General features: G+C 42.0%; 4 protein-coding genes across 5 annotated transcripts; 3 read left to right on the top strand and 1 right to left on the bottom strand.

Moving 5' to 3' along the window:
• The first annotated feature begins 11,864 nt into the window (after positions 1–11,864).
• PPP1R21 (protein phosphatase 1 regulatory subunit 21) lies at positions 11,865–43,470 on the top strand. The gene is made up of 22 exons (XM_054290398.1): positions 11,865–11,977; positions 14,559–14,627; positions 15,014–15,160; positions 16,939–17,040; positions 17,694–17,858; positions 17,959–18,017; positions 20,382–20,476; positions 22,719–22,771; positions 24,713–24,862; positions 27,890–27,991; positions 28,069–28,157; positions 29,066–29,202; positions 29,839–29,931; positions 31,267–31,394; positions 31,762–31,914; positions 32,688–32,780; positions 33,913–34,146; positions 35,492–35,527; positions 37,290–37,406; positions 38,312–38,410; positions 40,417–40,545; positions 42,348–43,470. Exons 1-22 carry the CDS (start codon positions 11,918–11,920, stop codon positions 42,375–42,377), a joined length of 2,340 nt encoding a protein of 779 aa, XP_054146373.1. The 5' UTR covers positions 11,865–11,917; the 3' UTR covers positions 42,378–43,470.
• A 6,620-nt stretch (positions 43,471–50,090) lies between these two features.
• STON1 (stonin 1) lies at positions 50,091–73,928 on the top strand. Of its 2 annotated transcripts, none has more exons than XM_054290406.1 (4): positions 50,091–50,142; positions 60,545–62,517; positions 69,143–69,345; positions 69,727–73,928. In XM_054290406.1, exons 2-4 carry the CDS (start codon positions 60,594–60,596, stop codon positions 69,799–69,801), a joined length of 2,202 nt encoding a protein of 733 aa, XP_054146381.1. In that variant the 5' UTR covers positions 50,091–50,142; positions 60,545–60,593; the 3' UTR covers positions 69,802–73,928. The 2 variants fall into 2 exon arrangements, with proteins under 2 accessions (XP_054146381.1, XP_054146380.1); XM_054290405.1 differs by lacking the exon at positions 50,091–50,142 and adding an exon at positions 50,650–50,800.
• Positions 73,929–83,599: 9,671 nt separating this feature from the next.
• Positions 83,600–93,980, top strand: GTF2A1L (general transcription factor IIA subunit 1 like). The gene is made up of 9 exons (XM_054290130.1): positions 83,600–83,620; positions 84,198–84,299; positions 84,588–84,711; positions 86,070–86,125; positions 87,077–87,170; positions 88,379–88,974; positions 90,836–91,108; positions 91,943–92,032; positions 93,873–93,980. The coding sequence occupies exons 1-9, from the start codon at positions 83,600–83,602 to the stop codon at positions 93,978–93,980; spliced, it is 1,464 nt and encodes a 487-aa protein (XP_054146105.1).
• A 4,294-nt stretch (positions 93,981–98,274) lies between these two features.
• LHCGR (luteinizing hormone/choriogonadotropin receptor) lies at positions 98,275–122,334 on the bottom strand. Its single transcript, XM_054290423.1, has 11 exons — positions 122,177–122,334; positions 114,424–114,495; positions 111,506–111,580; positions 109,813–109,887; positions 109,206–109,280; positions 109,044–109,121; positions 106,431–106,499; positions 105,724–105,798; positions 104,399–104,584; positions 101,816–101,896; positions 98,275–99,472 (listed from the first exon to the last, which is right to left on the bottom strand). The coding sequence occupies exons 1-11, from the start codon at positions 122,332–122,334 to the stop codon at positions 98,275–98,277; spliced, it is 2,142 nt and encodes a 713-aa protein (XP_054146398.1).
• Between the last annotated feature and the right edge of the window lie 4,492 nt (positions 122,335–126,826).

Genomic DNA, 126,826 nt, shown 5'->3' with positions numbered 1-126,826 from the left:
TGCTCAGTGCCATGATTTCAGTGTCACACTCTTGCAGAGGGGTGCTGCTGCCTGGCTCCTGCTGAAGTGGTTGCAGCTTTCTGTGGCTTCCAGTGAAGGTATTCTGGAAGCTGTGTTCACAGTCAGCTCCATGGTTTGATTTCGTTTTGCCTCCGATAAACTTGGAGGGTGTTAGTACTTATTGGGAGTGTGGCTGTGCTGCTGTTAACCCTGAAGTTGGTGACGATGACTTCAGCATATCTGAGGGATTGGGATGCTAGATTTAATCACCACATGCAGTGACCAGTGAGAACCAGTTCCTGATCAGCAGTTAGCAGCAGAAGCTGCATCCCATCCATCCTTACAGCTGGGAGAACTGGAATGGTGGAAGGGGGGAGCAGCCTTTCCTGGGACACAGAGCCGTGCAGCGGGGCCGTGCTCTTCCTGCCCTTCCTGCTTTGCTGTCTTCCCTCTCTGCTTCCAAAGGGGAAGGCAGATGAGCTGTGCCCCTGCCCTGTCCCACTCCTTGTCCCAGGCTCTGCCCACGTGTTTGGCAGCTCAGCTGTGGAACACCTCTCTTGGCAGTGGGAGAAGAGCTGCCCTTCCTTTCTCTTATCTGTTGGGTTCGGGTTTGTTTGCCACCTCAGTTAAAGACCCTGGTGTATATAGTATAAATGGAGTATAATTAAAAGTTATTTTGATTGTTGGGCTTTGGGTTTTTTTAGTGACATATGTAAAATGTTAATGCCAATGGTTGACTTGGATACATTTTGGCAAGAAAAGTATTAATGAACCACATTCAGTTCTCTAAATGCAGTGAAGAAGTGTATGAGACCTGTGTTCATGGGAGGTTGCTCTGTTCAGGGTAAATCTGATGTGATTACTGTACAGACCTGTACTGGCTTTTCAGATTCCAATCCTAAATTACTGATCTGCAGAAGTCACATCAACTGTTTTTACATCCAGCTGCAAAATGGAAGTTGTGTGGTTTGCAACTTTTCAACAACCTGAAAAGTACAAGCTTTAATTAAAGCAAAGTATACTCATACACGTTAATAATGGTGTGGTCAAAATATTTATTGAAAAGAAAAGGTAAAATATTTTAAATGTTGCACCTGCTATTTTATCTTAAAGCACATTCTTCACACCTAACTGCCAGTGCCATTATCAAGTCAGTTTTATAAATGTACATTTCTTCAAACTAAAAAGTGCATAATTAAAAGTATTATGTTACTGCCATATAGTGATATAAAACATTTTATAATTGCCAATTCATTGTAACTATTATTTATTTAAAAGTGAATTGTAAGAATGCTTTCTGATCAAATGAACCAGAGTTGTTTTAAAACCATTCCCGTTAGCTTGTTTCTAATGTAGCATAAGCAGTGTCCTTGGGTTTGTTTAGAATAATTTTGCCAGTAGGTGACCAATTCTAACCCTTTTTCCTCTGGTTTAGTCCTTTACCCGTTTTAAAGACGATTTACAAAAGTTTAGTTTTTGTATGCTAATCTCTGTTAATTAAAATGTTTATAAATTTTATTTTTACCAAAGAGATGCAATTCATTATGACAAAATATTGCAGAATAAACTTTGTTTTATAACATTTGTGACTTTTCTGCCCACATTTTTCATTCAGATGATCAAAGGGGCTTTTCTAAAATAAACAGCATTGCAAACAGAAAGTCTGTGTTCTCTCTTTGTCTGCAGACCCTGCCTCTGGTCTCAGATGGTGCTGGACATTCCACCTGCCCATTTAAACCTCTTCCATGAGACTGGACTAGTGTGAAAAGCCCAGTGTGTGATTCATTGTGGGCTGGGTAAGATGTTTGCATGTGTCTGGAAGTCATCTGTGAAATACCTGTCAGTCCACAGCAGGATTTGCTTACAGCCACATTCATCCATAGCTGGCCCCTCATGTTTGAAGATCATCTCATTAAGGTTTCACCCTTTAACCTGGAACCTAAGGAAAGTTTTGACATCTTGGAAATTGCTGAAAGCACTACTGCCTGACTTCTGCCCTCCTGTGCAAAGCACTTGTTTAAGCAGAACTAGCTTGAATCTTTTGCTGATGAAACATCTGTGATTATTTGCTGTTCTGTGCCTGTATTGCTGTGGCCAAGTTGCTTGGATGAGACTCAAAGATCAACAGCCTAGTACAGGACAAGTAGTTTAAAAAATGAGTCCCTGGATAAAGCAGCATAGGTCTTGCTTGGGGTTTTTTTTTTTCAGTATTTACTTTCTCTGGATAATGATTTATGATATCTGTTGGTTGTTTATACAGAATGCCTTATGGAAAGCACACAGGTGGCAAACACCCCTCTCACTAGCAGCAATAATACTCCCCATCCCATTTTATACCTCAGCTTGCTGCTCAGCTTTTCTCCCAAATGCACACACATGGTGTGTGCCCTTGCAGTGCCTGAGAGGAAGGTTTCCACCAGAGCAGGAAAACGAGATGTGACATGATGTTTATCTCTGTTAAAAGCAGACATTGGTCCATCTCTTGTATTTTTATTTGTTTAACCCACTGGTATCTCTGAGTTAAGCTTGCTCTCTAGGATCTGATGACAATGCAACCTTCTCAGTAGTTCAGGTGATAACAGTAGATGATAACAGAGACTTGTTTCATTGCTGTATCTAAGAAAATTTAAATCACACATTACACAATATGTGTGCACTATTAATATATTTGATTTAGTGTTCATTTTAATAGACTAATGAGAGAACAACTGCACTAATTAGTTTGGACAAAATCACAGCCATGTATCATATGTTAATGATACCTTTCTAATTGTTATTTCACTATTATTCTGAGAACCTTGAGCTTGTTGTTAAATTTCCCAGGAGTGCTTTCCTCTGTTATGACTTTGCTGGAAATTATCCTCTGTATGGAGCCACAACTCTCAAAATAAAGTATTAACTGCAGCAATTATGTACTTACACCAGCTGTATTTTAAGGACAGTTGTTGAAGAAATACCTAATAGATTAGATATATTTGGAAAAAATGGGTGTCTAAATTTGACACAGATGACTATGGTTATTTCACATGTGTTGAGGTTACAGCTAGCTGTAAATACTCTTATTTTGAGTAGTCTGAGTGAATACATGTAGCTTAGAGGTAATTACATGGCAGTCCAGCAGTGCTGTTACTGTGAACTTTCCCAGCATATTTTGCCATAAAAATCTTCCCTGATTTCACCTATGAGGGTGGTTATCACATCTGAGAAGGTGGACAGTATCACCTCTGCTTGAATTTTCAGTCTTCAGAACTGAAGTCTTTGGTTGGTGTTTTTTCTCCCCTTTCCTCCAGCAGCTGCCTGCTCTTACTGCTGTAAACTCCTCAGAGCTGACATAAAATCACCACCTACCCTCTGCCAGGGTTCGTTTGAACAGCTCTTCGTTAAACAGCAGCCTGTTTATTTTCCTATTGCATCACTACAAAAGCAATCATTTCCCTCCTTAGACTCTTGACTTGTTAAACAAACCAGAATTATTTGTTTTCCCTTTGGAAGACAGGATCTTCATTCCTCTTAACCACTTTTCTGTACCTCAGTTCCAGGCTGAAGTCAGCCTGCTGGCACGTGCATGAGGAGGAGAGTGAAAACCACTCTTCTGGAGTGCTTTTTTCTGAAACCTGGCCTCAGTATTTCCCTGCTTTTGCAGCACTCTTGCCTGCATGGCCTTCACCTGCTCACATGCAGTTGAGTAATCCTATTATCAGCTAGTATGTCCCTATCTTTGTTCTCCTCCATCAGTGCCAAATGGTGAGGCCCCAGCCAGCAGGAAATTTGGTAGTTCATGACCCGCAAGTTGATTTAATGAGATCTGTCATGATCGTTGTGATCCCTCCTGGTGACAGTCCTGCTCACCAGGAGCAGCTTTTTGGCACAGCCTGCCCAAAATAAAGAAAGAAGGACCTGTCTGTGCTCTTTCAATGTTCAGAGAAGGACATCCAGTGTCCTAAATCTAGGTATGTCTGCCTGAGTGTTGTTTTTATGCTGGTTTCTATAATCTCCATTTCCCTGAAATCTTTACTCTTCAGGCCCTAATGGCCAGGGTACTAGGTTGGACTGAATACCCAATTTCTGTATCCATTCCAGAGGTACTGATAGCAGTTCAGAATCTGGGTATTTTCATACTTAGAAATGTAAGATGGGTCCTATCAGACTAACCTCAGATGCTCTGATGTGCTTATGTGCTTCAGAGTTGCCAGGCAGATGTTCAGAAATCTCTCTGTAGGTGCCTGTACCAACCTTAAGACAGGGCTGCTTTGAAAAACAGATTTTGTGACTCAATGGCTTTTTTTAAAATTTAATTAACTTGGTATCTTGATTCCTTACTAAAATCCAGTAGGTTCCCAGTTGTTACAAGCGCTAAAATTAGCTCAGCAAACTGAATTTTTGGTTATTTTCAGTAAGGGTACATTTTATTCTCTCTCACTGGCTTTGGAGGTTTCCATGCTCTGAACACAGTCAAGCCTCCACAAATAGCAGGCATTTTGCTTTTTTTTTTTTTTTTTTTTTGGCTCTGAGTAATTTAAAAGATGAAAACTCCACCTGTTGAGTTTGGCTGTGATGTGCTGGCCGACACGTCCCGCTGTTCTGCGCACGCTCTTCCCTGGGGTCAGGTGAGGTGTGGGCAGAGCTGAGCCATTCCAAAAGTGAAGATGTTTCCTTAAATCTCTGGGTACTAACCAGAGTGCAATCGTGTTGGCTGCTGCCTTCAAACATGATGTCACCTTGCCCCAATCAGAGCCCACTTTCTGGGAGCGTGATGTGAACTCCCCAGAGAAGCATCCTCTGAGTGACAGCAGCATCCCGTGCGGCCGTTGCTAAGCGACCAGATTCGGCTTTCAGCAGGATCTAATTTTAAAGTATTTAACCCTAGATCTGTCAAGGTTCATTATTTCCAGTGTGCTGGTTAATCCCTACTTGTTGGTGCCCAACTTCACAAATGCCCTGCTCCTCGCAGTGGTGCTGTTTTATTTGTCACGGATAATGTCTGAGAATGAGGAGAAGCAAAATCGCCCCAGGTAGAGCTCGATACCAAATTTTGTTTTAGCTCTGATCTATACACAGAAATATGGAACACAATTAGAGGTGAAAATCCTGCATTGTTGTTCTGGGAATCTTCCTTTCTTTGCTGGCTTGTGCAAGTGGCTCACCCCTGCTTTCCTTCTAAGGAATGCTGGATTTCAAGTGAATGAGTGCTGGTGGCAATAACAATTAAGCTTCAATTTTTAGTAATATTATGTGTCCTCTTGTTTCTTGCTGTATTTCATCTAGCTTAAGAAGCTTGTCATCTTACCTAAAGGTATTTGAAGAAAATGATGGCATTTTAAAATTTGAGGGGTTTTAATACAGAAAAACTTTAGTTCTTTTAAATCATTACAGATAATGATGAAGATAATTACAGATAATTATACAGAGAATTTTTGTTGGTGTTTTTTGTGGGGGTTGTTTGGTGTGGCTTTTTTTTAATAGTTAACTGCATTTTATTTCTGTCTAAAATGTAGAGGCCTGGAATGCTACTCTGGTATTAAAAAAAAGAAAAAAAAAAGAAAAAAAAATCTGACCAACTGTGTCACTCTTTGATTAATTACTACACATCCCTGTAAGTGAACTCAAGTCCACTGCTACCTTCTTAATGTGATATCTCATTCAGCTGAGATAATGCTGCTATAATGGTCAGTATCATAACAACAACAACAACAGAAAAAACACTGAGAACTGCACAAGCCCTTCCTCCCCACAACTGCATTAAAATTTTAAAAAATAATTTAGATTATTCATATTTTAAATGCTAATAGTTCATCTCAGCCTCATAATCCCACCTAGGATTCTTCCTCCTCCTGTTGTTAGGGTTTGAAACGGACACCACCTTGCTCCTTGTGCTGTATCTCCTTCCCAGTTCACTGATGCACAGACAAACCTGTCCCTGCCAAGGCACTTTTCCCAGCAGTTGATTTGATCAGGATATTCTCCTGCTGCCTTTTAATCCTCTCTTGCACTGCTCCAAGCTCCCATTCCCATCTCTGGGATCATAGTGCCCAAAAACCTGTTTGTGGCTTTCTCCTCCTGCGTGGTGTGTTGTGCCTTCTCCCTGTGCTGTCAGTGAGGAGCCCTGCCCCACATCTCCTGCATCCCCCTCTCCTTTTGCATCCTGGTCTTTACACATCAGAGACCTGGCTTTAGTTCATTCCAAAAGTCCAAATTATTCCCAGAGGCACCACAGTCCTTTAAAAAATAATCATAAAAAGTAGATCATGAACAGGTGTAATTGTGATCAAAATGTTCCCTAAACTCCTGGTAGACCTCCCAGCTCTCTCCTTTCTCTGCTTATGAGTCTGTCACCAGAGAGAAGACAAAGCCACGACATCTTTGCTGTGGTAACAGCTCCAGGTTTGTGGATGTTCCTTGCATGGCTAAGTCAGGACTTCTGCCCAAGGCTTGCAGATCTGTATCACAACTGGGGCACACGAGAGAGCATCCACTTCTCACTCCACAATCTTCACAATGCTCCTCCTCCATTATTTATTCTCTATGAAATCAGACAATTTCTCTCCTGGGATTTAATGTATATTGCTTTTATTTTTCTTTCACCAACAAATGTGCAAGACTCAGGAATTTCAGTGTGGGCAGTTCTAGCCAGGCTGAGGTTTCTCAGCTATGGCCCCTGCAAGTGTGAGGAAAAGCAAGAAACGAGGCTGTAGAAGATGCAGAGACCTTCAACAAAAGATGGCAGAGTTTGGGAAGAGGTTTCACTTCCCTGGAGAGGGGGAATTCCACATTCAAACCCCAAACTTTTTGAGCTGTTACTAAGTTCTGCTGGTTTCTGGAGTGAATATCAGGATTTGCTGTGGAGGGACAGCAGTTCCTGCTGCTGCACGCAGGGCTGGTATGTGCTGTACCCACGTGGAATGTGAGCTGCAAAGTTCAGCTCTGACTTATCACAGGCAGCTGCCTGCTCACTTTTTCCATCTCCTCGTCCTCAGCAATTTCTTTCTGTACAAAGACACCGCTCCCCTGGCCATGCACACACCCTATAGATGACTCAAGCTATTTAACCTATGGGCTGGGAAGGGACATGAGAGAGAGAAAGAGAGAGACTTGTTCCCATTTCTATTTTTAAATGCTGCGGGAACACTGAAATCATGATAATGAATAATAACTAAGCTGGTCTGTGAGGTGCACTATCTGTACATACATATACCTTTTTTTTTTTTCTTTCTTTCTTTAGTTTTTTTTTTTACTGCTTGCCCTTTTTTATCAGAGCAATCAGGTTTTGCCGAGGTGAAAGGTTATTCTTAACGAGCAGCGTGTTACAGTCACCATGAGAAATAACGAGCGTGCATTGTGAGCACACATCCTGCTGTTCAGACTTGCCGTTGCTACGAGAACAGAAACAAAACACCAGTTTCGGCTGCTCGCAGCTTCCGAGGATGTGGTTTATTTGCTGCTTGTGATAGTCTGATGACTGAAGATGGCTCCCTTCCAATCATTTTTGAATTTTTCCTGTCTCTTAGAAACCCTTTTGTTGTGAGTGCTTTTGAGGACATAAGTGATGACAATGAAGTTTATTTTCCCAAAGCATAGAAAACATGCTGGATAAGCTGAAATATGTGCTTTGTTTATTTCTTTATCTGCACCTATTCCCAGGGTCTGTGAGTAAAAGTTTTGACAAATAAGACAGAGGAAAAGACACGGTTTGAGAAGGGAGGAGAAATGAGCCTGAAAGTAGGACCAGTTTGAAACAATCACTGTAATTCTTAAATGAATTAGTTGTCTTGAGACAGCACCCAGAATTCAACACCTATTGTAGCAGCTGCTGAGCACAGACACAGGGAAGGACAGCCTCTGTCTATCCTTTGCTGTCTGTTCTCCCCATGGAAACAAAACTGCCATGAGTGTTGGGAGGGATTCCTTGGCTCCACACGTCACCTCTGAGCTTGCATTAAGCCCTGCTGCCGTAACCTGTATTTATTCCCGTGGGTGGGGCACAGAAAGCTGTATTTTGGGGGTCCTGTGCCAACCACCCCACACTGCTTGGCATTCCACTCCCATGAGCTCTCCCACTCCAAACTCCTGCCAAGAGGAGCGGTCCCCTGCAATTACTGAGTCAGGGCTGTGGGAGCCTCAGGACACCACGCTGTGGTGACACGTCCCTGAGTGCTGGGACAGCCTTGGTCTCCAGGGAGAGGTGAGAATTGAGGATGTGCTTGAGAGGAAACAGAACAAGGAAGACATTTTTTGCACAGCTGATGTTTGGGGAAGTAGCACTCGCAGCTGCCACAGCAAATCAAGTGGATGAATCTGAGAATTTCCTGCAAGAGAGGGAAAAAAACCTCAATAAACAAACTAACTAACTTTGGTCACCTGTGTTTTCAGGGAAATTTGCTGAAGCTGTTTGCCAAGAGCCACCATGGGATAATTGATAAATTACAAGGTTGTATGTTCTTGATATTACAGGGACTCTGGGGTCTGTGAGAAACTGGGCAAGGCACAGAACCACTTTAAAACACAAGAGGCTGGCCTGATTCTTAAATACACTGCTGCTCTGATGAGCCTAAAAATCCTGCAGCCAGCTCTCAGCTTAAAGCAGTAAGAGCAACCAGCTTTTATTTGCTCCTTTCACTTGTTCCAAGCAACTGGCATTGCCTCCTGTGATAAATGCCCTATATGAAGTACACTTGGGTCTTGTCACTCTGCGTGGATGCAGGAGAATAAATTCTGTGCTCTTCCACTCCGAGTGCTCTCTGCCCAGCCAGGAGGACTGCTGCTGTCAGTGGGGAAGCAATTCATTCTGCCACAACCAGGCACTGTAATTCCCTGAGCTCCTCTTCCAGCTTTCAGCTGTGAAACCTCTCTGCCAGCATTCAGTGCACCAGAGACAGGGGAGAACTGCATCACAAAAGCATCTCTGGAGGCAGCACAACCTCGGGAGTGCTTGCAAAGTGTGTTCAAAGTATTTCAGTGTAACATTTCAATGAAAGACACATCCTAGAAAACGCAAACTTAAAAGTACAGGTTGGAGTCAAATGTAAAGGCTTTAAATAATTTTGCTATACAAAATTTACTGCACTGACATGTAAGGATATACCATGGAAGGCATGCTGCTCTTAACCCTGATCTGTTTGCAGCAGTTGCAAAGCCCATTGTCTTTGCTAGAAAACTTCTGTAGGGGATGCAAAATGGAGTGGAAAGAGAAGTGTATCTGCTCTAATAGTTAAAAACTAGAGCTTCCTTATTTCTTATTCCAGGATTGCTGTTTAAGCTCTTCTAGTCAAGCAGAACAGCAGCAAGATCATTTGGATGAATGATGACAGTGTGTGTTTTGCCTATCTCCCCTTTTACACTTCCTAAAAATGCACAGTGCTGTTGCTGGCAATAGGGATCAGCAACATGTCCTCCAACACTAAGGCTTCCTGTGGAGACACAAACGTGTTTACTAATCTGGCCCCTGTGTCATATTTAGGGCTTGCCAACTTCACTACTGTGATAAGCAAAAGAACAGCACACACCATCAAAGCCTCAAGACGAAGGAAAAAATTAGCTTCCATTATGGGCACCTTCTATCCACTCCTACTTAAGGGGAACAAAGACAAAAGGAGGTAACAAAAAGATGATTTATCACCTCTAGCACTACCCACTACTGAGGAACAGCTATGAAGACACCGTGCTGAAATCAAGTGGAAAAAAATGATACCATGGAAACAGAACAAAAATAATAATTTGCTGCTACATCTGTCCTAGACCAGGAAGACCTTAACCTGCAAATCACCAGATGCTCAGCATATACTGGTGAAGTCTCATAACATTTTTGCCTTATTACTCTTTTCCTTAAATATCTGTTTCCAGTCACATTCAGAAACAAAATTCTGCATTGACTGGCAGTACCAAATACACCTTTTATGATGTTTTCATTTTCTGCTTGAAGTGTGCTGATGGTGTATGCACATTTCAATGTTTGGCCAGTCTGAGGATAAAGAAGCAAATATGAGGTAAGTAGCAGAGTCTCAGCAGTGTCAGAAGGAGGATGAATGCTGGAGAAGCTCAAAGGTGGCTCTGAAACAGAGACCTACATGCTGGAGAGAAGGGAGCAGAGAAGGGCCCCTCCAGGACAACACTGGGTGCAGAAAGCCAGGATCACAAAATCACAGAGTTAGGGTTGGAAGGGATCTCAGGAAATCCTCCATTCCAACCCCCCTGCCAGGGCAGGGTCACCTGGAGCAGGTGGCACAGGAGCGTGTCCAGGTGGGCTCTGGATGTCTGCAGGGAGGGAGACTCCACAGCCCCCCTGGGCAGCTGTGCCAGGGCTCTGCCGCCCTCAGTGTAAAGAAATTGAGTGTACAATTGCTCCTACACCCTCAGTGTAAAGAAGCAGAGTCTGTAAACTGAAACACAAGAAGTTCCACCTCAGCACGAGTCGGAGGTTGTGTTTCAGTTTACAGACACTGCTCCTAATCCTCTGGGCACCACTGAACAGAGCCTGGCACCATCCCCTTGGCACCCTGAGATATTTACATGCATTGATGAGATCCCCTCTCAGTGATGCCCCAGACTGTGGAATTTGAGTTTCTGCACGGAGAGGGCAATGCACAGCCCGGGATCTACCTGTGCTCTCCTTCACTGGGATATAATGGATACGCTCAGCATCTCCTGGTGAAAAATGTGCATTTTGTGATTGGCTTTTCGCAAATATTAAAACGAATATTATATGTGTTGTGTTAGAAAGTTAGAAAGTGTTAGAAAGTTATGCTGTATTAATTTTTTTAGTAGTGTGTTAAATATAGTTTTAAGTTATAACATAATGTTGAAATAGAAACTATGCTAAGTAGGATACCTTTTAAAGCAAGGACTCGCACTGAGATAGCAGCCACAGGACACCTAAATCTTTCAGAAAAAAAGAATTTATTGTTCTCTCATCAGAAGAAATGAACTTCTTCCTGCCTCGCTCAGCCATAAAGACGCCGTCAGGATTCAGAGGAAGAAATTGACGATGACCAGACAGAATCCTGTGCTTGAATGGAATTTATACATCATGTATGAGGTGTATGAATATGCAACAGGTTATTGTTTTTAAGGGTTAATCCTCTGTTAACGTGTGTCCTTTTTCGGGCTTATTTTGCCCAGAAAGAGGTACCCGGACTGTCCGTAACTCTTTGTTTCTATTGTCTCATATTGTCCTAATCCAAATTGTCTAAAATTTTTATTACTCTAATTATATTAGTATTTTAAATAACCATTTTATTATCATTAAAATTTTAAAAATTTAAAAAGAAGTGGTTGGCGTTTTTCACATCCTTCATTGAGGGCTGGAGGCTGTGGGAAGAGCCGGGCGCGGGCACTGACCCGCACTGGGCGCTGAGGGAAGTGTCGGACCCGCCTTTTGTCTCACTGCTCCGCCATGGGCCCGCGAATACCCGCGGCTCCCTCAGCGTCTGTGCGAGTCCCGGGGCTCCCCCTGCCGACAGCGCTGCCCGGCCGGGGAGCCGCGGGACCGGCACGGTGCCAGGCAGGGACGGCGCCAGGGCACCGGAGCATCGCAATTATCGCGACATGAACCCGCAGCCCCGTTCGCGGGCGAAGCCTTTTGGGCGGGGCGGCGCTCCGTAGCCCGTTGCCGAGGCAACGTTGCGAGCGCCTCGCCGGCCGGCATCACGTGACCAGACCCGCTCCACCCCACAGCCACGCCCCCCTCCTCCTCCCGCCGCCATCTTGGAAGTTGCGTCAAGATGGCGGCGCCGGCGGCTTAAAAGCTCCGCCCCCGCCGCCTCGCGCACGGCGCGGTTACGTCACCGCGTTCCCGCCGCCCTGAACCCGGAAGTGCGTCTTGCCATTCGCGGGCGTGCGGGGCCGGCGGGAGCGCCCGAGTCTGGCCGAGTGCAGCCGAGCCCGGCCGAGTGCAGCCGAGCCCGGCCGAGCCGGCGGGGCGGAGATGGCGGCGGCGGCGGAGCTGCAGGGGAAGTACCAGAAGCTGGCCCAGGAGTACTCCAAGGTACCGGGCACCAGCGGGGCCCGCAGCTCCGAGGCTGCAGCTCCGAGGCTGCAGCGCTGCTTTCCGCGGGTGCCGGGGGTGCCTCCGCGGGCGTGAGGCGGGAGCTGCGGGTTTGCGGTGCCGGGGGAGCGCGGCTGAGCGGCCCCGTGTGCAGGACGCGCTGGCAAAGCCACAGCGGGCTCGGCTGTGCCGGGGCACTGACACCGGCCGGGCTTCCCTTGCTCCCCGCTTCCAGGCGGGCTCGGGCCCTGGCTTTACCCGCTTGGCCGTGAACATTTGCCCGGTGCCGGCCGTGTGAGCTGCCGGGTGCGGGGGCTCGGCGGTGTCGGTGGCGTTTGGAGGCGAGCAGGACATTTGCGTCCACGTTTGCCTCCTGTCTGTCCCCCTTCTTCTGCGCCAGGTGATTTTACATCCCGTTCCTGGTGCTGCTTTGCAAAGATGTGTACCCATAGTGGAGAATGCCTTTCCTTTCCAAGGTGCCTGAGGTGAAACAGTGGAGCCTTGCTCAGCACAGAGCCCTTCATTCTGTGTTCTTCACTAAAAAAAAAAGAGGAGACTCTTGGTCTGGAGTGGCAGAGTCCTCCAGCAGCCCTGGGGAAGAAAAACAGCACTTTTTGTGCAGCCCCACATCAGCAAGTGGCACGAGGCGCTTGTCTGTGTTTGACACTTCTCCCAGCTCACAGAACCATGTCTTTAAACACTCTTCTCCTTGGAACTGTTACAAAACCACCATGTGTAGCATCTAAATAGTTTGCAGATAGAAAGCCTTTTAGTGCTGCCACAAAATAGCTTTAAGAACATTTAATTTGCTTTGCAGCCTTGTAGGTCACAGAATTCACATGCCTTGTTTTATACAGAGGCTCTGTTATTCCTTGGAGATCAGTAGTGGCTGAGGATGAGATAATGGAGGGATGTTGGTGCTTGATTCCTGAGTGAGCATTGGAAATGTGGACTTCTGACTATAGCTTCCAAAAGTTCCCGCTGCTGGATCCTTCCTTTTAGCATCATGGTGCCCGGAAGCTTTCTTTGAGCTTCACCATGCACTTCTCCTGTGTGGAAGTGGAGAATGGAGCCTGTGCCATTTCTCCTTTACTGGAACTCTTTTTTTTTCATCTCATCCCATTTCTCGTGCAGTGCAGCTCATTGTGGGACTCTCCTTTGCAGAGCCCTCTTCTCTTTGTTGCTGGCTGCTTGTTGTGTGCAGTGGAAGTGGAGAGTAGTCCTGCTCACCTAAAGGTGCTCTGAAAGCCACGAAGAGGTGGACAAGAGTCTGACACACTCAAACAGTGCTGGGTGAAATCCCTGCCAAAGGATTGCTTTTCCTCTTGGTTCACAGACCAGTCCAGAAGGAGGATGAGGAGAAAAAGAAACTCTGAAAACACACAAGTTGCAGCTGCTGGCTGTCTCATGAAGGAATAACCAAAGCAGTTTTGGGGCAGCCTGTGTGGGTCCCACTGCAGCTGAGTCTGTGGGTGCATCAGGACTGAGCTGCTTCATTCTCTGCTCCTACAGTAGCAGCTGTGGCACAGAGACAGCTGTGGATAACTCCTGCACTGCTCCTTCTTGCTAGGGAAATCTGTGCTTGGAAGTTTTGCTCTGTGCTCTGGGAGGTTTCTTGCCTTGCCTTTGTGATGCCTGAGCAGCACAGTGGGAATACTGCAGGGGAAACAGCTTAGCAGTGACTTCTGACATTTCAAACACACTCAGTCATCACACTGAAACAATGAGCCACTGCTGTTTTACCCTGAGTCTTGCCTTTTATGCACCTGCCAGATACCTGCACAAACAAACCCTTTTAGTTTGTATCTGCAACAGCTGGACTCACACATGTCAAATGAATGCAAACTGCCTTTGGAGAAACCAGGATCCAAGCAATTTTCAAGGAATGGGAAGATGGAAGTGTCAGTGTCCTCATTGCTGCAGGGCAGAGGTACTCTGTGGAGTGACTCTGTGGGAAATAGATTTCTTGAGGATCACTTTTCACTGCAGTGATTTTAACTCAGATTTTGGGTACTGTGTAAGTAAGGCTTAGAGGGCTTTTCCTTGTATGCTTTTTGTGTCAGTCTGTTCTCTCTGGATCATCTGCTGCCACTGGTAGTAAGTAATTGTGCATTAGATTCCTCTTGAATTGATACAGATTTTGACTTTGAGTCCTGCTTGTGTTCCAGAATTGGTTATAAACAATTTTGGGAAGAAGAGGGGAGAGATAGAAATAGCCCTGAATATGACCAAGAGCTTCATTAGTCAAGGAAGAGGTTGCAGCTTTTCCATATTTGTTCCTAGTTCTTCATATCTTAATTATATTTAAGTAACTGGTCTCCAAGGATATTTATTAAGAATTCTGTTGTATTTGACCAAAATGTTCAGGTGGTAAAGTTACTTCTTGTTCTTTGGCAAGTCAGGATATGAATTGGATGCCTTTTAAACCTGATACCACTGCTATCTGCCTGAAGAGAACACTTGAAAAAGCATTCACACCTGGCACTCTCCTGAGAGAATGTGATGCTTTCTGCACTTTCTCATGGGTGGCTTTTGTTCATTCTGCTGCCTTGCATGATTACTGGCATCTCTTGTTTTTCAGCTTCGTGCTCAGAACCAAGTCCTGAAAAAAGGAGTTGTAGATGAGCAAGCAAACTCTGCCTCACTGAAGGTAATCTCTAAAAACTGCTCATGTCAGGGGTACTAAGCTGTGACAAAATTAGTGTATAGGGGTACTTTTTACTAAAAAGTAATGTCAATAAAAGAATGAAGAGGGAGCTTGATTTTAGTAAAAGAATTTCTGTTTTGCAGCTAGCCTGTTGTTCTCTGTAAGTGCTGAGTTTGTAAAAGGGGAAGTTTGATTCTTGATAATTATAGAACTAAATAGCTACTTGGTGATCTGTGACCAGCTCAAGGAAGTGAAATACATTTTTTTAGTTCAGAAACGATACTTTCTATCTCTTCAGTGTTTCAAAAGTGTAGCAACTTTCTAACTTGTTTTTAACTTGTAAAAATAAATGTGAAGATTTTAAAATTAATTTTTTTTTTATCATTCAGGAACAGCTGAAGATGAAGGATCAGTCCCTGAGGAAACTGCAACAAGAAATGGACAGCTTGACCTTTCGGAATCAGCAACTTGCCAAGCGGGTGGAGCTACTTCAGGATGAACTTGCATTAAGTGAAGCTCGGGGCAAAAAGAACAAGGTATGTGCTGAAGGCAAAGAAAACTTGCTTAGCAGATGTCTGCTCCCCACCTGTCAGAGCCTTGTCCTGAGTTTTAGCAGTAGGTATTTTGTGGCAAGGGTTGAGCTGAGTGTTCTTGTCAGAACTTGTGTTGTTTTACCTGATGTGAGTGAAAAGACCCATAAAACACATGTTGATATATAAAAAATGCATGCTGTGTAGTTCTCTACTCTTCTAGTCTGTCACCTGACTGATGCTGAATTGCTGTCTTCTTTTATGGATATTTATTAAGTGTTCAAAAAAGTGGGAAATACTTTGGACCTCTGTGATTAGTCAGCTGCTCTGCAGAAAGCTGATCACTCCTCATTTCCCATCCCCACCTCTTAGCTTTGTAATTTTGATGTTGGTAGTTAACTCTTCAGCCTGTGATCATGGCTTTTCTATGTGAATCTTGTCAAGTGCTTTGAAATCTAAATTTTTAGCTTGTATTCTTTGTTATTTCAAAATGACAGAATGATTTCAACACTGTGATCTTTTCTGCCAAAATGCTTGCTGATTAAACCTTGTGATGTCATACTCTAAGGCCAGCTGTGCCTTCTGTAGGTAGCATCACAATTCCAGGGGTGATGTGCTTGGACTTCAGTAATTCTTAATTCTCAAGCATTTCTTGCTGCTTTTCTCATGAAGAATCCCCTCTTAATTACTGCTGTCTTTTCTTTTTGGTGCTGTCTTTTCTCAGTGTGCTGTAGTTATCAAGACTGGCTTTAAATAAATCATTTAATTGATTAGTTATATGATCATCTTCCTACTTTTCCCCTAAACTCTTGCCCATTTTTCTGCTTTCCAATTCCTTGACAAGCACAGTGCTTCTGACTACATGATTCATCCACCACAATAGATTGTTCTTTCAAATGCAGCTTGACCCTTCTGTTCTTTTATTTCAAACTGTGTAAGCTACTGTTTTGCTAGCTGTGTTTCCAAGTTTTCAAGGACATCAGCCTGTCTTTAGTAGCTTTGCAAACAATTGCCACTGAGTTTCTTTCCTGTTAAAATGCACAGCTTTAGTTTCCTGGTCTGTGTTAGGGTGCAATCCTTTTAGAAGGAGCAGAACATGTGCCCATATCTCAGGTGGAGTTCACAGGCTGGCATCAAACACAGAGGTGACTTATCTGCCCTCACATCCCTAATTCTTGAGGTTTGGTGTTGAGTTTAAATGCATAGAGTCTGCCCTGTGTTTGGAGATAATACCTTTCCTCAGCAGTGTGGTGTGTGGGATTCAGTGATCTGAGTCTTTTGGATTAAATGAATGGAAAATGAGGAAAAAGGCAGAGGGATATGTATGGTTGATGGGCAGGGAACACCCTGTGCTTCCACGGCACCTTGTGCTGCAGCCTGCTGAGAGCAGCCTGCCTTACACCTGGGCACAGATGTGCCTTACACACAGCCAGCAAACCTGCTGAGCCTGGGTATGGAGGGTTTGGGATTGCTGACTGCACGGGATCATCAGGATCCCAGTGAATTCAGGTGGGCTGCTGCCCATCCCAGTGATTGATTCCTGTCAGTGTGAATGGGACCCCTGAGTGGAGGCTTTCCCCAGGCAGGGTCACAGGGGTGTATTTTTCACAAGGAAAGGAAAGTGTGCTGCCTTGAGGCTGCTGCTGAGTGCAATACTCACACTTCTCATGTGTCACTCAGTGTCAGCAGGACATCTCCTGGTGTGCCCCTCTGGGAATAACCTGTGGGAGCTGTTCCCCTAAACCTGGCACTTGGAGATAATAAGTGCATTTTGACTCTTTTAGAAAAGTGTAGAATCCTCATCTCAGCTGAGTCAAGAACAGAAAAGTGTCTTCAATGAAGATCTGCAGAAGAAAATAGAAGAAAATGAACGTCTGCATATACTTGTGAGTGAAATTGTGTTTTGCCTTTGTTGTTGGTTCAGAGAACTGGTGTTACAACCAAAGATATTGAAAGCAAGGTGCTGTCTGAAAACTGCTGGGTTTAGAAGCTTAGTTGTATGCAGAGCAGTAGATTAGATCAGATTGTTTATAAAAATGTTCACCAGGCAAATCAAGTATTTTGACTTTGGATTCTTAAGACATAAGTGTGTGGAATCATATAATACGTGTTTCAGATTTTTAATTTTTGGTTACAGCTGCCCTACTAAAAATAGCCTGGTACTGATAGGAAATTTCTTATTAGTTCATTTACTGTTTCAGAATTGCTTTAAAGTTTAAAATATCTTCTGCAAGTTGCCATAATTAAGAGCTACTTCACCAAAGTGGAATGCATTTCACTTTAGAAAACTTGAGAAAAACCTTTTGGCTCAAGTTCAGTTTTTCATGTGCCTGCTATTAGTCAGCAATATATTTAAAGAATGATTACTACTGCAAAACTTTCCTGAATGTTTTCTCTGTAAATAAAATAAAATTTCTATTTTTATGAGAACTGGTAATTGCTGTTAACCATTCTACCTAATGAAATTGGAGTAACTTAAAGGACTGCATTCAATAGTAAAATGAAGCTTTTTTAAAGAGCTTTTCTTTCCTTCCTGTAGTTCTTTGAAGCAGATGAGCAGCACAAACGTTTGGAAGCAGAGCTGAGGAGCAGACTGGAGGTTTTGGAAACAGATGCTGCCCAGCACCAAGCTGTGGTGGACAGCTTAACAAAGAAATACACAGAGACCATAGAGAAGCTGCAGAATGATAAAGCCAAACTAGAAGTAAGGAGTTTTTCCTCTTGCTTGCAAGTTTGCAAAGTTTTGAAATGCAATGTCTTGCTGTGTCAGCACTTACATTGTGAGATTATCTTCTTGCATAAAGATCAAGTCTCAGACACTAGAAAGAGAAGCTAAGGACTGTAGGCTTCGAACTGAAGAATGGTGAGTGGCTTTATTTCATTGATGTAAAGAAATCATTGCTGTGAAACATTAACTGGATTGTTTTTTATACCATTTTTATAAAATACCATTTTAAAAAGGGGTTTAATTGAAAGACTTTGATAAAACTCAATTTGTATTATCATGAGGACAAATGTGAGCAGTGCAGGTCATGCCCCCTTTTCCTTTGCTATGTATGGAACCAGACAATTTCTGCTTTCAGTAAGAGCAGTTTTGTCTCCAAGCTTTTTCAATACCAGTAATGTTGATGAAAGTTTGAAGAATTTATTTGTAATTGAAAACCATAGAAAGTAAAAACTGTATGAAACAAAGATATGTGAGTTTGTAAAAACTGCTTCTAAGAACAAAGTTTGAGTAACATATGCTGAGAGAACTGATGGAAAAGAGTTTCAGAAATCCCCCTTCACTGCAAAAGCTTCTTGAACAATTGTTTTTCTTCAGGTATAGTGTTCTCAACTAGAATATTTGAAAGTTTTTATCAGAGAATGATATTGTTAGTTTTGGAATATTTTCATTGTCTTGAAGACAAATTGTAGAAGTTGAGGACTGTGGCCCAAATGAAATTAGGGTGCATTTCTCTGAAGTTCATTAAGCTGCATTTTTTTAGAAGATAATGTGCAGTACAGATCTTTAATGTAATGAATAAGATGTATAGTGAGTGGTCAGATGCAGAGTTCCTTCTTTCACATGGTAACCCTCAAGTGTGTATTTTAATTATGTTGATAGATGTGAAGATACTTGTATCCAATAACTCCACTAACAGAAGTCAGGGTTTCACTAAAAATGACTTGCAAAAGAGGAGCAAAGCTGTGTTTGGCTGCTGTTTGATTTTTTTGTGGTGCTTGAAAAGCTGTAGTTTTAATCTGCTACTAGTCAGTTCAGGCTTTTTCTATCATGTTCTATGGGACTGGGTAATTGATGTTATTGTAAGAAGTTATCCCTACTATTTTAAGTTATACTGAATTAAATTTTAAAAGTAGTAAAGCCTGACACTTCATGTTAAACCCTGCAATCACTGTCTGCTGAACACATGGCAGGATGTGTCCCTGAGAATGCTGCCCTTCTGTTTCCCTGCTTTGTCAGGGGGAGGGATCCATTTGCCTCTGACACCCACACTTTACTCAGAAAAGCCAGAGGATATGGGGCTTGACAGTCTGCATGCCTTGAAAATTAAAGGGCAGAATGTAAGGCAAAACATGTCAAACTCCTTGTTTGTCATTCCTGTAAGTCTGAAAAGGAACTGTCAGTACATTTGCAGTTTGTCTTGGAGTTCATTTTCTGTCATGCTCAGTGCTACTGCAGTACCTGCTGTACAGTTTCTGTGCAATTACGGAGCTGCTCTCCAAGAAAAACCTTTGTTAATGTGCATGAGCTACCTATTGGCCAGTTTCTTCATATCTTCCTTGTCTATTTTGGATTATTTTGCTTTGGTAGAGTTGCTAAGTTTCTGTGCATCGAATATTGTAAGAGAAGAAAAAAAACCTGTCACTTTGACACCTTTCCCCCACCCTCCACTATATGTGCAGGAGTTCTAAATGTCAAACAGGAAGCAAAACAGTGAAGAATATGAGGGCCTAAATTGGGTAAGGTGTGCAATTTGGTCTGAATCAATAATGGAGTTTCTTTGTAGATATATGTAAATAATGCTGGAACATATTACTGTTCATTTCAGCAATCTGTTCTCATTACATTAGCAATCTTAATTACTTAGGTTCACATGTACATGCACAGTCAAAAGCAAATGAAGAAAATTTAGAGAAAAATCACTTGGGAATGCATCAGGAACATAATTGTCAAGTCTTGTCAGAACAGGCAGTATCATAGCAGTGTTTAAATATGGGTTTTGAAAAGCCTTTGAGGTATCTCAAATAGTGATGTGACATAGTTAATTGAATTATTGACAACTCATTGCCTGCTTATTGGAATACTGCATTGGATGCACAGTAACTAGTTTGGAGGCTCTTTTACCTTCCCATCCAAATTCTAGTAGAAAAAAATGCCTTCATGTAGCTTATATAATAGTTGCACTATAGGAAAATAAGATGAATTTTAACTCTGAAGTAAATGGAGCTTTTCAAGAATGGAATTTAGGATTTTCAGGCTTATGGTAACTTCCTGCTTTTGTTAGGAATTAGGATTCCTAACAATGTTGTGTTAAATATGAGATAAAAGAGGACAAATGACTCCCACTGTATTTATTTTATCTAACTGCTAGAAGGAGACAGATACCTGTACACTCAAGGGATGCCTCTAGTGAGTTATGGTGTTGGTGATACAGATGAAATTTTAAAGGTTTACAATGTGTGTGTGTGTGTGTGGTTTTTTGTTTGTCTCTTTGTTATTTAGCCAGCAACAGCTAAAGAATCTTCAAGCAGCTTTGGGCAGTAGACTGGAAGAATCTCTATGCATAATTAATGAAAAAGTTCCTTTTAATGACACAAGTACGTATTGCCTTGGTCTGGGTATCTTGTTTGATTCTTTTTTTTTTTGGGTATCCATCTGGAGGGAGTACTCCTTCTGAATTAAAATGTATTAGCTGTAAGAAATGTTGGACATCTGAACAGACACTTGGAGGTAACTGTAGTAAGTATTCCTGATACTTGTCATGGTCTTCTTCAGTAATTCTAAAATACCAAGTTTTTATATGTATAATGAAAATTGCAACTTTTGAAGGCTTTTGAGTGATCTGCTACTTGTCTTATTTAGTGTTGACAGGATGAAGGAGCACTGTCAATTTAGTGGCTGCTCCATAAAGATTGGATACTCATCTCAAAGAGTATTATTTTTGGCAGGGTATATTCAAGAGGTGCAGTAAGTTAAGGTGGGGGAAAACTGGTGGCTGCAGAGATATTGCATCATTATTGATGCACTTATTACTGGTGGGGAATTTCTGTCTCATTGATCAGAGAACACACAGAGTAGTTCTTACCTGAAGGCTGCTTAGACTTGTTTGTCCCTTCATGGGGAAAAAAGCCCTTTGGACCTGGGGACTTTTACCTGAAGCAATGTTTTTCTGCTTCCTTTCCAACTGCTGCTAGATCAGCTGAAGTGCAGAGGAGCCCCTGGAGTTAGGAGTGCTCAGCCTTTGCATGGCTTTGGTACAAGCATGGGTTAGTATGTGCTGCTGTGCACTGTGTGCTTTCCTAAACAGCTGAACACAAGGCTGGGCAGGCACTGCCTCCTCTTCAAGACCAGGAGGACCTGGACTAGTGAAAAAGCTGAAAGTAGTGAAGGAGCAGAGAAGTGAAAACAGGCTTTTGAATTTCTTGTGTATTTCATTGGTGGATTTTTGCATTTTTCATTCAGTTTAAAACCTGCTGACAATGTTTTAAGTAGCCTTAGGCTCTCTAAAAGCTGATCTGGCAGGTGTTGCAGGGGTGAGTGTGCCAAGCTCTCCAGTGGTTTGGCAATCCAGTGAGTCTTGGCTTAGGAACAGCAGATCATCATCTCTGCAGGAAAAGTTGACTCCCATACAGCACATCACACTGTGTTGGTGCCTGGGGTTGGGATCCTTTTCACTTCTCTCACTTTGCCTGGCATCTGCTGCCTATTTCTACTTCTCTGGCTTCTTTAGCTTGCATTTTTTTTAGGTGCTTATCACTGTAGCAAGAACTTTGCTAAAATAATTTATCTGCTCACTCAGCTGCCATAGCTTAATACCTTTGCTTGTGTAGTAGAAAACACTGCAAATAGAGAACATTTCTTTAGTGATAAATCAGTGGAAGTCAGGAGATGTTTGTTTGCTCTGGATTCCAGCTGTCTTCATATAGACCCTGTAGTTGGCTTCAAGTGTAACTAGCAGCTAGTTTCAATAACAATCAAATGACTGCTAAGCATGATTTACAGAGCAGAAAAAGTCTCCTGAAGCATTTGTTTAGAAGTAGGATTCAATAATTTTGGACAGGGTTATTTTCCTCTAAATGTAACTACCTCTTCCTATGTTTTAATAGCCAAATGGGAATGACTCAAAAGGAATAAAAAACTGTAAATTTCCTTTGTGAGCAAATTTTAAACTAAGCTGGTTATTGTTCAACTGAATTGAGAATGGATGTAACCCCTTTTAAATCTCTAAGGCTTTGTAAGCTGTTCTCTAGGTACAAATAGCCCTCTGCCCCTCTAATTGGGGCTGCTTGTAACTGAATAATCTTTCTGGTTACTTCATGACTAGAGAAGAATGCTGAAATACATGGACAGTACATCTTAGTCTAAATTATCACCATATTAAATGTATACAAGAGCTTTAAAAAACATAGAAACCATTCAAAAATATTAGTCTTACTTGACCCTTCCTTGGCATGTAATTGAAATTTGAAGATAACCTTGCATTCTTTAAGTGTATTTTCTTTTAAAAGATTTTTTCTTGTTTGTGATGAATATTGTTCTTTGGGCAAAAGGAGTCTGCTCTTATTTTTCAAATTCAGGGTCTTCAGATGATTTAATTTGACTTAAAATCTGAGGCAAGTATTGAACTGCTTTCCCTTCCACTTAATCACAGAAACCCTTAAGTGAGGCTATTTAGGCCTGGTTTATTGAAGTCAATTGTTTGTATCTCTTTAGTTAATATTGCTTACATAACCTGTAATATCCCTGCAATTAATTTTCTTTTTTAAATCAGTATTTACAAAAAAAAATCTCCCCCCCCACAATTTAAGAAGTGCATAAAACTCAATTTTTGTCCTGTAGGATCTGCTCGATACAATGCTCTGAATGTCCCACTGCACAACAGAAGGAATCAGGTAAGTGCTTCTTGTGCTTTCATGTGGCTCTGCACAACTTTCTGCACAGATGCTGAAATAAAACCAGTCATTTTAGTACCTCAAATGGCAGAAGATAGCCTGTCTTACTATTGTCATGATATCCTGAGAGCATTTCTGCCCACAGAGCTTCTGCACTTTTCAAGACCTTGTGAATATTGTTATATCAAGGAGTCTGAATAAAGTTTTATGAAATATTCTTACATTGTGTCAACCTTCAGTAATCTAGAAGGTGTGACATTTCATTTTTAAAGTTGATTAAAACTACAGTAGTTCAGAGGCCTTTTGTTGGAAAAAGGGAGGTTTGGTATCCTAAATTCCTTTTCCCTCAAACTGAGCTTCTTCAGTCACATTGCTTGAGCTTTAGGGAATGTGTGCATTTGTAAACTGCACAGTGGTGTGTGCACTAAAATGCTGTATTAGGTAACTTGTCACCAGTCACAGCCCTTTCAAGGAATAAATCATGTCACTTTGAGATCTCTGCATGGTTCATTTACATTTTGGGGGATACTTCTTGCCAAAGCACCTCTTACTTGCAGCAGAGTAACTCTTATGTATTGAAACGTTTTTAGAAAACAGTTTCTGTTCACTGCTGTAATTTAATGAGATTCCTTGGGAATGTTGTTTATTCAGTATTCAAAAATGAGCATTCTGTGAATGGCTGAATATTTTAAGGGTTTTTACAATAGCAAATCAGAAACCTGTATGCAGTCAAAATTTTTCTGTGTTGCTACCACTGAGGATGGACTCTTCAGCACTGTGGGGTTTTTCTGTTTCCATGTGTGTCTCAAGTCTTAGTGCATTCAGATGCTGCAGGAAGATTTAAAATAGCTGCTTTCTCCATTCTTCAGAAGTGCCTGTAAAGACACCTTTTTCCCAATAATGTCTGCTGTGAGAGCAGGTGACTTGCTGTTCAGTTTTGTGATGGAAATAACCTTAAATTTCAGGTTGCTGCTGCTGAGTTCCAAGAAAAATCTCAATAGCTGCATGGAAACTCCCTCCTTTTACTATTTTCTGCCAGCACTATGTCAGGCAGCCTCATGCTTCAAGATCTGCAATCTTGAAAATACTTCAGGACAGATTTTTATGACTGGCTTTGCCAGTGGAGGCAAAATGTTGGTGTATTAGCACAGGCTGTGTGTGTTTCCCTTCCTTACATGACTAATTAACATATACAAGCTGGGTATAATGACTGCTTTAATTACTTGCCACTATCCAGATCCATAATCAAGACTGACCTGATTTAACAGTCCATTGAGGCATTAAGAGTACATCTCTGAAGGATAAGTTATTCTTGGCTGAAATGTCACTATAACATTATTCTCTTCCCATAAATCCCAACAGAGAATAGTTTTCTTCTTTCTTGAATTTATGTTCCATTCTGGATTAATTTCTTTGATACCTTCCTGCTGCACTAAAGCCACAGAACAGCCTTACTCATGACTAGCAGCTCAGCTCTGTCCAGGAGAATAAGAATTGAGTGTTCTTGGTTAGAGGAGCAGACACCTTTAATTCTGGGAGCAAACATCATTGTTTTTTACTAATTAGACTGAGGTTTCCTTGCAACCTAGTGTTGAGCTGTTGTCAGCAATTAGTCTGTTGTTCTTTTGAAATTTCAGACGTGGTTCCTGTAATTGTGCTGACCTCTCAGTGTTTTTGTGGCTTGCAAGTTTGAAAAATGCAGCAGAGGCAAACCATCACCAGTTGTGTGAAATAAAAAGAATCTTTGTTGTCAGAGAACAATGTGCCCTTCTGTAGTTTATGAATAAAAATTAAGTTAAAAATAATTGCTGTTGTGTATTTTAGGCTGAAATAACAAGAAGAAAGAAATTGCTGATAATGATTTTTTGTATCCAAACGGGTTTTTTTCTCATATTTAAATAGATCCATTCAAACACAATCATTTTGTAAATGTCTTTCCAGCTGAAGCTGCGAGACCTTGCTGGCCAGGCCCTGGCTTTTGTCCAAGAACTTGTAACAGCTCTCCTGAACTTCCACACATACACTGAGCAGAAGGTACAGATCTTCCCCATTGATTCTGCAACAGACACAATATCACCCTTGAACCAGAAGGTAAAGTTTACGCTCTTCAGCTACAAATATATTCAATTAGTTAAACTTTAGTGAGTGATTGGTCTTAGGGAAAATTACACCACCTTTACTGGAGTGCTGTGAGTGTGTTCCTGAGAGCCAGCCCCTCCTGCATGGGACATCTTTTCTGCTCCATGAATTCTCTGAATGTGGATTAGGTGTAGCTGCAGAGAATCCTTTTCCCTTGTGCCTCTGCTAGAAGAGAAATATGATAATCAAATCAAAGCTTTGCTGTTTTAATTGCTGAATAGAAGTGCATCTGTTGAAAGTTCAGCTGACTTGTTTTAAAATAATAATGCACAAATATTGCTCTGCTGAATAGAGCTTGTTGTAGTTAATGCACTGGGGCATAGGAGATGTTGAGACAGAGCCTGGTCTTGTGTTTAAAGTGTTTAGCTGTAATATTAAATAAAGGATAAAAGGTAGACTTATATGAGGGAGAGAACCTGGACTCTGTTCCCTTGTCAAAAAACAACTTTATAATCTCATTTTGGGCTGCTTGTGTGAGGATGTTTCCTGTAAGTGTTCTGAAGCTTCAAGTTTGTAAAGCACATTGAAATTAGTATGACAAATCTGACTCATCTCTTTTGACACAATTCCATGGAAAGATTTTCTGAGAGTGTCATCCAGAGCTGTTGAGCTGCATGTTTTGACTTTGTTTTCCTATGCTGTGAACTAGAGAAAATAACTGTGCACAAGGATTTGTGTGGGGATGCATACATTTATGCTTTGGAGCAAATTGCATTGAGATCAGAGTTGACTTCATAGTTTAAGGGGATCTGTGAGTATTTAGGCTGCAGGGAGTATTTTATGATTCAGGCTCTTAATTTCAGTTTAGGAGTTGCCAGGGCTCAGACTTAGGTGCTGAGGTGAATTGTGGTTTGCATTGATCAAGTGGCTGCAGTGCATGTGGTGTCAATATTAACTATGACCAAACTTTCCTGTTCTTTGGAAAACCTCCTATAGCCTCTTTTCAGGTAACAAATATGTTTATAAAGGTGGCTATCCACTAGAGAAATCCCTTTCTGTTTGCCTTCTCAGTTGTTTCAACTGATTTAGCCAAGAACACCCTTCTGCAGAGATTCAGCATAGTTTGAGAACATTTTCTTGCTCCTGCCACTAAATGCACTCAGAATGGCATGTCCTTCTTGTGAAAATGATGTGGTTTAGTCATCTTTAAGATTTTTTGGGGCAGGAGTGGTCTCTTTTTTAATGTGGCTCAGTGTGGTGCCTGCATTTTCAGATACTACTGCAGTTTACACTAAAGCAATAAAATCAGATTTCCTAGACATCTCTTCTCACAGATTTTTTTCCCCTGACCTCCTAGTTAACACTTCTTTATTGTTTTTCAGCACAGCTGAAACAGGCAACTTAATCAGAACCATAATTTCATTTTCCTTTTCTTATAATTGAGTCTGATTCAGTAGTTCAGGCTTTGTTTTCATAATTATGTCTCTTGTAGTCTGCCCCACTGTGTATTCATGGCCTAATTCCCTCAATGCATGCTACTTCTCAGGGCTTTTGCTGTGACTTTCCAGCACTGAAGCATCTTTTATTGCTCACTGAAGCTGTAGTTGCTCCTGTATTTTTTATTAATTTATCTATTTGCTTGGCAAGTGTTCTCAGTGTGATTTTTTTTAAATTTTATTTTTAGCTACTCCACCAAGTTGGTCAAAAATGTCCCTTTATATGGTAGAGAAGATGAAACAAGTGTCAGGTAGTGGCTTAGCAGACTTGCACTGATTTATTTTTCCCCAACTCCAGGTCTTGTCTGGTGCTTTCAAGCTATTTTCCCCACCAAACACTCAAAGTAGATGTGGACAATTCCCTGCCAGGTTCAAGTATTCCTTTTCTCTTTAAGGGTTGGATTGCTGGGTTCTGCTGGGTCTACAGCATCATGCTGGATAATTCAAGTCCTCTCTCTTGCAACACAAGCCAGGAGCATTCTGCATGTGTTATTTCTTCCTCTTTAGATTTAGGAATTTTCCCTAATTCCACCCAGGTTTGTGCATGCATGGATCAGAGCTTAGCATCTCACTCTTCTTGTTAACACTGTGTTACCACACTGTAATAACACAAGGAACAATTAAAACCTCTTGTACTCTGTTTGCCTGGGATCTTGAGCTGCTCTTGTGGTGTAAATAATCAAAGGTGAAGGGATCTTTCTGTGGGGTAAAATAAAAGCCAGGATTGTTTTTGACTACCTGTATTAATTTGTGGAAGAAGCTTTTTTGTGATACTGAGGTACCAAAATGGAAAGCTGATGGTGGTGTTACATTTGATTGTGTGTAAGAGTACACTTTATGTTTTCAGGTCTGCTTTTTTGAGGGCAAAATTTGTTATAGGATTTAATGAAGCAATTTTTAGCAAAGTCAGGCAGGTCCATGAGGTCCCTAAAATAAGAATTCTCCTGTGATCAGTTGGAGCTCCATGCTTTGCATTAGCATAAGCATGCTTTGACTCGTGTTGAAAACTGGGCTGGACACAGATGAAAAGACAGACAAGACACATCTCTTGCTCTCAGTTTGACTTGGGTTTAGTTCTTCGGTACTTTGCACAGCACAGCTTTGCAAATGTTTGTGCTGATGGACAAGGCTGGGAGGCAAACTACTTTTGGGAGGAAGGTGGGATAGTTTATTCTGTGGCTAAATGGTGCATGGATCTAGCCTTAACTGGATGGAGTTGAGGAAGGAATGCAGGAATGTTTAAAACTATAAAAAGCAAGGGTTTGGTGTGCTGTGCATGGCAGCTGAAATGAGACTGGATGCCCTGGCAAAGCCCTGGGTGTAGTTTTGCCTGGACTTGCAGTGCTTCTCACTCTCCCTTAAGGTGTGTTTTTGACTGTAGAAGAGGTTACTGTGCATCACTGGGCTGTTGTCTCTCATTAGTGACATCTCAGGCATCGTTAAGGGGGACAGGGCTTGGCCAAAATGCCCCATTCAGGTGTTGCCTTGGCAGAGTTGACAGGAGCTGTCAGCAAGCACCGTTTTAAAACCTCTGTGTCCTCAGTTCTCACAGTATCTCCATGAAAACGCTTCCTATGTTCGCCCTCTGGAGGAAGGAATGCTGCACTTGTTTGAGAGCATCACAGAGGATACGGTGACAGTCCTGGTAAGATTTCCTCCTTTTAGTACTCAAAAAGGTTTTTACAGAGCAAAAACACTTACCTGTTGTTTTTTTCCTTTCAGGAAACAACTGTGAAGTTGAAGGCCTTCTCAGAACATTTAGCTTCCTACTTAGGCTTTTTAAGAAAGATTCTTCCTTATCAGTTAAAAAGGTACCTTTCATTTGATAGATCAAATTTAAAGGCACTGTGTCAGGCATGCAGCACCATCAGCACCTACAACTCAAATATTAAGTCAAACCTTAAAATACTCTGGCCTCTGCTGTCTTAAAAGGCTAAACTCTTTTTTTGTCTTGTTGTTTTTTTCTTTTTTCTTGTTGTTTTTTTTTTTTTTTTTGCATGTTGTTTTCTAAACCTTGAGATTAGGCACAGCTTTTTTGAGGCATTAGGACTGAAACCATGTATTTTAAAGCTCCTCCACGCACACCCTGCCTCACAGATGAGACTTTAAAAATAATGAAGCTTTCATTAATCTTTCTTAGTGTTATTCAACAGCATTGATACTATTCAGATGTGATACTCTGTACCTGTTAATGCCTTGAGCTTCACTGAGGGTTGTTCATCAATCAGTAAATGTAACAATGTAGTAAAACTTGGCTAGGTCTACATCCTTTCTGCTGGAAAATCTTTGTTCCTGAATTGATTGAAGGGAGATGAATTGTAAGTGTAAAGAGCTGCTTTAAGGGAGGGCTTGGACTAAGGAAGGAAAAACCCCCTTGATTTATGCCTCCTTTATACCTGTTCTCGTGCTCCTTAGGAAGCAAAAGAGAATTTATGTAGTAGAGGGAAAAGTCTTCAAACTTAAATTGCTGCAATCAGTTCCTTGCTGTGAGAGTAAATCATTCCTGGCTTGTGACAGAAATACCTGGGAGTGGCCATGCACACAGTAATTTTCATGTATTGCTAAGTTCCTCTGCTCTGTTACCCTTTCCAAAATCAATTCCTGGCCTGCTGTTGCTTTCCACTGGGGAGTAGGGAACACCTATGTGCTCTAAAACTCATGAGCTTGTTATTTTTAAGACAATTGCTTGCTTTTAAAAAAATAATTCATATATTCCTAGTTTGGAAGAAGAGTGTGAGTCTTCTCTTTGCACAGCTGCTTTAAGAGCTAGGAATATGGAGCTGCACAGAGACATGAAAAGGTTGACTGCAGTCTTTGAGAAGCTCCACACATATGTCAGTCTTCTGGCCTTACCAAGTAAGTGTCAGTGCTGGCTTGGCTGGCTACCTGTGACTGATTTCTGTGGGTTTTTATGGGATGATTGACAGTCTGCCTCTTAATTATGAAATGGTTAATAAACTACATTTTCTTACTAATCATCACTTCCAACCTCTCATTTTTGTAAGGTTATAACAACTGTCTAACTGTCCTAATAAATAATGAAATAAAATTAATAAAATGAGGTAAAGCCTTTGTGTGTGTGTGTGTGGGGAAACTATCTCCAAATGCACCCTGTAAATAGCAGTAGGAAATGGTTATTTTATAGCTTCAGGTTATTTCAGTCTTCTCTCTTTAGAAAGGCCCAGATTGTCTTTCCTACAGCTGTGAGCATGTCTTTCTGTATGTGGGGTTTTTGACACCAACACAATTGATATTTATGAAATCTGAATAAAAACTAGGGGACTTGAAAGTCTTTCACCTGCCTGTTCTGCTAGAATTGGAGATATCAATATTTGATATTGAAGGGGAAATTTAAGTGAATTAATCTATTGTGACTCATCCTCCATGCAAATGGTTCTAGTAGGAAGAAACTGAATTATTTTCAAAGCTAACTTTTTTCATTCATGCTCAAATCTTAGTTTTGTGGTTTTCCTTCTTATGTGTTACTCTTAGGTACAAGACCAGAAGGACTCCTTAGGACAAATTACAACTTTGTGTTTACAAACATTGCTGCAGGTCTTCATGGATTCCATGACATTTTAAAAGGTGAGAGTTGGGAATTTTGTCTTGTTTCAGCTTTGCTGCTTTCTTGTTTAGCATAGCACACATGCACTGTCCCTGTAACAGTGCTGAAGGTATCATATGTAATAAATCTGGTTTGTTTTACCTTTACAAGCTAAGAAACTAAACCCACTAACCACTTCTTTTAGACATTCATGCATGGTTTTCATTTCTCCATTTTCTTACCTTTGTTCCTCAGAGTTGCTGGATTATTTAATTGTGGCTCTCCAGATTTTCCTGAGCAGCATCACTTTACTTTCTGAGCTTCATTGCTCTCCTGAAACTAGCACACAGAATGGAATGCTGTGAAATGTACATATTTTCCCTGCATATGTAGCACTGACCTAGTAGTACCTGCCTTCAAAGTGGAATTTTTGCTTCCTATTTTTAGGGTGATGACTATTTTTAACATGAAAATGTAACCAAAAGTTACAAAGAATTCTTTTTGAAACTTGACTTCTGGAAAATGGTTTACCTTGCTTTTATCAGAACAACATGGATATGTTATGTTTTCAGTGAAGGAGTATTTGGTTAAAACTCAGAATTTTGAATCTGATGTTCCTGCATGTCCTAGAATTTCAGTACCATGTAGCTGTTTCTGGGGAGAAAATAATCCCCAGAATGAACATAATAGTGGATTTTCACTATTCTGCTGTTTAAACATTAAGCTTTCCTAATTTTAAGCGAAATTGGGTTTTTTTCCTAATAGCATGAGTAGTCTGGCCCCATTTTGCAGAGTCCGTGTTTTAAAGAAAAAAAGATATTAAAGATTGTACCTCACACAAAATGAGACCCTAAACCATGAGTTTTGTGGCATAGATAAGTTTAAAATACTTAAATACTTTCTACCTTCTAATATACTGTGAAGTCAATCCAGTTTATACTTTAAAGGAAATACAGTAAATAGAAGCAGTGAAGAAAACTGTCAGTAGAATTCATTAGCTATCAACAGATATGCTCTTCTTAATATCGCACACTCCCATACTCCAGAATGTTTAATTTCTCTCTACTTTCTCAATCCCAACTAATTTTGAATTTCTTAAGATTATTTCAGTTTACAATTTATGGTGGTGATGAGCTGGGATTTCTCCATTCTGTAGCAATAGTACTCTGTTTTAAAATAGGTGCACATTGTTCACTTGTCAATTACTTTTTTTTTAAATTAGGCCACATTGAGAATGTTCTTACATGAGAAATACTTGATTCTTTTTAAATTTTGGTGTTGTTGAAATGAATATATTTAGGCTAAGATGCTTTTGTGAATGATTTTCAACAAGTTTTTTATTCTTAATTTGACATAATATGCTTTCCATTTTCCAGATATTTCCAAGCACTATAGTCAGAAAGCTGCTTTAGAACAGGAAGTTCCAACTGCCACACAGAAGCTCATAACTACAAATGACTGTATTTTATCCTCTGTTGCTGCTTTAACAAATGGAGCAGGCAAGGTAATGGATATTTTTGTTTCAAATAATGCCTTAACTTGTGCAGATTTTTAAGAAACAAAAATAAACTTAGCTGAACGATTTAGAAAATCTCTGTGTGCCTCTGATATTAATAATCTGTAGTGTCATGTTGATTCTTGAGTTATTTTCAGGCTATGAATTTAAAACAACTGAGTGATAAAAGTAGATCCTGTGAGGGGGATGCTTTGTGTTAGGAAGGTCTGAGTTACATGGCAGAGCCTGCAGCTTGTTTCAAAGTCTTGTTAAGAACTCCAGCTTCACTAAATACTTGTCTTTTCAAAAACCAATTGCTCCAATGACTCCTTCTGGTCAACTTAATTCAAAGAGCCACTTCTCTTGATGTGTTTAGATGGCCTCGTTTTTCAGCAACAACTTGGATCACTTCAGCACCTCTCTGAGCTATGGCCCCAAGGGAGGGGCAGAGTTCATCAGCCCTCTCTCAGCTGAGTGCATGCTGCAGTACAAGCAGAAGGCAGCTGCTTATGTGAAGTCCTTGAAGAAGGTTGGTTCAGCTGGTGTGCCTGCACTGGTTGAGGGAGGGAGCTCATTTCTGTTGGTGGTTATGCCAAGCAGAACATAAACTAAGGGTTTGTAGGGTTTGGAATGGTAGAGATTGTCTGAACAACAGGTTTTGGCTGAGGATATAGCAATAATGCTGAGGATAGCATTGCAATAATGCTGCTGAAAACTTTGGAGTGTAGTTGCCCTCACAACTGAGGGTATGTGCCACTTCTGCCATTACCCATTTCCACTGATTATTTCTGTGCCAAGACTCCAAGGAGAAGAGGGTGGCTGCTTATGTAAATGTCCTCCTGTATTCACCTGGAATATGGAGTGAATGAAAACATGTTCTTACACTTGCATTCACTGGAAGACATGGGAAAAAAAGGAGGTACCCTGGAGAAAATGTGCTGAACCCAAGGATTGAATGCAGTGAGATCTCCCTGTTGCCTCCATTACAATGAACAATTAAGTGATGTGCTTAGCAGTTGTCACTGAATCACTTTACTGCAATGTTTGTAAAGAGGACCTTAAGATGCCTTTGATTATTAATTAACACTCAGAGTTTTCTGAGCACTTTTTAGTCAACTGTACCTTTTGGGGCAGTATTTCTTGAGAGCTCAAACCATTTTTTCCTTATACCTGGTAAACACTTGGAACATGGGTTTTTTCCCTTTACTAAATTAAGGAAAGTAGTAAGAAAAGAAAAGCAGAATGCATGTTCTGATCTAGTGTGTAACGTGTTTTGAGAGGGGTTTTTTGATTTTTCTGCAGCCTTGTGCAGATTCAGTGCCTTATGAAGAGGCTTTGGCCAATCGCAGAGTTCTCCTGAGTTCTACAGAAAGCAGGGAAGGTCTTGCACAACAGGTATTGTACTAACATTGTACTGACATGTAAAGCAGTGTATTTTGTAAAGGTGAACTTGTATCAAAGTCTCCAGTTTATGTCTGTGGTCATTTGTAGGTGTATATGAATATGCTGAACCTTAAAATTAGACTGTAGATGTCTTGTAGAGTTTTGAAAGTAAAACCCTTCCCAGGGTGAGTTATCTGCAGGATGTACATGTAGGTAGATATAGGAACCAGGATTATGCCATTGATACCTTCATTTGGAAATACAAGAAATCAGGTAATCTTTAATAATTAAAATAAATGCAAAATAAAGACAGGAATGAAGCATACTAAAGGATTAATTTTTAATGTTGTGTACTGATTTGAGTCCTCTTTTGGACTATGCAAGAATTACTTGTGCTGGTTAAGGGCACTGATTTTTCATTTCAGTTAGAGTGATAGATTAGAGTTTCTATCTGCCAGGATGCATATATATATTTTTTTTTTTTCTGGAAGGTGAAGCAGGATGGGTAACATGGTATTTAAAAGGTATTTAAATGGACAGTTTGTCCATTGCTTCATGTGAATAACTAATTAATACTGACACTCTATTAGCTTGCATACTCAGCCTATGCTTGACTCATTGTTATTGGACTGTTACAGAAATAAATACTTTGGTGATTTTTTTTTGTAGCTACCAATATTCTATGTGTATTAGTAGGAGTGAAATGAATTTCAGCAGAAATGTGCAGTGATTAGATGTGTTCTGTTCCATAGTTGTTTTCTTACCTGGACAAAGTGGATGGCTCTGTCTGTGTGAGGTGGGACAGCTGGGAGGGGACAGTTTGTCTTTCTAGCGTAGGAAAAGGTAGTGATATTGCCAGGTACACATCTTTCAAGTTTTTATAAAATTCTTCCCTGCTTTGGTTTTTCACCTAGTACAATGTTACCATTTTTATGCATGTTTCAAACTAATTAAATAATGTGACCATTTTTGACAAAGAGCCACAGCTAAGCACACAGCTCAGAACAGTGGTTGTTTACCTGCTGCACTTTGTTAGCTCACTTATGTAATGGTTTAAAATAATACTGTCCTCAAACATTTCCTGTGTGTGGGTTTTTTCCTCCCTGGGTTCAATAACCTGGACTGTAAACTTTCCCTCCTAAAGGTCCAGCAGAGTTTGGAGAAAATTGCAAAACTTGAACAAGAAAAAGAACACTGGATGTTGGAGGCTCAGCTAGCTAAAATTAAGCTAGAGAAAGAAAACCAAAAACTGAAGAACTCTCTCAGTGGACATTTAACTGAAACTATCCAGGAGCATTCAGTTCTGCCAAATACAGCAGAACAAAAGAAGGAAACCACAGAAAAGAGTCTGAGGGAACCTATTAAGAGCACCAGTCTGGTAAGTGACCTTTCCCTTCAATAGAGAAAAATCCACTTTCTTTAGTAGCAGTGCTGTTTGATCAGTGGAACACTAGAAATGAAAGCCTTTTGACTGTATTGAAAAGCATTCACTCTTGGGGTCCTTGTCTTTGCAAAGCTGCTTGCAAATTCTTTCTATAGAGTTGGGCACTTCTTGGATTTTGAGATTTTGTTTGCTGTCTTTAGTATTGTGAAGATATTTTTGTAGTTCTGTCCATGTGTAACTGAGGGGGAAATAATAGGTGCTTAATCTCCTGATTTGTCTGTACGTAGGGAGCTTTGCAAGTGCTGTGTATCTCAGGTTGGGCCTGTGTTTCCAATACTTTTATTCATCTCTAGGTATGTTAAAGCAAATGGAAGTAGGTAGGTAGTGATTGTCAATGGGTTTGAAGACTTATTGGGGTCAATTTGGGTTCAGCAATTGCTTTTGGAAATGGAGCATACATTCTTTCCTTGCTGTTCTGTGCTGGTAAATGGCTTTTTCCTGTTTACTAACGTATTTTAAATGAATTGGCCTTTCCCCTGAATTCCACTTCTGAAGTGGCATAGTGGTATTAATGGAATGTCATCTGTAAGAAATAATAAATCCACTCAGCATTCAATAGAATTTTTTTTTTTGTCCTCCCCGCTTTCCTGCTCCAAGATAAAAGTAACCAATGGATTGTTTTGAAAGGCCCAGTTCTGAAGTACACTGGCATCTTAAGTTTTTGATCCCCTATTTGATTCCTTAGGAGTTTGATGAGAAAGTTACTCATGTATTGTATGAGTGTTCCCCATAAACATGAATCTCTAGTCCTGTTGAGATCAGGGGGAAAAAGCCCCTTCAGTTGTCTGGGAAGATATCCTTGCATGAAACCAGGTATTGGCTTGCACTGCTCCTGTAGAGTTATGTCAGTGCTTACTAGGCAGAGGGGAAAGGAAGGAATTTGGAAGGTATTCAAGAAATCCAGGTTGACTTTCCTGCCTCTTAAACATGACAAGTAATGTTTCAGTGTGCTAACATGGCTCTGAATTAGTTTCATATGATCAAGCAGTTGCATAACCATGGGAGCCCAGCTGCATCTTGTTGCTTTTATTGCCTTTTCCCTGTGTACCTCCTAAGACAAGAGATATTTTTGAGAGTTGTTGTCAGGTTTCATTCTGTTCAAGGCACTCATGTAACCACTCTTGTTTATGTTACAGGTGGAAGTACTTAAATTTGATTTCAGTTTGAATGGTTGCAAGATTGTTTAAATTCAAAGTTCTTCTAAGACTGAAACCAAAATGCAGCAATGGTATCTATTTTTTTGCAGTTCTCATTAAGTGTATTTTCTTCCTTGTTCTAGATTGGAATGTTGACTGTAACTACTGATAATGAAAAGGTAATCTGTTTTAAACATTATTAAAGTCCATCTGTTAAATACTTCAATTCTGATTCTGCTGAACTTATTCCACAGGTCTAATTACCAAGAATACTCCTGTATAATGGCACAAGTTGACTACATAGTCTTTATATACTAAATGGTCAAATTTCTGAAATCCACCTGTTCTTTAATTTTCTTCTTCTATTAGCGAACTGTTATTTGGCCCTTGTGAGCCTTTTGGAGCAGTGTGAACTGGAGTCAGGGTCTGCTCTCTGTCATTTGAGGAAGGCACTGGTCATTGTGGGAATCTATAAAATCAGAGGGGTTTGGGAAAGCTGCAAAAGGCAAGGCCTCAGAGACAGCAGAACTGTGGTTAGAGCTAAGCAGTAGCCATGACATAGGTCAGCAGAAAAATTATGTAAAAAGTAGAAAAGTAAGGACAAATAGAACAATGGTCTCTGTATTAACACTTGGCTACAATAACTCCCTAAGCTGCAGAAAAGTATATATAGTGAGATATTAGGGAGTTCTGAGCTTAATAATGGAGCTCTGTGCATTGTGTTTTAAGGCTTACAAGCAGGTATTGTATTCAAAATAAGCAGGCATTGTTTTAACCAAAGGAATGTGTGCTTATAGTGGTTGGATAGAGCTACTGTCAATGTGCTTTTGCTTTGTGTGATTGGTCAAATAACTTATAGAGTAAGTTGTAACATTAAGTTCTTAGTCTGCTGCCTGAGATGTGAGCTGCTGGCATCTTCCCATTGTCATAAGCATGCTGGAAAATAAAACAGCTCAAGGCACATTGCTGGCAGTCCCATCCTGTTGTTGATGTTTACAGAGACCCCAGCTGGTGATTGTCTGTGCCTCAGGAGCTCAAACTGTATCCCAAGCCTCCACTCTTAACCCTGGGGGAAGGGCTCAAGCTGCATAAAAATCCCTGGCTGCAGTGCCTGGGCTACGAAGCACAGGTCACACTGAAACAAACCTTGAACCAGCCCTCAGGATAAATGTTAACTCTGCATTTAGCCCTGCTATAATGTAACATTTGCTCCAGCAGGAACTGTTGAGAATAAGGTTCACTGCCTTCCCTTTTCTGATATCACAGGGAACTGATGTGTACCTTAGTGCACTCCTCCTTCTGAGAGTGTGATTAAAAAGGGTTAGGGGGCTAGGTAGTAACTGATACAAGTCCTTAGAGCCTTCTGCACAGTGCTGAACTTGAAGGTAATGACAGATCAAGTGAAAGCTGACTCCAGTGGGTTAGTCTGTAAACTAACTGATTTGTTGATTTTTTTCAATTTTTTATTTTCTTTTTTTATTTCAAATGTCTAAAACTTCTGGAACATGCAACATTAGTAATGGTTATGATTTTTGTATGCTTCTGAAATAAAGTTATGTGAAGGAATTCTTCCTTGTTGAGAAGAAACAGTAAATTTTCATGTAGATGAAAGCTGTTTGCTTCTGGATTTTCATCTTCATCAGACACTTGATATATTAAAGCAAGTTAAATTCTTGCCTTTTCAGTCAGCTCCTTGTCCTGTAAGGAAATCTGACATTAAGTCCCCATCAGAGTGATGAATTGCAGTGTGGCGTGCTGTAATTCATCTGTTGTCTTTGTGGAATTTGATAATTTTTGATCAAGTATCATCTCTATCTTTTTGATAGAGCAGCTAGGGCTCAGAAGGAAAGAATTAAAAAAGCCTATATAGAGGCAATGTTGTGATTTGGGTATTCAGTCTACTAAACATCAATGTTGTTTGGTTGAACTTTTCCTTGCCAGGCTCCAGATGTTGAGTCTCGTGAAGACCTGATAAAAACTCACTACATGGCCAGGATAGCAGAGCTGACCTCTCACCTGCAGCTTGCTGACAGCAAATCAGTGCACTTCCATGCTGAGGTGAGCATGCAGGCAAGGACAGTAAATCTCTTTTTGAGCTTCCCACAGGCAAGTGCTGTGATAGTGAGTTTCAGTATATGGAGCATAATGTTTTATAAAAATCTGTTCCTGGAATATTTTTGCTTGCGGTCTGGCACACATAAAAACAGATACTATAAAAGAACTTTTTATGTTTAATAAATCCTTTGGTAGCCTTGTCTTGGCTGTATTAAGAAGTATAATGTGTGTCATGTATAGATTTGTTCACATAAGCTGAAGCAGCTGGCTTTAGTTACCAAGGAAGTTTTGACTTAATTTTATAGTGATGCTGATGTCATTCAGAAATATTTGAGTGTATTATGAAGTGATGGAAACAGCTCTCCTGAGAAAATTGGCTCTTGGGCAGAAGTTATACTACAAGAATGAACAAGATGATTCATTGTATCTATGGTTTCCTTTTCATTTCAAGTCATGAGGGAACTTTTCTTGAAAGTAGTGGCTGTTTTCATTTGTGTAATAAATGATGTGGAATACACTAAAGCTCCAGGTTAACAGAGCAAATCCTCTTAAATACTATTTTTTTTAATTGAAGATGACATAGTATGGAGGAACCATCTTTTCTGTGATATTTGAGCCTTGTGTGAAGTGAGTTGTTTGCATTGCTTTTTACTTATGAGAAGTTTTGTAGCAGTTACATGAAAAATACAATATTTAGAGGACTGGCAATATGGTAGCTCTGTAAAATGAAACATTTCATGTTAACTATTCCATTACCTCTGCATTTAAAAATGTGCACAAGCTCTGAGTTTCTTGAAATCCAAGTATCACAGATGGAAAAGTCCAAAGCAAGCACTTAAGGATGCCACCAGACAGAACTGAGGAAGTGACTTTTGTCCCTTGTACCCTCCCTGTCCTGTTCTTGGTAGTGTCGAGCACTTGCCAAAAGACTTTCTCTGGCAGAGAAGTCCAAGGAATCACTCACAGAAGAGTTGAAGCTCGCCAGTCAAAACATCACCAGATTACAGGCAAGTAAATTGTTCTGTAATGTAATAGATGCATTTTGTAACCATGTGTAAGGGGAAGTTAGAGCAGAAAAATTACAGCCATCTAGCCTGGCCATGCCATTCCTAGGTCCTGTGTTGTGGAATATAAAAACTCCAGTGGTATGTGGAGAAGAGCCTTGAATAATACACTTTAAATCCCAGGTATAAAGTTGAAGTGGAACATGCTTCCAAGAGAAGGTTATATTGGCCAAACCTGTGTGTTTTAGCCCATTTGATGTCAAGGATTTTCATGAAAATGAGAGACTTGTAATGCCAAAAGGGGTGGTGGTTTGACTGATTTGGGATAAAACAAGGAATTCTTAATCCTTTCTTGCACCTGGGTCTGAAAGTTTAAAAAAATGCCAAGTTGATTTGGATTTTTTAATATGGATACCTTAATATTAAGCAAAGATAGTTGAGAGGTAATCTTTAAGAAGCTGTTGTTAACAAAAATCAACTTTTATGCCATCCTGTGAGTGTCCTGTCCCTTTGTCCTTCTCCTCCACACAGCTGAGAAAGAAGGCAGTAGTACAATAAAGTATAAATAAGTACACAATTCATAAATTCCTTCATGTTTTCTTTACACTTAGTTCATATCATTATTGCTCATCTGTCTGTGATGGTGAGTACCAAAATAGCTGCATACAGGCTGTGAATATAATGTTAGAAGCTTTGAGCTGTTGTGCCCATGAACAATTGTTTTTAAACATTTTCTTGATTTGTTCCTTTAAGAAACTCCACAATAGATGTTGAACTTAGCATGAGATGTTAATTTCCAGTTGCATTTTAATCTTCCTAGGAAGAGATAGCAGGCACACACCATTTATATGTTTAGTAGTCTGCATAGTACTGAATAATAGTGAGGGTGGAAGGGTCCTCTGAAGGTGATTTGTCCCCTCCTTTGAGGAGCAGAGAGTTCAGATCAAGCTGTGGAGCTGGGTGTTTCCTATACAGCCATGCTGGTCTGCTGCCACAGTCACTCCATGTCTTAGGCATTACATTGTTCCTTGTTCTGCCCTTGATCATTCAGCTTTCCTGGGCCCCTGTAACTTCCAGGGCAGTTTGACCTGGAACCTTGCCAAGCAGAAAGAAGTCAGAATCTACTCCTCTTGAGTCTAGGGTTGCTGTAATTCTGCTATTCATCTTGCTTCCCTCAGGATCCTGAATGCCACTAACTCAGCCAAGGCTGCCACTGGCTTTCACATCCCTGAGCAGCTTTCCCTTATTTGTGAGTGACAGGTCCAGGAGGGAGCATCTCTTGGTCCCACTCATCACTGCTTTCAGGAATTTCTATGCCTCACTCAAGACAACTCCTCAGTTGCTTGTGTTCCACCTTGCTGTCCTTCCAGGACGTGTCAGATAATTAAAATCCCTAATGAGGATCAGGGTCTGTCAGTGGGAGATTTTTATCTCCTTGCAGCAGATGCCTGTCATATCACCTGTTGTCCTCCTGCTGATGAGATTTATTAGTCTTCAAGCCACTTCTTCACACAGAGCGTGATTTCTTCCCTTCTGTCCTCCCTAAAGTGTGTTTATCCCTTCATTGCTGTGTTCTAGCCATGCACACTATCCCCCCATGTTTCTGGAATCCCAGAGAGATCATAACTCTCTCTAGCTCCATGTGGAGTGGTGCTTCCTTCAGCTTTGGATGTGTGTTCAGGCCATATTTTAACCCCATAAACATTACTTGTTTCCTGGCTGGAAGCAGTGGTGGAAAACTTAGCTGTTCCTGTTTTTTGTAAACCATAAAAAGTGGGTGGAAAATCTAAAGGAAACAACACAAAAATAAAGGGAACAAACCATGCATGGGACTTAAGGTGAAAGAAAAGTAGCTACTGACTTCCTTTCATAAAACAGAGGTTTTTTTAGCTGAATTGCACACACTCAGCATCAAAAGTGGAGCTGACTAAGTGGATGTGGAAGTGTGCTGCTTTGCCAGGTATCACTATCACTGAGCCAGGGCCTCTGGTTGTTTCATTTTCCCTTAGGATGAATTGATGACGACAAAGAGGAGCTATGAGGACCAGCTGAGCATGATGAGTGACCACCTGTGCAGCATGAATGAAACCTTGACTAAGCAAAGGGAAGAGATTGACACCCTCAAGCTGACCAGCAAGGTGAGCTGGCAGTGCAGCTGGGGTGGGAGGGTTGCATTTGGTGTTCCTGCAGCACTGCCCTTGGACAAACCAGCTCACAAGCTGTAATTCTTATTCTGAACCAGCTGGAAAGAAAACTCCAAACTTGCTCCTTCAAGTTTCAGTGAAGAAAACAATTCTTGCTAAATATGCATGTGGGAAAGAACAAGCTCTTCATGTTGCTGCTTCACATCAGGTTCTCAAAGTGTACCCTCTGATGGCAGATCACACCATTTTTTTGTTTAAATGTGGTGAAAATGCAGCTATTGTAAACTCAGCTGCTGGGGCTGGATGTTATGATGAAGTTCTGGGTAGAAGTGTCCCTTCTGCACTCCTTTGGGTTGCAGCATGCTCTGTCCTTGGCAGCTGGTCTCTCTCTCTGTTTTATTTCCACATTCTGGCTCATCTGTCCCTTGTGTAGGAATGAAAAAGTTGCCACTTGTATTCTTCTGTGAGCTTGAAATGCACACTTAAATTCTTTACCAGGCAAGGAGTCTACCCACTTGTAAAAAAATCAGAAACAGACTTTTTTACTTATCTAATGATGAAAAATACAGAAGTCTGCTTTTTTGAGCAGCCAGTGATTAAACCATGGTATATCCTATTCTGATGCTTCTAGGGAGGAACAGATGTTGTGAAGGCCTTTGCCCTTCACTTGTCTGTGAAACAAATAAATTATCATTATTCTCCTAATTTCTGGGATGTATGGAAGCAGGTGTCACCCAAGGATTAAAAAAGTAAAAATAATGAATAAATTCCATGTTCTGATTAAAAATACCATGATGGTGATTTTTATTTTTTAAAGTAAACTCCTCCCCCTGCTTTTCTTCAGATTTCTGAGTGTTTTAACTTGGCATTGTATTCTTTAAAATGACTTTGTGGTGTAAAAGCCATTGTGTTTCCAGAAGGAAGCTCTTTGATGCATACTGATCATGGCACTCAAATGTTTTTATAAAATGTTTTCTGGAATTTCTCACTTGCCATACTTGTAAGACTTGAATTGGTGCTCTGTCTGTAAGGACCTCACAACAGAAGCCACACAGGTTTTCAGATGTTAACAAATGTAGAAGGGAATCCACTTGGAATCCAGTTGGAATCCAAATGATGCAGTTAAAGCCCTTATCACTTGGAGAGAGTTGTTGGTTAGATTCAAAACAAATGTTATCTTCAGGAAATAGGAAGACTGAGAATTGCCAGCACGTAACTATTGCACAAAACTTTATTTTAAGCTCCACATTTCCTTTGTGGAATTACTGAAGGTCAGATGTGAGTTGGCTAGCTCTGGAACAAACTCTGTTCTGAACTAGGAATAATCTGTACAACCGGAATTAAAATAAAATTCATTTGGAAAAACTCCATGTGGTGGGGGATTGGTTTTTAATGTGATACAATTATTCTGTAAGAAGTTATTTGGAGTAGCACATGAAGGAGGTTTATGATTTCACTTGCCTTCACTGCCCTTACAGAATTAAGGGTATTAATACAATTGAATGTCTTGGGATGTCCCTCAAATGCTTTGTCACAGGTTTCAGTTCTAGTAAGGCACTGTTGTGCTTGTTTGAGATATTTGGTACTTGCCTCTGTTGTGCTTATAGAAACTGAGGAATTTTCAGAGCAAATGGTTGCAATCTGTCAAACTTAGAAGTCTATGGAGTGTTTATTTTCAGTCTGACTGTAACTTGCTTGCTGTAGGCATAAAATATTAGACATCACATTTTGTATGTTACCTGTCTAGACTCCCTTGCCTGAATGATAATGTTCTCTTTGCTTGTTTCTTGTTGCAGGGAAATTCTAAAAAGAACAAAAATCGATAGTTTACAGCTGAGTCTTGGGAAGCTGCTGCTGCACAGGATGCAGAGAGTGACCATTCATTATCCAGTTCCTGTTTGTTCCAGGAAGCTGAGGCTGGTTTTGGGTCTAGTAAAAACTGAATTGGTGCTGTAAATGGCTTGAAAATATTTAGAACTTGTGACCGATAGAACTTAATGTTGGCTCTAAACCAGGAAATACACACTCTGTGGATAATTTATATAGTAATTACCTTCAGTTTTTACTGTGCACTTTTTAAAACCAGGTTTTGATTTCATGTAACAACTTCAGATTTTGTATATTTTCAAATATGTTTCTGCATTAACAAATTTGGATTGGTGCAGTAGGTGTCTGTTTTTGAGTTCTCCATTTAATGGTCAGCACATGTACATTCCATTACTTGTTAATAACAGTTTAAAAATGAGTTTTGAGACTTTTTTTGGCCATGCAAGCTGTGCAGTTACTGTAAATGTATTACTCCTGTTCTCAGCCCTCTAGAATTAATTGGAATTGTGGCTTGAAATGATTTTTACAAATTCACCAAGTAAATGGGATCATTGTTAGACTGCAACAGTGGAAACCTTTCCTGCTTGTATTTGGCACTTTGGATTTGGAGGTGAAGAGCACAATTGGGCTGAATTGGGCTACTTCAGTGAAATTGCTTTAAGGCATTTCTGTAACATTTTGTTTACACATGTATGTATATATATATATATTGGTTGAAATAGCTGTTTAAGGCTAGAGGAAACTGTGATTGTCATTTGCCCCAAAAGAGTGAAACAATGTGTGTAGAGTAGATCAGCTTACTGTGTTCTCTTACAGTAAAGAATATGAAATATATAGAAGATTTATGCACTGAACTTGCAAAAGGTCTTCATGGAATTGAGTTATGATGGATTCACTGGGGAGATGCACATGGCTTTTCCTGTGTTTTCAGAAATTTGTGAACTTTAGGCCTCTCCTAAGTTGTTGGTTTTTTTTTTTCCAAGTGAAGTTTAATATCACAAAGTTTCACAGCATTGGTTTGTTGTTGGGGGTGGGGTTTGTTGGTTTTGGGTTGGGTTTTTGTTTGGTGGGTTTTTTGGTTGTGTTTTTTTGGTGGGGTTTTTTTGGGTTTTTTTTTTTTGGTGGTTTTCTGTTTTTTGTTTTTTGGTTTTTTTTTAATCAGATGCTGTGCTGCTCCACACTTTTTACACCAGTCTTCTGTTCCATAATTTCCATTATGGCACTTAATTGTCCCACAGGGGTTTACTCTGATATCAGATGTGCTGAAATGTATTATCAGTATGTAATAATAAAATCAACCACATGAAACCAGCTTGACTTTTTCCTTCCTTCTGGCTCTGCCCAGGCTGCAGAGTGTGACATTGTGGTGGGGGTTCCAGATGTTGCTGGTGGGATGCTTACACCAGTCTAGGTGCTCTCAGTGCTTCTCTTTGTTCTGATAGCTTTTCCTTTCAGAAATGCAGAATAGAAGTGATGGAGATGGGGAGAGCCTGCAGGGTTTCCTGTTGATGTTGAATTAAGAACTCTGTGCTGGTGCTAATGAGGGTTGGGAAATGTTGGCTTTCTCTCCAGCTGTTTTGTGGAAGCAGATACAGCTTCAACTGTTTCATTTAGGGCTTGGAAGCTAATTGCTTTCTTCTGATTCTTTTGAAGCTGCCTTTTCTGAGAACTTCCATCTTGCACTGAAGGTACAATCCAGTTATTTTCATTCTCTGAATCAAATGTCTGAACTGACACTACTTTTACTGATACTACTTTTCATAGGTTGCTGCCTTTAGAAAAAGATTTTGCTTAGACCATTTTTTTACATGTCTGAAAAAAAATAATGTGTGTTTAGAATTTGCATTAAAAAATCAAATGCATGTTCAGAGTATACCCCAGTATCCAAGCTGGAATTCATGTAGAGTGTACAGGCATTTAGGTACAATTCCAATGTACATCAGTTATCAGCATTTTTTCTTTGCAGTGTTATTTGGGAATGTATTTGGGTGTCCCCCTCACCAAACAATAACCATGCTCAAGAAGAGACAGTTCTGATCACTTCAGCTGCCTTCAGTTTTTCAAGGAAATGTTTTCAGTAAGTTCTAGACAACTGCAAACTATCAACACCCAAAAGTAAAATCTGGCAAAAGAAATTTAAATCAGTGTTTTGGATACTGCTGTACTAGAGTTGTAAGGGGCCACAGGATATTACACTGAACTCAGTGGCATTAGAAAATGGATCAAGTGGAAATACAAACTCCTTGTGCTTATTATCTGCTAATCAGGTGATGCTCAAATATCTCAAATGCTATTAAATGCCAAAGTGGCTACTGCACAAGGCTTTGATATTAAAGAAACTGATGACTTGTTTCAACATTGCAGCCAAAAATTCATCTTTGAGGCAAAGTTTTCCAGAAAAGTTATTTTGAACTACAGTATACCTTATTTTATATATATATAACAATATGCAAAACCATGTACAATGGTATATACAGGGTATCATGGAATGTGCAAAATCTGGGCACGGAAATTTTACCAATGGAATTAATCTTCAAAAATGTTCAATGTGAATGTTTGCCTTTGAGGTGGTTAATTGGGGAAACCAGTGAGAAAGTGTTATAAAGTGTAAAAACCTTCAGCACAATACAGTGTAAAACCAGGGGTAAAGAAAAGCCTGAAGTTATCTTTTTAAAGGACAGTTCACTATGACACACAAGTTTTAAAGCATTTTTTGAGTGCTTAATTAATTTCTCCATAATGTTCGGTGCCTCATGAATACTCTCTCATTCTCAGGCTTAAGTGGCTAATTCAGAAAAAACACTATTTTAATGGTTTTAATTGGATTTTCAAAAAATCTTTGAGCTTTGTTTTAAAGATACACTAACATGTTCAAGGTTTTCAAAATGTTCAGCTGTCCTAGATTTCTGAAAGCACATCCCCAGCAACTATTCTGGGTGTTCAAAAGAAATATTTGCTGTAGTCAGACATTAATTTGCTTCAAGATTGCCCTCTTAGGAACCTCTGCTTCATCAGTCTGAAACTGCCCAAGAAGCAACAAAGCCATTGTCTATTTTAAAAGGCCTTTAGCTCCTGGAGGTCAGAGGCTTCCCTGCCTTGAAAGCTTAACTTCTAAAACAGGAATCTTAGGCTGGTGTCATAAGCTGTGCAAGCATCTCTTTGCTGTTTGAACAATGATTATTTTGAATTGCTACATCTCTGATTTAAACAGCAATCTGCTGAAGTGTTGGTTCAAAGTTGGTGGTGTTTGTCATGTCTCTTGTTAATCGCTTCAGCTTCATTCTGAACCAGTTCAACGTTTCATGGCATGATGGAATGTGCCAGATCTCCATGCATGTGAAATATCCAGACTGGAACAGTTTGTTTCCTACCTTTGGCCATTTATATGGTTATTTTCCCTTTTTCCCAAGCCAGCTTCATTTTTAATTTGTGTTTATAATCCTGCTGCTCCACCTGCCCTCCCTTCCCTTGCTGGCAGATGAAGTTTTGGTGTGAAGGGCTTTGGCCCAGCATGTTTCCTGGGTGCTGACTTCACTGTTCAACAGTGCTCCAAAAACCAGATTTGCTCCCATGTGCCAGGCATCACTTGCAAACAGGAAAGGAAATGAACTTTGTATCCACATACTGCCTATCAGGAGAAGGGAAAAGTTATTTACTGGCTTGGCTGAGCAGTGTCAAGGCTGTGGGGTTTTTTTTTAATAGTGTAAATCCTATGATATATTAAACTTTGGAGAACCATCTGGCCCTGTAAATTGGGCAGACCTGTTGTTTAATACAGTCTGTATGTAAGGTAATTTGAGAGCACTATCTTAGCAACAGGAGGGTCATAATAAAAACAAAGCTTAGTGCAGTAAAAAATTGTAATTGCTGCCAGAGGTCTGATTACTTCCTCCCACGAAGGCTGGATGCTGCTCTAAGCATGCTTGTTGTGTCTTACTCTGCCTTTTCTGCCTCTGTCACTACCTGCAGTATTGCTGTGAATTCAATCCATGTTTGTTTACAGAGGGCATTTTTGCCCAAATTCCTGAATATTTCTTTTAATCACAGAGTTAAAAACTTCCTTTAGGTGCAGTTGTGCCTGCAGCTCTGCCAGCCTGGTTCCAGAGGGGGTCAGGGAAGAGCTTTGGGGGCCTTTGTAAGGCAGGGCTGGGCTGTGAGCTGCAGCACATGGAAACTGGCCTGGGGCAGCTCTCATTGTGTGCCCTGCTGGGTGTGCAGGCAGCTTTAGGCACGGCAGTGCTCACTCAGAGTCACCCAGCTCCTTACAGAGGCAAATACTCCAATTGCTGCAGTGCTGAGCTGCAAAAAACACCAACTGTGTGATTCTCCTTGGGCTTAACTTGCAGGGCAAGACAGCCCACTAACAGCACCAAAAGAATTCTGGTTACAAACCTCTTACATGGAAATTGCAGAGATAGCAGTAGAAAGCACAATTTATTTGTTTTGGCACTGATTCACCCTGTGAGTGCAAAACTTTCTAAGCTGATGAGGTCTCATTTAATGAAGAAGCCTTTGAAGCACAGGCCTGGTGTCAAAGCTGTAGTTACAGTCTCCCCTAAACAGCACAGCTTTGTCCTGAGAAGAGTTAAACCCACAAAGCTTAAAAGTCCAGGTCATTTCCAGTTATTTTAGGCACTAGGGATTCTTTCATGAATTTCCTTGGCATCTAGTCAATGGTGGCATGTAGCTTGCTGCAGGCTGTGTGTGTATCAAGTCCTGTGCTTCTGAAATGAGTGGGAGAACACCTTACACTGCCCCACGCTCCCCTTTCAACAATTTACACTGCCCCACACTCCCCTTTCAACACCTTACACTGCCCCACGCTCCCCCTTCTGCCCCCTCATCTGCTCTCCCTTACAGCTTCAGCTTCCTTTTCTCTTGGATTTAAAAGCCTTTAGTTTGGGCTTGGATAGTGAATGCAGAACACTGTACCCAAGAAAGATTATTTTAATGAAGTTATGAGGCTGAAAAGGTCTGAACTGAGAATTTCAGTGCAGTTTCATTAACTGCAGCCCTTGGCACGGGGAACAGCAGAAATCCTGGAACTGGTGCTGCTCCTCTTCTGTGCTCAGTGACTTCCAAATTGTCTGCAGCATGTGCAGGGTTGGACAGGAAATATGAACCTGGACAGGGGACAATCAACTTGACCAAAAGTTTCTTTTGAAGTCTAGAAAGTCTGGTTTACTTTTAGTCCAAACAAGCAGGCAAGAACAAGTTTCTCTTAGATTATTGATCTAGCCCATGAGGTCAAGAACATTTGAAGCCAATTTCTCACAAAAAGGACAGCAATATGCTAAATTTCTATAAACAATTTATATGTAACAAATATGCATCATTTAAGTAGTGAATATAATAAACTTGTACGTTTTTATTACAATTTTATTCAGTGAAAGATGGATTCATTTAATGTGAGGAGAATTTGACTTTTCAAAACAAAATACATCTTTGTTAAGATGAACTTTTGCAGAAATTTCTTGCTAATATAAAAGCAAAGCAGTAGAGGAAAGAGTTACAAATAAGTCTAGAAACAACTGTTTTTCTGTCTCTATTTACAAATATTAGGTTCTAGCCAGATATGAACTGACAGGTTTCACTTTTGATAAAATAGTCCTAGACAGTAAACATTTGATAAACAGGCAATACACTGCAAATCATGTTAAGATCAATTTAAATATAATCAGCAATGTAAACTAAATTTGTTGGTGTTGTAAAATGTTGAATGAGCTTTATAACTGCCTCTAGCAACATATCATACTGTATCTTTATGTGAAATGCTCTTCAAATTGTATTTACAGTAGAAATAACTTTTAATAGTTGTAATTTGTTCTGCATATACTATTCATCAAAGTCAAATTATTTTAAGGAACTTTAAATCTCAGTATCAGCAGGTTTTTTTCTCTGATGCTTGAGTTTATATTGCACTGAATTATTTCGGAAGAGAAAATGATAGCAGAATTTACTGGAGAAGAATAGTCTTGTCTTGAAAATGTATACACTTGTCTCAGCAAAGGAAAATCTGATCTATTTTTAGATATGCATGCTTTGATAAGGAAATATGAGACATTAATACCCTTCCCACTTGGAAATCATTAGGAAAGGCTGATGTGGAAGCTAAACAGGAAAAAAGGCTTCTTTGAATGTTGTGCAGGGGAACATGAGAGTTTGAAGGGCTCATTTTGGAGTATGCAGAAAATTTTAGAAATTATTTCCAGTTTCCTGGAAAATGGGAGCTATTGATTCACTGGTTCCCTCTGCTAAGAGGCTGAGTGTGTCCTGGGAGAAGGCAGAAGACTGAGTTGTTTATAGAAAATACAGTTTTTATGGAAATACAATTTTGACACCAGGCCTGGATTTCAGGGGCAGAAGGCTTACAGGGATGGAAATCCCAAGGGAAGAGGTTGGGATGAGGTCCTGGCACTTGCAGGGCTGCCCTGCTGGGATGAGGGAGGCAGGTGGAGCTGCCCAACCCTGTCCAGAGCCTGGACACCTCAGTCTGGCAGTGCTCAGAAAACGCCTTCAAGGAGAGAAGAATGTGACAATTCACTGGCTTGAATGTCAATGGTTAAATGATGGTGAAAAAATTCCATGCTAAATTTGGCACTGAATTTTTAAAAAAAATTAAGAAAACAAATGAAGAACTTTTTAAACCACAAATGGCCAATGTTCATCCTAGTGCAATTTGTGTAGTGGTGTTAAGCCTACAGAAGAATTTATTTGTAGGGCAAACGGTACTGAACACTTTTATTGCAGATGCAGACAGAGCCTGAATGGTAATCCCCAGGCATAAAACAAAGAGGTTGGACTGCAAAAACAAAAAATAGTACCCCCCAGGCATAAAACAAAGAGGTAGGACTACTTCATTTTCACAGAAAACACAAGAAAACTTTACAGAGGAGATAAATGGGACGAAAGAAACCAGCTTGCAGAAGGAGGTCCTCCCTTATTAAAATGCAAGGGAAATTTCAACCACTGGAAAGCAGTGGAGCTGAAATGGATGTATTATGCTGCACAAAGAATTTTGGATGGATTACACAAGAAACTGGAGCTCGCTGTTTTAAGTGAGCTGTCCCTACTACTTGAAACCCTTTCAGATGGGCAGTTTGGGTGTCTGCAGTCCCTGGGAACGCTCTGGATGGTTTTGTAAGTGGTTTCCCCCTTTTCATCCTCCTCATTCCATCCGTGTGCTCCGGCCTTTCGGGAGCAGCCCTTCTGCCCCTCCGCTGGTGCACGCAGAGGGGAATGGGCGAGAAGGACATTTAAGGTACCACAACCGCACAATCCTGCGGGTTATTCGGACATTTCCCGAGCCTCGGAGGATCTCTCATTCCCGGAGGAGCTCTGCCCGCCCGGGCTGCCCGGCCTTTCCCAGGGATGCTCCGGAGCTTTCCCCGCTCTGGCTGCCCGGGCTGCCCGGCCTTTCCCGGGGATGCTCCGGAGCTTTCCCCGCTCTGGCTGTCCGGGCTGCCCGGCCTTTCCCGGGGATGCTCGGGCGGGATGCGCCGGGCGGGGCCTGTCCCGGCCACCGCCCCCAGCCCGGCCCGGCCCGGCCGCTGCTGCTGCTGCGCTCCCGGCGGCGGGCGGGACCGGAGCGGGCACGGAACGGGACCGGAACGGGTGAGGAGCGGCTCTGCCCCGGGACAGCCGGGCCGGAGCAGCGGGGCACGGGGAGGACTCGGTCCGAAGTGGAATTTTCCCGGTAGTTGAGGCGCAGCCACGAAGTTCTGCCTTGGAGCGGGCCGGCGGATGGGGCTCTTTTGTTTTGGTGTAAGAACATGATGCATTTAACAAAAATATTCGGCTCCTTTTTCTTTTTTTTTTTTATATTTCTTTTTTTTCCTCATTTTCCTTTCCTTTCCTTTCCTTTCCTTTCCTTTCCTTTCCTTTCCTTTCCTCTCCTCTTTTCCCTTTTCCTTTTTCTCTTTCCCCCTTTCTCTTTCCCCCTCTTCCTTTGCTTTTCTTTTCCAGTACAAGTGGTGAAAAGGGGATGGTGTTGCCCAGGGGATGGTTTTGCCTGGGTACTTTAAATCACGGCGGAAATCGGGAGGATTTGTGAGCCGGGCATCCTACGGGATTTCATTCCCATGACTTCTGCCTTGTTTTAGGGAGGAGACTGGAGTGTTTTTCTTTAATACTCGAAGTGAGTTGAATTCCTGGAGCCTTTCTCATGTTTTCTTAGCGGTTCGGCTGATGATGTTAAAGCATGCACGTAGGGTCGGGGTGTTTGGAAGCGTGGCTGCAGGAATCGCTCCCATAGATCCAGCGGGGGCTTTGGGAAAACGCCCGGAGCGGATGCAGAGGATGTTCTGCACAGGGCTGGGATGTTTGAACCATGAGTCCCTCTAGTGCAGACCCCAGGGATGGAGCTTTAAGGATAGTGTAAACGAGAAAAAAAATGTAGAAAATATCCCCTTTGTGGCTTTAGGTAAGTGCTCACCAAAGGGGGGCTTTGCAGTAATGTTTTTTTTAAAGGTGTAGCTGTTCTGATATTTGTGGGAAACAAGGGTGCCGAGAAAACCGCTGACTGAGCTGTTCTCCGGACCCAAGTTTCACAATTCTATGTTTCCCCGGTGTTTTTGCTGTGAGGTGGAGAAACCCCGACTGATTTCTCTGCAAACAGGACTTAGCTTTTTTTCGGGATGGTGGTAACGACCGACTGGGGAGGAGGGAACAGAAGTTTTGGAGCCTGAGGCTTTTAAACATGAACTGTTCATTTTGGTGTTAACTCGCTTTGCCCTGCCTGGGGACCGAGACTCTTCTGTAGCTGTGAAAGGAGAAAAAGCAGCAGCTGAAGGGAACACTTTGCGTTGTCTGATTTGTGCAAGGGGAGAAAATGCTGTGAGGAAAGATTAGCTGCCTCCTTTCCTCAGTGTGTGAGAGGAGGAGAACTCAGCCCTGCTCTCTGTAACCAGCTGTGGCTGAGCTTTAGAGTAATTCGTTTCAACAGGCCAGAGATTGTATTTACCTGATGCTGGAGTTGTAAATTACACCCCTGGGAAAAGCTGCCCCAAGGCAGGAATGAGGTCCTTGCTTCATGCTGGGCTTTGATTGTTTTCCTTCTCCCTCATGAATATGCAGCAAGTGTTATTTTCTATCACTTCAAAGTTTTTGGGGTTTGTAAACTTAGTGGCCCAGCTTGTTGATGATCTCTGACTAGCAGGTTAATGTGGGTTTGTAAATTAATCTGTGTGTGGACATTAACTCCAGCATGAAAACTGGGCAGAGTTTGGGTTTGGGTAAACAAGATCCTTCTAGTCCAGCACTCCTTTTCTTCTGCTTTTGGTTGGTATAAATATAACCTGATGTCTTCTCCTTCAGCAAAGCGGGCTGCCCACGTGTCTGTCTTAAAAGGCTTTTGGAGAGGAACCCAAATGAGGATTTTTTTGGTGTCTGTGTTAGGAATTACACTTTCTGACATGACTGTCATCAGTTGCTATTAGCAGTACTTGTATCCAAACGAGCAAGGATTTAATCAGCACATCTCCCCCTTAGTGCTGGCATTCCTGTAGGGCCTGAAAGCAGGGACAAGGGGAGTATCCCACAGATCAGGTGAGAGCTGCTCTGCCAGAAAATGTTCCTGACAGCTGCCAGACAGTAATTTTCATGTCTAGAGGACCTCCACAAATCTTATGTCATGGGTAATATTCCAGGAAGGTACTGCCAGGTGTTTGTTGGGCGCTAAGGCATGAAGCAGTTTTAAGGGCAGATATAAAAACTGACTCAGAACTAAAAGTAAATTAAAATAAAAAGGGGGGCTGCTATGCTGTTCAGTGATTTTCCTAAATACAGTATTTCTGTCAGCTCCCCTACCTTTTATTACTCACTCTGAGATTAGTGGCAAGAGTTTTGAAGTGTTCTTCTGTGCTGTGTGTTCTTTGTGGCATTTCATCCCTCCCTTCCCTTGGACACTGCAAACACTACAAGAGAACCAGACTTAAACTTCTTTCTGTCCACAGCCAGCTTAATATTTTGATATGTGATCTGTGTGCCAAAGTATTCAGGCTTTTTTTTTTTTTTTTTATCTAGAGAGCTGCTTAATCCTAAAAAAAAACAACAAAAAAAATTGCTGTTACTAAAGTGGGACAGCCACCCATAACTGCATTTCTGCTGCTTCTTAGTCCATTATAAATCTCTGTCTCTGCCCATGGGGAGAAGAGAGGGAGAGATTTGGGATGTTGAGAGCCAGAGCCCTGTGCAGAGCTGCTGTGACCACAGCACTTCTGTGGGACGTGCGTGCTTTCCTAATAAAAACATGTTTCCTAAACACAGTTAAAAAAATTGCTTCAGCAGTAACATTCCATTAACTTAGTGACCTGCAGGAGTAGTGCAAATAAAAATAGATTTATTTTCCTGTCTCTTCTAGGCCAGAGTATTTTTTTTATTATTATTATTATTATTAAAAGAACCCAACAAAGTTCTGTACAGTGAAATGGCAGCTGGTGTTAATAAACAATTTACATGAATCCCTGCTGTCCCTTGGCTCTCCCAAATGTGCCTGTGGAGTGTAAGCTGTGCCATGACTGTGGTGGTGCTGAGGAGGAGTGTGGTTCAGAGGATGAAGCAGGACTAACCCAGGGAACTCAGTGTGAGTGGGCCCTGTGGGAAGTGTACATGTGACAGGAACACAGTGAAATAAGAAAATTAAATATAATTTACTTATCTTGTCTATGCAGATAATGGGAAGAAATTAAGTGCAACAGCACAGATCAAAAGCCAACCTCCAGCAAAAACGCTTTTTAAGGGTTACAGGTTTGCAGTGAGCCGTTTCTAACATTAAAAAAACAAAGGAGTTTTCACAATACACTGCTATGTGTGACTGTTTTGCTTTGAGAAGATGCAATCATGTCTTGCATCACCCCTTGCAGTCACCTCTTGCACACAAGTGATGTGTCTTAGAAGGCACTGTGATATCCAGAAAATAAGAGAGTAAAAGCTCTGAGTAGTTAATATTGATTTCATCAGGCTTTTTGTTATTTCTTCTAGGAAAAATGAGCTTTCTTCTGTTAAAGATGTTCACTAAAACACAGAGAACCATTTTGTGGTTCTCAGGATTTAATCCAGTTCTATTTTGAGCTGGTAAAACTGTTCCTAGTGTCTTTGATAGCAGGCTGTGTCCTCCTGAGGGATATCCTGGCCATCCCATTTGCCAGCAAACGGGGCATGAGCAGGGTCCCCCTGTCCTGCCTTCCCTGTTCCAGCCAAAGATGCCCAGAACCACAGGTCACTAGTCCTGTGTTGGTGACACCTGGGACAGTCTGTCACCTCCTGAGGTGGGGAATCTGCCCAGGAAACAGGAAAATGCTGGGATGTCATCTGCAGGAACTGACTGAGAACTCAGAACCGATGTGCTCAAGAAAGATGCTCAGACTCGTGCTGGGTACTGCTGTTTGCTGTTCTTACAGATATGCCAGAGACAAAGGTGGTTTTTATCACTTTGGTTACGTTAAAAGGAAAACCAAACAGGTTCTAAGTGTACCCGGGGCTCTTCTTTATGTACCAGAATTATGCACTTTGTGGTGTGATATAAGATGTGATTTCATCTCCCTGAAACAAAGCAGTTACATGTAGCTGTGGCTTGGGAAAACTGTTTTTTTTTTAATGTTAGAAAGTGCTTGTTGCAAGCTGTGAGCCTTGGATGTTTGGTAGCTGGAGGCTGATTTTTGCCTGATTCTTTCTCCACGCTGTTCCATTGGCTGGTTTATGTGTTCTGTAGGGGGTCTGGACATGGGCTGAGTCTCAGCAGGTAGTGCAGGACCTGCTGAAGGAAACCTCACAGTTCCCCTCAGGTGAGAGAGATGGCCTGTGGGGTCAGAGGGCCTCTGCTGCTTTTTGCAGCTTCAGGTCGGCATTCCAGTGTCTTTCCTGATGGCAAAGATACACTGGGTCTCTATTTTAGTTTCTATTTTTTAAAATATATTTTTAAAAATCATTATTTTTAATTTATTCTATTTATTTTATGTTATCTCATTCCTAAAGTTATGTTCCTGATAAGCTCTGCAAAAACCCCCTGAGATGAATGAGGGTGCAATCCCAGGTGGCTGTGCAGCCGTGATTTGTAAAAATCCCTCGATCCCTTTAGGAAATACCTTTGGTTTGTCTCCATAAAATCATACAGACACTTCCAGTAAATGTCTCTAAGCTTTTCTGCCTCGATTCCTGTTCCCCACTAGGGAAGCAGGGAAGGACAAAGCTGATGTGACTCACAGTGGTGCTGTGACTGTGGGGTGAGGGAGGGTGTGGGAATCACGGCTCGTGTCCCTGGGAAGGGTGGCTGAAGCTGATGGAGTTACACACAAGACCAGTCATGCATGAGGTTTTGTTGTCTTTTCCTGGCAGCTTTGGAATGACTTCACATCTGAGTGTTAGGGAAGGACTCCCAGAGTGGATCTGCACATGAAAAGGAGTTTTTTTTACAGTGTGTAACAGCTGAGGTTAGAGTGATTATCCCTGGCAAAGATGGGAATTGCTGTGAGTAGCTGTGCTGAATTTTCACATACAGTGGATATCCTCACCATCCAGCCTCCTCCTCTTTTCAGCAAGGAGAGTTGCTCCTTTGGGGATGATGCACTGCAGGCACAGCTGAGCAGAGGTTAACAGAGTTGTGACTCTGGCTGCTTTTCTTTCATTCTCCATTTGGGAGCATCCCATAGGATTTCCCTCTGCTGTGACTCTCATATCAGCTCACAGCCTTCTAAAGCATGGAGAGGCAGAGCAGTTGGAATTTCTTCAGGCCTCCATCCCGCAGTGCCTGTGGGATCCCTCCCTGGCTGCATCCTGGATGCTCTCCTGGTGTGCAGCAGTGCTGTGACCTGGTGGTGGGGAGTGCCCCACACCCCAAACCCTGTGACATCCTCCTCACTGGGGAGTGTTTTAGCCTCTGCCCAACCCTTTTCTCTATCAAGGAAAGTGAGTGTTGTCTCTGCTTGGGAGTTGTGATGGGCTGTGTTGATACTCTGAAAAATGTCAATTTTTTCAGGCTTGTGCCTTCAGGCAGGAGCAAGCAACAGTGAGAAGAGCTTGAGGGAGCTGGGCCAGCCTTTGCTCTGGAGACGTGCACACTGTCAAAAGCTGAAACCCTCAATTCCTCCAGCTCTTGGGGCCAAGAGCAAGGAATTCCAAATTAAACAGATTAGCTGCAAGCCCTGAACTTCTCCCAGCTGTGCCTATGCCCCAGAGAGTGAGCAATGTAAATAAAATGTCACACTGCACTTTGAAGTCGGTGTATTTTTGACTATTACACCAGTTCCTTATTTTCTAAAAAGAGTAATGCAGTGGGAGGCTTAATTCATATCCCAAATACAAGAAAATGTCAAGAAATTCCTATGTCCCATCAGCTGTGGCTTTTGCTTATGTTTATTTCAGACATATAGACTGGATGTATTTTTTAATGTGTATCTAGGATAGAAAAAGCAGAGTTAAATAGAAGTGAAGCCACATGTAATATCAAAGTAAAATTTGAGGCAAATCATCATAAATCAAGCAGTATTTTATGTAGAAGTTGTGCTTCAAGGTTTTTTTTTTTTCCTTTCAGATTTAAGTAATAACCAAAACAGTGACACAAAGAATATGGCAGTAAAACACAGAGATAAATCTGCCATGTTTTACTTGGATATCACAAGGGCTTAGAAACATTTCGGGTGTTTTATATACCATATGTGCTTTATTGCTTAAACTGCAGAGAATTTGTACCTCCCTGAGGGACTCTTGCACTCTGTGGCAAAAAGCTTGAAGGATTCTCTGGGTGTTTGTGGAAAGAAAACCAACAACTCGTGGTGTGGTTGTGGGACAGCCTCACCACAGCGTGCACAGGATGCAGAGCTTGGCATTAAATTTCTACATGGCCTGTGTGCAACAGACAACCTTGCTCCTGGAAATAAAACTGACTTGTAAGAGTGTATGGGGTCCATAGTTTTTCTGGAAGGGTGGAAATAAAAATGGCCAGGCACTGTCCACAAACAAAGCAGCTCACGGGAAGAGCTCAGCTTATTTGGAAGGGGTTATTTAACTCTTTTGTCACACTGTAGGTAGATGAATCTGGGGGTTTTTTTTGAGCTGTGAGCAAGTAATGAGGCTGGTGTTTACCCAGCTGAGCAAGTGGCACACATAAATTTTGTGCTTGGGTGTTCCAAAGGGAATTTGTTTACAGGATGTGTAGCTTAATTCTGGAGCTGCAATGGCCTCTGGAACTAGAGAGGCAATAAGGAATATATATATAAAATTATGCTTTTCTGTGTGTTGGGAGTGTGAGTACTGTCTATAAAACACTGCATTTACTTGCTTTGTGCTTTGCAGAAGGGAGGTGTTTCCCTGACCTTCCTCTTTAGCTCCTCCAATATTTTAAGAGACCCTTTATGTTTGAACATCAGGGGACGTGATTGAGGGTTTTAATTGGTGCCAGATTTTAGGGAAGACCTCTAAAGAGAGGGAGATGTGCGGGGGGTGCAGCTGTGCACTGTGTGGTTCAGGAGGTGACAGGAGGCTGTGCTGTCACAGCGTGGTGGGGACATGGCTGATGGCACACCCTGAGCACCCAGCTGCATCTGGGTTAAAAGTGCCAAAGCCAACACCTTGGGATGCACCTCAGAGTGAGCAGGGAGTCATTATTAGTGCAGGAAATGGTAACAATATCCCCCAGCAAGGCATGGAAATTGAGCCGTGTTTTTGCTGCAGATTTGATCTGGGACTTCTGAAGCAACAAAGGACCCAGAGATAGCTACAGCCTGTGAAATCCCTCAATAATGGGATAGGATTTCTCTTCTTTCCATCCTCAAGGTATTAAAATGAAGAAATTAAGCTGCAATGACTGCTCATTAAATGCTGAGGGAGTGTTAATCTGATAAATGAGAAGATTGTTTTCAGGCAGAAGAGGATGAATTGAAATGAATTGCGAATTTTGGGTTCACTGGAATTAATGCACCTAGGATCAACTGTTATTTCAGCCAGCCTTTTTTTACTGGCAGTTTCAATATTCTACAAATGGTATTTCCTGCCTCCTCTCTGAACAAGATACCACACATGCTTGCAATTTAAATGTCACAGGCCACTAACATGTGTGATCAATGGTATCTTGTATCATTTTCCTTTTACCCAAAGCATTTGGATTACATTTATGTGGGTCCCATGGGGGACCTTTGCTTTTTGGAGGGAAAACACATCTATCCTGAAGCCTGAATTTTAGTTTGATTTCAAGGAAAAATGTCCCAGTTCATAGGAAGAAATTTGGAGCACAGTTTAGGACACAATAGAAATTGAAAGCATTATTTTATTGCTTTGTGCAGATGTAAAAGAATCAGAAAACAAGTGATGTAAAGCAGCATAAGACTGATTTTTATTTTTTTTTTAATACTGGATGAGCAGTGCTACCCTTAACACACAAGAGGTTGCATTTCCTTGTATTGGCATGACATTCTCCAATCAGCTTGTAAAAATCTGTTTGGGCTTTTTTTCCTCCATTCCTAGTAGTCATTTTTTGGGATCAGTGAGCAACAGTATCCCCTGTTTATTTCAACTATCTATTTCAACACTTGTTGCATGTGTGTTTTTATTATCATCGGCATATTTTTTTCTTTTAAAAATCTCCCACATAACTGCAACAGCAACAAGAGCTGAAAGCTGCAGCCTCTGACAGGCACACCGAGGGCATTGTGACTGCAGAGGAAAGTGGTTTTTTCCACTTTTTTCCATCTGGGAAAGTGGTTTTCTTCATTGACACTTACTGACTGAAGTTAAATGTTTGGCAGGTGGAGTTCAAACATCTTTTTGTTTTGTAATGGGAAAAAAACCCCCCTGCCAAATAATCTGCAACATCGCATTTTTAAAAAGGGAATGGTAACAGACCTTGGGGGGAAAAAACCCCCCTGAACATCTGGGAATAATAAGGGACACTGAAAAATTCCATTTCTAACAAGAAAAGGAAACAGTCTGCAAATGTGTTCTTTATTGTAAACACCTGATTTTATGGTTTCTTTTCCATTGGTGCATCTCAGTGCTGTGTGATTTCCCCTTGAGCATGGCTGTGGTCACACGGGAGGGTTGTGGCAGCATCCCCAGAGCCCCTCCACAGAGAAAGGCTTCTCTCCCATCCACATCGTGTTTTATTTCTCTCTCTGGCCGTCCCTTATCTCCTGTAAATGCCAGAGGAGTTTTTGGTGGCAGCCTTTGAGGCTGTTTCCTTATGTTCTCTTGTCCACCAGGCTGCCCCAGTGTCCCAGCTGTTCCAGGAAAAAGCCACACCCTCAGCCAGCATGGCATTAGCTGCTCCTAACAAATGAGGCTTTGAAAAAAGGGCTGAAACCTTTGAAACTTCAGCCCTAGAAATAATTAATGCTGAAAGAGCCATGGTGGCAACCAGAGGGAGAGGAGGAGAAGGGTGTGATATGGGAGGAAAAAGTGATGACCAAGTCAGAGACCAAATAGCTGTGATTTTTCTTTCCATTGCTGCGCTTTATGGTGAAGTGATTGTGTGGGTGAAGGACACACTGGTAGTTGTGTGTGTCTGAGCTATGACAGTAATTTGTACTTGTTTGCTCCTTTTCTCTCTCTCTCCTTCTGTAAGTGGTGATTAGAGTGCTTATAAAATAACTAGCATAGTGCAAATGCTTTTCTGAACAAAAAGGTCGAGAGTTCAGAACCTAATGAAGGAGCAGAGTCCCCCTCTGTTGAGAGCTCTCTGTTGGCCAGCCTCAGAGCGAGCTGATTGTGCCACAGTTTGTGGCACTTTCTTACTGGCTTCAAACTGCCCCAGAAATAATGGAGTAATGATAAAAATAGACACTTGTAGCACAAGTTTCACTTGGCTGAACTGCAGCGTGTCTAGAAGTGAACTGTTCTCTACGAGTTACAGATAAAGAATGGCTTTTATGGTTATGTGATTCTGTAGTGCAATTAAACAGCCTGACTGTGGCTCTCTGTGCATGAAGGGCAATAGCTCCAAGTCATCATTAGCTGACCTTAATTACCAGAGTAATGTCCACGCAGGTGGTTTTTGTCTCAGTGAACTCCGCCTTCCTTGTGCTTTCAGGCAAACGTGGATGTGTTCTGACAGAGCAAGAGTAACTTTCTATCAAACGAGCCGTGTTTATATGTGCCCCCCTGCTGTTTCATTGTACTCCATTCCTCCTCAGGCGCTGGCAATTTTTTGCTTGCTCCCTCATCAGGCAGGAGCAGTGGGGAGGAAAAACTTAGGGGGCAACATGCCCTGCATAAGGATGCAATGAGCATTTAAATTTCAGCGCACAATTTAGAACCACGAAGGCAAGATTAATGATTTACTGGTTGCAGTCCTGCTCAGAGGACATCCAGCTGAGCCCTTTTACCAAAGACACTTTGTTTGATGAAGTGTAGTTTATTAATTGGTTTAAAGGCCTGTCCTTTTTCCAGGCCACCAGCCAACTCAGTGCTTGGCAGATGTGAGTGCTGTAACTTGGCCTTGACTTGTGTTTCATCAGCGTTTTGTCTGCGGTGCAGGCTTGCAGTCTGCTCCTCAGCAGGAATGCACTGCTCATCCTTTGGGCTAATTTCTTGTTTAAAAGTTTAATGCCTTTCCAATGCTTCCTTATAACATTTCCAGTTAAGAGTGCAAGCCTGGGTTGAAGGAACTGCTGTAAAGGGATTCCTGCCCAGGTCAGGCAGGCATCCAGGTTTCTGCCCTGATGACAGCAGCATGTGTACCTTTGCCATCAGCACTCAATTGCTACAGCTTTTCATCAAAAAAATAATCCCTTTTCTCCCTCCTGATTCTATTTTTGGAGACAGCTGCACCATTCTTAGTAAAATGCTGGGAAGGAGGGGAAACCTTACCCAGAGCAGATGCCTGGCATGGAAAAATCTGTCCATATTTGAAATGATGCATAAGTTGTATAGTATTATGTTGTATATAATGAAGCTGAAAGTATTATTCAAGCAGTCCTGTACTGCTGTGGGGCATTCTGCTCTCTCTGATTGAGAGACTCTGTGCATCAGATGCTCTGAACAGCTTGTAGAGCTTAGAACTCCCTTCAACCCCCAGCCTGGGAGAGCAGTGGGGATTCACAGGCAGTTTATCAGTTTCTACACAGCTTTCTCAGATTATACATGTTAAACAAAATACACTGGATTTGTGAACTGCTTGCAAATTTGAGCTTTGTGTGATTAGAGTTTGATTTGAATAATGTTTTTTGTTTCTCCATAGATGGTTTGTGGGTGATGAGCTGTGCAAGTGCCTCAAGTTTTCCTACAAGATGTGTTCCCCAAATCCAGCAAACTGGGTCACCTTTGATGATGAGCCTCTCTTCCAGTCACCTCAGAAACTGGTTGACAATCAGAGTAGCTCCAGACCAAATGGCCTTAAGCTCAACCTGTGCAGTGTTCATGATTCTTCAAGCAGGCCATCCTCTACAGGCAGCACTCCGCTCTCATCTCCTGTGGTTGATTTCTACCTGAGTCCTGGACCTCCCAGCAACTCTCCACTTACTACACCTACCAGAGACTACCCAGGAAACCCCTGCATTCCAAAGTCTGGGATTCACATGCTTTACCCCATCCCTGAATGGCCATCAAACCCTTCTCCATCCCCTGGCACATGCTCATCCCTGGCCTCGCAGAAAGCGAGCAGCCTTCCTTTGAGCCCCTCACCTAATGACCACACAGGTAAGACTTTGGTCTCCAGATCAGCAGATGAAGGCAGTCCTAACCCACCAGGAAGCTGCGAGGAGCTGGCTCCAGGACACTTCCCGTACTTCCACAGTGACTGTGCTTTTTCCAGTCCTTTTTGGAAGGAAGGGAGCTCCCTCAGCATGTCACCAGCTAATGCCAGCATGCACAGGAAGGACAAAGTGCTTGACAGGAGTGGGTGTCATCCTAGAGACAAAGAAACATGTCATGATCAGAAAAGTCTTAACCAGGGCTCCTTCAGTTACATCTGTGAGAGGCTTGAACACCTACAAGCTGACAGCTGTGAGACCCTGGAAAACCCACCCATCTCCAGCAGCCACGCGTGGCACAAGCTCTGCCCCGCCATCCCACGCAGCCTTTTCAGGAGCCAGAAATCAGACGGGTGGCCATTCATGCTGAGGATTCCTGAGAAGAAGAACATGATGTCATCTCGGCAGTGGGGCCCCATTTACCTGAGCGTCCTGGCTGGAGGGGTGCTGCAGATGTATTACGAAAAGGGCCTGGAGAAACCTTTCAAGGAGTTCCAGCTGCAGCCGCAGTGCAAGCTGTCCGAACCCAAACTGGAGAGCTACAATGTCTCAGGGAAAATCCACACTGTGAAGATCGAGTGCGTGTCTTACACGGAGAAGAGGAGGTACCACCCCAAAGTGGAGGTGATCCACGAGCCAGAGGTGGAGCAGATGTTGAAGCTGGGCACCACCGACTACAATGACTTCACCGATTTCCTCGCCACGGTCGAGGAGGAGCTCATGAAGCTTCCTACTGTTTCCAGACAAAAGAGGAATTATGAAGAGCAGGAAATGACTCTGGAAATAGTGGATAACTTTTGGGGGAAAGTCACTAAGGCAGAAGGAAAACTCGTGGAAAGTGCAGTCATCACACACATTTACTGCCTGTGTTTTGTGAACGGTGGCGCCGAGTGTTTCCTAACCCTGAACGACCTGGAGCTCCAGAAGAGGGACGAGCGTTACTTTGAGAAGGAGCAGGACAAGAAGTGGATCGAGATTCTCGACTGCCATTTCCATAACTGTGTCAAAGCACAGGAATTTGAGCAGTCACGGATTATTAAGTTTACACCCCTGGACGCCTGCAGGCTGGAACTGATGCGTTTCAGGACGCGCTACAATGGGCAAGACCTTCCCTTCTCTGTGAAGGCTGCAGTGGTGGTTCAGGGGGCATACATTGAACTTCAGGCTTTCATCAACATGGCCTCAACTGCTCACATCCCCACACGCTTACCCTCTGTGAAATACTGTGAAAATGTTATGATACGCTTTCCTGTTCCCACACAGTGGATCAAAGCACTTTGGACCATGAACCTGCAAAGGCAGAAGTCCCTAAAAGCCAAAATGAATAGGAGAGCATGCCTTGGGGCTTTGCACGAGGTTGAATCTGACCCCGTAATCCAAGTCTCGGTTGGAACAGCAAAATATGAGAGTGCCTACAGGGCTGTGGTGTGGAAGATTGACAGGCTTCCAGACAAAAATTCAAGTAAATAATTTGTGCCGTGGGCTTGGGTGTGTGTCTTCACTGGGTTTGTGCTTGTGTACCTCCATCAGCTGTTGTGGTTTGGGTTTTTATCTGTGGGATGCTGTTGGTAGAAGCCAGAATAATCTTTTTGGAAAAAAATCTTTTAGACTTACCAATTTCTTTAAACCATGTTTTCGTAATTTATTTGATGGAAGCAGGTGTACTGTCAGTCATTTCAAGTGTGTGGTGTCATGGAAGCAAAGCTGATCATTCAGAGTGAATCTCTGTAGCAGTACGGCTGAGGGAAGGGTTTATTCTTCCCGTGTACCAGCTGGGCAACGGGTGGAGTGGGAAGCAGAAGTTGGTGAAATGATTTATTAGCCAAATATCACACAGCTACTAGAAAAGGTGGTATTGGCACTGCTGGGTCTTGGCTCTCTAGCATAATTTAAGAAATGGTAGGTATGATACAGAACTGGAAGGTGCTGTGGTTAAATTTGCTGCAGGAAGTGCTGTGCTTTTGCCAAGGCTGGTTTCTGTTGCCTCTTTCATGGATTTGTGCATTGAGATTGTACATTCATGGCAATAACTGCACTGACAAAAAATTCCTCCCACTTTATTCCCATTTCTTTCTGGTGGTGGTACCTCACTGAAAACTTGTAGCAGTACAAACAGCTACATTTTTAATTGCACATATGGAAGTATTTAATTTAATTTAAAGGTGAAAATACGACTTTTTGAAGAAGAAAAAAATATAAATATTTGGGTTTACAATTCCAATTTTTAGTCATACTACTACTTTTCTAAAGGCATATACTACTTTTCTAAAGGCATAAAAATTCTTGAGGAATACAGTATCCTGCTTCAAGTTCTGCAGAGTGAAGGCATTTGATCCTTTGCTTGATCCTCTGCATTATGTGTACCTGAGGCTTTGGGGATCTGTGTAAGACAAGGGCACCTGTTAAAGCATTTAATGTAAAATATCTGTAAAATCTGTACTTTTGAAAAAGGGGTTAAGTGTATGTTACTAACATATGGATCTTGTGTTATCCTGTCTGGGCTAACTGCCTCTTTAAAATGTCCAGAAAAGATTTTACCTTCTTAAGTCTCAGTTTCAGGCGTTCTACTGCTAAGACAGGACTAATGGTGGGGGAAGAGCAATGACAGAGAGAGGGAAGTGAAGGGCATGGGCTGGGGAGACTGAAAAATGGACAGGGAGGGCAGAGGAGTGGTGGAGAGATGTAGGAGAATGAGAAGGCAGAAGAAGATTCTTTGGGTCTTCAAAATCCCTGTCCTGTGCTCCAGGTTTCAGAGATTTGCAGCATGTTGCTAGGACCCATGTGTTTTCCCAAGGCTTGCAGGACTGTTTGGGTACCTTTTAGTATTCTTTGCTATTTAATGTAGGTTTCTGTAAAATCAAGTCAGCAGTTTAGAAAATTTTAAAGAAGATTCTGTCTTACGAATTTCCTGCAGTTCTTTCACCTGAAGATTTGATGTGCACAGTTAACTTCAGATTTAATTTATTTGAAAGGAAGAACTGGTTTTTTTTTTTTTTTGAGGCATCTCACAACTCTACATTATTTTCCACCAGTAGCTTAAACTTCTGACATTTGAATAATTCCTCTAGCTGAGATCTGCAGAATCATTTGTCTCTGTGAAATGTTCATGCATTCGAAAAAAACATTTCGGTAGTAATACTGCCCAGTCAAATTTTAAGCCTCTATATCAAGTGCTCTGTACACAGTTAAGAGTTTAAAAATAGAGTTGTCCCAAGGCTTGCCAAAAGTCTGGAGACAGTCAAACTAACAGAAATATGTAAACTTTCATAATGTGTTTACTGCCAGCGGAAAAATATGCTGAGGACTTTGCTTTCAAAAAGCCTTTGTCCAAGGCTTCTTAAAATAAAATTTTAAAAAAGGAAGGGAAAAGGAAAGGTTGCTTACAGTTATATTGTGGCTCCATTTATGGACATTGAAATATGTTAATATCCACTGGATTCTCCTGAAGTGTTTTTTTGGAAAAGTGCTGGCCAAGTGAAGTCAGTAGGAGCTGCAAGAAACAGCAGACTTTTAAAAGCTGCCTGTGCCTATTCAGATATATAGATGTTATATTTGGAGTCAGAATTTTAGCATTATTTTTAAAAAAAGGAAAACAAGGAAAAAATTTTTGAAGGGCTGATCCAGTGAAATTTCTGCAATTTGAGTCTGTGTTTGTGAAACTGGGGCTTAGTGTGAGGAAGTGCAGAAGATGTTATGATTTTAGCACAGTACTGGGGCCAGACTTTGCAGTGGAGAAGCTGTGTCAGCTGCTTCCCAGGGAGCAAGGGAGAGACTAAACTGCAAAGCACTGTGCTCTAATCACTTGCTGTGTAAATTTGAGCCCTGTGATTTTTCCTGCTAGGAGAAATCCTCCATCCTTGAGCCGTTGTGTAAAGCAACAGTTCTTCAGCTGATTATTTCTTCTTTCATTCTGCATCATGGAGCCACTGAGGAAGCAGGTCCTAAACAAGACAGCAGACTGGAGGTTGTGGCTGCTGGCAGCCTTGTTACAGCATCTGTGCAGGGACTCTGCTGTGGGAGGTGATGTGGCTCCCAGGAACCTCCAGGTGCTGCTTTTCTTGTCTTCTAAACTGCCCAGGTGGAAACTCAAAGCCATGGCTTTGTCAGGGGGGCTCCATCCCTGCCCAGCCACCTCCTCCTGGCACTGGCACCACCGTGAGCTGGGGCTTGGTGGTGGCACTGTCCCACTCCCCTGTTCCCTATGCCCTTCTCCCAGCAGGCTGGAGAAATGCACCCATTTAGAGATAGCTGCAGGAGCTACTAACTTCTAACAACCCTCATGTCTGTAAATCTGTCCTTAGTAATTGTTTATGTTTTCATGTTCAAAGTAAGAGTTTTAGAACTGGACCTATTGTGGCAAAACTAGAATTATTACATAACTAAGATAACCCCAGTACATTATTTTGGCTTAAAGTGCTTTGCTTCATGAGTCTTTCTCAGATCAAGGTTGGTTGAATGCTACTTACACAGGTGAAAAAGGGCCATAAATGCAAAGTTAGATTATTAATTGCTTTTGAAATGCTTTTTGAATTCTAAATGATATATGGAATCTAGTTTCATAGTTCTACTGATCTTTTGTTTATTTGTTTTGGCTTTTTCATTGGTATTCCTTGGAGACAGAGAGCAAGAGTTTGTAATTCTTTGAGGAAACAAGAGCCAGATTTTCACATTTGGGCAGACTAAAATCTCTCAATTCACAGAAGTCTTAACAAGTTGCATAGACGCCTAAACTGCAGGGTTTCTGTCCCATAATTAGATAGTAAAAGTTCAGTAATCTCCCTAGATTTTTCTGGTTGCCTCTCAGGAGTGGTTTGATTTCATCAGTCCAGGTGGTCATGTGTTGACAGTGCCTGCTGGGCCACATTTTGGATAGCTGGGCTTGAATGTGTCATCTTGAATATGTCAGGGCTCTGAATATGCCACACTGTGCCTGCTCCAACCCACCTGTCTCTCTACAGCACCACCTTTTCTCTCCTCCTGGCCAACACCTGGCTTTTTCAGCATTACAGTTTCTTTTGCAAAAGGATCATCTACACACAGCCTCGCTTTCTTCTTCCAACTCCAGTGTGACACAAGGCCTGGGAAGCAGTGGTTTCATGGAGCAGAGATGGAAATAACTTCTCAGTTTTAGGTGAAAACTGGGGGGATGTTCAGAGCCTTCCAGAAAGCTGGTCAGTCACTTTGTCATCTGACAGCTGATGGGAAGAAGTTGCTCTGTGCTCCCAGCACAGCCCAGCAGTGACAGAACTTCTCCACCAGTGAAGGGGTGAGTACTTCCCTTTGACATTGGTGTTGGTGCAAGAGGCAGATGGGCTGGGGGAACCCTGTGTTTTAGGAATAGGCAAAAAGGTCCAATGGAATCTGCTCCAGAGGACCAAGGGGTTATCCTTATCCAAATCCCAAACCTGTTGTCTCTGCCTTTGCAGGTTACCATCTAAGGAAAAGGAAGCACCCCAGAATTCCCAACACCAAGACCACCTCGTGGCTGTCAGCCAGCTGGAATATAAACCCAGAGGTTTCTCTGGATAGTCCTGAATCACAACTATGCCATGTCTAGCAGGGAAACTTTCAGCAACAGCCCAAGAGGTATGGCTCATCTGTGCCTGGATTCAAGTGGACATCTGGATTATCCAACATTTACCGTCCAATATCTGCCCAGGAAAATTCCAAGCTGTGATTATTTCTGGATTCCATTTCTCAGAAGACAGAATAGTTTCTAGACAATTCCCATTGCTATTTGTTTCTTCATAGGCCTCTCTCCCAGAAAACCCAAAGAAGATTCTGAATTTGATCTCCAAAAACCCTTAGATGTATGCTTGTTGCCTTCTACCACAAAATAACTACAAGCAGCAAACTCTTTTTCCTCAGATCCTTGGTTAACCACAGCCCCAGAGTGCTTGGCCTTTTTCCTGGCCAGGACATGCCATGGCATCTTGGTGCTGCCATTCCTGCTGTCCTCCCCAGGATGCTCCACTTGTGGCTGGCACTGTGCAGAGTCTGTGCAGCCCAACCCAGGAAACTGCACAAAGAGCAGGGCAGGTAAGTTGTGTGTTGCCAAGCTGCATCCTGGCACCACCATGGGAAAGGGGAGCAGGTCCTGGGAGCCAAAAGGAGCACGGTTCAGATGGGATGACATCTTGCAGTGTGGCTCTAACAGGATGTTCCTCATGGTGTCCTGTTGCTGGGATGATGGAGGAGTCAAGGATGGAGAGGTTCCATCAACAGAGGCTCATCCCACCATGCCCAGGCAGACTGGAAGAGGGACTGAGGACCAAGAGAGTGTTAGTGCAGCAGAAATGGCCTTGGGCACAGCAAGAGGTGACCAGCAGCAGGTCATGGACAAGGCTCACATCACAGAGGTGCAGAGATCTGCCTGTCCCAGGGCACGCGAGTGATGAACACCATCTCCTCCTCAAGCTTGTTCTGTGCTCCACTTTCATTCTCAAGACAGTGGCAGGTGGCTGTAATCCTTATTTCTGACTCTGTTCCCTCCTCCATTTCCACAATAAAGTCCCTGATGTCACAGTTGTACTTGTCTCTGTGTTTTGTGTTATTGTCCTGAGACATCAGCCGTGTGCTGCCTGCCCCTGGCATGGCACTCCTTGCAAACTGGGGATCCTTGTGCTCCAGTGCCCTGCAGGACCCTCTCCTGAGCTGTGCCCAGAGGGCTGTGTCATGTTACAGGAAAAACCTGCAGCACAGACAGGCACCCAGCCCAAGGCTCCTAGGAGCAATGGAGATGCAGCCTTTTTATTTATTTCTGCCTTACAAAATGCCTGTGAGCCTGTGGATGTGGAATATTAGCATGATTTTCCCCAGGGGATGGATAAAGCTCAGTTAATGTTAACTCCATCTTCAGTATTTCCTTTATTCTGTAACAGAATTGATTCCTGTCACTGGGGGAAGTCAGTGCATAAAGAATGGGACATTTTTCCCTGAACTTCAAGATTCCATTCAGTGTAATGGATGAAAACCAAATATACACTGCCAGGCTTGCCTTTGACAAAATACAGGCAATCCTTTTTCTTCTTCTTTTTAATTTTTTTCCCCTGCCTGCAGCCAAAGCATAGTTAGTTATCCATGCTGGTGATTAAAATCCTGGAGAGAAGGAGAAATGCAGAATTGCTATGTTTTGCCCTGGAGAATTTGGAGAGGATTCTTTTCATTATATTAAATTATCCTGCTTTCACACACACAGTCAGTCTGCTGACTCCAATGGCTTTGGGAAGCAGCTTTCACCCTGTGTTCCTGTGTGCCAGGAGAAGTACTTGCCCTTATCATTGCCACATGTAAGAAACGCTGAAGAAAGTGATCCTTAGGATCATCCCTAGGATGATTAAAGTAATTCAGAATATGCTGCACAAATCCTTAATGACTCTGCTTTATTACATCACAGTTATTTTAGCAGTACTTTTTTTTTTGTTTTTTGAAGAAATGGGGTATGTTCTTTTCCCAAGCAGACAGGGACTCCAGGTAGCCTTTATCCTGGCAGGTGGGATGTATCTTGTTTGAGCAGCACTCTGAGCTGCACCTTTATCTTCCTGCTGTGGACATAGTGTAATAAATGATGGTACACTAGATAGCTGTAGCACTTGAAATAAGCACTGCAGTAAAATTTCTACGGCACAGAGCTCTGGAAAGGGGGTTATTGGACACAGGACAGCGTCTCTGCCCTGTGCATCTCTGCAGCATCTCTACACTGGGACCTTCCAGTTTTTATTTTTCTGTCAGAGTAGGAAATGCATTTTTAAGGGAAAACTGAGATTCCATCAAATAGTTTGAATTTAGCAACAAAGCCCTACATTTGTAACATCCCCTCAATAAGAAGCTGAAAGGATCTGGTAAATCTTGTGCAAATTAATTTGTGAAATTGCAATGACTGTGACAAGTGTGCTGAAGCAGACAGAAAATGAACAAGGGGCCACCTTATGCCCAAATAGCAAAAGATTACAGATAGAATAACCGTGTATTAAACAACAGCTCTGTGTTTATAAAAGGTAAAGCTGTGCTCTCTTGCTAGGAGATGAACCTAAACAAAGAAAAGATAATTCACTAATAGTGTGGTGGTTTTCTTTTTCTTCCCAAAGGTTTGGATCACCCACACAGCCTGTCTTACAAACTGGAACTGGGATCAGACCAGGAGATCCCATCTGACTGGTACCCATTTGCTACTGTCCAGTTTGTTGTCCATGACACCTGTGCCTCAGGAACAGAAGTGAAGTCCCTGGGCATAGAGAGCGACCTGCAGCCCCAGAAACACGTGGTTCAGAAAGCTTTTTACAGCTGCCAGGTATTCTCAGAGCTAAGCTTTCCATGTTTTCCTCCTCTTCTCCCTCCCTGCTCCCCCATGCAGTATTTGAAAAGCATATTTGCTTTGTATTCGAAACATATCTTGCATATCTTTTGATAATGACTTTGAGCAAAAGAATCATTAAATAATAATTCCTTGTCTGATCAAAGATGAGACTGAAAACTAGAACTATGAATGCAGCTTGTTTTTTTTTTTTCCTCATTTGAGCTATTTTTGGGAGTAGTGGTTTTGAAATCTGTTGGGTCTGGAAATATTTTGATTTTGTGTCAAAGCTTTTTTTCATGCTGTTGCTGCAGTTCACACTTTCCGTGTCCAATTATTTGCTAACTCTACCTGCTGTTTTTTGCTTCCTACCTGCAGGTTGAAATTGAAAAGAAGTGGATTAGGCTTGATGGAGAAGACCCAGATAAGGCTGGCAACTGCCTAATGCAATGAAAGAGGACAGGAGGCACTGTCACAGGATATTAGTAGGAATCAATTTCCATAGGAAATTCTATTGTTAGAAGAAGGGCAGTGACCTAGTTTAGGGTAAACATGGTCATTGAATTTTTTTTTAGTGCTTATGGGTTTGAGTCTGTAAATCAGTGCTCATTGGACTGGCCTGCATTCAAGTAAATTTCCTGTCATGGGAGTCCTGGTATGAGCAAGGTCTCCTTGTCAGAGCAGGAGGATGTGAGCACTTCTCTGACTGATTCTAATGTATTGTTTTCCTGTTGTGTGACTGGGGAATGATCTCACTCTCCCTACTGAAACCCAATGGCACTACTCAAAAGGTTCATGTCATTTGGGCGTGTAATATTTGCTAATAAAAACTCATGATCTATCAGCACCTGTGTAAGGTCCAGAAGGACCAATTACATTTTTTAGTGCTGTTTGAAAACTAAAGTCCCTCATGTTTTGGCTCTCCTTGATGTATGTGTGTAGAACAAGTCCAAGTAATATTCTCAACAAGAGCCTTAATTAATGACTTGGAAATTGGGTGATTTCATTGTGAAAAAGGGTCCTCTGCATAATAATACTCTTTATTCTTCTGTGGCTGCAACTGTTCCCTCCTCAGCACTTTTTAGGTTCACTCAAAGTAATCTCTTGGGCAAAAAACCCCGTATGGCAGATGTGATTGAAGTTTCTGTGCCAGCATTAGAGTTCCTTTTCACTGCTGCAGCAAGTGAGGTAAGGGGTGGATTCTCAGTGAGTGTAAATCAGTCCAGGGCCATTTCATCTGATGAGGCTTGGAGAATTTACACCAGAGGAGGCTTGCCCCCACAAACTGGAGAAAAGACTGGTTGCTGCTGTTAGCTCTGTGTCTCCTTTAGGATGCAAGCTCCAGATGTTGGTATGGAAACTGCAGGAGCTGTGGCTTTGAGTAACTTTTACATGCATGGAAAGGGAGATGTTTTCATGCTCCTGGCTCTAAAGGCATTTTCCATGGGGAAGTAATGCAGGAATGGACTGTCACAAGAGACATGAAGCTGTGATGCTTCATCAGGCAGCCTGAGCTACTAATCACCAATGTCAATGTGTTAATTGTGTTTTCCACAAACAATTGGCCTTTAGGGAAAGGTTTTAATACTTCCCTTCAACCATTATCCCCTTTGCCATTTTCTGCAGGCTGCAATTCCTATGTCTGAAACAATATAATAAACGTTAAAAATGCCCATGATACTCTTTTTTTTTTTTTTTTTGGCTGCAGTTTTCCTAAAATTAGCCTTACTTCAAACTAAAATTAGTGGAGAACAAAAATATAGGAATGCACTGCCTCACTTTATATTTTGTATAGCTTGTAACTGTTTATATGAACACTGTGTAAAAATACAGATTAATGGTATTCCCCAAAAGTAGAAATATGTGGGATATACACAGAGAAAATTACCAGTCTGAGGAAACAGAAGACCATAATATGAACCTAGTTCATCACAATAAACTTTTCTCCCCATCCAGAAGCTGAGAATGAAATGGCTAATAGATTCTACAGTAAGTCCTGAGGGCAGGTTTTTTATGGGTATTGCATTGCCAAAGCCCCAAATAGACTATTATGGTATTTGGGCTTCTCTATATATCCCTTTTTATTAGCAGATTATATTGTTATAAATCTAAGCAAGCGTTGGACTATAGTAGTGATCCAAATATGTCTCAGCTGCTGCCTCCTCTGTCTGTGTTTTGACTTGAGAAGCCATTAGCACCTTCAAGTCATGTTTGGTGTGTTTTATTAATATTTAATTTTGGTTTATATTCTGCTCAGCTGAACTAAGGGGCACAGTGTTGCCACCAGGGCAAAGTGTTTATACTTGGTGACATGGCAAGCTCTGCAGTTTGCTGAAGTCCATGGCTGTACTACAGCTACAATATTTATTAACCTCTTTGCTCAGTGAGGTAGAGGAAGCAAAATATGCATTGCAATTACCTGCAGTTACCTTTGTCTGGGGCTGACTTGTTTTGATTGGCATTAAACAGCTAATTCAGTAAACCTGTTAACAGTGGTTGCTCTCCAAAGCCTGTCTCACCCAGCTGGCCCCTATCTTTCTGTTTTTAAGAAGGAGGAATTTGAATATCTCTATTCCATCTCTCTGTCATCTTAGGATCTCCATTCACAGCACTCACCTCCTGGGCACTGGGTACCTGGTGGTGTTACAGTCCCTGCAGAAGCTTTGGCTGCTCTTATGCTCTCAGGTGTCTGCTGTGTCTCAGAATGTGTTTGAGGAGCCTGGGTAGCCTTCAAGATACGAGCTACTGTTTGCAGTGAGTGGCTTAAATAATAAATGACCACCTTATAAGTCACCATTCCTGCTGGAGAGTTGTATTAAGGTGTTATGGTGCAAATGATCATTCAGACTTACTGAACTCAGTAGCATAAAAAGGTTAAGCCACAGCTTTATCTGTATTGCAAAACCCCTGGATTTTCATTTGAGGCTTGCAAGACTCGTGATTAGCTTTAATCAGAGTTGGATCAGGATAACAGGGAATTAACTCCACAGAAATACTGCTACACTGAAAGAAAGTTACTCTGTTTAATACATGGCTTTCAGTTTAAACTGACAATTAGTGCAGCCTGAGATTGAATAATTGCCCTGTTCAGTCTCACACTGATGTTCATATGCCTTGATGTCAGAATATTTAAAAATAGGCTGCAGTTTAATGAAAGAAAATTTGGGTTGTCTGACTTTTTTCCCCGCCATCAAATTCCAACTTCCTATTATATTGCAACATGCCAAACCAGAAATAACCAGGCTTCTCCTTTCTTCTGTGTTGTCTGGAGCATAACTTACTGACCAAATATTCTTAACTTTAAGACTCATTGGTAACATTTCCCAAGAACGTTAGCTGCAGTTTTCTTAAAATTAGCCTTACTACTGGTAGTATCAGCAGCTGATACTGACCAAACATGCAGGCTCTGAATTCTTTAGGCTACAAGTAGTCTAATTGTAATTTTGGGAAGGGCAATGGAGATGAGGAACAGTTGCTATAAGCTGTTGTGATGCATAAGCAGTGTCCAGCTAGCAGAAGGACTGGAGCTTTAAATAACCCATGAGGTGTTGGCACCATGTGAGGAGCCAGGATTCACACGTGTCTGATCTCTGCCTCCCGCAGCGAGCGCCTGCAGCCACTGAAATGCTTCCAACTGCCTGGGTCACTTCAGATGCTGACATTTCACTAACATTTACTTCAGAGCAGTGTTTAGATGTTATCTGTGTTTCCTTCACAAAGGACCAGCAGGGTTTGGGAGATTTTGTATTTAAAACAGAAATCAATGAGAACAACTATTTTTATAGTGTGTTTGCCTTACTTACAAAGTGTCGTATTTGCTGAAACCGACAAACTTTATCGTTGCATTCATCTTTCTCATACTAATTGTATTACTCCAGGTAAATGGTACTTGATGTTATTTTGGATTCAAACACCCATTGAAGTTAATAGAAGTCTTTTAACTGATAAAATGAGATCTGCATCAAAGTCTCTAAGAATAAAAGGCAAAAAAAAGAAGAAAGGAATAGTGGTAATGGTCTGTAGATGATTTTTTTATGTCAGTAAGTAAGAAACCTGCAATGCCTGCTTATTCCAACCAGAAGAGAGCACAAAAGGTAAGAAAAGAGGTGTTATTGGATGCCACAGCTGAAGCTTTGCAGAGATGGGGAACAAAGGTTCTGGGTTGCCCCTGGGTAGAAACTCTCAAGAAATGAGGATGATGATGCACTCCACTGAGCTTGATACCAAGCCACTGTCATCCTCATGCTCCCGGCTTTGTTTTCCTCCAGATTCTGTATGAATTGTCCAAAAGTATTTTACATCTGAACACATGTTTTCACATGTTACTTTCGGTTGTGTTTATTTTACCTGGCAGACTTCTTTGCTGCGGTATTGGTGTCCATACTCCTATTTTGCATTTATTTGTCTTTTTGTTACTTAACACAGTAACTAACTGCTGCAGTTAGTAGTTCTTAGCAATAATTTTGATAACTCTGAAGCAGTGCTGTTACTTCTAATGGAAACTATAATTTTATTTGGGTCTTTTGTCAGTATAAGTGCAAAGAGATCATGCTGATAATCTTGTAATAACATTTTGTAGATTGCATATTGATTAAAAAAATAAAGTTGTATTTCAAACTAGCAGTTTCTTGTCGCCTTACTAGAAATGTATCAAGCTAGTTTTGCAATTACTGTAATTAACTGGTTGATCTTGATCATCAGGTATTGCAGCTCATAAGAAAGAGCAGTTCTAGTCTGTGAGTGGGGGATATCACTCAGAAAAGGCTGGTAGCAGAAAGCTCAGGGATGCACTAGATTACATTTATCAGAGAACAGTTTGGAGTGGAAGGGGCCTTGCAGATCATCAAGTTCCAATCCCCTGCCATGCATAGGGACAATTTTCCCTACACCACATTGTACAATGTCCCAGCCAACCATGAACACTTCCAGGGATGGGACATCCACAGCTTCTCTGGGCAACCTGTGCCAGTGCCTCACCACCCTCCCAGTAAAGAACTTCTGCCTTACATCTAATCCAAACCTGCCCTCTTTCAATTTAAAGCCATTCTTCCTTGTCCTAGCACCAATTGCTCTTGTCACAGCTTTTTGTAGCCCCCTTTAGGTGCTGTAAAGTCTCCCTGGATCCTTTTTCTCCTGCAGGGGGAACAGCCCCAGCTCTCCCAGCCTGTCCTCACAGGAGAGCTGCTCCAGCCCTCTGAGCACCTCCGTGCCCACACTCTGAACTCACTTCAGCAGCTTTCTGTCTTGTGTTGGGGCTCTCAGAGCTGGATGCAGCACTCTGGGGGGATCTCACAATGATTTATGGCAGACCCTCTTCTGCCTTATTTCCTAGCAGTGCTAACCCAAAGAATGCCGTGGTTTTTCCTGTTGAGTGCTCCCTCTGGTCTCTCTGGGGTATTTGAATATAATGTAGTGACAAGTGTTTAAGACTTTCACAAATTTTCAAAGTCTGTTCTGTTACTAGGGAAACAGTGAGACCTCTGTGGGGAAATATGGGAATGAGGCAAGAGGTTTATGAGGCAGCATTCAAAGAATGGGCTTAAAGAATAAAATGACCGTGCCACTTGTCCTGTGCTGCGGTGTCTGTAGCAAAGCAATCAGCTATTCTGGGAACCACAGGGAAATTGAGTTAACATCCATTTTCACTTCACTGCTGTGCTATCCTTCAGTGAGCACCTGCAAATGGAAAGCAGGTATCTAGCAAAAGTATGGTGGCCTGAAAGAGCTCAAACATTGTGCAATGTTTAAAAGTATCAGCGAACAACATGATTCAGGGACATGAAAAAAATGAGATGGGAAATTGCTAGAATATAAGTAAAAACATGAAAACATTTATTTTGGGACAGCTTCCTAGTATTTGCAATGCCTTGTATGTGCTATTTTATAGGACTATTCTTTCCTTAGCAAAAATAACCAGTAATTTTTTACAATAACAAGTAAGTGGTGCTCTTGCTCCCTGCTGAAGCCTCACTAATAAAAGAAAAGCACTGGCTCAACATTCTGCTTTGCCATCCCAAATTCCAGTGTGATTAGGTATTTCTGGCTGTGAGTGGGTACAATCTAGTATTACTTTGCACACCTGTGACAGCCTTTTTGGTTTAATTGAGAATAACTTTCACTTCCATTCCCAGCAATAAAAGCCCAAGGGGAAAAGGTCGGAAGCAGGGATGTGCTGGGAGTTGAAGAGATGTGTGAGGAGTGACCAGCAGTGGGGGTAGGAGAGAGGACTCAGGGAGCGAGCCGGGAGCTGGCAGGAGAGGGCAGCAAGCAGAGCGTGTTTGCACAGAGCTGTCTCTAAGGAGAACTGATGTCTCTCCAACTCACGTTGAAAAATTTACCAAGGAAGGGGATTGAAAGACAGAAAAGTGCGGGGGAACCCATGCAGAGAAGCGCCTTCAAGGGAAGGTATTGAGAACAAAGTTGGGGATGGCTGCGGGTGGCAGGGTGGGGTAAAGAAGAAGAAGTGAATGATCTCCTGGGGTGGGGAGGAGGAGCTGGAGCAGCCGGAGAAGGAGCAGGGGCAGAGCCACTGCAGGCACGGCAGGTGCCTGTGAGACTGATGGGGGGCACAAGGAAGGTTCTCCACCCGAGCAGGGTAGTCCTTTTCCTACCTCTCGGGATCGGGTTGAAGGCACTTGAGACGATAGTTCGTGTTCAGACTCAAGTGTTTATTATTTCTCATCAATGTTACAATCTCACAGCAGTGAGTTCTGCAGTCCTTCATTAGCAAGGCACAAAATGGCTAACAATCTCTTGTTACAAGGTCTTAAAAGGGCTTAACAATCCAATTAAAAAATGACACCTAAATTATTTTACTTGTAGCCCAATAACTAATCCCTCGAACTCTGCACTGCGAAATTTTCTGTCCAATTATAAAATACCAGCCAAACCTGTGAAGAAGGAAGAAGGTAAAGAAGAACAACCTGTCTCTGCCCTAAAACCTCCATCTTGCTTCATATTTATTACTATATTCTAAAACCCCAAACTCTAGTTTTCCACCCTGTGATACTACACACTTGTAACCAACTACACACCCATAATCCCAGTGCTATCAATCAATTTTGGAAGCTTGCTCCACAGCCTCAGGTCAAATGCAGTGCTCTTCTGGGAGTCAGAGCCTGTCTGTACAGAAAGTCTAAAATTCTCAGTATTCAGAACTCCCAAGAGAGGCCCTGCTTTGACACAGTGCATCCTGCAATTGTGCACCAAGCAGAATTCACAGGGCCTGGAGCATCCCTGTTTCACACCTGCACCCCTCTCAGCAATGCTGACCTGTCCTCAGGACAAGCTTGCTCGTGCCATGGAAATGACAAGGTCAGTGCTGTAAGGAATGCAATGAAAATATCAAACAAAACCCAGCAGTGAAGAAGGGAGGATTTAAAGCCAGAATTTAGGCATTAGCCTGGTGATATCCAGAGGTGAGCTACCACTGTAACCTTCTTGGACTTCCATCTGGAAAGGGACCTTCATGTGTCATGTGCAGCATGGAGCAGATGTCACTGTCTAAATGGAAGTAATGACACCAGGATTTAGATGAGACTTCATCTGAAATGGAGGGAACCAACCACTGCCTGAACAGAAATGGGAAAAGGCTGTTTTAGCCCATGTAAATCAATTACTGAATATCTTTGATGCCAATTATGTGATTATAATGTCAAAATGAGAGTGCAGAAAATCTGCTCTGGGTAGGTCTACTCAAAAGTGGAGCTGGGGGTGAAAAGAAAAAAAACAAAAATGAAAAGTTGTGTACAGTTGTGTATAAGGACAGCAGGAGCCCCTCCTTGTTTTCTCAGAAAAGGAAGCTCAGGAATATGACCTTTAGCAAATACTGGGGTCCTCATATAAATGCTTCCCACAGCCAGCGTGACAATGAAGGTTACTCTGCATACATCTGAGTTATTCTTTAGCAGAGTTAAATTGGTATTAATGAGGCAGTAAGAAGGACAGCCTGACTGCTTAGCTGTGCTTCAGCCTGTCTCTCAAAGTCACTTGCTGGGTGATTTCAGTGGTTGCTTGGTGCTGCAAATTCCATTGCTGCTGCAAAGGCCTGATACAGTCACTCAGCTTTATTCCTCTTGAAATTGCCAAATGCAAAGTTAGGCAGAGCAAACTGGCCTTGACCAAAACATGCTGCTCTGCTCTTATTTAACTTCACACTAAAACTGCTGGACTTCTGCAATCATCTGCTCAGCAATGAACTTCGATCAGCCAATTCAAATAAGGAGAAATGATGTTACTGGGCATTTATTCTCCCATTGCACCCTGCCTCTGTGTGGTTCTGCACCCCCTGGAAGCTAATCCCTCCCCACTGGAGCCAGGGAGTCAGGAGCAGATGAGTGGCAATTACAGACAGGTGAGGAAGGGGTGAGATTTCATCCACTGATGAAGAAGGGCAAAACCAGATGGCAAAGGCAAAGGATTTAAAGAGACTTGAAGGCAAAGACAATGGACAAAAGAGGAGGGAGGTGGACTGTGGCTTTTCTTAGGACACAGGTCAGGGGGTTGGGGTCTCACTGGGAAACAATATACATCTGTACATCGTACCCAGGGCAAAAAAGCAGATAGCAAAGGACGTGAGGGAACAGGGGCTGAGCACTGAGCCTGACACCAGCAGGAGTGCAATAGAAAGGCACAAGAACAAGCCCAGTGAAATGACCCCTCCTCACCCCAGGTGGGTGCTCTTCCCCTTTGAGGTTTTCTGTCCACATAAGGCATATGTATCAGGGTGAGTATTTGGGAGAGGAAAGGTTGAAAGTCTTGTTTCATCCTTAATTAGGCTTACTGATACTACACAAGTCTTTGGGCTTATTGAGGAGCTGAGATATACAGTACTATTCAGTATATTCAATCCATCAGACTGCCATTTTTATATAGCAGTTTGTACAGGTCAGAGCCCTTCATAAACCACCCAATGTCCTGAAAATCTGTCATTACACTGAATTAAGGTAGAGCTCTTTCTATAGTTCTGATAAAGTGGCTTAAATCAGGTAGGAAAAAAAAAAGAGAGGCTCTTGAAGAAACAGGAGTCACACATGATAAATGAAAAAGGAAGAAATCACAGGTCCCAGTATTATCTGTCTCAGAACTCTGAGGGAAATGATGGAGCTTGTAATAAAATCACGCTGTTAATAAAATTGATTATGAGGCTGGAGTGCCATATATCTATGAGTCAACAGCTGAAAACAAAGGGAACACATTAGAGGATATCTTTAAAATGAAATTACACCTCTGCTCATGTCATGTTATCTCCATGAGGACTGCCTGGATTCTGCAGCCAGTTCCTGCTGAGAATGATTGCCTTTACTGGGAAAGAAAAAGGCAAGATGGTGTTTGTATAATATGCCTTGAGGAAGAATTGCGCAGCCCTGCAGTTGTGTGGCTGTTCCTCTCCAGCAGCAATGCTGGATTTAAACAGGAGAGGGCATTCATGACCAAGCATCTGAGTGTGCTGAGGATTCTCCGTTTCTTAGAAGGGAAGACATTTGAAAATGGTAACTTTTTTTTTTTTAATGATTAATAAAGGCTTATCATCCAAAAATAAATCTTCTCTAGACATCATGTACCAAAAGGAGTATAAATAATTACATATTAAAACCTGTCTAGTAAATGAATGTTTGAGGTGCCCTTAAGCAGCACTATCCCAAAGGCAGACAAAACCCCAGAAAAATCAGGAGGGTTTGAACAGCATGTTAATATTTTCTTTTCTAAAACTATGGTGAGCTCTTAAAGACACTACAATGGGGAGAGCTGGACTGGAAGCTGAACCAAGACTGATGAAACCCTGATGCTGTTCCTGGGTGCCATCTGTGAGCTTGATATTTGGTGGGTTTGTGCCTCAGTTTCCTCTCTTAAAAGTGGGATTAAATGTTAAAAACTTCCATAAGCATGAAAATGACAACACTGTTGGCAAGACATGGACAGTAGCTTAAGCTCACCACATCAAAGCTAGCCAGTCAGTATGAGTAATGCTAGTCACAGATATTTTTATATTTTCCCCTTGTTGAGAAATAACTGCATTTTTTCTGTGCATACCAGGCTTTCTCACACTGTTCAGCTGAGAGAGCTTGGATGAAAAGACACCTTCCCTAGGAATTTGTAAAATAAATTATAAAAGGTGTGTTGCTAGGCCACAGATGAAAACAGAAGTGTCTTGGTTAGCAGGAAGTGGTCTCTGCATCCTCCCTGTGCAGCTTGGAAAGCTGTATTCCCATTCCTACTTTATCTCCAGTGATATCTGTGTTCTATAAATAGGTTTATCTGCTGTCCCAGCATGAAGGGAGCTGACATGACCTGGTGACAGGCCCTTTGTTATTCACAATCCAGAGGGTATCATTTACAACAGATGGGGGATGCCCACAGTGCCTTGTGGGAATGCAAATACAGACACATGCCGTCCACCTCAGGTAAGGATAATCTGCTTTGGTCTGCAAATTTTCCTGTGGACATTGGCAAAGTCACCTCACCACCATCTGAGACAGCTGAGCAGTCCTTTGGTACCAAACTCCCCAGCTCTCCTTCTTTTGGAAGTTAGGTGTACAAACTGCTCTGATTCTAAGGCACTTTGTAAACCCTGAGATAAACAGAGGGAGGTAGGAAGCAGGGAGCTCATTTCTGAATCCTCTCCCTGCACTTGCACCCTTCTAGTAGCCCTGAACAGTGTGCTGGCAGGGTGGTGGCTCTGGGCCAGGTCTGGCTGCCTGATGAGGAGGTGGCAGCCAGCTGCAGGATCCCCATCTGTGACCTTCAGGGCTCAGCAAGAGCCTCAAGGCTGCAGCTCCTTCCTGCTATCTCTGCTGACATGACAGGAAAAAAAGACAGGAGAAGAATAAGGACACTTCTGGTATGCACTGGCCCAGGCAGTTTCAAATGAGCACTGTGCTTTAGGAAAAAATATGGTTTATTATTTAAGCTATTCTGTAAGCAAAGCAACATGGCTTGCCTTTTCCTCACAATGATGGAGGGCATGCAGAACAGCTGAATATGCAACTGCTGTTTAATTCAAGACTTAAGCAGTGTCATTAAACATATTTTCTTGCAGAGAAAAATTACTTCAATAGCAAATTGCATTTGTCTCACTTGTGAAAATACAGCTTATTAAGGGTGTTGCTTCTTCTATTTTGTAGGTGTTAGTCTGGCTATTTAATTAAGGGTCTGACAGTATTTTCATTAAAATATTTTCATTTTTCAGGATGTGTAAGCCTTAAAAATGAAAGCTTAATGGGTGAGTCTCCTTTTCACAAGCCAAACAGCACTGCAACGACATAGCTACCTAAAAAATGAAAAACAAAGGAAAATGAAAGGAAAAATAGATTATATTTCTAGGTTCTCAGAAGCCTCAGGGCAACACCAACTGAAGGTGCATAAAGACCTAAGTATATATTCCCCTGCACATATGAGATTAATGAACATTTTTCCAGATTAGTAACTGCTAAATTAGTAGATCTCTGCATTAACATATGAACAGATTGCTGCAAATGTAAGCAATAATTGAGTAGTTGTAGCAGATTGCTGCTGCTTAACTGCAACGCTTAGCTTCAGCTCTCCCCGTTTAGGAGGTAATCACGACTTCAGGGTTTATTAGAGCAAAAATGACACGTGTTTGCAGCCAGCTCTCCTGGGTGCATTCCCACCCCAGGTAAATCCTGGGTGATGCTCCAGGCTGCACCTTGGAGCCCAGACCAGACAGTGGCGGCTTGCCCTGAGTTTTAGGGTCTGCCTTTAGCACGATATCCCTGTTATGAATAAAAAGCTTGACTAGGTCAATATTCAAGCAGCATTTAATTTATTAATTAATATGGTAAAGTATGAGGAATACAATGCTGGGTACAGTGGGGGAAGTTTTCCCTCCAACTGCACACCGATAGTTGAGGCTTACAAGTATTTATAGGGGTACTCATAAGCTTTCTCAGCAGTTTTTATTTCATTTTTTTTTACATCACAATTCTATACACTATTGTGATTTAATTTTTCTCAGGATATGTCCCAAAAGGAGTATCCCCAGATGGTGGTGGTCCAGTTTCCGAAAGAAGAAAGACGAATCCCATCTGGTGGGGTCCAGCTCCCCAGATGTGGGTCACACATCTTTAATTGCAAAGACTATAAATCTCATAACAGTGATGTCCAGCTTCCCTTGGTTGAAACTATAAATCCTTGAGTTGATGTTCATCTTCCTTTCTCAAGCTCTTTTTTTCTGCTTTATTAAGGAGTGAGATAAGCATATTTCCTTTATATATATTCCAAAGCTATAGTTTCAAGGATACAAGCAATATTCTAAAATTATACTTCAAAAGGTTATTATTGAAGAACTCTTTAAGGATTAACTACAAGCAAAAAGCAACATCCTTAACACTTTAATTCCAATGCTCCTAAATCAACTAAGGTGAATTGCAAACAAAAGATAGGTTTAAAGGCCTTCTTCCATGCTTTACTTTCCTCAGTCATTATTAGAATTCGCAACTGTCCCATTGCCGCTCTCCACAAATACACACATTGCCTGTGTGTACCTAACACGAAACACAGCTTTGTATTTCACATGGCCCAGAGCCGGCGGGGTTTGGGGTGTGTGGGGGGACAGGAGCCGTGAGAGTCGGCGGGGTTTGGGGTATGGAGGGACAGGAGCCATGAGAGCCGGCGGGGTTTGGGGTGTATGCGGGGCACAGGAGCCCGGAGGGCCGGCGGGGTTTGGGGTGTATGAGGTGCAGGAGCCCTGAGGCTGGCGGGGTTTGGGGTGTGAGGAGCAGAGGAGCCCCGAACGCCGGCGGGGCTGGGGCTGGGGCTGGGGCTCGGGCTGGGGCTCGGGCTGGGGCTGGGGCAGGGCCCGGGCGGGGCCGGCCGCGTCCTCCTGGCAACGGCGCCTTAAAAGCGGGCGGGGGCTGAGGCGGCGGCTGCCGCTGCCATGGCTCACGGCAGCCCCGTGGTGAGTCCCTAGGCTTGGCTCAGTTAGGCTCGGCTCGGCTCAGTTAGGCTAGGCTAGGCTAAGCTAAGCTAGCGGGGTGTGGCCGCTCCTCCTTGCGGGAGACGAGCATGAGCAAGTCGCGTCCCGGCCCCAGCCTGGGTGGGAGCCGCCGCCCGTTCGCTGGTGTGGGAAGCCCAAGGACGACGTCGAAAGCTTTTTTCTTTCTTTTTGAACTTTTAAGACCTTTTTCTGTTGAAAATGTCCGTTTGTGGGCAAAAGCGTTGTGGCAGGGGTTGGTCCTGGCTAGCTGCGGGGTGCGACGGACACTTGGCTGCTGTGGCAGCCCGGCGGTGCCAGGGAGGGCGGCGGAGGCCTCTGTGCCATGGCGGGGTCTGCCCGCTGCTGCCTCTCCCGTCCTGGGGCTGCCTCTCCCGTCCTGGGGCTCCCTCCAAGGACGGGAATCCCAGGAGAGGGAGCCTTGGAGGCTTTGCTGGAATGGGATGTGGATGAGCCCCTCCTGCCACCCCACTGCACACGAGTAGAACCGGAGACGGACAGTTCCCGCTATGGATGGCCTGGTTCTGGCGAAGGAATGTAAAGGGATTCAGCTGGAGTACAATAGTGGCTGTGCTGTAACAATTTTTCTCTAATTTGCAAGCATGTGGTGGTTGAATTTTACAGTTGCTGTGTGCCGTTTTTATATAGCACAATAAATATTTGTACTCACTGTAGCTTGGCAATCCTGGGGAGAGGAATAGGCCCGTTGAAAGATTTACATTTAGATTCTCTTCTGGATTAGCGCTGAAGGCACAGCATTTGACATATGGGCTGATCAGCAGCTTTTAGTGTAGAAGTACAAGAGGAAACTTTTTTCCCCCTCTTCATCTTTCTAGTATCCTGAAAATGTCCTGGGGGACTCCTTGGAGGTTGATAACCCCTGATAAGAAATTACACATGAGTAAGGTTGTTTTAAAGTAGTTGTGTTGGTTGCATTTTCCAGAAAGTGTAACATGTTACTTCTTAATCTCTTCTTTTCGTTGAAAAGAAATTGTTTGTCATCTGCACTTTAAAACAACTTTGGATAAGTAAAATATTAATTTGATATTTAAAAAAATATATTATTAATCCAGAATCCTGTAAGGTTTCCTAAAATATCTCTGCTTCATTTTTCACCTTGTGTAGGCTATTCTGGTGGTAATGAGAGTCAAGATTAATAAGCTTTAAATTGATAAAGGCTCATTATCTTACATTTGCATTGGAGTGTAGGAATCTTGAAGCTCATGTGTATGTGCTGTCCAGGTCTTACTGGAGAATTAGGATTTAATCACTGACATCATGGGCAGAAGAAGGAATAAAATGTTCTGTTGGAGTCCTATTGTAATGTAAGATGAATGATCTGCATTGATAAAAGTAGTGTTCAAATTTCCAGTTAGGTTACTATGCAGCATCAGACTGTTTCCACAAAAAAAAAAAAAAATCTCAATTACTTTTTGTGGGTTCCTCACATTCTGCTCCTGATGGAACTGGCAGGGTTCATTTTTTAATACTTGTGTTATTAGTTGGCCCTTAGATTAGGAGCAATGATTGCAGTACGATACAATGGGGTTAGACAAGCTTGTTTGAAAATACAGCACAGCAATGGCTTTTGAATGTTTCTAGGATTTTCTTAAGCATTTGCCAAATTACTAGTAGCCTAAACAATAATTTGAGGCTCAAATCAAGTATTTTTTTAGGGTGTTAGATTTAAAAGAATGAACAATATGAAACAGATCAGTTTCATAAACTGAATGACAAATGCAAACGTCTGCATTTGTCATTCAGTTTCTGAAACTGATCTGTTCATGCTGTTCAGTTTGTAACAGCAATTTGTGAAGTGAGATTAGACTTTGTGCTATCTTTTCCAACGACTTAATGCTCATCTTAACTTGCAAACATTTATTTTTCCCTAATGTAGCCTGAGCTATACAAGTCCATCATTGAAGATGTGATTGAAGGTGTGCGGGAGCTCTTTGCAGAGGAGGGTGTAGAGGAGCAGGTTCTGAAGGACTTGAAGCAGGTTTGTTGGGTCCCCTTGCATTAATAGCAGCTGTATTTGTGTTGTCTTTTTCTGTCGATTTCCTTGCTCTCCAAAACATGCAAACTTTTGCCCTGGCTTAAGAGTTACAAGCACCCTGTGAGTAGTGTGGGGGCTCCTGGGAGTTGAAATGGGTTTGTTTTTGCTGCCCTATTTGTTGGATACAATCAGTCAATTTACTCTTGGAAAAGCTGGGAATACCTGATTATCTCTTTTGATGCAGTTTGTTTTTAAAGCTGATGTTTGTTGACCGTAATAATCTTGCTGCAGCTTTGGGAAACGAAGGTGACACAGTCCAGAGCAACAGAAGGCTTCTTCAAACACAGCCACTGCTCTCCACGGTTCAGCCTGCAGCTGCCACACAGCTCTCACAGCCTCTTGCAGACTTCAGCAGGTCAGGTGTTGTTGGACGCAGTGCATGCAATTTAAGAATATCTCGTTGACTTAGGGATATATTTGGAAGACTTGAAGTAATCTTGGTTTGTGTATATATCTAGTTTAATGTGGAGCAGTAATTCTTTGAAAGCAGGATTTGACCAGTAAGTGATGAATTAAGCTTTAATAAATGAGTAGGATTCTCTCTACATGCTTTTGATCAGCTGCTCATTTCCAGTGGTAAAACATGCAGAGTTCTAGCCTCCTTGTCTGCAGTCCTCCAAGTCTGAAGTGCTTGTAGCACTTCAGTTGCAAATTTACCTGCAGGGTTAAGCTCCTGCTTCCCCTTTTAATGTGTGTCCTGATGTGCAGAGGTTTTATGGCTCGTTTGTGCCATGCAGTTCTGCTGTCAGGTTGGGGCTTAATCTCCTTCTCAATTTGTTAAAATGTAATCCCTTGCTCAAACAGAAGAGAGGGAGCTTTTTGGTTCATCTTTCAGTTAGTTTTTCTAAAAGCAGCAGTCCTGTTGCAGAGGAGTACTTGACTTTCACTGACATCAGGACCTATTCCTCTTAATAGAGTCCAGCTGAGCACTGTGGTATTGTTGTGGTAGAGTGTGGAACTCAGCTGAGACTTATCCCAAAGTGAGAGGCTGTTAGGATCTTTGCCCATGAAGGACAAACCCCAAATGAGATGATTTAATGAAAATCCATGTTGTAGTGTATTTCAAGCTTGGGCAGGCATTCTTTATCAGTGGGGTTCTTCACTTTCTTCTCTTTTTTTTCCCCTTCCTTGCTTGTGTTTGGTTTTTTTTTTTACAGTCTTCCTAGTTGAATGAACTGTGTTTGGAGGCAGGTGTTTTATTAGTTCCACGTGACTAAAGGAAATATACTTTTGTGTTTGCAGGCTACTGGAGGTTTTATATTTAATGAGCCTTTCCTTCTTACCCTTAAGTTTTTAAAGGGCAATACTATGGCCAAGCAGTGTGAGTAAATCCATTTGTTTCTAAAAAGGGGATTTGAATTGCCCCATGGCTAGAGATTTTCAAAGTAGTTAGGGCTACCTAAATTGCTTGCTTCTAAAAGCCCAGGAAAGTTTTCTCTTTGCCCTTTTTTCTCCCATGGAATTCAGTATTGGGTGCTGTTGGAAACCTTGTCCTACTGTTCCTACTTTTAGCATCATTGGATTTGCTCTGCTGTGATAAAACTACTTGCATGTTTTCCTCAAGTTGACAAGGCAATAGTTGTGCTCACTAATGAGGATGAACTGAAGTTAGATTGCTTTAGTTTCACCCATGTTTGCTATAAATTGTTGAATGATAACTGTATCCAAGAAATTAATGTTTTTTGTAAAGTGACTTTTTAAATTTTTTTACAGCTTCTTATGTCATCCAAGCTGGCAGAGGCTTTCAGCATTTCACAGCAGCAAAACTGGTATGTGGCTGTAGTGATGTTTTACTTCAATTTTGATTATGTTGGACTCCTAACTTTTTAAAATTGTTTTCCAGTTATTAATAGGCTTCAGGAGGGAGAGTTGTAACACTGCTGCTTCTGTTGGAGCAGTGAAAAAGGATGGGCTGTACCAGCTGGTTCTGCAGGAAGTGAAGCCAGAAATGTTGGAAAGACACAGCTGCCTGTATTTAGCCCATAGGATTAAAGTGTAGTGGAAATGGCACAGCTACATAGACTTTTAAAAGAAAAAATTTATTACTGGTTGTTAAAATAGTGCATGGCTGGGAAATACTACCACTAGGGAAGCTGGGAACAGCATTATCTGTGAGGTGTAGAAATCATCCAGAAGGAAAATGAGTGTTCTTATAGTTGACAAGTTTGGAACTCTGGGCATAGCAAAATTTCTTTGGGGAGCAGCCACTGATTGCCAGAGCTTGATGAACTTACTGAGTGCCTCCTGAGCCTCAAGCTAAGTAGCTTGTCAAGTTGAAATATAATATTGGGATGATGTTTGTGCAATATGTGCGTTTCCTGATTGAAAAGTTGGATTTCCTCAGAAGAGCTAGATTGAAAGGGAGGTGTATATCCAACTCTCTGCTTCCCAGGAGGAAGAGAGACTAGGAAGTGACTTCATAGGCCTGGGCAAGAAACCTGTGCTGTGTGGAGTAATGCATAAACTGTGTCATTGCAGAATATTCTTCATGGGTACTTCAGGGGATTATGGAAAAAGTTGCCTTAACAAAATGGGGGTGTGATAGCTGGAAATCAGGAAACACCTGGGGAAAGCCATTGCTCTGTCAGTGCAGAATACTCTTCATCTGTGTAAATCTCAGCAGCTTTCCAGTGAAGATGCCCTCACTGCTGTTTCCCATGGATACTCCAGGAGTGGCACTCAGTGCCCTGCCCTGCCTAAGCCCAGCTCTTGTGTTGCAGGGCCCCCCACGAGTGGGTGTGACTCTTGCTCTCCCTTCCTGTGTTGCTTATCCTTTGCAGATGCCAGCTGGGGTGATGCTGCAGCCAGCACCAGGTAAGGGTAACAGGGGCATATCAAACCTTGCAGGGCCCTGGGGGTGTTGAAGGACAGTCCCAGGGACAGTAGATGGAACAGATGAGAAGTTAAAGTGTAGGGTAGAGGCAGTTTCCCTCCTCTTTGTACTTTGTTTTTGTAGTGGCTGTGTGGAGGAAGTAACTGCAATGATTAGTTGGTGTGTCAGTTTTACAACTCTTAACAAGTGCTTTCCTTTGTTAGCCCAGACACAGGGATCTCCTTCTTCCTGTCTCTCTGGGACAATCTTCTGTGCTTTCAAAAAGCTAAAAGCACTGTGGTGCTTCAGAGACAAAATTGATTTCTTATTCAAATAAAATTCAACTATCCATTAACCTTTTTGATCCTGTTCTTTTGGTGATAACGCTGCTTGTACAAAAACTGCTTGAACTGTTTTGGAAAGCTTAGTTCAGTCATTGACTCTTCTCTCAAACAGCCATTCTTTGATGAAAACTGACATCTCTAGTTATCTGTTTCAGGCATAATTCCTGATGTCATGAGACCTGTAGACTGGTACCAGTAACTCTGTCTGTGTGAACATGTGTGTATGGGGAAAAGTCAAATTAAATTTGGAACTTGTCTTCTAAACTTGGCATCTCAATTCTGACCCTGATAGTAATAACTTTAGGCATTCAGTATTTGGAGTGGTTTTCTTAAGAAAAGATACATAAATTAGGGGTTGGTTGGTGTTTTTAAAAACTAAAATTAGTTTTAGGTATTAGATGTTCTCTCTAAAAAAATTTAAGGTGTTTAGAGAGAATACCTAAATGTCCTAAAAGGCATGAACTTGCCCTGTAGCTATGGACTAGTTTACTGTTTCATCTTATATTCCTTAGTTTCTGAAATGACATGGAAAAGTTAAAACCCAGGGTATTTATTTATTTATTGATTTATTTAAAATCCAGTATGTAATTAAATTATTGAACTTACTGTCACAGGTACTGCGTAGGCCAGACCCAAAAAGAGGTGTTAAACATGATGGACTGGCTGGAAGCCATGATTCAGAAAGCTTCTGAATGCCTGATTTTCCAGGGCTGGAATTGTGCTTGAGGAAAGTTTTGCTTTGCAAATGTCCTTTTTCTCATAGTTTGTCCTGGTGTTTGCTCTTGTTTTTAGTGGGGGCATGTCAGTGGCCTGGATGAGCCTGTGGTTTCACCTGCTGAAGCAGTTTTGGACTCTTCTCTCTGCAGGGCAGCTTTACAAGGTGAATGTGCCTGTTGTGGTCACACAGGCCTCGGGAGATGGAAACCTTCTCCACTACCCTGTGCAGCAGATGTTTCATCCCCTTGGGCAAGCTTCAGTTCTGCAGGCCAGCCTGGCCAGTGTCACACAGCTGAGTGCATCTGCTGCCCATGCAGCTGGTGAAACACTGCAGCCCCAGGAGGCTGCGCTCCAGCAGGCTGTGCTGTTTAAACCGAGCAATGTGGAGAAACAACACCTGGAGAACTCTGCTCCCTTGGTCCAGCAGCCTTCTGTGAGTCTGCAGAAATATGAAATTAATGCAGTGTTGAATCAGTGCAGTGAATCCACAGAAAAATTCCAGCATGACAACCTTCACACAGCTGTGTTTACTCCAGAATGCTCTGAAGGACTTTTTATTGATGAATCCTTGGCAAGCAGCTCGAGCAGCATCCTGCTGGATGTGGAGGGGCAGCTGGACATGGAGCACCCAGAGCTGCTGCAGCAGCAGGTGTCTGATGATATCATTGACCTGATTATTGCAGGGGAAAGCTTGGATGGAAATGCATTCCTGAAGGATCAGGGCAGCATGGCTTCCTCTGACAAGGTAAGGCTTTTGTTTCTCTGCTAATGGAAATACTTCTGTTAGAGGGGGTGGTTTGAACACATCTCTAAGTGACAACTAGCTCCTCTAAATGAGAAGAACAAAAGTTGTTTTGATTTTATGGTTCAGTCTTAAGCTTGTTTAGAATAGCAGTTGCTGACTGCTTGTTTTTACATTAAGAATTTGTCAAAACTGCTGCTAAAATACTGTGATTGATGAGAATATCAATTTAAAAATACATTCTATCTATGCATTACATTTTTCAGTATTAGACTTATTGATTACTTTTGGGTTTTTCTTTGTGACTAAGCAGACATGAAAGACTCCTTGAGAACTTCCATATCATTCTGGCATGATCTGCATATGGATACTGGTCAATTGTGAGCAAAGTGCTTTTGCAGGATCAGCTGGGATTAATTTTATCTTGTAATGTGTGAAGAGCATTAAAGATGTATTGAGACTGCATTCAGGATGAAAAGTCAAATTTGATAAGTGAAAATCTCCTTGAAGAAAATGTATTTCCTTGGGGAAAAAGTCCTGGATAAACTAGAACTCAGCTAGAGCTGTGTGGGAAACTTGAGTGATTTTAATTAACAAGCCTCTTTCCTGACCTCATCTAATTTTAGTGCCTGAAATGATTTGCAGATGTTTGAAGTTCAGGCTGGCTCGGTGACTTTGAGTCGTAGTGCTCATATGTGATTGAGACAAATTTATTAAATGCAAATTTAATGACAGTAATGCCAAATGTCTGTAAATAGAAAGTGTAATGTTGCTCATCTGAACTCTGATGGCAGCATGATGAAGGCCGTCTGTAGTGAGAATGGGAGGTCAAAACAAAGTGTTCCTTTCCTGAACTAGAGAGTGTATGTGGATGGGAATTAAGTGCTACAGTAAAGATTTAATGAGAAGCTGAAGATGGCTGAAACCTTAAAGCCCTTTTATGCTCCTGTGAATGCTCTGTTTAGGAATTTTGTCACTTTTATGAACAGCAACTTGAAGTACTGAAATATTTACTGTCACTCCCAGCTTTTTATATCTTATTTAAACAAAGCATTTTGGATGAGTTCAGGGAGAGGGATCAGTTCCTCTTGACTTTTATTTCAAAAATGAAAAATGCTATTTTTGGGGGTGGAGGAGTAGCTTCCTTTTTTGTTTTTTTTTGGGAAGCTTATTTTTGCAATAGAAATTCTAAGTGTCCACTTGATTGCTGTTTTTTGAGTACAAGGGTGTCACAAACAACTTTTGTGAAAAATCCTTTCTTTAGGATTTTTCCCTTTTCTAAGAAGCTGAAGCCCCAGAAAGAGAATGTAAACAATGGTTATCTGCTGCTGTAGAATGCAACAGGTGCACCTGTGATTAACCCATGTTCCATGTTTACAATTGAGAGCCAATCAAAGACAAGCTGTCTCTGAGACAGAATCAAGGAGAGCTCCTTTATTAATTCATTCTTTTTTCTATTCTTAGCTTAGCAGCTTCTAAACTTCTCTCTCTATTCCTTTTAGTATAGTCTTAATGTAACTTATATCATGAAATAATAAATCCAACCGTCTAATCATAAAGTCAAGATTCTCATCTCTGTCTTCAACCTTGCAAACCCTGTAACACAAGGGTGATTAGAGAAAAGGGTAAGAAATTTTTTTCTGTGTTGCTTAGGAATATTTGACCTGGGTTCCATTTAAGTTAGGTGCAACGCAATGTTTACAAATGTACTCAGGTTTTACATGCAGTAGGACCTGAAACTCCCATATTAGTGCCCCTGGCTTGTTGATACAAAGCTCTCAGGCTTTGTGCTGAGCACGGGGGTGTTGATTCACAAGCTGTCCCTGGTCTCTTTCCCTGCTGTCCCACGGAACCCGCGGAGCAGGCGGAGTCCAATTTACTGCTGGAGAAAGATCTCTGCAGTGACATTGAAGGCATAAGTCAGCTCGATGGCACTGGGGACGTTTCTTCCAAGGAACAAATGCCACATACCAAAGATAAAGAAGAGAATGAATTCATTGGCTTTATTGATTCAGAGGATCTGAGAGTTCTGGATGATGAGGAAGACTATGATGAAGAATGTGACAGTTCTTCAAACATAGAGTCCAGCGGCAGTGACGGGGACAATGAAGACCTCCAGATAGACATAGTTGAGGAGGTAATTTACTTTTTAGCTTTTAGAAGCACATAACAATATTAGATTTCTCAACTGTTGAATTGTTGGATCTAGAACAGTTCCTGCTTAGTTTGATGCAGGGCATGCACAGTGAAGTTACAAACCTCTAGAGATAGGAGGTACTGCAGAGAAATTACTTGAAAGCTCATTATGAGGAGTATGGACAAAATAAAAAACTGTTGGAAAGCCATTTGTTTATTGGATGAATTAAAATACTTAGCTATCAGAACTAAAGTTGTATTGTAGACCCCTGGCCTCAGTGGAATGGAGCTTTTGACCTAAGTAAGATATTATTTAAAGAATTAGATTTAAATAAGATCAGAATACAAATCTAAGTTTCCTTTCTTTCTGAAGGACCACAGGGAATTAGACAGAAAAAAATGTGATACAAGAACTTTGTTCTCTGTTTAATCCCCTGTGTTTCTTTTAATGCCCTGTTAATGCCCTAGGTTTTCCTTTTTCTTTAAAGATATGCAATTTTGTATCCTATGGGTTTGTTCACAAGAGCATCAATTTGTAGCATTTGGACTTTACATAAATACAACTTGATCAGTATCTCAGTTACTGAATACTGCTTTATCACTTAGCAGTTTTGCTTTTTTGACTTGTGTTTTTGTTTAGGGTGTTTTGTGTTTTGAGAATGCAAATGTATAAAATGAGGTTTGGTGCTTGTAAATGAGGTTGGTGCAATGTGGACTTCACAGCCTCCAGGTCTTCATTTTTGCACTGGTAACTTTATTGTTCTGGGAATGTTTAATTCCAAGTACATTCAATGCTATTCTGAAAGAGTGTATAAACCAGAATTTTAATCTCTAGGACCCCTTGAACTCTGGTGATGATGTCAGTGAGCAGGACATTGCAGACTTGTTTGACACCGACAATGTGATCGTTTGTCAGTATGAAAAGGTACAGTAATCCACTTTTGTCTTTGTTCTTTAATCATCCTAAATAATGCCTGCACAAATCCATCTCTGCTTTCCTGTCAGTGCCTTTTGAAGGAACTCTAATGCTGTAATGGAGTGTTTAAATGATGTGTTTAGCTGACAATAGTCTGAAGGCTTTCCTACTGTTTTCTGAAAAGAGGATAATCGTAATGGGCTATTAAAGGAAAAGGGAACAACAAGTCTGGCAAAATGATGATTTGTAAAGATGCAAAAGCTTGTTTATTTCTCTAACTTTTAAGTAAGATCAACATCTCCGTGGATGTATGTAGGCATATTCAGCTGTGAATTAAGGCTTTTATAAAGGATAACAGAAAGAGAGGTGTATGTACTTTCTTTTCTTTTTTTTTCTTACTTGTCTTTGTAGTGCTCACTGAGAGATTTTCCTACCAGAATTTTGTTGTGTCTGAGAAACAAAGTAGCTGTTAAGTGCCTTATTGTCCACCTTCATTTTAATGTTTAAAATTCAGCCTTACTTTGAGCCCCTGAAGATCAAATCAAATCCTTTTAGCTATTGTATGGTTTTGGATGCTTACATGTCAGTAATTTAAAAGAGAAAAAAAGGGCATGTTTTAAAGCAGATATGGAATAATGTGTCTGTAGTTTAAGAGTGTGCCTTGACTTTTTTTAAAATATTATTTCAGAAGTACCTAGAGACAACTTTTTGTGTCTAACTACGCCTGTCTTAATGATTGTCTGTGGTTTAGGAAATGGAGAGGTGCTAAGAAAATTGTCTTCATAAAACTGTGACAGATTGACCTTTCCTGAGACCAGTTATTTTGGAAAGTTACAGGGATATATGTAGAAAATGCCTCTGAAATGAAGCTATTGGTGTCTGTATTGTATGAAAGGTACACCAGGTGTTGCAGCCTCAGAACTCAGACATTACAGTTGCCATAGGTAGTGCATACTGTTATCCAGAGCAAGTTTTGTCTGAAATAAGCTGAAAAAGTGCCTGAAAATCTAAAAGAAACTACTAGGAAGGTCAACACTGGGCATGCCTTACAGGAAATTTAATATCAGATGTTATTAGAAATTGAGAGTGACAGAAGCTGGGGGAAGATGTTGGTAGCTTTCCCCTTTGCAATACAGATTTAATGAAACATGTAGGCCCAGTAGAAAGCAGATAAAACCAGCTATGTCTGAAGTTTCCTTGTTACCTTTAAAACAATGTTGTTGATAAAATTGCTGTCCTGTTTCTTTTCTTTCTGGAATTGAAAACTGATGCTGACAATTCAAGGAATTTTCCAGGGATATTTAAAATTCCTTCTTTTAGTATTAAGCAAAACTTTTTGGAGTATGGATCTCTTTGCAGGCATTTAAAAAGAAACAGAATATGCAAATTATTTCTTACTTTTAAAAAAAAATTAAATAGCAGTATTTGCTTTTAAGCCAAGTTTTGGTGCTTTTAGATTGTTCCTAACACCTCTGTGCCTGCAACATTGCATTTTAGCTAAGCTACACTGGTTTGCAAGGTGTGCTGTGTTTTGGAATTGCCCTGTTACTGTTCTCTTGTCCTGCTGGTGTTGAGCTGTCCTAGGTAACACTTTTTAGGGGGAAGTTGTGGGATAGGAGAGTGGGACAGGATGGGACAAGATTCAGAAGGTTTCTCTCTTGGAGGGGCTGGGAGTTCTTTATAAACAATTGAAGTATAATGCTTCCATTGAATATTCTGGGTAATAAGGATTTTAAAATAAAAACCAGGTGTGTAAAACAGGTTGTGCTTAAATCTTGTTGGTTTTTTTTAATGACTGGTCTAATTTATATTTGTGATTTCATTAATTTTGATTATTATTTTTCATCAGATACATCGAACTAAGAATAAATGGAAGTTCTACTTAAAAGATGGAGTGATGTCTTTTGAGGGTAAAGACCATGTTTTTGCAAAAGCCACAGGAGATGCAGAGTGGTGAAGCTTCACTCCAGTATGTCCTTGAAGGCTGTGACATTATTTCCTTATAAGTTTTCTGTGAAACAATTGGTCTTTCTATTGTGCCGTAAAAAAACCAAAAAAACCCAAAAAAACAAACAAACAAAAAAAAAACCCTGAAAAAACCAAACCCCAAACCAACAAATCTATGATGAAAAAAATATGCAAAATCTGTGTTGTTAATTTGTGGTGTTAATCTGTTTAATTTGCAAACTAAACCACTGTACTGTTAGCTACTCAGCTGTCTTTGCTGTTCTTTTCTGATTATTTAATTTTTTCCAATGAGGAAGCATCATTGGAATGAATAGCTTCAAAGTTTGAAGTGTTATATCTGTTTGTAATTGAGGAAGGTAAAGAAATACTTAGTAATTTGTAAAGAACTACTTACTGATTATAATCAAATAAGTTTTAGTTCTGTTATTTTTTCCCCAGTTTTTAAAAGCTGAGGTATGAGTTGAAATATAAAATTACCCTTTTGTGTTACTCTTTTCAAAGACTTTTGAGTTGGAAAAAAAGGCAATATCTATGCTAGTCTGTAACCTGTGGCTGTTTCAGCTGCATATTTCTTTTGATTTTTTTTTAGTTGCTTTGTGTTTTTTGGACTTAGTTTAGAGACATGCACTCTAGATGCAATAAGGGAAAGATCCCGGAGCTCTCAATATATGAGAATTATTATTGTTTATTCTATACTAGCTATGTCTGCTGAGATGCAATGAGGAGTGTGATGCAACATTAAAATGTGATTTATTTTCACTGTCAATGCAAAGTCATTTAAGTTTGCTACTGTACATCTCCACTTTGTTCTAGGACTACAGACCAGTAAGCTGTGAATGATACAAATTGTGCATAATAATAAAAGTGTTATCTCATATGCTTTTCTAGCACAGAGTTGGTTTTGTGTTCCCTCAGTTTAAACTCTGCTTAGAGAAGTGGGTACAAGCCATGCATGTGGCAGTAGCCCACCCTACCATGAGATCTGCGTTCCTCCCAACATCAACTTTTTGTTAGTTCTTCTAGAAATAAAGGTCCAAAAGAAGCTTTGGGCCCTTGTCTTTCAGAGCTGCAGCTTTTCCCTGGCTGGCTCCTGTTCCTTGTAGGGCAAGATGGGCAATTCCATGGTAAAGCTGCAGCCAGGCTGCCTCAGAACAGGATCATCCTGCTGGAAGGGCAGTGCTACACTAGGGGACACCTCCCCCTTTGCTGCTACTCCCATGTCTGCTGGAATGAGACATTTTGCTTATCTCTAATCCCTGAGAGGGTGCAGAGGCTGGGAGAAGGGAAGGAAACATCTGAGGATGGGAGAGAATGAATGTATGGAAGAAACAAAGGGAAAAACCCCAGCCCTTGTTGGTAATGGTGCAAACCCTTGTGCTAATGCCACAAGGCAGGAAGTAGCTCTTCAAAAATTGAGTCTATTATGTGCTTTTTTGAATGCCTGTGCTACTCTCCAGTGTCAAAGACAGGACACTGAACTAGAGCACTTGAACCAAGTGTGACATTCCTTTTGTCTTTTATAGATGCTTCTGGTGGAATGTGAAGAATTGTGTGTCCAGAGGCAGTTAAAATATTGCAGTGTATGATTTCTTTTCCCCCATTCAGATGACTTGTAGCTGCACTGATGCTATGCTTCAGACCCATAAATGCACAAAAAATGCAGCTCTTACCACATGATAGATGCTCTTAGGTTTCAGCACTCTCTCACAGGCTCTGAGGTGCTCATGCTCTGTAAACGTGCACATTATGAACTGTGGGACCATTTCCAATGCCAGAAGAGACTGGGAGCAGAGGTAGTGTGGCACAGGAATCCATGGGGCAGGACTGGATGTGCACCATTCACTAAGCACCACAAAGGCTCTCAGTGGTGCTTCTGAATTTGACCTGTTTTTCCTGGTCACTATAAAATAAAGGGGCTAAAGAGTACTTAGTTTTTAGCTAGTTTTACAGATAATATTAGTAAAGAATTACAGCTTTGAACAAGACTTTTACAGCTAGATACACCTGAAGTCAGGAATTTTTATAGTGGAAAAAAAAGTTTCTTATTAAAATGTAAACTCCAGTCTGTGACTTGAACAGTAATCAGTGCTTTTGATCTGAATAGTTTATGAATTAATGTTTTTGATTGCTGCTACGTACAGTTTAGCAAACGTGTTGCTGCAGATGTGACAGGATGAGGTGTGTAATACCAGTTATGGCCTTCAAAGATACTTCAGTAAATGGCTGTCTAAAACTTTACACCAGAAAGAAGGTAAAGTAAAAATAATGAGATAGAATAACAAGGGTAACTTGTATGAGAAGATCTGTCATGAATCTAAATCTCTTATTAAAGGTTTACTTATTTGGTTATTTTTGTGCATAGACAAATTTTAAGTAAATAAATAACATTTGATGTTTTGTCAGTGGTTTATTTTTTTATACAGCAATTTTGTAAATGGTGGATTTCACTGCACTTGCAGCAGGTACAAAAAAAAAGTAAAATTCAGAGACTCTCTTGCTGCTTATCTGTTACTTCTGCAGCTCTGTAGGGCAGGTGCTATCAGTTGTTGTTAATTCTAACTCATCTCCCTTGCCTGTGGTTTCCTGACCGTGTTATGTAGTGGGGAGGGTGTGCTTGTCCTGCTGAAACATAATGCAAGTAAATCAGTTGTTGCCCACTTAAGATATTGTGCTGTCATGTCCTAAATTGTGTGCAGGACTCTTCCATGGGATGTCAGATGAAGAGTCTCAAAAATCAGTTTTGAGGTAGGTGACAGGGAAGTTTTAGGCCCAGTAGCTATTTTTTTCACCAGTACCTTTGGCTGTATTATAGTTAGATGTCCTATCACAGTCCTTTTGGATCATTGGCTAAGATCAGGGGCTGGTGTGTGTGAAGAGGTGCATCAAATGGAATTTGTATTGATTGCTAAACCACAGAGTTTTAAGTCTCCTCTGTTCTCAATCCTGCTTCATTCCCACCTGTGGAATTGCTCATGAGCACAGCTGTGCTTGCATCAAGAGCTTTTGCACTGATTGAAAGCATGGCATTATGCTGAAGGTAAGAGTGGGTCAGAGATGTTATTGCTAATTATCACAATTATGAACTAATGATAGACCAGTCACTGGTACAAAGAATTGCTTTCATTAATGTGAAGCAAATGTAGCTGGTGGTGCAGTGTTTGGCAACAAGAGGAGTGCTTTGAAACTCAGTTGCTGTCACAGACTTGAAAGCAAAGGACTCAGCTGAAAAGGAGAATGTAAAAGGTTTAAAGTGATTGCAGTAGTCCTGTTCTCTTATGTATCAGACTCTGCACTTCAATTAGCATGCAGTCACAAATCTGGACCAGGCATTTAGCATGATCACTTAGCATCAGGCAATGCATAGTGGAAGAGAGATTTTAATGGGAAAACATTGTCACAAAAAGGTAACTCTGCTTCATCACCTGGAATAGAGTCGGATTATGTGTACTGAAGAGGATCTGGTGCATTCCTGAATGCCACTGGTGATGTCAGAGAGTGGGACAGGTGGAAATCATTCCTGAGACTGTCCCAGGAGGGAAAAGAAGGCAACACTTCCTTGCCTGTGCAGGAAGCAGCTCTCCTGCTGCTGAAAGGGAGCCTTTACAGTTTACCTGATTTGTGTGTGCACATGTGATGCCCTAAATTGAGTCCTGTGCAGCAGAGGGGGTTTTGCATCTCTTGTGATTTCCAGATCACACATGGCTGTGCATGGGTTAATAATTTAAGTAAACTACCCACCAGCTCAGCCTGAGATCTAATATAAACTGCAAAATTGCCTGTGACAAAGGTTCAATAGATAAACTTTCCTCTTTGGTGACATCTTTACAGCCTATTGCTTGAATGCTCTTCTTTAACTGTGTGTAGGTGGCTGTGTAATTGGAAGTTTCTGTTGATGAAATGGAGGCTTCTAGTTTAGTGCCTCTTTCTTTAAACTAACAATGCCAGCACAGCTGATAGGAATGAAAAAAGAAGCTATGAAAGGTAGCAAACAGGCTTTAAATACTCCAGGGAAGCAGATCTGGAGAAAAAGAAGGCAGGCTGCAATCACTGCAGTACCTGTTAGCTTCAAGAGCCACTTGGCTACTCCTGGACTCTTCTGGTTCCCCACACAGAAAAGTTTTGCTTAATAGCCACCTTCCACACCTATCATCACAAAGGAGGAGAAGGGAAAACACCACTTTGAATGTCAGAACAGTTATGTTGCATAAGAATTACTGACCGGCATTTTTATTTATTATGAAATGTTCAAGACACTGTAAAACAATCCCTAGTCACTAAGATAATCACAACTGGCCTTGCAATGGGTAACTTGGCACTCTGGGTAAATTTTCCTTGTGAGATGTCTTGTCCCGTGGTGCAGGATAGGGCTTCTCTAAGGCTGACAAGAGCAGGAATGCTTGGGAGGCTTTGGTGGGGGCTGTGGCTGCGCCGCCGTTCTTGCAGTTGGAGTTATAAGCAGAGAAATAGTTCATCCTGTAGAGCTCTGCTCGGCTCTTGCAGCAGCCAAGCTTGCTCATCAGCAGGAAGAAATCCCTCCGAAAGGCTTTGGTGAAAATGGCGTAGAGGAAGGGGTTAGCGCAGGAGTTGACGGGGTAAAATAAAACCAGCAGGATCTTGGAGTTGGTCACCGTGATGAGAGGAACTTTGAAGGCAGCGGATATGGCAAAAAAGGAGATGGGGGCCATGCAGGTGAAATCCGTGAAGATCAGTATTGCCATTCTCTTGGCGACCTTGGTGTCTTTATTGGTGGCCACCAGCTCTGGGTTCTGCACGGCGATGTAAATCTTGATGTAGCAAGCACAAATGACAACGAAGGCGACGACATTGAGCACCAAGATGAGCAGGATGTAGGCTTGGGACAGGCCCGTTTCGATATCCATGGGCAAACAGATGCTGACCTTCATGTAGCTGCTGACCCCGAAGAGAGGCAGCAGGGCTATCCCGATGGAGAAGAGCCATCCCCCGAGCATGATGGGCACGGCGTGGCGCAGGCGCAGCTTGCGGTCCAGCTGCATGGCGTAGGTGATGGTGTGCCAGCGCTCCAGGGTGATCACCGTCAGCGTGTACACCGACAGCTCGCTGGCAAACACCGTGAAGAAGCCGGCCGTGCTGCAGCCGCCGCCCGTCTGCCAGTCGATGGCGTGGTTGTAGTACTGCCCGCTGGTCTGCGCGTCCACCGAGGCGATGAGCAGCAGGTACAGCCCCATGCAGAAGTCGGCGAAGGAGAGGTTGCACATGAGGAAGCGAGGGACGGTGAGCTTGTAGTGGCTGGTCAGCAGAACGAGGAGCACGGTGAAATTGCCAGCGATGGCCAGGATGTTGATGAACCAGATCAGCACCCTGAGGAAGCTGTAGCCCAGGATGTCTTCGCAGGGGTTGAAGGCGTCTGGTTCCGGGGTGCACGTGAGGACTTTGGGCTGGCAGAAGTCGTACTCAAAGTCAAAGCCGGCCATTTCGCTGTCGTCGAAAATGGTTGAGTAGCTGTAGGGAGAACTCTCATAATCTGTTCCAAAGGAGTGCGTCTTCCTCTCTGCTGACCACAGCAATGTGCTGTTGGAGTCATCGCTGTAACCATGAAAAAACCGCCCCCCAAACAAAGTGAGTTATTTGTTACATGCCACTCACATTCTTTTGCAAAAGACAACAGATAAGAGTTGTTCTAAAACAGTGACTTCCTCCATGTGTTTCTACAGGGTGTTTACAAATAACGAAGCCTTGTAAGGATGCTTTGTGTTTGGGAAGCAGCCTTGGAGAGCAGCAGGGGTCACAGTCCTATCCACAGAAATGCTCTCTTATACAACTTGCTTATTTGTAAGTACTTCATTTTACTGCTTTGTGGAGGAGCCATGGTTCTCATGCTGTTGGTTGGCTGCAGTCCAAGCTACAGCAATACCTGGGCTGATGTATTTCAGGTTTGATGCAGAGAGGTTTCACAGGCAGTTGTAAAAGCCATACTAACATAACCTATGGATTTTAACTGGGCACCTTTGCTCCCCTTAGGAAAGGCGCTTAGCAAACAAATTCCTGAGACTGTGTATGGCTTGGGAGGTGCTGAGGAATTTGCTGTTTGAAGTATTATAGGGCAAGGAGTAGAAGTGCATGGTTAACTAAATCACACTGATAGCTAGGAATTTGTTAAATTTAGGCTGCACCCAATGCCTAATTAAAAATGTTGTAGGTTTTTAAGATGGACTTCTAAAATCTTTAGGTCAGCAAGAGTGTAGTGATAAACCTGCCAAAGAAGAAATGTGTTAAAAGTAAACACTGTCTTTTCTGGCACTTCCCTGCCATAACAGGTGCCCATTTCCCAACTTCCAAATCATCCTGATATGAGTGTTTGGTGGGCAAACACTCAGTCTGCAGTGTGAGACCTGGAAAATATCTCTATTGAGGACAACTCTTGAGAAAACTGGTAGCTTTAGGATAATTTAAATACATGCTTAAGCTTCCACATCTACTGAAGCATGTCCATTAAATTACATTTCTGGAGCAGGGTCTTTACTGGCAAATGAAACTGACCTGCTTTTCAGCTATTCCTGTGGGGCAAATAATGTCCCAAACTCGTTATCCTTACTTCTCTCTGTATATGGAAAACTGCATTTACTTGCTTGGTTCAAACTGGGAAAGCAGGGAATACTTTTGACTCTATTTACTTATAAAAATGATTGTGATTTTCTGAGAGGCTGTGTGAATGTGCTGCTATGTGGAAGCTGGATTTTTGTAGGTTTTTTTGGTCTTTTTTACTAGTAAGAATTCAGGACTTGCAGATGGTTTCTGCTGTGGTTCTGCAGCCATTAAGCCCATGAACCATAACCTTATTTTCACTTGCTTATTATAATGCCTGCTCATTGCTGGGAGAATTGCTGGGATTGGGATTTGCCAAAGCAAAAAGCTTCAGGAGCCAATAGGCTGGGCAGACTATTTAATGCACAGCAGGAGTGCAACAGATGCTAATCCAAAACAAGCAGACAGATAAAACCAAATGGCAAGTGTAGGAGGCCTCACCAACCAGCAAACAAGATAATGTCCAAGGAAGTAATTATCCCAATGAATCAATCACATCTCAGCTGTATTTAGCCATTGGGATTTTGTGACCATAACCTTGTTTCTTCTAGACTTTAGAATGCTTTGACGCCACGTCAGGGCTGCTAAGAAGCCCCAAGGTCTCCCGTGTAGCTGCAGAGGGATGAAGAATAGCAAATCTTTTAACTTCTCCCTTAAAAGCTGGGTTAGAGCCTGTGCCATCTAGCACAGCCAACACAACAGTTCTGATATAGCCTTTCTCATTGTCACACTGAGCACTGTCAAGCAGAACTGTGATGATATGAAAAGACTTGTTTAGACGGAGTAAACCACTGGCACGGGGTCATCACACTTCTAGCTCAGGGACTACATTCTACCATGAAAAACTATTGATATGCAGAGTTTGAGTTATCCTCTATAGGCAAAAAAAAAAAAAAAAAAAGTTAACAATAACAGCTCTTCTTTGAATCACACCAATAGCAGCATTTATTTCAGGGGATGGAAAGTCTCCATGTAGGCCACTAACTTCTGTAAATATTTAATCATTATTTTGAAATCCGTTGAGAACTCAGAAGACAAACTGGAATGAGAAAGCTTGTGAAATCATAAGGGATTTTTATCCCCCTTTCCTTTTGAAAATCCAAATCTTGGTTTAATGATAGTAAAATTACCACTGTGCAACTTGTAGAGGTGACTGAATTGGCAGGCAAAGACCTGCTTAGTGAAAAACATGTGAAGAGCAGAAAGGGGAGGAGGTCTGTATTTGCTACTTCCATCATTTCTATGCAGAGAGGTACTTACAGCATTTCGTTAGTCGGTCTCCTCATGGTGCTTTCACACTCCTTGGAGAAGTTGTCAAAAATGGAAAACAACAAATTCTGTCTGCAAGAAGGATGAGAAGAAAGTTAAGTTTCAGGCTGGATTTTGGCCAAAGCCTTGTCTTCTCTGCAAGTGATCTTCAGAGACATGTAAGGTGAGCCAGTGCTGGCCTCAAGGCAGCACAAATGTTCCTGCAGACATCTGGAAGTAGGAAGGAGAAGCCTTCAAATGCTGTGAAAATGGGCAGTGTCAGGATGTGTAAGGTATGTAAGGATGGTCTTTCAGCTTGGTTATCGTGTAAGATGTATTTTTTTTAATAGTGAAATACCTAGAACTTGAATTAAATTGTGTGTTTTGAAATATTGCATTGAAGTGGGCCAGATTCTCCACCAGGATGAATGGAAGCAGTTAGGCTGGCTTTTGGAGAAGTGCCTGTTCACAGCTGTTGGGAAACTGGCCTGATACAGAACCCCAGAATGGGCCAGGTTGGAAGGGACCATGGTGGGGCATCTGGTCCAACCTCCCTGTGTCATCCTAGAGCACATTCCAGACAGTTCTGGAATATCCCCAGTGAGGGAGACTCCCCACCCTCTCCATGCAACCTCTTCCAGTGCTTGGTCACCTGCATAGAAGGAAGTTCTTCATCCTATTCAGATGGAGCTTCCTGTGCATCAGTTCCTGCCTGTTGCCTCTTGTCGCATTGCCCAGCATCACTGAGCAGAGCAGCCTGGTCCATCCCCTTGACACCCTCCCTTCAGATGCTGACAGGGGTTGATTGATGAGGTTGCCTTTGAGTCCTCTCTCCTTGGGGCTGAACAGCCCCAGCTCCCTCAGCCTTTCCTCATAAGAGAGGTTCTCCAGACCCTTCATCATCTTTGTAGCCCTCCACTGGACCTGCTCCAGGAGCTCCATGTCTCTCTGATCCTGAGGACCCCACAACTGGGCACAGCACTCCAGATGTCCCTCAGCAGGGCTGAGCAGAGGGTCGGGATCCCCTCCCTGACCTGCTGGCACTGCAGTTCCTAATGCAGCCCAGGACACATTTGGCCTTCTTGGCCACAAGGACACACTGCTGGCTCAAGGACAGGTCCCTGGGTCCTCTGCAGAGCTGTTTTCCAGCAACTCAGCCCCAAGCCCTTGCCTGGTGCATGGGGTGAACCTTCCCCAGGTGACTATTTTAAAAGCTGTCTGGGATCTGGAGGTAGACTTTGCATGCTTGAAGTAAAGCAGTTTGAATAGTACAAGTTGAAAAGTGATACATTTAGCAAAATCTCTGGGTTTGAGATTTTGAAAGTACTCTACCAGTATGAATGGAAATGGCTTTGTCTCACCTCATTGCTGATGCCCCTGGTAGGGAAGCAGTAATTTCTTGATTTGCATGGGATTTCCTCACCAGCAATTTACTAAGAAAACAGTCACTTAATATAAATATAAGAAAGTGACTTACTAAGGCACGTCTGTTTTTATAGGCCATGCCCATGCTTCAAAGTCAAGCATCCAAAAAACAAGAGTATCAGAAATGTAGTTATCTTTATCAGAATAAATACCCTTTTTCTCTGCCAGAGTTGCTCCTGCATTTAATACACTCAGAGATGTGATCTGTGACAGAATCAGTTCATTAGCAATGGAAATGCTTAACAGTAGAATCTTTGTTCTGTTTGTGCAGAATCAAGAACTCCTTAGTAAAATGAGGTAGGCAGAGAAAGCACAGATTAACCCCTAATGTTACCCTAAAGAATTGGAATGTACTCCTGCCTTTCCAGGACATCCCTGAAGTGAAGGCAGGGGGGTGACACTGATCAGGCCTCCCACAACTGCCTGCTGAGTCATTGCTGGCCTTCATTTGAGATGGACGAGAACAAGGCACCTCCATTGTTCAAACGAAACCCATCTGGAATTGCTTTGGCTGCCTGAAGTCAACTGGGTCTTGGTTTCTTTGAACCATGAATGCTGAAGTATGAGCTCCACTTGTCTTGGGTTAACTGCCCCAAGTTTGTGGATGCAAAGCTCTCCCTGTGCCACAGTTTCCAGCTGTGGGGAGAACAATACTGTCTATTACTTGAAATGGTTGGAACTAAACTGTGTAATCTCTCTCTGTAGGCTTGGGGCAGGCATTAAATTTTGGTGGGTAATTGAAAGCTTGCCCTTTCTACTATGTCATCATATCACCTGTATTAATTAAGCTAAAGGCTACAGGGGTTTCATTTTATTTTTAATTAGGGCAATGTACTATTGATAAAAGTTTGTTTTCTGTATGCCAGTAGGCTTTTAATTGAGATACATTTAAGAAAAATGTAAGCTTTAAACAAGCTTAGAATAACGTTTCTGCTGGCAGATCCAGTGCACAGGATGGGATCCATTTCTGCTCTAAAATAAATGGACATAATTTTCCTGGCCTTAGCAGAGACTTTCTGTTTCCTGCAAGGCCTTGCAATGCACCACAGTTTTAGGGTTTAAAATGTAACAGGAATAAAGATGATCAAACCATGTGAGCCAAATAAAGCAGAATTGCCATTTTGGAACTTCTAAAGCACTGCAGTACCATAATGTGCTGTTTGGACTTACCTTTCTGTCCTTAGATTTCGAAAAGCACAGCAATGGCTGGGATATGTTAGGACAGCTTCCAGAAGACTGCTGAATTTATCCAGTGGTGGCAGCCTCTTTAATGAGTAAGATGAGGTTGCATTTAAGACCTGAATGGCCTCAAGCCCATAACTAGGCAGGGACTCCAGTGCTGTTGAAGAAATATCCCTGCAAAACAAAGAGAGCATTCACTTTTCTTTTCATCCCTGCAAAAATACCACCAAAGCATGACAGTAAACAACAGCAACTGGTTTTTTCATAAAGGTTCAGATCTGCTTCAGCACCTGATGCCCAGCTCAGAGACATGGTCTGTGAACTACAGAGCAGCAGGGTAAGAGCATCCCTGTGGCTCAGCAGCTCCAGCCAGGCAAAGAGCTCCCTTGATCCTGGGGAAACTGAAACCCACCACTCCAGGGGCTGTGTCCTGACCTTTCCATTGGAAATTCATGCATGGAGGGAGAGATGTCTCTTTAAGCCAGAGACACTGAGAGAAGAAGGTGGGCAATAGTGACTCTCCAGCCAGCTGACAGGTAGGACACTCTCCTTTCTCTCTGCTTGGCTCTGAAAGGCTGTTCTAGGTGTTTTAATTAAATGGCTATTAATTAAAACCTCAAAAATGTTGTCATTCTTGCCAACACAAACTTAAGGAGTTTGGCTTACAGTAACTTCAGAGGGGCTGTTGGTGTGAAAAATGTCCATTAGGACATTAAACAAAGGAAAAAAAGGCTCACAATTCTGAAAGTGATGTCAGTAATGCCATGTTCCATAAAGCACCAATAAAAGGCACAAAAAAGGCATGTGCAGCACAAAGTGCTATTTACAGAAGCACACTGTGTTTTATTGCCAGGGCAGCCCTCCAGTAAGTCCTTGATTAATAAATCATGAGGATGATAATAACGAGTTTGATTCAGCGTGAACTTACAGCATGCAATCAACTGGTTCTCTTTTATAAACAAGTTCTAAACCTATATATTGCCAAAACATGTCCATCCTACTGAAGGACAAGTAAGTTTACAATGTCAGAATATAAGATACAGGATCAGGAGGATCTGACACAAATAAAGCAAAAACCACAATGTCTAAGAGGTGGAGATCAATGCCAACACTAGAACTGTTATGTGTTGTGTGAACTCCTTTCACTCTCTAATTTCATGGCATCTCCTTGCCATGTTTCTACTTTGTACACAGAGGTTAAGAGATCAAATCTCCTTCCAGGCTCAAAGCCTGTGTATGCTGTGGTGACACAGCCCTGGTGGCACAGAGCAGTTCTCACAGGACACTCAGGTCATGGAGCTGTGGACACTTACAGGACATCTGGCCCTGTGGCCCCTCTCAGGGCATCGTTGTGGATCCGCCTGAGGTTCTTGTTGTCTTTCAGGATCCTGTGGAACCAAAAAAGAACTCTCTTTACATCTGTGTTTCAAAAATCACTTTTTTGGTTTCTTCTTCACACCTGTTTTCCATTCTTTCTCCCACCACAGCAGTGGTTGTTGCACTGCCTGGCTGGGGAGTGCTTGTATTTCCCATGTGACCTTTACTTCCTCTGATGTAATCAGATCATTATAATCTATATTTAAATGTGATAAATTCCAAATTCTTCTGACTTAAACCAGGAACAACCAGGCTGGTTCTTTCACTTCAGCAGCAAATATTCATTTTGCCCAAATCAGCACACTAGTCCCCCCAGCGTGTGAGAGGGATTAAAAACTATTGATGTTTCCAGACATAAACTGTAGATTAGTTTGGGCTACTGTTTCAAGTTCTACACTAATTTATGAACATTTCTTAAGAATTATGAGCTTTTCTCACAGAAGCTGTACTATTTTAAGGGATGTTGCTTCAGGAAAAGCAGTGAGAGCTGCAGGATTAACAACTGAGTCACAGTGACACTGAAAGTTGCAGTTTTCTCATGGGTATTGGGAAACAGAAGACACAGCCAGTTAAAGTGAAGGAAGAGCCTCTATTTAAATTCTTATTTACTGTGTAAATTACTGAGGAGGGATAGCATACTCACAGTTGATTCAGCTTTGTCCCATTGAAGGCATGGCTGTGGATATCTTCAAATCCATTTTTATACAGCTTGCTGGAGATTAAATAAACATAAGGGAAAAAGATTTGGAAAAGGTGAGGTTACATTTTGTACTACAAGTTTCAAATCTCGGTGCTGCATTCATTTTAATGATTAGAGTCTGCTTATAAAGAATGAAGGTAATATAGCTCTTAAATTAAGAAAGGTGCAGATTAAATTCTCTAAGCTCCTTCCTGCTTAGCTGCTGAAGAGAACTTCTGCTGAGGTACAGATCTTCCACCTGCTGAGGGGCTCAGCTGTGCCTACCTGGGACTGAGATCCAGAAACAAGGCATTAGTCCAGGCAAGCTCCTGGCACACAGACAACAACCTAGAGGCAGGAGACCTGGATTTTGTGGAGTCAGCAGGTGCAGGTGGAAGACTGCAAGGCTTAGAGAGGTGTCAGGTAGAAAGCAACTCTAAAGGAGGGAGCTGCTGGATTGCATATCCTCTATGGAGGGACAAATCTGCCAAGGGACAGCTTTGCAGAGAGGCAGGGGTGAGCTGTGCATCATCCAGCAGGCAGGGAGTAATCAGCTTCTCCAAGGTGCTGCTGCCAGGCTTGATTTGTGCTGTGGGAGCCTTGCTGTCCCCTGCACTGCACAGGGACACTGGATGCCACCCTGCTTCCTGATTCCTTACCCTGGGGCCAGACACCTAAAGCCTCAGCTCTGCTACACCTCAAAGAGGAAAAGAGGTCCAGCTCTTTTCCTTCATCAGGAGATGTGACCTATGGGTCTATTAATATCAATTTGTGATATTAAGTTCATGTATCCAATAGAAATTCAATACAGTCACTTGTATTTATTACTTTTCCTTTAATGTTAAGGCCTATTTGAAAATTTGAAACTGTTTATGAATTAAACAACATCTTTGTGGCTTTTCCACTTGCTTTTGGGACAGCACAAACTGGCCCTGTGAAACCAAGTGCTCAAGTGTGGGGAACACCTGACTCCACTTGATAGATGGTATCTACCTCAGCATAATGCTGAAATTAGTAATAGCCTTAAAGACCATGACAATATGTGGGATCAATTTCCCAATCCACAAGAAGCATTAACTGCTGGAAAGGCTAAATTAGCTATTTGCAGTGCAAAGTATGACTGTAGGGTGACTTTACACCTCCATAGATTACTTGTGCTTCACCAGACCATGCTGTAGCAGGAGGAATTACTCCCCCTAATTACAGCTAACAACATGGGGTGGAGTTAGCATGGAGCTCTACAATTAGGAAGCTGCTGATAAGATAATTCTTTTCTGTGGTGAGCTCCCAGTCACAAAAGGATGGGAGAAAAATGTCTGTTGGCTGTTTCCTGACTCAGACTCCCTCCCATTTAATACACTTTAGGGTTACAGTAAAGACTTTAAGCACCTTTCTCCATCTCTTTTATGTTCATTTTCTTGCACCATTAGCAGAATAATAATTTTTCTGGAGTTATTTTGAGATCTTGCTGGGAGGAAAGAGGCTCATAAGATGAAATGATGCACTAATCCAAGCAATTGCTCCTCTTTAGCATCGTGTAGGAGTAGCATTCAGTCACATTTATGCCCAGCTCCTCTCTCCTTTCCAGAAGGTATTGGTCAATACAGAAAATCTGGGTTAAAATTACTGTCATGCTGGCACATCAGCCTGATGAAGAGCCCATCTGCTGCAGTTCTTGCAGCTCCTTTGCAGGTGCAAATACCCCTGGAGTTTTGGGCAGGGCTCCTGTTGGATGTGAGCTGGAGCCTGGCCCCCAAAGCTGGGCTTGTGGCTACCACACCTGCTGCTGCTCTCTATGGCTCACAGGGTCCTTCCTTTGGAAACCCAAAATTTGGCCAAATCCTGCCAAGAGGCTCAGCTTGTGATTTCTCCTCTCCCAGCACTACTTTGTGGAAGTTTTCCTGAAGCCAGGTGAGCTGTGAAATCCATACAGAGTTCTTGCTGTGCTGGCAGAGGACGTTACACCTTGGCTTTCTGCCTTCCTCAGGTGGGGCATCTCATAGCCTCAAACCCACCCACCTCAAAAGGGGCTGGAACAATGAACCCACTGCTGGCTAAAAGGAATCTTGAGTGTGGAGATTTACGGGGATCTTATAGGAAAGTAAGCTGAGGCAAAAGAAATCAGGGTAAGAAGCAGCAGCCATAGTTTGTACCAATTTATTCTGTGTCTTCATCCCTCCTTTTCAGAGGAATCCTGTGCAGCTGGAGCTGAGCTCCCCCAGACTGCCTGGTCCCTGAAAGCACTGTTTCAAGAAACCACATCCCTGAGGTAAGAACAGAGACTTTGGCCTCCAGTGCAGTTTTTGTAGTTTATATCTTGGTGATGGTATTTTTAAAAACAACATTGCATGGAAGATGAAGATTGAGATCTCTGGTCCTATTTCCTTTCCTAAATAAAACTCCGCTCTTTATCTTGAAGAACATCCCTATGTTTCTTAGGCATTTAAAATTCAGCACACAATACATATTTATTTTTTATGGGGCTTAATGTCAAGATTTTCATGACGTCAACCCACTTTCCTCAAGCAGAAGTGTTATCCTCACAGAAGGAGCTGGAGCTAGGATTATTTTACTCACAGAGTCAGTGATTCATTGTTCATCCCTTGGAAAGCATTTTGCGGTATAATTGTCATACGCAAGTTATCACAGAGCTCCCTTTGGAAGGAAAGAAAAAAGGAGTTTTTGTCAGTGTCTCAGGAGCAGGAAAACACAGCTGGGTTAGCATGGGTCTCTACTTACAAAATAAAATGAGCTTCCATTGAGAAGATCTGTGTCAGGTCTGGAAATTGTCTTATTCCAGTGTTACAAATGCTCCTAGAGAAAAGCATAATTCCTGTTTATAGAAGGAAATATTACCAGAGTGGATGCAACAAGAAACTGACTTGGTAGGTGTAAGTTTAACAGCGCTTTAAAAACTGACTGACAAATCTAATTTTTAAAGTAGGCTCCAAAGGTATTTGTAAGACCTGTAAAAATCAAGTTTTCAGAATTCTCAGTGTCCTAGAGGAGCAGCATATGTTCTCACTACATTAAGCATGAGGGAGAGATTTTAGTTACATCTTCTGTTTAGTACTCTGTTAAAATGCAAGCTTTATTCTAGAAATAAGCACTTATCAGAACTACTTTGCAGACTTCTGTTTTGTCCATCACTGCCCTGCCCTTGAACACAGAAAGACCTCACTATTGGCTAACTCCAGGTTAAAGCTGTTGTAAACAATGTACGAACCTCTAGGATGCTGTAATGCATGAAAAACCTTTCTCCTTACACTCCTTAATTTGATTTGCCTACTCCTTTGGAGAAAAGAATAAATAGCGCAATCAGAAAAGGAATAGAACTCTCTCTTACAAGTATTTTAGCCTTGGAAGATTTCTGAACGCTCCGTCCTCAATGTGCAACAGATTTTTTGTGTTCAGGATTAATCTGCAGTGAGGGAAAAAGAATTGAGTATTATAATCAATATAAATTTGGGAGGACCTTGAGTTTTGCTTGCAATTTACTTTCTCAGAAAACTGCCTGAAAATGTGCTATTTTTTGAACGTGCATTTTGAGGCACTGTTGGTAATAAAAATGGCCTGCAATTTTTAGGCAGCCAACAAAATATATCACTGCCTGAATTCTCATGGCTCTCTGAGCTGGTCTGGCTTGGATATCCTGGTCACGGGTGGGAGTTGGCATTTTGAGCTTGGACCTGAGGGTGTGAGTGTGCCTGGTCCTTGCCCCACAATCAGATCCCTTAAAATCATCCCTTGTTTCCATTACATTGCTGATGCTCTTCCTAGCCAGGAAAGGCAGTTCCTCAGACCTCTTAGGAGCTCCATGGACTTCCTTAGAGCAGTTGTAGAAGTGCATAAGCAGAAGCTGGGAGAGAAATATGTGAGAAGTCCTGTTTGCCAGTGGTCACTCAGAAAATGGGCAGATCTCTTAATCATGGAGCACTTCCAGCAGCTGAACTATCTCTGTTTGCCCTAAAGGCCAATAACTGAAGCCCAGCTCCCTCCCACCCCATGACTTACAAAATACAAAAGTTTTAGCATATGAAATGGTAAAAAAAGTTGAAATCCAAGGATGCCATTGAACTCACTACCCTGATCATCCATTGAATGTGGATTTGAGTGCAGCTTGGGACATCAAGCCCTTGCAATGTGAGTCCTGCTCAGCTCTCAAGATTCAAGGAGGTTTTTTTGCCAGCTTCCTATAGCTCTTCAATGGCCTTGCTTAGCTTTTGGGTTTTGGAAGACAGGCATAAGACAAGCTATGCATAAACTGTAGGTGAATGCATGCGGTGAAACCTTTCATTCCTTCCCTAAACACACCACTGATTCTAGTGGAAGTTGGACTCAGTCAGAGGTTGAGTAATCTGTATCCCTTGCTTGTGTGAGTGACTGGCTTCAGTGATGTTCACATATAAAAGAAAAAGAAGATGAATTTGTCCTCAGTTGCCCAATTTTCAGCCACTCACTGGTCATGCTGTGCGAAAAAGGCAGTAACGAGATATTGAATCAGATTTAGAGTTTCCAATTCCACTAAATATTTCAGAACATTCTCCTACTCGTTGCTTTTAACTCTCTCTCTCAGATGCCTGTGCTATGAGGTCAAGTTTAAAATCAGTGCATGTTCTGTTTGAGTAATATTTTAGTGCTGCACAGAAGAGCTATGCATACTAAGCAGCTGCATTTAAATAATGTAGGGCTTTGAAAACGGCATCTTCAAAAAGAAAGATTTTTCTCATCTGTTGTCATCTCAAATTATTTCCCCACTTAGAAAACCTGACAGTGGCAGAGCTCCCCTCCTGCCACTGAGCTCACAGAAAGCAGTGGGACTCTGTGCAGGGATGTCTCTAGATCTCCAAGGCCAGGCCTTACAGAGTGCTCACTGTTTTATACAGGACTTTGGAGAGAAATTTTCTCATCACAGGTCTCAATCAAAGCCAATCAAAGTAACAGAGGCAGATCTGGTTCAGGAATACTTCTCTGCAGCCTGTGTACTCCTCAGTAATCCGAAACCACAGCATGGATGCCTTTTTATAACTGGTGCTCACATTTCAGACAAGGAGGGGAGGCTGTCAAAGGCACTCGCTTCTATTCTCTCCAGGGAGTCGCTCTGGGAGATTTCACTACAATGAAAACAGCAGACACAAAGAAACACATTACCAGAAAAGACCCCAGAAATTGGCTTTCCACTTTGTATTTCTTTCCTTTATGCACATTTGTTCAACCCCTCCTGTCAGTCTTGTCTGTGCCTCACCTCAGACATTCTGGCAGGCCCTGGCAGTGGGGTTTGGGAGAGGACCAGCCTTTTCTGTCTTGGCAAAAGGGAAAGCCAACCCTTAGGAATAAGGGCCACTGTAAGAGCCAATTTCCATTTCCTCAGTAAATTACAGGTGAGTTAGAAACTGAGGGCCAGAGCAAATGTAAGCAGAGTGAGCCCAAACCTTGTGAGCCTTTTCCTCCCTCCCATTTTTGGTTCTGCTTAGTGAATTTATTTGTGGGGTGAGGACATGGATAACATTCCCAGTGCTTCATGTTATTATCAAGTCAAAACTATGGTCCTCTCATCCACAGATGTAGAAACACACAGATATGGATTCAGCACACTTCATAAGCAAAGTTTGGATTTAAATGCTATTTTCATTACATGTGTGCAAACTGAAAGGAAGTGGCTCTTTTCATCCTGACACAGACAAACATGACAGTGTTTGGTGGCACTCTGGGATTGTGATGTTACAGATGCTCCTGTTCCACATGTGTACTCAAGATTAATCAATACTGACATAGAAAAACAAAACCAATTTATTAGATGTTTGCTAAATGCTCTAATGTTTTATTAATTCTAAAAGAAGCAAAGCAGAAACAAAGTTTCATTGAAAATTTTTCTTTTTAATTATTCCAATTATTTATTATTAATTAAAATTTTCCAATGACAGCCTAAAGGGAAGATTCTGAAAGCTTCCAAGCAGAGAACTGATGAACAAGTTGATAAGTTGCTCCTTTTCCAGGTGAGCATAAATGAAGGATGGCAAATGAGTTTTCCAATAAAGAATGTCAGCCTAGAAGCTTCCAGAAGTTATGAATTGATGACCTGCAGAGCTAACAAGCCTGAAAAGATTGTTTAGCATCTTTGGGATGTACAGTAATTTTGTGATAGTTTAAGATCTAAGAGGCTATGCAAAACTGAGTCCTGAAAGTAAATTGTGTACATTGATGCATATATAAGGGAAAGATCTTCAAAATTTCTCAACAGAATTGGCTAGAAGGGCACACAAAGCAAACCTAAGATTATGCACTCTCAAGAAAAAAATATTTTCCAAACAACTGGACTGTGTTTACATCATCAGAGTCAGCATTGTCACAGTCCTGAGTGTTAGCTTAATTCAACTGCAATTATGAAAAGACAACTCTATTGGTGATACAAAATCACTTAGACCAGAATAAATTCTGTATTTCATTTGTGGTGGCAAAGGGGGATGCACACTAGAAATCACACAGTTATTGTGTATGTGTGTTTTAAAGAATTATCAAAGATCTTTTTCATCATCATCAATTCAGTGAGAATCTTATTTTTGGTATTGCATCAGTTAATTATAAATAAAAGATGGATGTAAAATAAGTGGCCTGATTCACAGGCTAGGAGGGATCAGTGCCTACTCACAGAACTTTTTTTGAGGTCTGAAACATGGTTCTTTCATGGGATCCTCCCTGTGAGCCACAGTTTTTCTATTGGCATATGTTGGAATGACTTAGGGCATGAGAATAATTTAGCATCTCTCAGAGAGTGATGTGTTGCCAAATAGCTTATTCAGAGATTTATAATTATAAAATATGTATTTTTCAAAGCAGCACTAAATCTCAATAAAATGATGAAGTGTTCTACAAACTAACTTCAGAAAAATACATTGATTCCCACACAGTAAATTTGGAGAGATTCATTAAAAGCATACAAAAAGATCAATTAAATTCCTGTTATGGAAGGGATGACGTCCAAGAACAAAGCATTCTTTCTGGAGACTATGACATGTGTACAGTTTGAGAAAGTGCAGCCTCAAATCATGCAGGTAGGAGAAATTTTGTAGATTTAAGTTTGTCTCCAGTGTGAAAATGATTAAGTTCTTATTAAACATTCAGGTGCAAGTGGATGCAAGAATACAGCACCACTGGATTCTGCTTTAATACTGTATTGCTGTTGGATATGTGCAGCAGAGAATAACAAAAAGTGCACCTTGAAAAGAAAGCAGCATCTTCTGTGCTGCTGCTTAAGTTCTGGGGGAGGTCATTCCCCTGCTCTTCACTGCACAGCTGTGTCATCAACTTTGTCCTTTAGAGGCCACTCAATGCAGACAAAATAAAAAATAGAAAATAATGGAGACTCAAGTATGCCATTTCAGCTGGAATAACAGCAGAAATGAGGGCAGGAGGGGTGAGAAGAGCCTTATGGTCTGAATCCTTGATGGAAAATGGGTACAATGCTGAGGGTCAAGAAGCAGCGCAGACCCGGTGAGCAAAATTACAGCACTTGCAAACTGAAAGATCAAAGAAAGGGCTCAATCCTACTGATCCTCTGCCAAGCTTATCTCTCACTGCAAAATGCTGAAGAAATGCCTTATTTGGGTCTTCTACAAATGCATAATGTGCCATGGCTGTCACTGCAGAGGTAATGTTTGATGATAGAAATCTATCTCCTCTGCTAATCAAATGCTCCTCTCATCAGTTACTAAGCTGTATCCAGTTCTCTCTGACATGATTAATATTTCATTATTTGATCTCTAAACAGCTGTTAAAAATCACACATTTTCAAAGGATCTTTTGTGTACTGTTTACATGAAAAGGAATGCTATGTTTATCCTTCCCCTGTGGTTTTATTTCATCAATAGAGTGTATCAGCATTTTTTACATTAATATAAAAAGAATGATTTAAAAAAGAAATTTAAGGAAAAGCCTATGGAAAATATTGACAACTTACATGATGAAGGCATCTTGAAGTCCTTCAAATGCATGTGATGGGATTACTTTTACAGGGAGATGAGTAAATGATCTGAAAAAAAACAGAAGAGAGGGAGGAAAGGGTTATAAGGCATGGAGTTTCTTTGCTTATAATTGTACCATTATGGCAGGGAGAAAACCAATAAAGCATAATGCCACCTTATTTTTCTCACAGTTCTCTGTACCTCTGGTGCCTGATCCATTTGGCATTGATCTCGGTTAAATGGAATTCAAAAGATATGGTGTCAGTTCCTCAACAGCATAAATTTGTGAGTAATCATCAGATCAATAATAATCATAACCTATTGAGTAAATTTATAGCCTGATGAAAGTAGGCTGCTGCATTCACAGTTAAAGGAAGCTACAGGCTATTTAAAGTTAGATCCTCAGAACAAGTGGCTTTCATATAAAGCTTTCTCTATTAAAACAGTATCTTTGTGTTGGCTGCACCATGTTCTCCTCCCAGCAATATCCCTGTAATGTTGCAGTGTGGCATCATGAATGTGGCTGTGCACAAAGTGTAGAAGAACTTCAAATCAGGCTGGTATAAAGGGATTCTTTTTTTAAATAAATTGCATCAGTGTAGTTAGTTGATTCAAAGCAAGTGTGCATTTTAAATTTAATTTTTCAGTTTCTCTGATTGAGAAATTAACAATGATGTGGGAGGCAGAAGCACATTTTACCATTCTCCACATCTGAACCACAGTACTTTTACCAGCCAATTTATCTATCCATGACCACATTCTCCCTGATAACAACCATAGGAAAATATTTAACATATTTCAAAATGTTATCTCTGTGAAAACAGATAATTGCTCCATTTTGCTTTAGAATGACAAATATCAGAGACATTTGTTTCCCATCCTTAAACTCACCCCCTCAAGGCTTTTTGACTGAAATGTTTTCGTGCTATTCACATAGCCTGCTTTTTTTTCCCATTGTTATTATAATATTTTATATGAAGAAATATGTTTATTGTTGGCAATATTTATGTTAAATGTTCATCAAGTTTTATATATATAAATATATTTACATATAATATATAATATATATAATTATATATTTCTATATATTTTAGATAAAATATAAATTTTATCTATTTTAAATTATAATTTTAAATATATAATTTTTATATATTTTATATATTTTATATAATGATATATATTTAATATATTTAAAAACATGTCATACCTACACATTAGAAAGGCAGGCTGTATACATACTGTGTCTAGGGGTTACAAATCTGGATGTACCAAGGAGCCTGGAAGTCACTTCCTAGCTATGTTCCAAAAAGTCTGTATGATTTGGGGCAAATAATTTAGTTCCTTTGGACCTTGTCTCCCTGTCAGTAAACTGGGAATAACAATGCCTCCCTACCTAACAAGGATATATAAGTTTGTGATTTGGTCATACCTTTCTCCAGATTGATGCTGGCATGTTTTGCTCTGTGTGAGGTTTGGCTAAATCAGGAATGAAGCTAAGTCATGCAGCTTGAAGAATGTATTTTTTTCTCTGAAGGGCAGAGACAGGTAGAAGTAATCTGCTGTAGGTCTTAACACTCTGAGCCAAAAGGAAAAGAACTTCAGGAAGAAGCAAAAAGAAGAAGCTGAGAAATTCCTGCTCTATAACCCTGTAAGTGCACCATCAACTCAGGAACAAAGGAAATGGAAATGTGACTGAAGGTGCAAAAAATAAAACCAAATCTTGACTTTCAATTACATCAGGCCATGAGCCTACTGCCTCCCTGTGACATGCTGCTGGGTGAGCAGGGTGCTGGTTGTAATGGATGTAGAATAAGTGGCAGGTGATGATCCTCAAGGATCATCATTGGAGTAACAGGTGATGATCCTCAAGGTCCTTTCCAACCCAAACCGTTCTATGATTCTGTGAATATTTACTGAACAACTCCAGCTCTCTCAGCCTGTCTCTTTAGGAGAGGTGCTCCAGCCCACTGAGCATTTTTGTGGCCTCCTCTGGACTTGTTCCAGCAGGTCCACATCCTTCTTGTGCTGGAAGCCCTTGAGCTGGGTGCAGCTCTCCAGGTGGGTTCCCACAAGAGTAGAGTAAAGGGGAGAATCCCCTCCCTTGCCCTGCTGCTTTGGATGCAGCCCAAAATACCACAGGCTTTCTGGGCTGCCAGCACACATTGATGGCTCATGTCCAACCTCTCCCCCACCAGCACCCCCAAATCCCTCCCAGGGCTGCTCTCAATCCATTCTCTGTATTTGTGTTTGGGATTGCCCTGGCCCACAGGCAGGGCCTTGCCCTTGGCCTTGCTGAGCTCCATGAGGTTTGCAGCCTCAAGGCCTCGAGCCTCTCCCACCTCTCAAGGTCCCTCCTCCCCTCCAGGGTGCTGATCCCACCACACAGCTCAGGGACATCCCCAAACCTGCAGAGAATGAGCTCTGTCCCAGCCACCACGCTGCCAGCAAAGGTGTAAATCAGAGCTGGTCCCAGCATGACACCTGAGGAGTGTCACTTGTCCTCCTCTCCACTCAGACATTGAGCCATTGACCAGCTCTGAGTGCAACCACTTATCCCCCAAGTGTCCCACCCATCAAACCCATCTCTCTCCAATTTCAACACAAGGATGTCATGCAGGCCAGTGTCAAATGCTTTGCACAAGTCCAGGTAGATTATGTCAGTGGCTTTTTATCATCCACCACTGCTGTAACCCCATCCTAGAAGGCCACCCAATTTGTCAGGCCTAAGATTTGCCCTTAATGAAGCCACATTGGCTGTCACCAATCACCTCCTTATCTTCCATGTGCCTTTGCATGGCTTCCAGGAGCATCTGCTCCAGGATCTTGCCAGGCATGAAAGTGAGACTGAGTGGCATGTATTTCTTTGGGTATTCCTTATGTTCATCTGTAAAAATGGGGGTTATGTTTCCTCTTTTCTTAATTCCCTCAGGGTGTCAGCTTTCCTAAACTGATCCCATCAGCTTAATTTTCCTGTGTTCCTCCCAGGCTACGTGTACCTGCTTCCACCTTCTTCCCTTCTTTCGGTGTTTGAGTTTGTCCAGGAGTTCCTTGTTCATCCATGCAGGCCTACTGGTGATTTGCCTGACTTCCTCTTTCTCGGGATGTATCACTCCTGAGCTTGGAGCAGCTCCTGAGCTTGGAGCTGATCTGGAGCTCTCTTTGGCCCCTTTTCCCTCCAGGGCTTTATCCCCTGGGACTCTGCCAAGCAGGTGCCTGAAAAGACCAAAGGCTGCTGCAGTCATGGGTGATGAGCTTGCTGTGTGCCCTCCTCGCTGTCCTGAGGTCTTCAAACTCATTTATGGTCCTGAGAGCCAAGGCTGCCCTTAGGCTTCACATTGCCCTCCAGCCCCTCCTTGTTGGTGAGAACACACTGCACCTCTCCTCCTTGGCTCCTCTATCACATGGAGACAGAAGTTATCATCAAAGGATTCCAGCAACCTCTTGGATTGCTTATGTCCTGCTGTGGTTGAAGTCCTCCCTGAGGACCAGGACTTGTGAATGTGAGGCTGTTGCTCTCTCTTTGTAGATGTCTTGTCTGCTCTGCCTTCTTGGTGGGGTGGCCCGTTCACATTTCTTTCTGACAGCACTCAGATTGTGAAACTCAGATATGAACATTCACCTTTTGGCAAAAAATGTTTTTCAAAGCTACAAAGCTTCAATACATCTAACTTGCCCACACTGCTGGCCTGACTTCTGTAGCTCATGAGAGGAGGGAGGCACCCATCTTTAATACAAGTTGCCTGCACCGTTTTGAAGACTTTTGTTAAAGGATAAATATTTGCTCTTTTAAGAAAATCTGTAAAGTTTCTTTCATATCTAATGTATCATGACTTGTGTGCTTGTACTCATTGCTGTCATTTAGAGCTGACAATGCTGCAGCTCCACAGAATTGCAGGACTTCTCATCTTTGGAAAAAGACAGGAAGAAGTGGAGCCAGACTTCCTGGCATTCAGCAGCTCTTGGCATTTCTATCTTATCAAGATTGGTTTTCAAGGTACATAATTCTAGGCAGTAAGGTTTGAAATGGCCAAGCTAAATGTATGTAAGGCTATCCAGGAGCATTTGGAAAGACAGGAACTGCCACCACATGGACTCGAGCTCCAAGAAAAGCTTGTGAGAGCTCTGGATGCCCCATGAACTCAGAACCACTTCAGTCCTGCTGAGGAGGAGTCAAAGCCCAAGCTCACTCACACCACTGGAGGAAATTGCTGTGTTACAGAAGTGACCTTTTGCAAAACGTGTTCAGTTGAACTGATTAATAATAACAATAATAACATAAAAAGCACAGGCCCAATAGCAAGAGGTGTGAATGAGTTATTGTAGCTGGGTTGGTTGTAATATTTTAATATGTCTATTTTATAGGATTACTTGTATTTTTAATGCCCAGAAGTGAATGCATAAGGTAGACTCTTGTGGGCAAGCATTTGAATCTGTAGCTTCCCTAAACTTGGGAGGATTGGGAATATTGACTGAAACTATGGCTGAAACAACACTATTTTTCTAGGATTTTTATCAGCTTCTGGGGGGCAGTGTAAAGGGTTGGCATTGATTTTTAAAGCCCTACATATTGGGCATTGTCTACCTGAAATGTGAACTGTGATATCCCACAAGCACCCAAAGTAGCATTTTTCACTAGGTGATGATGGGTCATATAATCTCCTATGGAAGACACTTTGTCCCTGAAACTGAATTCTTTTGACAATCCCAAAGAGCCAAATATGACCCCAATGAAGACATGATAGAACTGTCTACTACAGGCTTTTGCCATAAAGTTTTGTATGCGTTATTTTGTAATTTGCTGCCTAATCACATGTCACTCACCCAACTGCAGAAGCTCTGCATGCAGGGGCACACATTCAGATACAGCAAAGTGAACCTCACCAAGAAATGAAGTTTTTGAAGGGGCAAAAAGATCTGAAATTATCCAATACCCATTGCTGCACAGTTGGAGTTGGGTGCCTTTGCAACTAGACTTTGCTTAAACCCCAAAAGTACATATGAGATTTCAAAAGAAGAAAAATAATGTTTTGTTTCAAAATATAGTGTATTAAAGATTATTTTCCTTCTGAGGACATGTAGCTGCTGTAGCCAAAGGGCATTCAAAGGTGTCTGAATAATGGAGGTTCTATAGTGTTTGTGTAATGTCCAAACTAACAGCAGGAATTTGAGAAAAAATATGGTCAATTCAGGACTGTATAAACTCCATAATTCTGCAACCTGTCAGAAGCCAAATAATTTTGAAAAAGTTTTTTAGCAATAATGTCACATGGCAAGGATAACTTGGGTAAAGAAAAATGGCTGAAATTTCCCTATGGGATATAGACTACGGATATAGCAAAGTATCAAAAATACATTTGGAAGCACAGATCATTACAGCATCAGATTTTACTCAGATCTAGCTGGAGTTACATAGTGGAGCTTATTTTCTTGACTGACCATACAATTAAGGACTATTCTGAGGTCTGGCACTGATGGAAGGATGTGGGCAGAAGGAACTGTGCTGGAACAACCTAAAGCAGCATTTTCCCCTCAAATTATTAATGCCCTTGCAGCACCACACTGCAATTCCCCTGGTACATGGGAATGAGGGGTTATGAAGGGAAAAAAATAACATTCTCTTGCTTTCTCTCTCATGCACAGAGCTGTGCAGGGCAAGAAGAGAACTAGGAGGACTGAGAGAGTATGGAAAGAGAGGCAGTCAGCACTAACAAAGCTCCAAAAACTGTATGAATAAGAGAGAGGGGAAAGAGTAAGAGAGAGAGAGAGAGGGGAAGACAACAGCTAAATGGGTAAGAAGAAACTGGTATGAAAACCAGAGGAAGAGATGAAAGAAAAGTAAAAGAGGTTGAATAACTACTAAACAAAAGAGTGAGAATATATGTACACCTGTGGGATTAGTGACTACATTCGTATGTACAGCTTTGTAATCGAATTATGGATGCAAGCTTTCTATTAAAAAATACAAAGAAATGGAAATTTTAATAGTATAGGTTCAGGTTCAATATAAATCAGGCTGGAAGCAGAAGGAGCTGGATATGTCTGTCTGTGAAAGACAGGGATTTTTTAACCCTTAAGTGTAAATATTTTCTTTGTAGGAGTATTGAGCTAAATCTTGGTTGAACTCTTTTCTGACTGTAAAGTTGATTTCTACAGCCAGCCTAATAGTGGGACTTTGTGTACAATCATCAGGATTAAATGTTATATTGAAGGTAGAAAGGAAATTTCTTTTCTTCCTCTTGTCCATTACCCAGCTCTGTTGCTCTCAGTGAGGCAGAAATGGCAGCAGCCATAAATCCATTATCTGTCCTAACATGATCACTGAGGTTGAGATGTGGTTTCTTCTTGGGGTGACAGATGGAAAAAGGGGAAATAAAAGATGAAACCAAAACAGAGAAAGAATAAAATCAGGTACGTTTAGGGCTCTTGATAACCTCTCTGGGCTGTGATGTGCATCATCCTAATAGACATGTTTAATCCACTGCCTGCTCTGCATGTGCTGTGAATACTGAGGAAGAAATGTGATGGGAGAGTCTCTTGCTCCCATGGGCTCTGCTTTCTCTGACACTACGGTAACACAGGGAAGTAAGGATAGAACAAATCCAGGGCACAGATTTTTCTACAGTCTCTGACTTTGGAGGAATGGCTCTAGATGAGTACAAATTAGCTTTTCTTGCTCCTATCCATTCTTGAGCTAGGGAGAAAGGGACGAGGAGCTCAGGGTTAGTATCATGCCTAGGGAATTTCAAGAGCAAGTTAAATTTACAAACAAGTCAGATGAGAATGGAAAACACAGACTTTGTTTCCAAAAGGGTCATAATATGAAAACCCCAGCTCAATTCATGCAGAGATAACAAAGTGATCCTGGAAATGGCAACCATCCTATTGGCTGCTCCTCTAATCCCATATTTTGATGCCATGATTGTTTAGATGAGAGCTGTAACTGAGCCCATAAACAACACAACACTTGAATAACTACATATATCAATTATTTGGTCTGGTCTCCTAAACCATGAGCTTGGACTATAGTGTGAGAGGGGAGAAAGGGAATGCCCATGATGCCTTGTTTTAATTTAATCCTAATTCCCAGCAAAGCATTAAGCAGAAAGTTATGATGGACCACCCTGCAGAGATCTAAACAGCTGTCAAAACTCACAGCAGCTTTTTTACTAAGAGAGGGGGAAAAGAAAATAGTGAATAACTTGTCAGTGAGCTGAACCTCAAGGAGTTGCAATGAGCCCAGTGAAGAGGATTTTGATGCTTCAGGATAGAGGGAAAATTAATCACACAAACTTTGGGAGAAGAGGTTGTAAGAAGTCCAACAGAGTTGTGAAAGAATAAAACCAAACCCTAGAACTGACAGAACGCTTAAGTTGACTACTCAAGATTTTAATTGGGTTTCTTTAAATGTAAGCATGCCATTACAAGGCGTTGGTTTTGGAACAGGAAAGGCAGTTTATACCTCCGGCCGCAACGAGAGACCACAGAAAAAGCCCTGACACTTGCACCCCGTTCCTCTGTCACTGAGGCTGCCGGACGAGGAAAAGTGCCGCAAGGATGCTCGCCTCCTTCCCAAGGGGAAAACTTTGCGTCCGTTTCAAACTTTGAAAGTTCCAAAACTTCAGCCGCGCATCCCGCACATCAACGCGTCCAGGGATGCTCCAAGGGCCCAAAGGCACGGCGGTCCCCCCGTCCCGTCCCCTCCAAGCCCCGTGGCGGTCCCCGTGGGTGGGAGCATCCCGCGGTACTTACGCGCGGGCGGGCGCGGGCAGCGCTCCGTGCGCGGGCGGCGGGCAGCGCAGCGCTCCGTGCGTGCAGGCGCAGCGCAGCGGGCAGCGCTCGCCCGCCGCCACCGCCAGCACCAGCAGCACCAGCAGCAGCGGTGACAGCAGCACCAGCCGGGGCACCATGGCCGGCCCCGCTCGCCTCTCGCTCGCCTCCGCTCGCCCGCAGCCCCCGGGATGCGCCCCCGCCTCCTCCGCCCGCCTCCGCCCGCCCCGGGGCGGGAGCGCCGCCCGCGGGGATGGGGCTGGGGATGCCGCACTCCGGCCACGGGGAACAGCCTTCCTTCCGCGGCTGCTCCACATGGGAAAGTTGGCTGCAAAGCCTACAGGTGGCTGGCAGAAGTTGCCGTGGATTTTCAGAAGTTGTGGTCCCCACAGTCTTATCTAGGAGGGACCACAAGCGATGCTGCCCCGTTCCTAGAGGAAAACTTAACTCCCCAGTGCCTCCCTGTGAAAAACGCCAATCACTTGTTTTTTAAAATTTTAAAAGTTTAATAGTAATAAAATAGTTATATAAAAAAAATAGCAGTACAATTAGAGTAATAACAATTTGGACAAATTGAATTAGGAAAATATGAGACAATAAATACAAAGAGTTACGGACGTCCAGGTACCTTTTTCTGGGCAGCACGAGCCCGAAAAAGGACACACGTTAACAGAGGATTAATCCTTAAAAACAATAACCTGTTGCATATTCATACACTTCATACATGATGCATAAATTCCATTCAAATACAGGATTCTGTCTGGTCATTGTCAACTTCTTCCTCGGAATCCTAACAGCTCCTTCAAGGCAGGAAGAAGTCAGTTTCTTCTGATAAGAAGGCAATAAATTCTTTTTCTCTGAAAGATTTAGGTATCCTGCGGCTGCTATCTCGCTGCGAGTCCTTTCTTTTAAAAAAGTAACCTACAGAGCATAGTTTCTATTTTAACATTTTGTTATAACCTAAAACTACATTTAACACAGTACTTAAGAGAATTAATACAGCATTACTTTCTAACACAACACATATAATATTCATTTTAATATTGGTGAAAAGCCAATCATAAAATACGCATTTTTCACACCTCCCTTCGTAGTGGGAAAGCTGTGAGAAGGTGTAGGCCCTGCACACACCCATTTATCTGGCTGTGAACGCCTTTGAGAGTTTGTGCCTGGTGGAAAATGTGCCGCATTTCCCTAAGGGGGTAAATGATTTTAGTGTGGATACAGCAGCCTCGTTGGAAGGTGGAAGGGGTTGGGATACAGATGTCCATGTCAAATGCTCTTTACGGCTCCATGCAAGGTCCTGTATCACTGGTGAAGGATTGTGATTTGCCTGCTGGGTGGTCGGAGAGGCATCTCTGAGTGCGTGACTCGTTACTTTATGATCAATTATAGCCTTTGTGTGGAAGCAGCAATCATGTTCTCAGCACTACTTCTCTTCACAAAGGTCCATTCATTTTGTAAAGGACTGTTTTCCACGTAACTAGCATTATTCTGCTGTTGTTATTATTGTTTATTGCTACAACTGAAGCTTTGAGAATCTAGTTAGAAGCTAGTTAGAAATCAGGACCTTATTTATGGCGAGTGATGGAGCAAGCCACCAAAAAGATAATTGTTCCCTAGAGCAGGCTTTGTAAAATAAGTATAAGGGTATGGGTACAGCATCCTACCCCTCTCTTTGAGAGTATACAGGAAAAGTCAGAGTCAAGGAGGAATGACCCCGCACCACAGGGGATTTGCCTGAAAACTGTTCTTCCAACTTTAAAATCATGGAATCAAATAATAAGGCTTTATACATTTCAGGAAAAAAATGTGAGACAGGAAGGAGGCATGAGATGTGTGTGGTTTGGGGCATCCCTGTGTTCTCAGCAGGGACTGAGTCGTGGGGAATAGTTGGCAACTGTTAAGAACTTCCCTGGACTGGCCTCAACACCATGACCTGTGTCCATCTGGGCCAGGAACTGGAACCAAATCTTGCACAGGAGGGTAGGGTGGCAAAGCCTCCCTTTGCTGTCCCTTCCCAGAGCCCTACCTTCCACTCAACCTTCTTCCTTCAGTGTCATCTGCTCCACTTGAGCTGATTGTGACATTAGCTTTTATCCTGACCTTGCAATGGATATGAGGTGGCTCCATCACTTTATTCTGCCATGCTTGGCACACCCTTTTATCCAACACTACAGCAGGGTTATTCTGATGGATGGTCTACCTAATTCCAGCTAGCATGTGCCTTTGTATTGATCTCTCCTCCTCCTCCCCTCACCTCCTCATCATCTTTGAAATCCAAGAAAGTGATGGGGCTGTGAAATCAAGGGATCAACTGAACTGTGCCAGCTGGCAGTCGTGGGATAACGTTGTGCCCTTGTGAGGACCTGCAATTTCCTTGAGATTTGTCTGTGTGGCACTGCTGACCCTTTCCTGATGCTCAGCTGCCAGTGTTGAGGAGAAGCAGGTTTCTGGCTTCCTGCAGCTTGGTTTCCTATGGCAGGAATAATAAGTGAGGAAAAATCTGGTTATACTCTTGCAATATTTACATGTGCCCACATACATTGATTTGGGGAGGAGACAGTCAGAGGGCCAGCAAGGAAGTCCCAACTCCAGAATTCTTCTGCCAAGTCACTGGGTCCCAAGGAGGAGCTTGGTTGCTGACTGATTGCACGTGCACTTGATGTGAAGAAGCAAACTCCCTCCTGCTGGACAGTTTGCCTGTCCACAGAATACCCAAACCCCAACAAAATGAAAAGGAATTTGTTTGACAAGCCATCCTGGAAGAGCATGAGGCAGCAGCATGGCTGAGTGACACTGTTGTCACTCTTTCCCTGGCAGGTGTCATTCCTTGCCCCCATTATCCCCAACACTTGATGGTTTGCAGGATTTCCCTGATGCTCAGATGCCTTTGAGGATATTTTTAATGAGGGTGTTAGAACAATGTGTGCTGTTTGAGGATGTGACTGCTTTTCTCAGCAGAGTCCCTGCCAGGAGAGGTGGCACTGCTCTGCCTGGGGGACAAGGCACTGGGAGTGGCCTCTGTGACCTTCAGGGCTTGCTCTTGGCTTGTGATGCTGAATTCTAGGGACAGACTGGCCTCACTGAGAGGGAACCATTTTGGGCAAGGTGGTTTTGTGTGCTGCAGCCATAGGAGAGCTGGTTAGCTCAGGCTGGTTTGGGTATGGGCTGTGCTCCCGTCTTTGGCAGCAATGCCAATATAGCTCAGGCTGCAGGAGAGTTTCTCTGTCCTTACCTTCTTCTCTTCTGTCTTCTGCATTTTGACCTCCAAGTAAAGTACCTGTGAGGCTGTGAGGTGTTTTGTAACTTAAGGCTCACTGAGGGCTGGGTTTGTGTTGATATCAAGACATATCAGATGTCTGAGCTTCCTCCTGCACCTTCAGCAAGTTTGGCAGAGCACCACAATTAGCTGCATAATTATAAATCTTGTATTTATAGTATATTTGTCGTTACGCTCATGTGTGTAAGAGTATATAGCTTGTGATAAATGCAAAAGCCATTTAATAATCTGAAACAAACATACTTAATTGCATTCAACCCACTTTTACCCCCCTGAAAGTGCCCTCTGAAACTGAGAAATATTACCCATATATGTAAAAATATTTTGATGCAAATTTTTTTCCACATACCTAAATTAGAACTGTAAGCAAAAAACTTTATTTCTGATGGAAAGACACGATCATTAATCATGCTGTGTGCACATCTGTTGCTGAGTTAATATCTATTCAAGATGCAACAGTAATTATCTGTAGTATAGGCATTTATTCATGTAGAGGTGTTTAGGTGTTTAACCTAAACTGACAGATTCAGCAGTAACGGCAGTTCACACATGAATGAGCCTTCTACAGCTCTGTAACTGCTACAAAACTACTACAAAGAGCTTCACACCTACATTCTTACATGGCTATATAGCCATAATGAATGGCAATTTATGTATTTCATAGTTCAAAGAACCATCTTTATTCTGGCAGTACTTCAGTGGGAGCTTGAGTTCGATGGGCTGAAGATTCACTGAAGTTACAGGAAATTAAAGGTATGCCTGATGTTATTCTTCTGCTCAAGTGCTGGCAGAAGCAGGGATTGCTTTAAGCACGTTGGAGTGCTCTCCTGAATCCTTGCCCCAAGGCCACAGTGCAGAAGTGTACGTGAGCCCTTCTGCACAGAGGAATTGCAGGACTGATAACAGCTGCCAGAGCTGCAGCTGTAGGTTGGATGTTTGCTCTGCACAGGCAAAAAATGCAAACACGACAAACCCCCCAGTCCTCACTCCTTTGGATCTGCCACTGACCTGAGATGTGGGGTTGATGGAGTTAGGACTGGCAGATCTGGCTTGGAGGAGCTGGTGCAAGGTTCCTCACTCAGGGCTGCAACCTGTCAGCCCGCTTTGTCCAGGAGCAACCCAGAACTTGCAGTCATTGTAGACCCACTTTGGGCCAGTTATTCTAATTTACTGTCTTTCCTTCTCTTTCCCCATTTATTAACCTTAACATGCCTTTTTGCAGCTCCTCAGAGAAGTGGTGCCAGTGGAATATTCCTGTGTAGAAAAAATTGCTTCTGAGATACAGAACACAGCTAATTACAGTGCTCTGATTAGCTGAATGCCCTTAACAGAGTCCAAGGGGGGAAATC

This window comes from Melozone crissalis, unplaced genomic scaffold, assembly GCF_028551555.1.
Source record: "Melozone crissalis strain CALT ecotype California unplaced genomic scaffold, PUWL_Pcris_2 ptg000081l_1, whole genome shotgun sequence".
Classification (NCBI taxonomy): Eukaryota; Metazoa; Chordata; class Aves; order Passeriformes; family Passerellidae; genus Melozone; species Melozone crissalis.
Note: the sequence above shows the minus strand (reverse complement) of the source record. Positions and strands in the feature narration are given on the sequence as shown.

Bases quoted from the DNA above. Each gene is read 5' to 3' on its own strand.
- GTF2A1L (XM_054290130.1), top strand. From the start codon at position 83,600: ATGTTCTGTTGGAGTCCTATT. The intron at 84,712-86,069 runs GTCAGGTGTTGT...ATTTTTTTACAG, and splicing joins CCTCTTGCAGACTTCAGCAG to CTTCTTATGTCATCCAAGCT. The intron at 91,109-91,942 runs GTAATTTACTTT...TTTAATCTCTAG, and splicing joins AGATAGACATAGTTGAGGAG to GACCCCTTGAACTCTGGTGA.
- LHCGR (XM_054290423.1), bottom strand. From the start codon at position 122,334: ATGGTGCCCCGGCTGGTGCTGCTGTCACCGCTGCTGCTGGTGCTGCTG. The intron at 109,281-109,812 runs GTAAGAGAGAGT...GCTTTTCTCTAG, and splicing joins CTTCCAAGGCTAAAATACTT to GAGCATTTGTAACACTGGAA. The intron at 104,585-105,723 runs GTAAGTGTCCAC...TTTGTTTTGCAG, and splicing joins GCCACAGGGCCAGATGTCCT to GGATATTTCTTCAACAGCAC.
- PPP1R21 (XM_054290398.1), top strand. From the start codon at position 11,918: ATGGCGGCGGCGGCGGAGCTGCAGGGGAAGTACCAGAAGCTGGCCCAG. The intron at 24,863-27,889 runs GTAAAGTTTACG...CTGTGTCCTCAG, and splicing joins TATCACCCTTGAACCAGAAG to TTCTCACAGTATCTCCATGA. The intron at 40,546-42,347 runs GTGAGCTGGCAG...TTCTTGTTGCAG, and splicing joins CCCTCAAGCTGACCAGCAAG to GGAAATTCTAAAAAGAACAA.
- STON1 (XM_054290406.1), top strand. From the start codon at position 60,594: ATGTGTTCCCCAAATCCAGCAAACTGGGTCACCTTTGATGATGAGCCT. The intron at 62,518-69,142 runs GTAAATAATTTG...TTCTTCCCAAAG, and splicing joins GCTTCCAGACAAAAATTCAA to GTTTGGATCACCCACACAGC. The intron at 69,346-69,726 runs GTATTCTCAGAG...TCCTACCTGCAG, and splicing joins AAGCTTTTTACAGCTGCCAG to GTTGAAATTGAAAAGAAGTG.